The sequence below is a fragment of the Thermobia domestica genome, chromosome 6, assembly GCF_964235325.1.
Source record: "Thermobia domestica chromosome 6, izTheDome1.hap1.1, whole genome shotgun sequence".
NCBI classification, from domain to species: Eukaryota; Metazoa; Arthropoda; class Insecta; order Zygentoma; family Lepismatidae; genus Thermobia; species Thermobia domestica.
The window spans coordinates 38,857,673-39,001,851 of NC_137459.1; the positions used below are offsets into that span (position 1 = coordinate 38,857,673).

At 35.9% G+C, this 144,179-nt stretch overlaps 1 protein-coding gene across 1 annotated transcript; it reads left to right on the top strand.

The window, feature by feature from the left end:
• Positions 1-20,415: 20,415 nt before the first annotated feature.
• LOC145687950 (uncharacterized) lies at positions 20,416-90,830 on the top strand. Its single transcript, XM_081761543.1, has 5 exons — positions 20,416-20,671; positions 61,453-62,609; positions 73,857-74,105; positions 84,906-84,986; positions 88,214-90,830. Exons 2-5 carry the CDS (start codon positions 61,485-61,487, stop codon positions 88,838-88,840), a joined length of 2,082 nt encoding a protein of 693 aa, XP_081617669.1. The 5' UTR covers positions 20,416-20,671; positions 61,453-61,484; the 3' UTR covers positions 88,841-90,830.
• Positions 90,831-144,179: the final 53,349 nt, after the last annotated feature.

Here is a 144,179-nt window from a genome sequence, read left to right on the forward strand (position 1 = left end):
TTATAATATAAACCAGTACCGGAAAACAGAGAATGGTAACTTAGAAGGTACAAATTGTTTTTAAAATCGGGGGTGAGGGAACTGGGAGGAAAAGATTTTGATCCAACTTGTAGCTGCAGTTTGTTAACGTTAAAGTGCTGAAAATGAAATGGATTTAGTTCAGATTTTCCATTAAATGCTGAATTGGAAACAAATCCGATAACAACACCTTTAGGTACGTTACCCAGGAAAATATTATCAAGATTGTATGAATTAACGTTTGCAGGAATAGTATATGATCTTGTTTGTACTCTTGTAAGGGGATATTTTGTTGTTTCATGATTCATATTAGTATTCATTTCCATTGCCAAATGAGGTGCAACATCAATGCGACGTATATGTAGAGTAACATCTTCAAGTTTTACTTTATAAGAAGTATTTGCAGGAGACAATAAACAAAAAGCATCTTTACTACGATGTAATTTTATACGAAGACCTACTTTATTTACAAGTGCTCTTGGTAATCCAGCAATATCTGTATACAGACGACCATACATTTCAAACGATTTACTATTTTTAATATAATTAGCACGTTGTTGAAAACCTACATTATCATTACTTATGCTATCAAATTGTTTAGCGGTATCTTTATACCACATACCTAATTTCAAATGTGTATCAGAAGCATCACGGGAATAATTTAATAATGTTTCAAGGTACGCACGATAAGGATAAAATCCTGATGAAGAAGTAATTAATTTATCATTTAATGAAATGTCAATTTGACTAAATAATGAATGTAGGAAATTATTTGTTGGTGCTACAACATCAGTGTCAGCTAATGGTGAGTCATCAGGTTTTGTAATTTTACAGCGTACGTAAAGATAAAGATATGCAGTATGAATAAATTCTCCTGTTTCACCGGGAATAAAAAATTCAATAGGTCCATCAGAACTTAATGTTGAAATTGGACGGTATTCAGCATTAAAGCAAGATTCAATTGCAGTTTGTGTCATTGGAGTACTAAATAAATCGAAATCATTGGTACAGCATTCCACACTGCTTGAATTAAGTAGTGCCATTATGAAAATATATCTGTAACACGACTTATTTTCCTTTTTCCTTTTCTTTTGCTTTTGATTTTGTTTGTACGTTTACGTTTTGTTGGAGGCCCAAAACGAACAATTGCCGGAGCTGTACGCTTGCGTGGCCGTCTCTTACCACTTCCAGTTAATAACTGACCAACTTTGTTAACAGCTTTTGTCTTTAATGTTTCACCAGCTCGTTTTACACGTGCACGAAAAGATTCTTTAAATGGTTTATCTTCTAATACATCACACGCTACTTGTATTCCCGTTTGTAATGCTTGTCGTCCTAAAGTTTTTGCACCCTGTTTAAGAAATGGTAATGCAAAACGAAATAATCCGTGAAAGAAACTACCTATACCATGTCCCCGTTGATATACAGGTCCTGAAAAGTATGGGATACCATGTCCGTAATGTCTAAATTTCATTTTTAAAATATAATTAATTAATTACTTTTTATTAGGAGAGCGCTTAAAATGAAGTGTAAGACTTAGTGTCCCAGAACGAAATGGCAAATTTCGTGCTGCATGGTCTTTTAATAGTATTTCAATACTGTTAAATGAAAACTTTGCAAGTGGAAGATAATGAATATCTCTAAATGTTAATGTTTTCACTTTACCGTATTTTACATTTGATATTGTTGCAATACGTAATAAAGGTGCTTTTGTATCACCTAGAAACTGATATTGTATGATATCAGTATAAATAAAAATTTGATGAGGATATCCAATCTCAACATATGGTTGTTTAAATCCACGTTTATACAAAACAAGATCTTTATGTTGACGAAGTCCTAATTGCATTGCTAATGTTGCTGATAATAAGGCAGATTCAACACGATCACTACAATCTACTTGTACAATATTTGATATAGAAAATTTTATGTCTTTTGATATTTTATTTAATTCATCAATGATATGATGTGCAGAGTGATAATATCCACTTATAATTTTACCTTTTTGTGCTTCTTCATTTTTTATTTTATACCACATAACATTTTCTCCATCGTTAACATTATAACATGTTAAAGGAACATGTAATTCACTTAATCCTACATGCCAATCGGTTTCTGATAATTGAATATTATTTTTTAGTTGATTAATAAAATGTGTTGGACTATTTGTAGGATATACATCAGTACTTGCGTTTGATACAAGTGTAATGTAAAAACTATCATCAATACTTTCAGAAATCATTTTCGTTTAAAGTGAAGTGTTAAGTTTGAAGTTCCAAATTGAAATGGCAATTTTAAACCGTGCTCATCTTTTAAGTTTACTTCAATCGTGTTAAAATAAGATTTTACAACTTTAACATATTGTGGTGTGTGAAATAGAAAACATTTTACATCCCCGTGCTAAATATTATAGGCACTAACTTTACGAAGTAGTGGTCCAATATTTTCTTGTTGTTTTACAATATCAACACAAACATTAAAAACGTTTGGTATATTATATTCTAAATTACATGGAAATTTTGCACGTGTTACGTTGGAACATCTTCATTAACTGGTTTTACAAAGACAGCATCTGTAAACTCTGTTGTATTTTCATTTATAAATCCAAGTAAATGTTGCAATCCGCGTGTCATTGCAATAACACAAAAATCTTTCAATTTTAAAGAATGTCTAATTGCAACTTGATTTTTATTTTTATAATATTTTAACATGCGTAATTCTTCAGGAATCATTTCTAAAATGGATGGAATAGAAGTATAGTATCCTGGTGTAATATCAACATGTACAATTTCAAGTTCATCATTAACGATGGTTTCAATTATAATTTTTTCATTTTTACCCACATTATAAAAACTAAAAGGAACATTAAGTTGTGTTAAGGCAACATACCATTCTCCTTCACTTAAGTGAATAGGTTGTGCTAACTTTACTATAAATGAAGAAGTTGTATTATTAGTAAAAATTTCACTACTAGCATTTGAAGGAAGAGTAACATAGAAATCATATTCTATCATTGAACTCATTTTGAAGACTGAACAGAATTTGTTTTAATCCATGAATTCATACTTGATGGATATCCCAACCACTTTACATACATCATATCTTTTTTTCGTTTTAATACTTTCTCAATTGAAAATGTTTTGTTTGAATTTACATTTACGTTTTGTAATTCTTCTGTGTAAAATATTCCTTTAATTTCCTCATCATTCCAATCTTTTAATTTATATGTAATAGGATTTGTCGGAATACATTTATCAACAATAAAAATTTCTTGAGACCATTTTGGTAAATATCCCTTTTCTAACTTATGTTTATATTTAATAACACGTACATAATCACCCGGATGAAATTTACATGATATTTTCTTTTTATTCATTTTATCACCGTACAATGTATTCCAAACTTGATCAACATTAAAATGATTTACATTTGCTGGTGCCATTTTAATACTACTATGATACGAATGATTATAATTTTCTACAAATTGATCTAACACATCTATATAACGGTATGTATTTTTAGCCGTAAAATAACGATACAATTTTTCTTTTAATGTTCTTATAAAGCGTTCAGCTAATGCACATTTAATTTCTGAATGTACACTGTAATGATTAATTTCGTATTCTTTAAATAAACATTTTACATGTCGATTATAAAATTCTGTACCTAAATCCGTTTGTACATTAAACACAGGTAGTTTAAATTTTTTTAAAATTTTTTTGATTGCTTTTGCCATTTCAGGACCTGTTTTTGTTTTCAAGGGAACACAATACGCATACCGTGAAAAAATATCGATACAACATAATATATACTTATAATTTTTGTTATACTTGGCAATATTTTGCATATCTGCTAAATCCATTTGTAATGTTTCATTTGGTGCACTAACATAATATTGTTTACGTTCAAACACTTTACGTGTTGGTGCATGTAATGTATATGCATCTTGAGATGCTAACCAATTTTTAATTTTCTTTTTTGATAATTTTGTTTTTCCTTGTAATGTTTTAATACTTGATAAAGAAGCAGGATTCGTATAATCATAATATAATTTTGACAATTTTCCCATTTTTATTTACATTTTATATTCTTTCCAGTTTTTAAAAATATTTGTTACTAGTGTTGGACTTTGTGATTTTTTAACTTTGCTATGTGATTTTACTATAGGAGTAGAAATAAATTCACGTGGCACATTAAGATCATCCAATAAATTTTTAAATTCGTGAATGATTATTGGATTTCTTGAATATTTTCGTGTACGAACATCATTTTTTAAATCAATAATATTAGAACCTGGTATTATTTTTCCTTGAATACGTACTGTTCCTGATTGATCCCAATGAATTTTATCAGAACTTGTTAACTGTTTTAATAATAGATCTGTTTTCCTTCGTTGTGTTTTTGGTACTGATTGTAAAATGTCCGATACAAAGGGTAAAATAGAATTATTTTTTTCTTCTTCTTGAGATGATGATGTTTCACGAATATCTTTTTCAATAATAGGTAATGTAATTTGATTTTGTGAAACTGATGAAGTATAATTTAAATATTGTTGTAATGCTTGCTGATACAATTTCCATTTTTCATCAACACTAAGATTACGACGTTGTAAAATACTATTCATTTCTTCATCTAAACGCGATTGATGTGAATCTATTGATTTTATATTTGCATGCATTTGTTGCATTGCATTTTCAGGCACTAATATCATTTTACGAAATTCCGACATACTTATCTTCCAAACAAACTACTTGCTACTGCACCAAGTAATGGTCCTAAGATTAATGGTAAAAATGCCCCACCTTTCTGCAATAAAATTTTCCTTTTGTTATTAAGTGCTGTACGTTGTGCAGATAAAGCACGCAAGATCTTTTTATGTCTACGTAAACGTTGCTTCTGACGCGAATTCAACGGAATGTTTCCTTTTATTGTGTTTTTAGCAACTTGTGAAATAGTACGTATTAAATCACCAGATGTATGTCGTATAATTTGTTTTCGATTTGCGCTTTTGCATTTGCACAAAGCACGGAGAGTATCAAAGTGTTGTTTCACATTCATCATCTTGAACTAAACTAAACGTAAACGATTGAATTACTTTCTTTTACATTTGCATATACATGCAGTGTTTCATTAGGAAAAATATTTGTACGTAATCGTAATGCATCATTTGTTTTTTGAGTTAAGTCAAATAACAAATAAGTGTGAGGTTCACGTGTTACATCTTCGAACACGTTCACAACTTGTTTACTATATCGTGGCATAATTTGTTTTGCTAAATATTGTATTTGTAATTTATCACGAGGATTTTTAAATACTATAATATAATGTGCATTTAAACTTATATCACGAGCATGTTTTCCTTTTGGAAATAAATTTTGAACAATAAATATTACTGTTAATTTTTTATGATGTGCATATTTTATAAATAAGTTTGCAACATCACCATTGGTTTCAGACATTAAGTCATCTAATATTAATAATGAATTTTCTTGTATTTCAAAATTATTCATATCTGGAATTCCTTCTATAAAACGAATTTCTGAACTTGCATCTAAATTTGGTATGACTGCACCATAACACCAAACAATTTCATTAAATTTAATAGTAAACATTTCATCACGTTCATTTAATAACCGATTTACAAAACATGTTTTGCCTGCACGTGAAGGACCAGCAATTAAAATGGTTGATGGATGTTGAAACTTTAACATACTATAATATAATGTGCATTTAAACTTATATCACGAGCATGTTTTCCTTTAGGAAATAAATTTTGAACAATAAATATTACTGTTAATTTATTTTGATGTGCATATTTTGTAAATAAGTTTGCAACATCACCATTGGTTTCAGACATTAAGTCATCTAATATTAGTAATGAATTTTCTTGTATTTCAAAATTATTCATATCTGGAATTCCTTCTATAAAACGAATTTCTGAACTTGCATCTAAATTTGGTATGACTGCACCATAACACCAAACAATTTCATTAAATTTAATAGTAAACATTTCATCACGTTCATTTAATAACCGATTTACAAAACATGTTTTGCCTGCACGTGAAGGACCAGCAATTAAAATGGTTGATGGATGTTGAAACTTTAACATCTTGTATTAAACTGAATGCATACAATAGATACTTTACTTTATATACAGTCATTCACACACTCACTCACACAATTAACAAAATAAATTAAAAATAAATTAAAAAATAAATATTAAAACTTGAAATGACTAGAATCACAGCTTAGCTGATGTTATGAGTATACTTTGGTCTACAATTTATGAGTTTGCATAGCAAACGGTGGAATAAATAAATAAATAAATAGTGATACTCTACTAATGTTCTGTTAAAAATAAATAAATAAATAAATAAAAACAATCCTTATAAGCCAAGCTAAAATTATTATTGTACGTATCCATGAGGTAAACTTTTTGTCTTTGGTACTGGTTCGTCACTTTGTATATCGTCAATACGTTTACGTTTTTTGTTTACCTCTTGGTGTGTTTTTGTCTCTTTACGTGAAAAGATAGTAAAGCCCTGTTTCCGCACAATGCTATTTGGATTTTCTATAGTTGTACAATTAATATTTCCTGTCACTAATACTTAGAAACTCTCAAAGTTTATTCTTTGAGAGGTCCTATCATTTAGTGTAATTCCCCGAATTTTGAAAATATTCCGAAATTCCCCTGCGGCATTTTTAAGCCGCATACTATAATTTTTTGGCCCTAACCCTATAAACGTTACAAACTCCCACCCGTCTTCAATTTCATCAGTGAGATCACCCAAATAGCTTCCAAGCTTCAACGGAGGTTTCCTATCTTTTTTACACGTAAACATAATACTGTCTGTGTCACAATAAATTACGTCTTCAGGTCCTACAGTCACAAGTAAATCATATAATTTTAGCCTGGCCCATGAAGTAATAAAACCAGCAAGCACATCATTGGAAAATTGCAGAGGTACATTTTCAGTTTCCAAGTCTTTATATGTTAGAATAATATGTTCATCACCAACTGGAATAACACTATGAACCTCATATCTCGGTGTAGCAAGGTACCTATGGAACTCTGTCCCACTATCAATAATTACACACTGTGTCATATCTGTTCGCTTTCCCCATTTTCCGTATAAGGAATTGAGGTACAACTTCGCGCATTGTCTAAGTCCAGGGTTCGACCTAATATTATCTTTATTTAGTTTTATGCCTTCGTGAGCATAGTAATCGTCAATATATTTATCTTTGTCTTCTTCAGTTTTACACCAAGCAGGATAGCCTGATGCTTCCTGCTTCATCTGAAGAAACGTATTCACATAGTCCCGGAATAAACTAGGTGAATTCCGATCTTCAGAACCCATGAGTTCAAATTCCCATATTTCATAAATTTTAACGATTTTATAACCGTTTTGAAGAGCACGGTGAAGCTCTGGTGTACAAAAAGTTCCAGTTAATGCGCGTTCAGTATCACTATGTGTGCAATTATCATTAGTTTCTCCTTCCATACACAGCCTACAAAGTCCAAATATTAATCGGTTTTGCGCTACATACGGTAAGATGGGAAAAAAGAGTTGTTTAGGAGCCAATACAGTACATTTTACAATCCCATGAATTTTTCCCACATCTGGGAAAACCGGCCCCTTATGCACCTTAGGTGCCCCCACCGGAAGAGGTTTCCTTGCCATTACGTAGAGGTATAACGATGTAATATCATAATAAAGTATGGATTCATCGTCCGCACAATTCACATATGAACGAAATACTTCAGTACGGCCTCCGTTGTAGCAACTCTTAGGAATAAGAAAGTCGGCAGTAGTATCACAATGTTCTTTAAGAAACTTTTGTAAATCTACATCTGTGCGTACTTTATTATCCCAAGAGCACTCCCATATTTCATACAAATTCAATTTTAGAATTTCTGTGAAATATTTTCGCCGGATTTCCGTATGTTCATACCTTTTTTCAAATGTGTTGTACGGACAATGTGCATTATCTATTATGGCATTACGGTTATTTGGAAAACACGTTTTACAGGCATGCCAGTAACATCCCATAAATTCGAACACGGCATTAATCTCTGCATTGTATCCGTCAACATTATACCTTCCAAAAGATTGTTCTCCGTTTCGTCCAGCATGCTGGATTTCTATACCCAATTGGTGTTCCATATACTTTAGCCATTTCATTGCTTTTTCACTAGTTTTCGTTTTATAATGGTACCCCAAAGGTGGTATAACAGAAATACTTTCTTCTGGAAGATATGATGTACGATATGTGTGCATGGCTAAACTTGCAATCGTAGACGAAACTAAAAAACATTGTAATCCACCCGTTTTCTCTTCTATGATATTACTAAATTTAATAACAGCTTCTGTGAGAATTCTCACATCATTTTCACAATACTCCAGCATTTCCTTTTGCAAATTAAATTGCTCTCCCAATTGCACCCGTTCTTGGTGCCATCCCTCCAACCGCTTTCTTTCTTCAACACATCGCGATTCAGGATCATAGTACTCTATTTCCGGATATGGTCCTACATAATTTTGGTTCTCTACTGTATTAAACAAGTATGGGAAATCTTCCTTCTTTAAATTTTCTGAAAGACCTAACGTTTTAGGTAATTTTGAGAATTTTACACCAACAAACAAATAACTATCTCTAAAAATAATTTTATTATGAATAGAAATACTAAAAATCTTTTGACCCTGAATTAAAGTTTTTGGAATGATATGCTGGGACTCAATGAGAGATCTCAAACAGAAAATGTTATCAAAGCGGCTACCATTATGACTTATAACACATACTTTACTAAATAGGGGTCTATCTAATAAAATATGTGTAATAAATTCATCAATGGTTTTAAAAGAAAACGAGCGGTTACCGTTTTCATCACCACATGTACTGCAGGCTTCTTCAATGCCTTTGTTCATACATTTATGGCATACATGTCTAACGCATACCAAGCAAACAACGTGTTCCCGCTCTCCACGCTCATTTTCCGGTTTGAGCATGGTTTCTACGTCAAAGACAATATAAAGAAAGCTCTTGATATGAGTAGGTTTTACTTTCTTCACATAACATGAGTGACCTTCCTGTACATGTTCACGACACGTACTGCAAAAGTATTCACCACATGTATGATCGGATTTACGTGTTCTTAAATCATAGAATGCATTACAGTTGATGCAAACTTTAACATATTCACACACATTCTTGCCAATTTTATTACCTTTTAAGTGATTGTCAAAACATTCACCCCTAGTAAAATATCTATTGCATGCATTGCATTTCATTTTATACATCGTAACATCTACTTTGTGCATATGTTCGCAAGATGAGCACATTAACTCACACTTATGGAAACGATTAATACCTTTAAAACCCTTTAAACAATGTAAGCAGTACTTTTCCTTTCTTAGAAATGACGTTATTGTTCGAATAGGCCGGAAATACCCAATACTTCCCCTTTGATCGTAATAAATAAAGATCGGTTTTGCAACCTGCAATTCTGGTCTTTGTATTTCTGTTTCCGGATAACGTACTCTAAATTCACGTTTGCTTTCGGGCACTTTTTCGTAAATAATAATTTGGTAATTTGGACTTAAATGTTTCTGAAACAATTCCACGTCATTAAAATCGCAACCATCTTTTCCTTTAACGCTAACACCTGCCTCAGTACAAAGCTTAATAGCTCTACCTTTTAATGTATCTCTAGTTGGATCTGTTAAATGAGTCAAATTTCCACGTGTTTCGGTATGCTTTGCTATACCCCAAGCAATACTTTTAGGCAAACAAAGTTTCTCATTATCGGTTCCCGGGAGCTCAACCAAATGTTGCACTAAAAAATCATTTAACGGTAAATATTTGTTTAGTGTGGAATTATTATCTCGTGTTTTTCCAGCACCAAACATCGAATTTACTATATGAAATCGAAAAAGGACATGATTACCTAAAAGGAAGTCTTCATTACTATTTAACACTCTAGTAATGGAAGCTAAAACGGACTTAGCAGAAATGTCTTTGCGGCGTCTCCATGGAACATACACTGCTTTCTTATCCTTACTATTGGAGGAATCAATGTACATTCCAACAAAATCGTTAGGTCTCGCATTGTTTAGTACATTATCCAATGCGAAGTTCATGAGGTTTTCAATATAGGCCGCAGGATTTCTAATTTCATCATTTCCCACTGGCCTTATCGCAATTTCATGTCCCACCAAGTTAAACTTAGTGAAACTTTTTCTGCTTTCATGTACTACTTCGAAATTACCTTCCCCTGTATTTTGAACATCTGTATGTCCGCTACGTTCACTTGGAGGAACGTAACCGGAAGTACTAGGTTGTGGAGACCCCATTCCGTAACCACGAGTATCCCGTGAACATTGTACACTTGATACCTGTACTTCATTATTTACAACATCCACAGGATTTTGTCCATTTTCACATAACTCGTTTAATAAAGCATCCACATAATCAGATGTTCCAAACTCATCGAAATTTACTAAAACTGCGGAATTTTGAATTGTTTGTGTACCATCTGCTGCTTCATTTTCTATTTGTTCATTAATAATTTCATCAATTAAATTAAAATCTTCTTCTTGAAGTATGTTTTCCAAGGGTTGACTTTCTTGGTGGACCGAGGTTACGGAATTTTCAACAGATGGCGACACATTATTATAAACCAAAATAAAACGCGATCCATAATTACAAAATTCGGCTACCTCTGCTGCATTTATCCTATCACCTTGTGCACAATTAAAATAATTAAAATGAACGAATTTGTCATGTGCCCACTGGTACATGACTTGCTCACGGAAAAATCCGTGTGCAAATAAGTCAACAATGTCAGCACTAGACATTGTATATTGCAATATAAGTGCTTGATTATCATGGTAAAAATTAAAAAGAGATGATAACAAGGTATCATACCTTTCACTGCCACGAAATCCTTGGCGTTGCTTATCCATAATACGCCACCAAGTCTCCAGCACGCGCTCCTTTGTATTTAGGCCTTCTATAACAGCATCCAGGTAAATTTCATCGATTTCATTGAACTCGTTTACCAACGATGTGCCAAGGAATTCCATTTGTAAAATATAAAAACAAAAATTAGTTTACATTAATATAAATACAACAATATATAAAAATATAGTGTTATTCAGTTAACAATATTATTTAGTTTGCTTCTAAGAAGCTCTACTTGTTTTTCTGTTAATAGAACACTCATAGAGTGTGATAATTTTAAAATTCGGCAAAAAGTTCGTTGTTAAAATGGAGTGTAAACATTTTTAAAATTCTGCAAGAACTTCGCTGTTAAAATACAGTGTAAACATTTTAGAATTCTACAAGAACTTCAATGTTAAAATACAATGTGATCGTATTTAAATTCTGCAACAACTTTGTTCTTAAAATAAAGTGTGAATCTATTAAGAAACACGTTTTGTGCAATGATAAAACAAATTTCGTTTGTTTTAAAATGGGATATTATTGTAAATATTTATCACTTTACAATTTAAAAATAATATTTTATATAGGTATATTTAATCAAAGTATAAAAACATTATCATTCAAATATGTATAATATATAAATATACTTACGATGATCTTCTAAGTAAATCTGCTATGTATTCTAAATTTGATAAAAATCAGGATTTCTTCCTTCCTTCCTTTCTTCTTTTGTTTTTTTCTTCTTATGTTGTTTTGAATTTCAAGAACTGTAACAATAGAGTTAATATTAATACTCTTTTCTAAATATAATATTTTAGTATTTCTTTTTATATATGTTTGTATAAATTTAATCACTAACTAACTAAATATCGTGTTGAAGCTATGGTTACCAACAATCATATGATAATATTTCTTTAGCAACGGGGGTATATATATATACACAATGCCTAACAAAAAAACAATAAAACTAGTTTAAACCAGTTTAAACACCTGTACGAAGGCAAACAAAAGAAATTCCTAGCATTACTAACAAAAGAATTTTTAAACCCAGTAACATAAGGGAACAGTAATCATCTATGGTATGCTCACACAAAGTGTTCGAGTAATTTATTACGTAAGGTTAAATAAATAAGCAGTTTGCACAACAAACGAATTAATAAAAATAATACGACATTTACAAATTACATCATATTGTGTAATATTACTGTTACTAAATTTAAAATATGTTAAAGCACCTGCGTACGAGACTACAAACGAAATGCCTTTGGGTACGAGATTACAAAACGAAATGCCTTTCGGTACGAGACTACAAAAACTAAATGCGTTTGGGTACGAGATTACAAACTGTGTTACATTCTATACAAGTAGTAGTGTTATACTCCGTGTTGATATTATAATTATTTTCGTTATTAAATTACAATTACTATTGTTTAAAGTATACGTATACTACACGTGTACGGGAATTGATAATACATTTTTATGCTTATGTTCGAAACCATTCGTGTGGCACATGTATAAACATGTGCAGGAGTTGTAAATAAACTTTTAGGTTTATGTTCGGCAATGTTCGTAAAACTTCGGGAAACTTCGGCAATCTTCGTAAAACTTCGGGAAAGTTTGTTAACTTGTTTAAATTTTTAATTATTGGTGTTTTAAAAATAACGTATACTGCATTCATTTTAAAAATATTCAAAGTTATAAAAATATTTTAAATCTTATTACATATCATTAATGCAAAGAAAACACATTAAAATCCAACCGCCATGTTTGTTTCTTCAAACAACGCCATCTGTACACATAACATTGACATTAGTGTGTTTAAGATTGTGCGTGTGTGTACATGTACCATAGCAAGTTACCGAGTGTTGTTTGTTTTTATAACCGGCAATACCCCTCGCAGTTTCCGGGCGGCAATATTTTACGCGTCCCGCGTCGCGAAAACCTTTTTCCGGGCGCAAATACCGCGCGGCGCGCACCGGTTGCGTTAAAAACGCGCGAAAATGGTATTTATTTTAGTAATATTATTCATTTTACCTATTCATATAAAAATATATCCTCTAATAAGCATATTTCCAAAGTTTGAAAATATATTGTTTATGCAAATTCATTAAATTTTTATTTTTAATTTACAATGTTCTAACCTATATAGTAATGTTAGGTCCTAACGATCAAGAAAATACCTTTCTTTACTTTCTACGACCAATAGTTGGCCGTAAAAAGCCAAAAATGTAATGGTACAACCCTACATAGCGAGCCGCCACTGTTAGCCCCCAAAAAATTGATCAAGTTTATCATGTAGGGTGTCTTTCTATATAGATTTTGACCTGGTAAATCGATTTCTGTGGTCCATTTTGTCGTACGATCAATCGTTTACGATTTATGTTCATTTAAAGTTATTATACGGCAAATCTTAGTCTTTTTGCATCAGCGCCACCTATATACCAACACATGTCAGTAGTAAACAGGCTTTTGTGCTAATAACACCAAAATTTATCGGCCTAGTCTTATTTGTACAAACGGCAATGCCTCTTACGTTTACCGACAAAAATATTTTGCCGCTTCCCGTCTTTTTTTCCGCCATATTTTAGTTGTTCATATACAGTTCCCGTATGTGCTTCAATCATTAAACAAGACATTTTATCTTAGGTAAGTATCAACGTTTTAACATTTCTATAATATGCATGTACTTTCCCATACAGTATAATGTAGCTTTACATAGGTATATCTGATAAATCCATTTGTAATGTTTCAAATGGCACACATATCTTTAAACTGACGCTAAATAGCTAAAGAAAAAAATAGTCACTCAAAAGCATTTACATGTTCACTTACAATCTCAATAAGCCGCACGCATATTCATATTCAACATACGCCACTGATATCAACAGATAAATTATTCGTTTTCGTTCATTTAATTCAATCATTTGCTATTCGTTTTCTCATGGCTTACACGAACTTACACTTTTCGTGTTCCTTCCTTCCTTCCTTTCAAAGGCAGTAAATTCCATTCCATTCAACTAGCAATAAAAATCGCCTGAAGCACCATTCACGTTAACCTTGTATACCCGCGCCTCCCCTCTCACGCACATCAACGCATTTATGTGTGCTTCCCGTATTCTCTCTCTCTCCCTCCTTCCTTCCTTCAAAGTACAAACACAAACTCCCCCGCACCCTTCTACCAACCACTACTGCAGCCTGCACTCAAGCAACCTTTTTTCTTTTTTTTCCTCCCTCTCTCTGGTTTTCGCATTCTTACGCGTTCCCGTTCATACTTCTATTGGTAGGTAGGTAACCTGTCTGTCCACCATGCGCTTCTTGGCGTTTCAAATTGTAGCTAAACCTTCATAAAAATATCCACAAAATACACAGCATTTCCGGTTTGCGTATTTCAATCTTAAAATCTTCACAAACAAATTTCAATGTCTTTTTCGTTTATAACAACGGTTATATCCTACATTTGTCCAATAAATAAAAGCAAACTTAAGACATTTTAATTCATGTAAATACATTTAAAATCCAAGTTCAATATTTTTTATCATATTTATTTATATAAATGGTAATTTTTAACTTACCTTTCCTTCCAGTAATTCCAAAATTATTCTCCAAACAACACACTCACAGAAAAAATACACAAGTCAAGTTTCCACAACGCTAAAAAGCACACTATATAATTTGGTCTCATTTCAAACTTCCTTATATATACTGGTTAACCTGTCTGTTTTCACCCTTTCGTTTTTTCACAAAAACACGTACAATAGCTATTCTTTAAAGTTAACAAGAATCTTTTCCAGAAAAAAGCTTTTTTCTTTCTTTTTCCATTCTATTAGGGTAAAAACATGCTAAATGGAACATTTTTCTGTCTAACAAGCCAGAAAAATCTTTTTTTTTTCTAAAAAGAGTTACATTCAACTCAAAATTACAGGGGGTCTCAACCGTCAACAATAAATGTCACATACATTTTCTCAAATAACTTTCACAAGTCACATTTACATGCTAACAACTCAAAAGGGTTGCACATACAGGGGTTCGCGAGCAACATCACGTTTTCTCATCTACACAAAAATGTTTCGCTTTCTATTGTAGTAATTTTCCACATTACACTGTAGGTGCCAAGGTCCTTAACTATTGCCTAACAAGTCTCACGCCAATTTAAAGTGGTCCTTTGCTCAAAATAAAAGTACAGTTCCCATGCAATCTTGTCTGCTCCATCAGTATGTGGCAATGTAATAACTCTCACAAAGTGACACGTAACTATCTCATTCTTAAAATCTCTGTCCTCAAAATAATAATTGCTCTTTCTCCATAGGGTGCAAGTCACAATCCCAATTAAACAAGGTCTTTTACTCCATGCACAGCACATTTCACCCCTCCATCACCCTGGAACACACACATACAAACAGATGTCTATGTTCCTTTCGTTACTCCCTATCAAAGGGTTCTCTCCCTCCACCGCCATTCTTACCTAACATTTTAAAACTAAATTATTTAACATGTCTCTCTCCCTTCCTGCTGTTAAAGTATTTTCAAACATCTATATGTCACGTTTAAGTGACATTTTCTTCTTTCTTTTATTCACAAAATAGTGAAATTACGTGAGACTTATAAAAAAGCTTGTCAATTTCAAATTCTAACCTTTCCTATTGTGTTTCCAATGTTTCTAAAAGTCATTTCACATGTTTTTCTCACCTCCTACGGTTAGACTATTTTCAAACATCCATATGTCACGTTTAAGTGACATTTTCTTCTTTCTTTTAATGACAGAATGATTAAATTATGTGACATCTCCATAAGAAGCATCTCTTACGATTACAATAGTATTTCTCTCCAATCCTTTCTTTCTAATACCACACACGATGGTTACATTCTCCACCAAGACTACTCCATTTTCCCTCCTCCTGTGCTCTTCCCCCTTTAGTTACCTCACCTTACGACATCCCATTCTTTCATTATATGTGTGTTCTTTCTATAGAATTAGTTTCTTGAATACCAAGACCAACTGTGTTCAAGATTAACGAAAAAGACTTGTGTGGACATGTTCTGAAGTTTCTTCAGCTATTTTTTCACCACTTGAGGGATGAATAAGGAAGGAAGAAATAAGTTTCTTAAAGGATTGGGTAAAACGGTAAGTAATCAGCATAAATTGTATAAATTAAAATAAATTGTATTAAAATATATGATAAAACATATGAGAGGAAATTTGCATCCATTTTCGTGAGAAATTTACACTGTTGATCAATTCTTGTGAGAATGAAGGAAATTTGCATGCATTTTGGTGAGAATTTCGGTCTGTACACGAATTTTGGTAGAAAATGGCGGATTTTAGGGCGATTTTGGTGAGATTTTGGGAACATGGGTAAATTTTGGTACAAAATGGCGGATTTTAGGCCCATTTTGGTGAGAAATTCGGAACAAGTTGGTGAGATCTACGTGCTATACTACTACCGTCAATATTGGGGGTGTCCATGACTGGTAAGATAAAGGTCCTATTAGCCATTGTCGGACACCCTCTGTCCATTACTAATTGAATTGGAAAATGTCTCAATAACACAAATGCCCACTGCAAAGATACCACGAAAGCTATGTGAACAAACTGGCTCAAAGAAACTGATAGCTTTTGACTTTACCAGTAATGAACAGTGGGTGTGTATTACTTGGTACAGCTCAGCAACTTTGTTCCAATTATGGACACTTCCCGCACATTCCAGTTCGTATATACGGGGTGATTCAAAATAACTACTACAACGCTTGGGATGTGATTCTAGAGGTCAAAAGAGGACAAAATTGTATCTGGCCTTGTTTCTACGGGATCTCGTTCCGTTGGTAAGGCTTCTTAAACAGTCCAAATGTGAATGATATGTTTGGCTTTTCCGCAACTTTGGCTAAAAATAAGATAATGAAAGGATGTGGGATATTGGCAAGAAGTTGTATAGGACTCATTCGTAAGATAACATCCCGGCATTTGACCGTTGGAACACAAACAGATATACAAACAAACGGCCCAATTAGATATCACGGTTTCGAATTGAGCCATTTATTTCCACGTCTGAGTTCCAACGGACAAATGCCGGGTAGTTATTTTACAAATAAGTTTTATACAACTTCTTGCCAATATCCCACGCCATTTTCGTTCCTCATGTTTAGTCACAGTTGCCGAAAAGCCAAAAATAAATTAAAATATAAACTCCTGAAGGGGCCCTACCAACGACAGGAGGCCTCAAAGGAAAACATGTCAAATAAATGTTTGTCTCATGTCGAATAAATGGTATTTCAAGGAGCGACTTGAGAACAGTTGTAACCGTTATTGAATCTCAAATCACACGAGAAAAAACTATTACTATTTAAACGTTGTTTGGAGGTCTTGCAACCATGGAATAGACCCATCAAGCATACATGTCTGTTTTATCTTTGGAAGGATTTAAAGTTTCAAAGCTTCAACGAGTTAGTGGAAACCGGAGATATATCTCATATGAATGACGTTACTCGACTTATCAAAGAAATTCCTGCACCTTCCCACGACAATATTTTGCCAAATCCAACACAAGCAGATTTGGATGAATCTTTCATAGAGTTGGGTCCTAGTCAGACAATAAATCCAGCAGCAAATAATGCGTCGAATACTTTGTTCCTATTCTCTGAAACAATGCCCATGCCTGCCTAACATTCTTCTGCATTTACAGAAAAAACAGAAATCCAGATATCTGTATGGCAGCTTCTTTGATGACGGAATTTCATACAGAACATCTCTTCAGTAAGCACAGAAGCCAACAATTCAGAACCAGCAGCAGTTGCTTCCTCATCAGCTACATCTCAGAATTCAGGATGGAGTGATTATGATGTTCGAGCTGCTTTAAAAAGCGCCCTCTTTTGGCCCGAGGACAAACCGAAGTTGTCCAAAAGAAAGAAAAAGGAATATATTCAAGCAGCTGTTACATTTCAACAATACCGACTCGAATCGAAACTTTAAAAAAAAGCAGAATTCAGCAGAAGTTAGAGAAAACGTGTGATAGAGTTGAAGAGGGAAGGAAAGCGACATGCAAAACAGAGAACTTTTCTTTTTTTGCGTTTGTATCGGAAAATGGTACCGGTACCTTTCAGAATAGCCTTTTGCTTTATTGTTTACTCTTTTTTAAAATAACAAAAGTATTTATTTTCACCAATTGTTCATAAACGCATGCAATTTCTTATGAACATTGGGCTCTTTTAGTTTTCGCACAATTACTGTTTTTGCATAACGTTTTTCAAAACAAGGGTAAAAGTGGATCTGGAAAGGAAAGGGGGCGCATGGCTTCAAGCCGTTCCCTGTGTTTATCTTCCCCATTGTAATTTTTAGAAAGCGGGTGGACGCCATATATATTTTCTAGAATTCGGGCACGATGTCCCTCAGCGTTCCCCCTCACTTTTACGTTTTACCCCTGATGCAAAATAAAAATCCTACGCACAAATACTGGTTACGTATTAAATTACAATTCAAACGTTGACGTCAAAAGTTGCTTATTTCTCTTGTATGTCTATAACTGGGGCATCAACTTTTTAAATATCCATTACTGGTTGCAAAAATAGGGTTACAAGAACAAGTCACATTGTACATTCTACTCGTTTTCTATAGAAGTGATGACTACGATTTAATAGACGCAAGTGTACACTATCCATACCACTACGAAACAACAAGAATACTACAATTCTCTTCCATCTACAACATATTATGTCAAAAGTGCTCTTAATAGTGTCGATGACTGGGGTGTTTACCTTATATAAGAACTTGCTCGTTATATGTATTCTCCTGTATATGTGTGTATTCTTGACATGTGTCCTGCGGTCTCGAGCAACGTTGTCGGACATATGGCCTTGACCGTACAAATAAGGTATTTTGATTTACTTGTACGGCTATTGTTTCGAATCCTTAAACGTACGCATAATGTACGGTCTTGCTGAAATTTTGTAGCAACATTTTACTTTTAAGCAAACGGTCAAATTAAATTAAACTTTATGACAAATTGTCTTTTTCATAGTTCAAACACAAACGAAAAGTGACGACATTTGTTTGGATTTTTAACGTGATATCTTGAGTTTCGATTATTAATAAATCTATTATTTTCTTTTTTCTATTTTGTCAGGCGCATCACATTTCACAAGATTAACAGGTAAAAGTTAATACTCTGAATGGAAAGGCATTTTTATAAGGAAAACATTTTTGCATGGGGAAAATTAAATAGTAAGTAATACATCTTTATTTTATGTTTGCAAGTGTAGGGTTAATAGTGTAAATTCATTACAAATACTTTACAACAGTTAAAACAAGTGGATGTATATGAAAGACGACTGTATTGGATACTATTCTTTCCCCAACAAAATATTTCTGTTTAGTGTATAAAAGATATATTTTGTGTTTACGAGTGTAGTGTTAATAATGTGAAACGATTTCAAGTGCTATAAGAACTCTTATCATTGCGAAAATCCGTATGTTTTAATTATCATTGCATATGTGTATGTCTGCGGTCTCTGACGCGCCACCTAACTTCAGAGACACCCCTGCTCCAACCCAAAAGCTTTATCCTGCCCTGAGTTAGAGATCTTTCGTCCTTTTAGTGGCCAACTAGCACCGGTTGGTTTGTACTTTTTGCACTATAATTTTTGTGGCATATGGCCGATATGAATTTATCATATCGTCCAGTACAAGGTTTTGGAGGACATCAAGAAGGAAATTTATGCAAGGATTATAATTTTTCAACAATTATTTCGAGTTGCGTGCCTGAGCTTGACCTGCGCGGTGTATAATTCAAAAGCGTTAAACAAACGTGTCTGGGTACAATAAAAGAAAACATTACCGATGTTAAAACACTATAGCGATTCCACATGAAATATTAGTGTACGGTTCTTCAGAGAATAAAACTTTTCTTTTTCTATATTATTATTATTATTATTATTATTATTATTATTATTATTATTATTATTATTATTATTATTATTATTATTATTATTATTATTATTATTTACGTTTTTCACACTTTATAAGTATAACAACCACAGAGTCATGTGTTAGCAACACTAATTTAGCCTCTTTCCAGTTCAGCGTGGTTGCTGCTTCGAAAATAGGTAACTTGGAATCCATTCTGTTTTATATCAATTTTTTTATGTGTAAACATCATCTACATTTTGACAATTTTGTTACTAGTGCGTTCCTTTATGTGATATAACAATTTTGTTTGTTCCGCCCCACTTTCTTATTCAATTAATAATTTATACTAGTAACAAACTCTTCGGAATGATGCAATTCAGTTCGTCCATACAATACAGTTTTTCTTTCTCTTGCAGTTTACTGCAGATCTCTAATCAATAATAACTGCTTTCCTAATGAAGTCTTACAGAAAAAAATTTTTGTGATTTAGTCGACATAACTGAATGGCTGCGACCCGATTGTGTATTGTTTCATCATCTTATGATAGTCTCTCCTTTGTTTTTAGTCTATGGCAGACGAAAAACAACAAGTGGCCGCGAAAGTGCAAAATTTTTGCTTTCGTGCTAGCATAGTGTGATTATTATAAGAGCGTGCTAGTGTCTATAAATTTCCTATTGGCAACATTCTTGCGTCTTGTTTGGGCTTATATGTGTTGTTCGCCGTGCTATTGTGAGAGGAATGTGTATAATTTACGAGGAGACTTAAGCTGAGTGAGAAAGTGACAGCTGTGGATGTTGTATATATCTTGAGGTAAGGAATAACCGTCTACGCGTTTGAAAGTTTGAGTAGCTCCTGTTTTGGCTATAAAATAGACACGGGAGTTAATATTAGGGAATGTGTGAATTGAACTTACTTTCGGTTATAATTTACGTAGGCGCTATGGATGTCAGTACTGGTGAACGAATATCTTGAAAGTTCACCTTCCCAAAAGGAAGTGTAAATATCATGATTGTTAAACTGCATGTCTACACTAGAAGATAAATAATATCGCATTCTATGATGATTCACATGAACTATATACGTACATTGAAATTTGTGTCATCCTTAAATAGAAATTTTAAAGTAAATCCCAGAGGTTGAGATAGGTACTGAATTGCCCTACGAGCATGTATTGACTAGGCATAAAAGCCGGAGATACATTTAATTCAGGTTTTGCTTGGTATCTGAAGTTGAATAATAAGTATACGGGTAAAACTAACAGCAATGTTTTTGTTTTATTTAATATCGGCAGGAGATGAAAGCTTTCAGTGTCTACCTCAGAGTACGTTGGAATTGCGATGTAGACCTATAGTAGGAGTGTTTCTTGAATATTTGTATGAAGTACAAGGGCGCATCATACTTTGGTGCCTGGAAGTGTAAAGGCATGGCAAAACTTGCTCTACTGAGAATTTTTGTTCATTTATTTTCTTCGTGGTCTTGTCATTCGCAAATAGAACTGGACTGCGCGAAGTGCACTAATATGTGAAGTTGTTAGAGGAACTCCAAGTAAGTTTGAGGGGGGTCCAGTAACTTTGTGGTAAACAGTTATGTGCATATATTTTCTTGCGGTTCCTTCACTCATTTCTCATCATTACCGACTTCGTTAACCTATACGACACAACCGTGGGAAGTAAAATTGATATATTTCATTTTAAAATATTGAGAGATAGTTTTCCATATTAATATAGATTGGTGAGCTGATTAACAAAAGCTGTTGTTGCTTGGACATTCATTAAGCTCCGCCAGTTTTTCAACACTACAATGATTGCTCGTGGAGTTCAAGTTTGGCACACCACTAGATATAATTATTGGAAAGGTATAGTTCCTTCACTAATTTCCTTCTTACTGATCTCCAAACAGTTTGCGCTGTGCGACGTGACATTATCCCATTTAGCATAGATAAAGTTCAAAGGGACCACCAAAAGCAATTGTTGAAAAATTAACGGCCTATGTTTAGCAAAAGGGGTCCAGTTCTTTTCTCTAAAAAATGTTACAATTTTGGTATTTTTTGTTCACATTCGGTTAGTTTAGGGTAGATTAGGTTAGGTTAGTTTAGTTTACGTTATATTAGTGTAGGTGTCCCGCATAATTTTCCAAAAACATATAGAATTTCGCTTATTTCTACTAATACAATGAAACCTCTACTGACGGACACCTCCCATAACGAACATATTTTGTAATCCCCAAACACTGTAATAGGAAAAAGCACATTGGCAAACCTCTCTAAAGCGGACACTCTCTAGTACGGGCACGGACAGTCTTTCCTGTCTTTATAGGTATTATTTACCTCCGTATTACGGCCACTTTCTCTAGAAACAAGTTGAAAACTACAGTAAAAAATAGTACCTTTTTTGTGATGCATACGTGTGTCAGCAAGGAAGCACATGGGGTGTGACTACATTTTGCCTCTTCAACTGTCTGCTCAAGAGGAAAAGTCTCCGTTTAACAACATCCTCATGTTCTTTGCTTGCATTCTACTCTCACCCAACCTGTTTTAGATACAAAAGTGATTGACAGTTCCCCGCCGTTTGGGATGATAAGTCATTCTACTGTCCGCTGGAATCTCTATCTAAGCAAACGACAAGTTTGGTATTTTTTGGCCGCGGGTACGCATATTGTCTCATAAGTCATTACTGGACTGCAATTAACTCACAAATTAAAGCAATACACCGAAAACGTAGTAAGTAGCAATAAGTGTAAAGTGCAGGGAACTATAACATCTTGTTTCCATGTTGTGTCTCGAACATAGAGTATTGGATGGCACAAGATAATGCAGGTACAGTAACATTTTGGTAATATTCGTAAATACATGATTCATGCAAAAATATTTTTTCTAATTGCACAATACCTTTTACTAATTGACGTAAGAAGATATTGAAACCTCTCTAAGGCGGACACCTCTCTATAGCGGACAATTTTTGATTCCTCACGGCTGTCCGCTTTAGAGAGGTTTCACTGTATTAGGTTAGTTTAGGTTAGCTTAAGTTAGTTTATGTTAGGTTAGATTTGGTTACGGTATGTTACGTCTAAGTACTTGCATCATTCATTTCTCCTGTAAATTTTGTGTTTTTTACGTGCTTCTGGACCCCTTGTACTAAACATACTCCAAATTAACTATACTTTTACGATATACGCATATGTACGGCGTCAGGATAAATGGCATAAAAACTACAGTGCGATAAACACAACCAATTATGCTGAGTGACCACTAAGAAGCACGAATACTATCTATTCGAGTCAGAGAAGATCTAAGCTGGTGGCCTCGCACGGGGCTGCATTCGCACATAACAGGCGCGTCAACGACAGTGGGTAGTGAAAACAACTTCGTTTTGACAATGATGTGACTTTCAGTAGGACTTTGTCTTGGTTTCACCCCAGTAACACTCCACTTGTAAACATAAAATGCAACTTCTGTACACTGTGCAGAAATATACCGCCGATGGGAAGTAATATCAAATAAAGTCAATTTTTCACTTACTGTATCCACCGTACAGCGCTTGTAATGATTTTACACTAGTAACTCTATACTTGTAAACCTAAAGTACCGGTGTATTACTTTGTGTTTATTTCCATCGACTGTAGAAATTTGTATCTAATAAGTATGTCTTTCTATGCAGAGTATTGAATTTTACCTGTAAATTTTGCAAAGTGTGGTGTGCCAAAACTTGACTAGCACGTAATTACTTACGAACAGGTTAAGTTTGGTTTCTTTTACTTAGTACATAAGTTTGGTGTGGCGGGGCTTACCAGAACTTACCATCGAATGAGTGTTGAAGTACTGACCTTCGTTTAATCTAATGTGAAACTAACCGTGAGGGCACAACTGCGAGTTAAAACATACGTGTATATAAATAATGTACGTACCTGGTGTATTAATTATTTGAATGAGAATACAATAATTTCTGGTTCTGCAGGAATATCTGGAGCCTCTTTCTGGTCCACAGTAACTTGAAGACTTCAGATTCTCCTGCAGAATAAGTAATCATTGTCCTTTAATACAAGTATTACACCAGGTACGTACATTACTTTTCTTATATATATAAAAGAGAGTATAATACAACATGTTACAAAATACTTACGAATGTATGTTTTTGGAGGAATTTGAAGTTTTTCTCCAGATCTTTGAAACTTCCCTATTTTGTATTTCTATTAGCACTTTGTTGTTCCCATTGGTAACCTATACAATAAAGAAGAAGAAGAAAAAAAGAGTCCTTACAGTTACTAGATGGAGATGGTATTTTGATAATCGTTGATGGCATTCATTGTATAAAACATTGTAACATTACTGGTACACCTACACAGAGCGAATATTTCCGAAAGCATGTGATAATTTGTACTAAACGGAAGCAATGTTTAATGTTTGAGATTGATTTCAGGGGGCATAAGTTAGTTTAGTAACCGGGAAATGGACCTTGTAACAATTTTTAGCACAAGGTTTACGTCAGTGTACTTTGTTTCTCGAAGTGCAAATTGACCTTGCACTTTCCTTTCTGTCTAAGTATTGCTCATGTACACGATAAGTGATCATCTACATCTGATATTTATTTATATGTTTATTGATTGTTTATTTGTATGTTTGCGTCCAGTTTTATCACTGAGGTTATGGTAAGCGTGAGCTTACGGCAAAATGTAAGATCCATACTACGCGCATTTCCACCCGGGATTGAGCCCATATCTTTGCAAGTTTCAGATACTTAGCCAGTAAGAAACATTTATTTAAGACTTCAGATTTCGCTGTAGTTCTGTAGAATCTTTAAAAGAACTTTTCCAGAGAAACGCACAAGTTCTGCGCACTGGCTATAGGTTCAGTTTATGTAAGCCACTAGTATCTTGTGTGTAGTTCGTTAGTTGGTACCTTCAGGCAGATTGTTGCGAAAGTGATATTTTCCATCATTTGAAATCATCACGTACAAAGAAAGTCAAATTGCTGCTACAGCGATGTCGTATGTGATATCGTAGTAAGCAGCGGTGTTATGTGAAAGCTTAGAAAATAAATAAATCATAATGTTATAAATCCGAAGAATTTTCGTTGAACGGAATTCTTGTGTGTTCACTTACGCATTTCTTGGAAGCTACGATATTGTTTGGGAAATAGTATTCGAGATGTGTCCCATATATTAGCATTGATTTTTCTAAGACTGGCTGGGGTAGAATCGCTAAATCACGCTGATAATAGTTATGGCGTATATGATTTTAAAGAGATGGTAATGATCAGTCATGTCTTTCAGGAATGAGAAGCGAAAAACTTTCAGAAAGTTGGCACTAGCAGATGGATTTATTTATTTTTTATCTTATTTTATTTTATTTATTTATTTTTTTGCTTAAACTAGTCCGAGACAGATGTATATTAAGGAAACTTTGCACAGTGATAACGGATGGTTTGAAAGCGAGATAGTGATGATTGGTCTTAAACAGCACTGGTCGATAACTTTCCATATCCTGTCAATTTTGCATCCTGAATTCATATTTAACTTTTACTAACGCTCACAATTTTCAGTTGGTCATAATTAGTACAAGGTAATATTCAATTTTTGTTTTTATCTAAGTTTACTATGTCAAGTGTCATCATTGACAGCGACGCAGGTAGGCTAGTTGTTGTCCGGGACAAGAACTCGCCTCTACGCTCCCTGACTAACAAACCAAAACGCTCCCTGACTATACCTGACATTGGCATCACACACTAATTCTCCTATTCCATGTTTTGTACAGTGGTAAAGCTTGACTTCAAAATTGTAGTACATAATTTAAACTTGAGTACGAGATAAAACAGCAAACTAATTATTATTTGATTGCTAAATGATCTGAGAGTAGCATGCTTCACATATTGTTTTAGCCTTATGATAATTGCAAATCACAATGTTTTTTGGAATTATATCGGGAAGTGCATATGTGTAGAATGAATCAATAGTGTTGCTTTAGAATAGAATATTTAGTTATGACAAACAGTTAAGTTGTTGTCTCGAGTATTGTGCTTGGACATTTTGCAAATCTCTTAAATCGATGTAAGTTAAATTAAAGCACAAAAAGCTGGAACTAAATTTCAATTATGCGTGCTCCTTTGGCTGCAAAGGTTTTTACAGTGACCTCAAAAGATAGCTTTGAAGCAGGGTGGATTGATTTAAATCACGATATAAATCAAGATTTAAATCACTTGATTTTTTTAATAAAATTCGTTGATTTAGATCTAATTCCGAAATAAATTAATTTAAAGTGAAAATAAGTAAAATCCCGTTTATGTTCTGTTATTTCGATTATGGAAGTTAATAACCATAATACAATGAGACTCAAATGTACAGTATAGTATGAAAATAAGTGTCATGCAGGGGATGATTAGGGAAAATCCCGTTTTGAACAGGTAACGGAGCAATCCTGCTTTATTCTTTTCGTAACATTGGGTTTGGGTTTTATAATCGTTAACTATTCCAACGGAGAAATCACCATCGATATTTAATATAAAAAATTCTTTTTGTGTGTGTCTGTTTGTTCCTAGATAATAGGGCGTATTTAAAGGGGTCCTATCCCCTCCATTTTTTTGTTAATTTTATAGCTTTAGTCGAAATTTGTGTATTTCATGCGGCAAGCTAGTTCTGAGTTTTTTAAAATATGCCCTTGCCAAATATCAGTAGCTATTGAGAAAGAAAGTGTCATTTTGATAAACGTTGTTGTACTTTTTCCTTAATGCTTAACCTTTTAAATTATATCATCTATTTTTAGGTGATAGGGTAGAATCTTCATTCCTCGATTAAAAAAGTACCAATAAGGCTTTTTGCTTCGTTTTCTTCAAGACTGGAGGCATTTTAGAACACGTTACATATGTTTTCACGCCTTTCTGCGTTGAGGCATAGTATGTGATGACGTCATAAATTTAAAAAGATATTTTTTGTTATGCGTATTATTGTGTTTTGGCGGCTTACATTTTGCATTCAGAAGACTGAAATTTTGCACACGCGTTCAGCGCACCCCTTAATAATTTTCAGATGTTTTCACATCTCTGTGTGGAAACAGTGGGTTTCAGAAGGGCAAAAATGTTTTTTAAAAAAGGATATTTTTAACAAAAAATAGCTTTTTACGTGATTCTTCCGTCTCAGATGGAGACATATGAATGGTACCGTTTGAAAGGCTGTTCTATTCTGAAGAAAATGATATATGTACTATGCTTCTAGGATAAATAGGGATGTCTCAGGAAACTGTTACCTGAGATCCTGTTTTATACGGGAATCTGGGGTATTTGGGGAATACTATTTTTCGCGGGCTTACTTTTGCACATTTACTCAGTGCACTCCTCAGCATTTTTCAGATTTGTTTCAGATCTCTGTCTTAAAACAGGGGAGGGGTCCACAGAGGTAAGAATTTTTTTTAAAAATATTTTTAACAGAAAATTCCTTTTTTCGTGATTTATCCGCCCCAGACACACGATGGAAACATTTGAAGGGTACCGTTTGAAAATTTGTTTTATTCTGAAGAGAATAATGTACAAATCATGATCCTAGGATAAATAGGGATGTCTGAGGACATTTTTATATTACATCCGGGTCATCTGGGGCATTGTGGGGATGTTCTTAGCTCATTGTTAAATAGTTTCCTTACCCTTACTACTCAAGATAGAAGCTTGAAATTTTGTACACACATTTAGTACACCCCTTAGTATTTCCCAGTTGATTTTGAGATCTGTGCGTTAACACAGGGAAATCCAGAGGGGATCAAAAATTTAAAAAAAAAAGTTTAAAAAAATGCCGATTACTCTCAAAATTTTCCGCTTCAGGGACATGATAGGGAAATGTGAATGTTACCGTTTCAAAAGCTGTTCTATTCTAAGGAGAGTGATGTAAGTACCATGATCCTAGGATGAATAGAGATGATGCTGTAGCTGCTTGACTGAAAGTCTATAATTTACCTTTGAAAAGAGCTATAATTTAAAAGGGTTAAGAAACATTCTTTGGGATTGATATAGGTTAACGATTGGGGATAATTCAAAATTCAATCCCAATACTTTCACTTAAATGGCATAATTAGCATTTAATACTAACTCCTAATGCTTTTTCTTCAGTTCGCGACTTGTATTATACGAGAAGAAAGATTTGATTTAAATCAAAAAAATCGATTTAAATAAAAAAAATCAACGAAAATGATTTTTTAAAAAGAAATCATGATTTTTCCCACCCTGCTTTGAAGCTAACTTATGCTTTATGGATACGATCCTAAGCTTCCATACCCAAGGATTAAATCAAGTAGCACTAACAAGGCTATTCTCGAACAGTGTTTAAAAATGTGTGTGGCAAGGCTTCTATCCAGTTTCCAAAGAATACAAGCAGGACGAACCATGTAGCCACTGTCCAAGAATTACTAACGTGATAAAGCCTTGTGCCAGTTTCTACAATTTGTTCTGTGTGCAAGTCTAAGTTTGTGCGGTAGTTCTCTTATATGGAGGGACCTTTCCAGAAGAGGTTTTTTAGTAACGAATGTGCTGAGTGAAGTCAACGTGAAACAAATTCAAAACACTCAACACGGAACGGAAATACGTTCACCTTAAAGTGATAGAACATTCAAGTATGATGCGGTACGCAAATACGAATATATTCAGTAATCCTACAGTTACAGCGTAGACAATTCAAAAAGTTCGCAGAATAAATACTAAAAAATTAAAACATTCATTAGGGAGAACTAATAGTTACAAAAATTTCTATTATTGAAAACAGCGATCATAATGTTTTACTGAGGTTGGTGTGTTATTCCATTCGTAGCAAACAACATAACTGTTACTTTATATAGAAAAAATATTTCATATATTAGGATAAAAATGGACAGCTAGACACTGAGGATTTATTTATTTATTGTTTATTTGTTTGTTTTTTAACTTACCATCGACTTTTATGCTACACTAGAAATAGCGTAGCATTTGTAAATTGTGACCAACCGGAGTGTCAAGAGACTGAGTAGAGTGGCAGGATTCCTTACATGTCGCGTATGAACTCTCTCTTTTGCTGTCGTTAAAAATTAGCACAAAACGCAAATGTGAATACGTACTGGCTGCTAATACGCAACCAGAGGGTGCCGCTCACTTAGAAATAAATTAAGGTGTGTATATATACATATTTATAAGTAAATAGCAAGTTAGTTCATGTGGAGAATCCGATTTTGGAACCGTTATTGACTGCTTTCACCTTTCTCAATGAGCGACTTATAGACTATAACCTTCTTTTATATTTGTTACTTGTTACTACTTATAGGATGCATGTTTAATATTAATGAGACTGAACTCACCCTAAGCACCCGTTTTTATAAACTTGTCCTTATACGTTTCAATGAGTGCTTGTCGTCATGCTATAAGAGTCTTTGAAGGCAGTGATTTCCAACGATGTGTAGCGAAATTTTAGAATTTAAAAAATATGATATTGTCATCTATAATGCCTCTAAACCTTATATGACACGTTTTGTTCTTTCGAGCCATGAAGTCTTCAGTAATAAGTTAAAAAGAGTCTTGAAACAGACTGTATCAGTCAACGGCAACATGAATGCTTAATTTTGCGTACAGATGCTAGAGTTTTGATTTTCTAAATGTTTTGTTATCTTAAAACTTAAGACACGATCTAAGAAAAGAGATCTGCTACTGAATTACAAAATTAGACCTCTAGGTTCAATTTGAATAACAAAATTTATTGACAGTTACCTGACTTCTAGTTTACAGAGAATCTACAGGTTGTATAATGGTATAAAACATCCCCTCATGGGATACCAATTTTGCTACTTGATTCACAGGTCAAACGAGTACCATGTGGAAGAGTTAGAATTGGATTTAAGACAGATTTCTGGGCTTTCGGCATCTATGGCCAAGTTAGTCCGTCACTTTTGAGGGATGACGTCCCTCGGCGAGCACACTATCCGGGGAAAGGGAAGGAAGAAAACGTCCTGGGACCTATATATGTTAGGTACTACCCCGGCATTTGCCTAGTGTCTATGAGGGGAAACCTCATTCATGATGGCTGAGCTGTAAAAGCTTTTTACACTTTCAACCGACTGCCCCCACCGGGAATCGAACCCGGGACCGCTTGCAACGAAGGCGAGAGCGTTAGGGACTACTTTACGGTGGGTCATGAGTTAGAATTGGGAAACACCTTAAAGTGTGAACACAACTTTCAGTCCCGTCACCATTCTTCCTTCGTAGAACTGCTATTGTAGTTCCAGAATACGTTCGGATATGTTGTTGTGCAAGTTAGATGATGCTGATCCATGACCCACCTTATGTATTGAAACAGTTTATCATAAACTTAAGTTTATCTTCAGTTTCAAATTTTATTTTAATAGTTAATTACCGACGATTGTGTGTTAGTAAGCGGGGTCATGACTCGTCTCGCCAGTGTTGATTCTGTTCGGTTTTATTCTAGTTTTTACTTCTTATACTTCACTGCTTTCTTTAAAACACAGTCTGCAAAGTATAAGCTCATTTTAATTACGTATCAGTAACATGTTTTTGAACTTATCACTTCAACAACACTTCTTTTCGGATCAAAAAATCCAATATATTTCAGGCAAAAATTTTCTTGTAGCCTTATATCTGGAGAACTCACTTAACTCAGTATGATGTGTTTCTTCCGTGGAAAATACGAAAATTCGATTTAGGGGTCGTTCAAAAATTTTGTGGCTACTAATCCAAAAACTAATTATTGGTCAAGGTCGCAATGTTTTGATCCATTTTTTTCTTATCATTCCCAAATTCTTGTTCACTTCCTTCTGGCGACTTGAAGACACTTAGGTGAAATTTGTAGTCTTTATATTATATATATATAATTAGTGTGTCGAAAGTCAAAAAGGTTGAAAATCAGTGCTTTCACGAAGATTGAAGTGGCACCGGTAATGTGTCTACAAAACAATATAAATAATTCCTTAAAGGATTCGTATTGAGGATGGCGACAAGCACTCGTTGAATCTTATAGGTCGATTTTTTAAAAAACTGAGCGCTTTGGTGAGTTAACTCTTATTAGCATTGTTATTGAATTATTTAACTGAGGCCGTGTGTTGTCCGTTTCCTAATTATAGTTTAATAATTCTTTACCTTGCGTTTTACCTCCAAACTTCCCTGAAATCTGTTTTCTGTGCGGGTAGGAATGGAGCGCTTCACGACGCAACAGCTTGTTGTCATTAGTGAAAACTTATTACAGATGCGTTGGATGTTGTGCAGAGACTGTTCACAAACTCCGTGGAATAAGTCGAATATGATGAGACTGATTTGATTGCTACATTTGAGAAAACTGGTTTGGTTGTGGACATTAAACTCTCGGGGCGTTCTCGTGTTAGTCGTTCTACGGAAAACATAGCCATCGTGAGTGGTAATGTTCTGTGAAATCTGTTTGGCGATGTTTACAACACTTGAATATTTCGAGAACTAGCATGTAACGAATTCTGAAAGTCAATAGATGAAAATCGTGTAACGTTCAGTGTTGCTAACTTACTAGCACAGAAATAGCGGGCAAAACTCTTTAGTATTGACCTATCATATGTTTAGGTAACTTCCAACGTTCCGATAAACTACTTTCCACCAAATACGTAAATTCTCGCATGTTTCTTACATATGAACTGTGGCGTTAGCTGTAAGTTGATGAAATGAAATGAAACCTTTAACGTCTCACAATTGTCCTAGGATAAAGAGACGGATGATCAGTGGAAGTGAATGAGGATGAAAGAATTCGAGAAATGGAATTGTGGAAGGAAACGGGTGAATCGCGAAAGAAAATTACGGATAGAATGTAATTCGCCGTAAACTCACTTGGCCTGGGATCAAACTGGGGACCCCTCGCACCCGAGATGAGCGTTATACCACCGACCCACTGTATGTCCCTTTATTAAGTGTATATTAAGGTATACTTAAGAGTATGTGAAATATATGCTGTTCATGCACAGAGCCCAACACAAAATATTTGAAAGAGTCATTCTTTTAATATGCTTGGCATGATTTTTGACAGGAAACTTGTAATGGATTGAGAAGTTGCGAACTGTTTGAGATTTGAAATGTTATTTATTTAGACCCTTCACTACGATTATCAGCTTCCCCCCCATCTTGTTTATAAACGCTGTGCTGAAGGAACCTATTCATTGGTATAACGTTCGCCTTGTTGCATGCGGTCTCTGGTTGGGTCCCAGCTCACTCTAAGTGGGCTTTGCTGTGAACCAACATCCTGTGTGTGGATTTCTTAGGGGTTCCTACTTCCTTCATTCTACCCCTTTCATTTATTCTGATCATCACAGTCTCCTTTAGTTTACACGACATAATCGTTGGACGTAAAACAGATTTCGTTTCATTTTTGGAGCGTACTATGGAATAAAAGAGAACTACTTCTCTTCCGGGGTATCCCACTCTATTTAAATTATATCTAAAAATGTATGTCCACACAAAACGTAGTACAGTAAGTGTTGGCAATTTTTCAGATGTTTGGTCATGTGTCACATTCATGATACACGAAATAATACATTATTGTTTTGTTTAATAATATTTGTTTCTAAACAAAGTGTACAATAATGTGCCTCTGGGAAGACATTTTTGGTATTTGTTTAACGTCCCATAATTATGCAACGAGGCTAAGGGAGACAGTGGGAGGACACTGGATAACATCGAGAAAACCCACGCTCACGGTGTTTATCTATCACAAAGCTCACTTGGCGGGAGCTCGTTTGAACTAGGGACCCCATGCGTCAGAGGTAAACACACTGCCACTAGTTTGCTGAATTACTTTAGTAGTGCTAGTGTAGCAATGTCTTACTGTCAAACGGTTAGCCCTCACCGCTGGTCTACTGGATAATGCATCCCCTTTGATGCACGTAGAGTATTAAAATTTAATTCCACAATTATTCATTCATCAGTTATACGTCTCCTTTAGTTCAAAGTGCTTAACCGTAAACTACAAATATCTTATATATAAAAGAGAACGTACAAATCCTTTGTTCCCTCACCACGCTAATACGGCTGAACCAATTTCTTTCATTTTTGGGGGGTTATTAGGATTTGGACCCTAGATGGTTTTTATCATATCACTTTAATTTTCAATTACCAGTGTCTTGAGATAATTGACCATTCAAGTGTCCATAACGTACAAATCCTTTGTTAGTTCATCATAGGTAAAAATAAACGTATTTATATGCAACCCGCATGACCGTGTCACTCGGCGGGTTAACATAAATGACAGGCGATATAATGTTAACATTAGTGCAATCTACTATGGTTTTTATCATATCACTTGAAAGCGAAAAAGTAAAAATTATCTAAGTAACAAAGTTTATTGCGTTCCGGGGTGACCGCAGCGAAGCGGGGCGGGTTAACATAAATGACAGGCGATATAATGTTAACATTTACTGCAATCTTCTATGGTTTTTATCATATCACTTGAAAGCGAAAAAGTAAAAATTATCTAAGTAACAAAGTTTATTGCGTTCCGGGGTGACCGCAGCGAAGCGGGGTGAACGCTGCTAGTATATTATAAAATTGAAAATGACTACGTTTGTGACTCTTAATCTCTTGAACCGCCCGAAAGATCTCGATCAAATTTTCAACGTAGATGCGGTTCTGGCCTGGGAGTGTTTTTAGCTATTTACTTTGACGATAGAGCTTAGGGGAGGAGGGGCGGGAGAGGACATTTGGGCGCGGACGTTTCGGCGCTGCCGTTTGGGCGCGAGGTTACATAGTAAAAATCACAATTTACGACATATAAAGTAAGCTAGGCACTGAAAACTAAGCGCGAATCAAGATATATACATTTCCTACACTTCTATCTTTATCTCACCTCATTTATCTATCTATTTTCTATCACTATCTTATTTATTCATCTAAATTAAGTAGTTTAATGCGTTTGTGGCATTTGTTGCCTAACCTCGTCATGGATTGATTTTTCGCTTGTTCACGATTCTTGTACTTCTGATCGAATAATCTAATTTTTGTATTAATAAGAAAGCTAGGAAATGAAGGAATCAGACGAACTGTTAATAATTTTCTTAATGTTAATTAAAACATATTGATTTAATTTTTGTATTTTTAAAAATGTTAATAATTACATACTTATTAAAATTTGTTTTCTTTCGTATTACGTTTGCCAAGTCCTTAAGTCCAATAAATAATTACCAATAAAATATTTCCGCGCACTCGAGTTGAGGGAAGTGGCCCCGCGTAGCGTAGTCGCTAACGCTCTCGCCTTCGGTGCGAGCGGTCCCGGGTTCGATTCCCGATGGGGGCACTCGGTCGAAAAAGTGTAACACGCTCTTTCAGACCAGCCACCCTGAATGAGGTTTTCCTTGGTTTTCCTCATTCATACCAGGCAAATGCCGGGGTGGTACCTAATTTATAGGTCCAGGCCGCTTCTTTCCTCCCCTTTCCCCGGATACTGTGCTCCCTCAAACGTGACGGGCTAAATGGCCTTAGATGCCGAGAGCCTAGAAATCTAAAAATCCTAAATCCTAGTCGAGTTGAGGGAGAGATGTTACTACAGGGTGTCTAGCCGTAAGACATTGAGTTTAGGAACTGCAGTATGCCGTATTTCTGGTATCGCTTTTTTTTTTTTTTTTTTTTTTTTTATTAACATTCCAATATAAAAATCAAAACTTAGCACACTTTTTTCTTTCGTCCCGTTGTAAGTATTTTTATCTGCATTAAAGCAAGTGTCGAAAGAAAAAAAAAAAGAACGATTTCAAAGTGAAAAATAATAGTTAAGTATACATATATTGGTCATTTAGCAACTAGAAATGTGTTTGACATTCACACTTATTGCATAACTACAGTAGAATGCCTGCTTTTTTTTTTTTTTTTAAATGGAATAGGCTCACTACGTATGTAATGCAGTCAATCATATCTAGTCTGTCTACTTACCTTTGGCTTGAAAACTTATCAAATAGAAAGCACACGTAACTGATTGAAACTTAAATTTTACAAAATTTAATTGTTAATTCAGTTTTTAGAATTTTGAAATTCCAGTATTTCTAGTAGGTAAAACAAAATCTAGTACAATTCAAGGACTTCCACTACAGTAGACACCTTGTGATATCTTGATTCGAACTTAGTACTCAGCGCCTAACATAATGACTTTTTAATTTAACTCGCGCCCAAACGTCCAGTGTCCAAACGGCGGGGCCCAAACGTCACGTACCGAGAAGGGGGACATGGAAAAAATAAATAAAACAATAACTCTTGAACCACCCGATCGATCTTGATCAAATTTTTAATGTAGGTGTGGTTTGGGACTGGAATGATTTTTATCATTTCACTTTGACGGAGCAATGTCGGGAAGGGGGTGGAGGGGGAAATATACAAAAATCAGTAAATATAAAAATAAAAGTGACTATGTTTGTGAATTAATAACTCTTGAACCACCCGATCGATCTCAATCATATTTTCAACATATATGAAGTTCAAACCTGGAAAGTTTTTTGTCATTTCATTTTGACAGTAGATCTTAGGGGAGGACGGGAAATATGTCAAAATGAATAAAACTTAATAACTTTTGAACATAGATAAGGTTCGGGCCTGGGACGTTTTCTTCATTTACCTTTTACAGTGCAATGAAGGGGAGGGGACAGATATATGTCAAAAAAGTAAAAATAAAAGTGACTGTGTTTGTGACTTCCATCACGCTTAAACCACCCGACCGATCTTTAAAAAAATCAACATAGATGAGGTTCGGACCTAAGGTGGTTTTCATCATATCACTTTAACAGTAGAACTTACGGGTTGGGGGAGGGGAGAAATCTATAAAAATAAACTTAACTTTTGAACCACCAGACCGATCTTGATCACAGTTTCAACATAGGTAGGGTTCGGGACTGGGATGTTTTCGTCATTTCACTTTTACGGTGCGACCTAGAGGAGGGGAAGGGAGGAGATATATAAAAATCAATTTATATAAGACTGAAAGTGACTATTTTTGTAACTTAATAACTTTTGAACTATCCGACCGATCTCAATCAACTTTTCAAGATACATGAGGTTCGGATCTGAAAACATATTTGCAATTTCACTTTAACGGTAGATCCTAGGGGAGGGGGACGTATAAATAAAAACTAATAACCTCATAACTTTTGAACCACCCAACCAATCTCGATATGAGGGTCGGGCCTTTGGACTTTCTTATCGTTTCACTCTGACGAGCCAACGTAGCGGAAGGGGATATATATATATATATATATATATATATATATATATATATATATATATATATATATATATATATATATATGTAAAAAAAAAAGTAAATAAAAATGACTGCTTTTGTGACTTCATCACTCTTGAACCACCCGACTAATCTCAATCAAATTTTCAAAATACATGAGTTTAGGGGCAGGGATTGCTTTAGACTATCCAGTTTGACGATGCAACGTATGGGAGGGGGAGGAGGGAGAGAAATTTCAAAATGATCAAAAATGACCGATATTAGTGTTTAATCCATAGTTTTCGGGGTCGATGAGAGAAACAGTGATACTTCTGATGCTGTTTTGAATCCAAGTTCAGCCCTGATAGTTGGGAAGGGTACAACGTAGGGAAGGGGATAAACATTTAAAAATGATCGAAAATGACTAATATTAGTGTCTAATCCATAGTTATCGGGATCATTCAAATGAACAGTGACATTTCCGATCCGGTTTAAATCTAAAATCAGCCCCGCCACTTGGGGGAGGGGAAGAAAGAGATATATAAAAATGATCGAAAATGGCCACTATCGGTGTCGAATTTATAGTTTTCTGGATCCCTTAGATGAACAGTAGTACTTTCGATCCTGTTTAAATCCAAATTCAAACCCACATCTTGGGGGAGGAAGAGATATTTAAAAATCATCGAAAATAACCGATATTAGTGCTGAATCCACATTTTTTTGAGGTCGCTGTGATGAACGTTGACACTTCCGATGCCATGGACCGCAACATGGGGTAGGGGGAATATATATACATATAAATTGTCAAAAATGACAGATACTACTTTTGAATCTATAGTTCTTGCGGTCGCCGAAATGAACAGTGACACTTCTGATGCTGTTTAAGTCCATTTTCAGCCCTGACGCTTTGGGGATGAGGAGTGATGACATACATTAAAATGATCCAAAATGAGCAATATCAGTGTGCATTTAAATTATTTATTTCAACCCAGCAAAGCGGGTAATATATGCTACTGTATATATATATATATATATATATATATATATATATATATATATATATATATATATATATATATATATATATATATATATATATATATATATACTGTATAAATGGTTAATGGAAAATAATTTTGGCTGAGACAGATTATTGACATTACACTGAGACACTACGCTGAACTAGAGACCTGCACGGGCCGAATTTTTTGGCCCGAGCCCAATCCAGCCCGAACGTACCTAGGCCCAGCCCAACCCGGATCCGAAAAGTTTTGGAGATTTTCGGCCCGGCCCGGCCCGATATGTTTTTTAAAATTCTTGGCCCAAGCCCGGCCTGGGCCCGATAAATTTTAAAAGTTTTTGCCCCGACCCCGGCCCGATAAATTAAAAAAAAAAAAATTCTCGAGCCCCAATCTCAGAAACATTTTCTAAACTCTGGTTCACAACCTGACGCTTGCCTTCCGAATGGTACCATTGCCTCCTAGAACTTTGCCTGTCATCGAGGGAACAAAAACTCCATTCCCTGTAACAAAAATCTAACTTAATTGATTTTTAGCATAAAGTGAAGATGGCAATATTGGTTAGCGACAGGCAAAACATTTCACCCCTTCTTGTTATATTTTGAGTTCAGTGAAGGTCAAGGTCAGAGCTCAATTTACCGCATAATGCCTGCATTCCTCTATAGTGAAAGTGGAGCCGCTAAGCAACACAAACTGTAAATAGCTATTACATTCTTTGTAACATTTTTCACGGACACACTTCTTCAACGTTTGGCTTTATTCCAATTATCGTTTAACGAAAGTCAATAATTATTAAAGAATTGCAATTGATCGGCCCCAGCCCGGCCCGACCTGAAGAGAAATCAGTGTCAGCTCAAGCCCGGCCCGGCCCGGCCCGGCCCAAAGAAATAACAGTGTCGGCCCGCCCAAGCCCGGCCCGGCCCAAAGAAATAGCAGAGTCGGCTCGCCCGGGCCGGGCCCGGCCCGTGCAGGTCTCTACGCTGAACACATACCACACTACTGACAGTTTTCGGGCGAGCCACTGTTCTTCGCTTTGTTTAAAAGAAAAGAAAAGGAAATTTTATTCAGAAAGTAAATAGGTTATCATTTAATGCACCGTTCTTTAGAACATATACTAATTCTATGGCGCCGGGTTTGATTCCCGGTTGTGACACTTTCGGAAAGGTATAAAAGCCTTTGAATAGAACGTATAATAAATTTCCATTTCTGGAATTCTTGATCGATGGAACGTAGAGAGCAAAGAAGAATAAAAGGTTGCTTGGTGGACTGAGTTCCTTTCAGCACCGAGGCTGTATGATACACGGACCTTTAGTTCAAGGTAATGCGTTCAAATATTAATGCTTTCCCAGCGGGAATTAAACTCAGGTCCCTGTGTACCAAAGGCACGTGCGGTAGGCAATTAGCCCAGTGCGGAGGGTTAAGAAATGAAAATAACTTACGTTACTCCCTTAGGCATCTTTCCATCAAGCTTTGTTATTTCTTCTCTACACGCTGTTGACTAGTAATTTTAGACTGAAAGCTGTGTTTCCATTTTGTGATTTTTGTGATGTATTTTCGATTTTGATATATAAATTGTATTTGTAGAGGCATATAGAGGTACATAGCTGCTGATTTTTCTTTTAATAAATCACTATTTTATAAACCATTCCCTTTTCAGGACCAGGACTCATCAAAAATGTTAAGTGATCATGCCACTAAGCAAAGTGGTATAAATCAAGCTGCTTTGAATCAGGCGAGACCAGTATGCAACATGACTCCTGTAGTAAACAGTGAGCTTAGTATGGTTACTGCATGTATCATGATCTTGAAGTTTTGTTTCAGTTGGCTGTTTTCTTGACCAACCAGCTTGGTATCAATAGTCAATGAGTTGTTTAGACAGAGTCCGACGTTTCCTATATTTCTTACTGTGATAATCCTTTTAGATGCCTCTGGAAACGTTAATATCATTTATAATAAGAAATGGATTTAATGTTGAAACAACAAATTTAAAGACCCAAAAATAAAAAGGGCAGGGCCACCGCAGTAAACTTTCTCACTCTCTAACCAATCTATCTTTCCCATCCTCTTCTTTAACTCGCGCATAATTAAAGGTGGCTCATCATCATCAACAGAACAGGTTTTGCGTATTGGGAGGTCTGGTGACGTAACTAATTTAAGCGTCAGTGTAAGGAAGTTCAAAGTTGATCTTCTTTGTCGGTCACGATGGAAAAGGAGTGTACTAGATACACACTGAAATTTATAGCTATCAGCTATGCAAAGGAACACGGAAAGCGGGAAACTGGGCACAAATTTGATATTGATGACAAAAAAAAAAAAAAAAAAAAAAAAAAAAAATCGTCATTGGTGTGCAAGTGAAGAGAAACTCTTAAATAGTTCGAGAAGTCGGTGTTCATTTCGAGGGCAAAAGTGCAAATATCCAGATGTAGAAAAGACTTTCTTGATTTTGTAGTTCAAAATAGGAAATGTGGATATTAGGGGTGTCAACATCTTTTTTTTTTTTTTTTTTTTCGAAAAATACCTTTTTGAATAATGAAAACTAATTTTTTTTTTCGAAAAACTGAAAACGAAAAATTTTGAATAAAAATTCGAAGAAACTAAGAACGAAAAGTCGAAAAATAAAATTTCCGAAAATCGAAAAACAGATTTTTCGAAAAAGGCCATCCCTAATGGATAATACCGTTACAACTGAAATGATTCAAATTGTAGACTGCAAAATAGCACGTAAAAGAAACATTTCGCCAGTGGAATTTAAAGTTTCGTATGGATGGGCTCGGCGATTTATGCAACGAATTAATCTGTTTGTTCGTTGCAGAAATACAATTGCGCAAAACTGCCTCAAGCTTACGAAAACAGTTTGATATCTTGTCAGTGTTACGTGATCCAACTTCGATACAAAAATTTTTATTTACATTCCCAAATAGGGAATCCAGACCAAACGCCGGTCTATTTTGATAGGCCAAACAGCACTACTGTATATAATGTAGGGGAACGTAGTGTTTCAAATACGTACATGTGGTGCTGAAAAGCAGCGGTTGAACATTACGGCTGATGGACGAAAATTGCCACCGTATGTGGTTTTTAATCAGAAAGCTCTCCCCAAAGGAGAAAGCTTCCCAGCTGGTATTGTAAGAGCTCGTGACGATGAGTGGATGACAGAAAATAAGCAGCCAGGAGATCTTCGCTCAAAATCAAAGCTTCTATTGGATAGTTTTCACGGGCATACTGGCGATCGAGTAAAACAAACTGAAAGAAGGAAACTGTGACCCCGTGATTATTTCTGACGGTATGACAAGTGAGTTGCAGCCTTTGTATGTGTGTATCAATAATTCATTCAAAACTAGTGTAAGACAGTTCTATAGAAATTACATTATGAAGAAAGCAACTTCGACGGTTGCCATGATGGTGATCACGGTATGAATGCAGGTTTTGGCCTGTTGTGCATGCCCGGTATGACGTCACAGGCAAGTAGACGAAAGAAATAATACATAAGAGCTACTTCAATCGGATGAAATCGTACACGTTAGTTGCTAAGGAAGAGAGAAATGTCGTAGGAAATTGGATATACAGGCTTTCTCTTCAGAAACTTAGGTAACTGAATAGAAAGCCAAAGTAAATGTTCACCTAATTAAAGAATATATCCTAACGCATTGCTCGCTTTGAGCTCCCTCATGACTAAGCGATTAGAGTACACGCTCTTTGGCATGGGAGACCCGCGTCCGTTTCCCGGCGGGATAACATGTGGTTCGGATTCCACGTTAAGCTGTAGCTCTACGTCTCATATCCTTGCTGCTGAAAGGAACGTTTAACTCAAAAATTAAGTCATTGCTCGCTTTCTAAAATTGTTTATGAATGAAATGTGAGTAAAATATCCCAAAACGAAATTTATCATAGTACAATTCTCTGGTACCGGCCCAATAAATTGTACACAGGAGATTAGGACACGGAGATATACATTTAAGTACTGATCAAAGGTAAATAAGAATATTCAAGTAAATACCATTTAAAAATAATTACATTTTTCTGTTAGTAATGGAGAAATGACGACTAATAGCACTTTTCCTTTTCATGTAGCAGCCAATATTATTTTCAGCAGTATGCAACTACATATAGCATACCTTATCTTAAAGTTTTATATATATTACAATCAGGATGGTGACACACCTGGAAAACGGGGAAAATTGGAATTTGAGAAAACTGGGAAAAGTCACGAAATTTCGGAGAATTAAATTTTATGAACATTTAAAGTGAACATTCTAAGATGACTTTAGATGTGGTTGAGTGCTTTTTTATTTATTTAATTTTATTTTATTTTAATTGCCAACATCAAACTTAGATACTTACCAGTGTTTTCCACTAATGATGTGTAACAAACTTAACGTTCTGTAATTGTTCGTATTATCTTTTGCATCCACAAAATGCAGTTGGATCAACAGTCCAAGGATAAATTAGTTTCCGATGCACTCATAATTCCAGCTCCCATTTTTGTTTCCACTAGTTTCGATTTTATTGCAATTTCCTGTCCTGCATTAAATGAAGATAGCTAATCAGATAAAGGAAAGGATTTTGAAATACGGTTACTCGTATTGAGTTTGTGTTTTCATTATATTGTATTTTAATTGGCAAAGAGGTTTATTTCGGAAATGCATATGACTGCGAAAACTACTGATAAAGTTCAGTGTTGGGCAAAATCAATTGAAATCAATTGCAATTGATCAATCAATTGAAAATAATTGCTCTGAAAATCAATTGCAATTGATTTCAATTGCAATTGATTTCAATTTGTAATTGACAATTAATTTCAATTGCAATTGAATTCAATCATAAAATTTGCAATTAAATTTTCGTCAATTGTTAATTGTTAATTGGTCACCAGGCAATTGAAACTTTTAATTGTTAATTGTCAATTGCAAAGGGTGCAATTGAAACATTCAATTGTTAATTGCAATTGACAATTGAAACTTGTAATTGTTAATTGTAATTGTTAATTGCAATTGAAATCAGCAATTAAAACTGAAGATAAGAAGATGTGTGTATATTGTATTGTCCACTTGTTACTGTTTTACATATTTAAAAAAAGGTACTTATAAGAAATGCTGGATACCTACCCTCCCTTTCCTCCCCTGGGAAGAAAGCCGTGAAACTACGTATTTTTTAAATATATTATGTTTATGGTTCTATCCCCCTCGAAAGAACTCTATATGCCCGTCATGCCTACAAGAGGAATGAGCACGAGCGAGTTCGAGCGAGTTTTCTTGAAAACTCGACTCGACTCGAAGCAGACATCTTTGAGTTCGACTCGAGATCTCGGCTCGAAAAATTTCCCCCAACTCGACTCGAATTCGGATCGAGTTTCCAGTCGAGTCGAGCCAATTCGAGCTAAATCCTTAGTGTAGTTCCAAGTACTACTATCTTCAAGTATCCTACATAGACAATATAATTATCAATGATACTACTACTACTACTATAACTAATTATTATTATAACACCGTGTACGTACATGTATAAACATGGAATATAGGCGGTTTGTATCGGAATACTAAAAATTAGTTAACTGTCAATCTCAGTAGTCAAGAAATCTTCAGGAGGCAAGGACATCGGTCACGAGGTTCTTGGTTTGAGTTCAGGAGGAGCAAGTATTCGGGCTCGAGCCAAAAATTGTTAGAAGTTATGGGACTCCAGCCAAACATGTTTAAAACTGCTCGACCCGGGTTTAGGGTTGTCAACGACTCAAGCGGCTCGCTCACAGCTCATTCACTTATCGAGCCGAACGGAGAAGTGAGCCGAGCCAACAGCTCATCCAACCGAGCCAGCTCGAGCCGAAGGCTCACACGAGCCGAACCGAACCGAGCTGATTGCTTACCCCAACCGAGCCGGTTCGAGCCATTAGCTTAGTGTAGCTAACTCGAACCCAGCCTATGCACTCGTTTCAACGGAGCTGGTTCGAGCCATTGGCTTCAATCGAACCAAGTCGATAACTCGTCTTTACCGAGCCGATTCAAGCCATTGGCTCAATTGAGCCCATGGGGAAGCGGTGGCTCAGTGGTAGAGCGTTCACCTCTGGTGCTTGGGGTCCCGGTTCGATCCCAGCCCCCGCCAAGTGAACTTTGTGGTGGACAAACACCGTGTGCGTGGTTTTTCTCGGGGTTCTCCCGTTTCCTCCCACTTTCTTTATTCCACCATTTCATTCATTTCTCATAATCACCGTCTCCTTTAGCCTAACCGGCATAACCGTGGGATGTAAAACTCAAAGATTTCATTTTTTTTAATAGAGCCCAGTCGATGGGTAATCCCAACCAAGCCAGCTCAAGCTGTACGCTCAGTTGAACCGAGCCGGGCCGGTTGACATCATCACTATTCCGGTTGGGCTTCTACTTTGGCTAAAAAATTGGACCGTGCAGTTCTCAGCCTTGATGGTAAGAACTACAAAAAATTATATGAAATCTTTAGTTTTACGTCCCACGATTATGCCGGTTAGGCTAAAGGAGACGGTTATGATGGGAAATGAATGAAATGAAGAAAGTGGGAGGAAACGGGAGAACCCCGAGAAAATCCACGAGCACGGTGTTTGTCCATCACAAAGTCCAAACTGCGCGAGCTGGGATCGAACCAGAGACCTCAAGCACCGGAGGTGAACGCTCTACCACTACCACTGACCCCCTGGTAAGAACTACAGTATATACTTATATTGGTGCTCACGGAATCATTAACTTGTTCCGCCACCAACGAATTTCGAGGTACTTTGTTTTGCATCTTTTGTGCGTGTTTTCTGTCGCTTTGTGCGCCTATTCCCACATTTTGTGCATCACCGGAAGTGGGTCAAAATGGGCCTACAAATATGGCGGAACAAATTATTGCTCTTCCGCCACCAATGAATTTCGAGTCGTTTCCTTCACATCGTATTGTTCCGTTTTGTGCGTCATGGGAAGTGGGTTAAAATGAGTCCCCAAGGTGGGACGAAAATGACCAAGAGTTCCGCCACTATTAAATCTCGAGGTCGTTAATTTCACATCGCGTACCCTTTTGTGCGTCTATTTCGACGTTTTGTGCGTCACTGGAAGACGGTCAAAATGGGTTTCAAAGATGGGACGAAATTGACCCACTGCTCCGCCACTACCGAATTTTGAGGTTCTTCCTTTCGCATCGACTAGTGAATGTGTCGTGCCGTTTCGTGCCCTTATTTCCACGTTTTGTGCGTCACCGGAAGTGGGTCAAAATGGGCTTCCAAGATGGGACGAAAATTACCAAGAGTTCCGCTACTATCGAAATTCGAGGTCGTTAATTTCACACCGCGTACCCTTTTGTGCGCCTATTTCAACGTTTTGTGCGTCAGTGGAAGACGGTCAAAATGGCCTCGAAGGTGGGACAAAAATGACCCACTGCTCCGCCACTACCGAATTTCGAGGTCCTTCCTTTTGCATCGACTACTCGACTACTGAATTTTCGTGCTGTTTCGTGCCCCCATTTCTACGTTTTGTGCGTCACCAGAAGTGGGTCAAAATGGGCTTCCAAGATGGGACGAAAATGACCCACTGTTCCGCCACTATCGAATTTCGAGGTCGTTAATTTCACATCGCGTACCCTTTTGTGCGCGTATTTCGACGTTTTGTGCGCCACTGGAAGACGGTCAAAATGGGCCTCGAATGTGGGACGAAAATGACCCACTGCTCCGCCATTACCAAATTTCGTGGTCCTTCCTTTCACATCGACTAGTGAATGTTTCGTGCCGTTTCGTGCCCTTATTTCCACGTTTTGCACGTCACCAGAAATGTGTCAAAATGGGCCTCCAAAGTGTGACCAAAATGACCCATTGTTCCGACACTATCGAATTTCTAGGTCGTTTCTTTCGCATCGTTTAGTGCATATTTTTTAAAAAGTTTTCTGTACCTACTTCCTCGTCTTGTGCGTCACCGGAAGTGAGTTAAACAGGCCTTTAAAGTGGGAGTTAAATGGCTCACTGTTCCGCCACTATCGAATTTCGGGGTCGGTTCTTTCGCATCGTTTAGTGCCTGTTTTGTACGTTTTGTGCGTCACCAGAAGTGTGTCAAGATGGGCTTCCAAACTGTGACGAAAATGACCCACTTCTCCGTCAATACCGAATTTCGTGGTCCTTCTTTTCGCATCGACTAGTGAATGTTTCGTGCTGTTTCGTGCTATTATTTCAACGTTTTGCGCGTCACCAGAAGTGTGTCAAAAGGGGCCTCCAAAGTGTCACGAAAATGACTCACTCCTCCGCCACTACCGAATTTCGAGGTCCTTCCTTTCGCATTGACTAGTGCCTGTTTTGTTACGTTTTGTGACCCTATTTCCACGTTTTGTTCGTCACCAGAAGTGTGTCAAGATGAGCCTCCAAGGTGTGACGAAAATGACCCACTGTTCCGACACTATCGAATTTCTAGATTGTTACTTTCGCATCGTTTAGTGCCCCTTTTTTAAGTTTTCTGCGCCTATTTCTCGTCTTGTGCATCACCCGAGGTGAGTTAAACGGGGCTTTAAAGTGGGAGTTAAATGGCTCACTGTTCCGCCACTATCGAATTTCGGGGTTGGTTCTTTCGCATCGTTTAGTGTCTATTTTGTACCGTTCTGTTCGCCTACTTCCACGTTTTGAGCATCACCAGAAATGCGTCAAAATGGTCCATCAATGTGTGAGGAAATAGAGCCATTGTTCCGCCACTATCGAATTTGGAGGTCGTTTCTTTCGCATCGTATAGTGCCTGCTTTGTACTGTTTTGTGCTCCTATATCCACTTTAGTGCGACAACGAAAATGGGTCAAAAGGGCCTACAAGTATAGCGGAATAACATAATGCTGTTCCGTCACCATCGAATGTCGAGGTCGTTTTCTTCACATTTTTATGCATGATTTGTGTCGCTTTGTGCATCAGTGGGAGAGGGTCAAAATGGACCTTGAAAGGGGAATGAATATGTCTTTTTCTGCCATATTTGTAGGTAGTCTTTGACCCACTTTCGTTGGCCTACAAAACGTGAAAATATGCGCAGAAACGGTAAAAACATGCACTAAACAATGCGAAAAAGCGACCTTGAAATTCGATACTGGTGGGAGAGTGGATCATTTTTCTTCCCACTTTGAATGCCCATTTTGACCCACTACCATTGATTCACAAAACGTGGAAATAGACTTACAAAACGGTAGAAAACACGCACAAGATGATGTGAAGGAAACGACCTCGAAATCGTTCCTGACGCACCAGCATTAACTTGCTCCGCCATATTTGTAGGATAACATTGACCCATTTCCGGTGACGCAGAAAACGAGGAAATAGGCGCACAAAACGACACAAAAAAATTCCATGTAATTAAGCTAAATTTCCTTTAAGTTTGTAAGCTTAATTATATGGAAAATTTTATACATTTTTCCTTTACGTTGGTCTACTTTACGTTGATTCGGGACTTTTAAATTTTATTCAGTTTTCCACTGAAAAGTATCTATAATTCAACAAGGAAATAATTATTAATTATAATTATTACCTATATAATTGAATTCATTGTAATTTGTTCCATAACAAACACTTTACCATTTCGTACTAGCTGTTATGCCCGTTCTTCGCATGGATCAGATAAAATATCAATGTAAACGAACTGAACAACGGGAGAACAATTAAAAAACATTTCTAAAATTGGATATATTTTGTGTGAATATATATCCAACAACGTACATGTGTTTTCATTGGGAAGGCCGATGGGGGCTGAAATTGAACGTATACACTATCGGGGGTGTCACTATACGTCTGAGCAACCCCAATAAATATGGATTCGACACAAATTCTACTACTCCTACGTGTCCCGGTGAACCACCCTGAGACCCCCTTGGTTAGTATTGTGAAAAAATATCCTCTGGCCCCCACCAACCCCCAACCAATACCGCGAAAACTATGAATGTGACACTAACATCTGCCATTTTCTACTACTTTTTACATATGCCGGTAAAAGTCCCTATAATCCTCTGGTTCCAATTTTGAATAAAACAATGCCTCTGGCCCACAGCCGATGGGGGCTGTATTTGGAAGTCAACGCCTGTGGAAGTATCACCATTCATCTCAGCGACAGCGAAAACTATGGATTTGACACTAATATTGGTCACTTTCCATTATTTTTACATGTCTCGCAATTCTCCACCCCCGGTGACTCCCGGCCCGCATACAAAGGTGGCTAAATTTGAAAATCATCGCTAATGAAAGTGAAAAAAAATGAAATCTTTGATTTTTACGTCCCACGGTTATGCCGGTTAGGCTAAAGGAGACGGTGATGATGAATTGGTGGAATGAAGAAAGTGGGAGGAAACGGGAGGGACCCGAGAAAACCCACGCACTCGGTGCGCTAATGAAAGTATCAGCATTGATCTCAGCCACCGCGAAAACTACGGATTTGACATCGGTCATTGTGGATTATTTTTACATGTCTCGTGATCCCCTTTATAATGCCCCCTTTCTTAGCTGATGGGGGCTAAATATGAAAGTAAACGCGATCTTGAGTTTCACCATTGAGCTCAGCTATCCCGAAAACTATGGATTTGACATTAATATCGGTCATTTTCGATTATTTTTACATGTCTCGGAATTCCCCCCTCTGGTGACGCAAGGCCCGCATACAACGGTGGATGAATTTGAAAGTCATCGCTAATGGTAGTTTCGCCATTGATATCAGCAACCGCGAAAACCATGGATTTGACACTAATATCGGTCATTTTGGATTACTTTACGTTTCGTTATCCCCCCTTCCCCCCGTTGACCCACGGCCCGCAGCCGAATACGGTGAATTTAGAAGTTAATGCGATCGGAGTTTCACCATTGATCTCAGCGACCGCGAAAACTATGAAATCGACACTGATATCGTTCTACTTTTACATGTCCCGGTAAACGCCCCCTTGAGACCCCCTGGTTCGAATTTTGTTGAAAACGCTTTGCCTTGCTGTGGGACCTTGACCAAGATATCTTTGACCAAAATTTGGTAACTCTCGGTCGACTTTTCTGGTCCCCAGGCCGGTCCCGGTAAACATCCCCTAGAGACCCCCTAGTAAGGAATTAAAAAAAATTCTTGTCTTGTTCTTGTCTTGCCTAGACCAAGCTACCCGTGACCAAATTTTGAAAAGTTTCGATCCACTCGTCTCGTCCACAGGCCGCACAAAGATAGACAGACAGACACACGAACAAACTCTATTTTATTTATGTTAGAAAGGTCAGATCCGCCGTTATTGTATTAGTGCGGTGCTTGAGCGATTGATCGTAGAAATTCAAACTCCGATGAGTGATAATTTTATAGGCTTCTTTTATTACAAGTTTAAACTCTTTAGTCAGTAGAGAAGAGGGCTTGAATCATGGGTCAGAGTTGATGACAATGGGTTTTGGTGGGTCTGTGGGTCACAGTGGGTAAGAGTGGTTTATGATGGGTGGTGGGTCAGAGTGGTTCACGGTGGGTCGTGGGTCACGACGGGTGATGAGCCCCACGCCCTCTCTGAACTACAGTGTTGAAAATTAATCAGTGAAAATCAATTGCAATTGATCAATCCATTGAAAGTAATTGCTGTGGAAATCAATTGCAATTGAATCAATTGCCAATTAATTTCAATTGCAATTGAATTACAGAATTCAATTGCAATTACTTTCCACTGCAATTACTTTCAATCAATTGATCAATTGCAATTGATTCTCCTTTTTCAATGGCCAACTGCAATTAACAATTAACCATTACTTATTTCAATTGTTAATTGCAATTAACAATTAAATTTACAGATTAATTGTTAATTGTTAATTCAATTGAAATTTGCCCAACACTGATAAAGTTGCACATCAGCGTATGGATTCTGTCAATATACAGTGGTTAATTGGACTAATTTAACCGGATTCTTTGTGTTTATAATGAAATATTTCATTGTTATACATTTATAGCTCCATTTTGTACAGTCAGCGACAACGTTTGAAAAAATTTATTGTAGGAATAACGGTGGAACGCACACAGTTTCACCGAGTTTCAAGGCTGGAATGCACAGAAAATTACATTCTTTTTAATTTATTGAAAACTGTACTGAAATTGTCCTTCCATTCTGAAGTTATTTACGAAACTAATTTCATCAAACGGAAAGAACTTTTGTCGCTGACTGTACTTTTTTTTTTAATCAGTAGTTCATACATTTGTAATTATATCGGGTGTTCTAAAAATGGCGAGCACAGAGTACTATTCTTCAGGCCAAACTAAAGCGAAAATGTTAAATGACGGTATGCCCTCCTCCGGGGCCTCCTTCAGACGTTATGTGGAATCAAAATTTCAAAATGTGGCAACGTCGCAGTTTAACTTGGAGCCATTAGCATTATTCTACGAATACAAAAATCAGTTGAATCGATTGCTACACTAATAAGAGATGCTATTGTCAATCAATATTGATTTTACGTGCCATCTGGAGAGAATCGATATAACTATTTGATAGATTGGTAGATCTAATCTGTGGTTCTTACTTTTCGACGTTGCTACATAGTACAATTTGTGTCGAGACGAGGGCTCGAAAGGTATACAAATATATATATGCAGCGTGATTCAAAATGATGTGAACGATAAAGAAACGTTCTATAAGTGATAATACTCTATCAACAAGATATCTCTATGGAAATACTTTCAATATTATTCTCAAGTTTTGTTTGGAACGAGCGTAGTAGTTTAAAATTCATCTGCTAGGTGCCAGAGTGATTAGTTCCAAGATGACTGCCTGTGGTGCAGAGAGAGCATTTTGCGTTTTACAGTTTCACGTTTGTCGGTCTGTTGTTAGTGTTCAACGAGAGTTCCGCACAAAATTTCATAAAGATCCACCAGCAAAGAACTTCATACGTAAGTGGTATGACAAATTCAACAGAACGGGATGCATTTATAAAGAAAAATTACCCGGTAGGCCGTCCACTTCTGAGGCAGATGTCGGAAGGGTTCGAACCAGTTTTCAACGCAGCCCACAAAAGTCAACAAGGAGAGTTAGCAAAGAGCTTCAAATGCCTCAAACAACTGTTTGGCGTGTAGTGCGTGAACATTTAAAGATGTATCCGTATCGAGTGCAGTTGTTACAACACTTAAAACCTAATGATCACACGTGTCGCAAGACTTTTTGTGAGTCATTTCAAGAGTTGTGCAGTGTTGATGATGATTTTTTGGGCAAACTTTGTTTCAGTGATGAGGCTACGTTCCATGTGACAGGAAGAGTGAATAAACAAAATGTTCGCATTTGGGAACTGAGAAGCCTCACCATATCTGTGAAATTGTGCGTGATTCACCGTAGACGAATGTGTTTTGTGCAATTTCATCTTCAGAAGTTTATGGTCCGTACTTCTTTGACGAAGGAACTGAACTGGACAAACATTTCTACAAATGTTTACTACGTGGCTTATGCCACAGCTCGAACATGACAGTGCAAACTTCATCTATCAATTGGATGGAGCTCCATGTCACTTTCATCACAATGTCAGAAATTTCCTCAACAACAGACTGCCACACCGCTGGATTAGACAGTCAGGTAAAAATGATCAGCTTCTACGTTGGCCACCAAGATCACTGGACTTAACCCCCTGCGATTTTTTCTGTGGGGACATCTAAAAGACATTGTCTACAAACCCCCTCTACCCCAAGATGTGAATGAACTGAAAGAGCGCATCACTGCTGCAGTGCAAACTATTGATGCAAACATGAAACGGGTCTGGCGGAATTGGAATACCGAATAGATGTATGCAGGGTAACAAAGGGGGCCCCACATAGAACATTTGTGATGTACTATTTTCATTTTTTAAATCACAAAAACTTGGAAAGTTTTAGCATTTAAGTAAGATTTGAAGCTATTTGGATGATTAATAAAAAAGTTCTAAGGAGTTGTAATCGTTCACATCATTTTGAATCACGCTCTCTCTCTCTCTCTATATATATATATATATATATATATATATATATATATATATATATATATATATATATATATATGCATGCTTTATTTTGACTTGTAGAATAATGCCCCGTGGCCGCCATTTTTAGAACACCCGATTTATTAATGATAATACGTTTTATAAGTTTAAAAATATGTACTGTTTATTCATTTTTAATGTCTGAATAATTTTAAAACAAGAATATTTATGACATGAATTCAGATAAAATTTCATTTTTTCTCCCTCTCTAATCATTCTTTGAGCCGAATAATTTTATATACTTTTTTCAATTCCAATACGAGCTAACGCTCTCGCCTTTGATGCGAGCGGACCCGGTTCGATTCCCGGTGCGGACACTCGGTGGAAAAAATAACAGCTTTTTCATGCCAGCCATCTTGAGAGAGATTTTTCCTGTGTTTCCTTCATTCACACCAGGCAAATGCTGGGATGGTACCTAACATAATGGTCCCAGGCAGCTTTTTTCCTTCCTTTCCTTTCATCGAATAGTGTGCTCGTCGAGGGACGTCATTCCTCATATACGTGACGGGCGAAATGGCCTCAGATGGGGACAGCCCAGAAGTCTTAATTCCTTTTTGAAGCGAAATTTTACGTTTGGCTCATTTTATTATATAATGGTTGAACACCAGGGTTGGCAAAAACCATGGATTTTATTGAAAAAACAAAAAACAAAAAAACAGTCTTTTTGGTTTAAACTCGTTTTTTTTTTTTTTTTTGTTTTGTTTTGTTTAAACCAGGTTTTTTTGGTTTAAATAATTTGCTCTATGTATTTATATCACATATGGACAGAAATAAGCTTGTTTCGCCTTGGTGTTAGTATGCAACAACCGGGTTATGCTGGAAGGGGTCACATAAGCTTAAAGCGGAATCCAAACCGCTTCTCGGCTTACATCCAAGAGAAATTGTCCTCCATTTGAACTCGAAACCGGGACTAATTGGCCACAAATGCGATACGTCTGCCGACTCACTCACGAAGGACTCCTGATAAAAATACGTTGTTGTTGTATTTTGTTGTTATTCACATATTTGTTGTTGTTGTTAGATATCCAGTATAAACTGACCTCTGAGCTGTATCTGGTGGCTGTTAAATAATATAATCGTCAAGAGTCATTAGGACAGAAGGACAAAAGGATCAATTGCACAAGTCGAACCATTATACAGAATTACATATGGACAATTTCAGAGTAATACAGATTACAGAAGAACTAATTTAGTCCAAGTCAGTTCACTACGACTTTTATTAGTCCAAGTTAAAGAAATATAACTACTTACTTTGCATATCAGTAAGAAAAGTGAATAAAGATACGAATTATTTGAGTCCACTTTGGCTCTGACCGATTTATAAATAAATAGTTATCAAAGATTCTTATTTCAATAATTGCCTCTCGTGGAGTTTATATAACCCCCGTCCCCAAAAAAGTACGGCATTTCGATGTATTTTATAAATAGTAAACATTATTAAAACGAATGAATGTTTAGAATTTTCCTTTGGTTGCGTAACAATAATAACAAACTATATTAAAAAATCACAAAAGAAACATCCATAAAGTTACATAAAAAAAAGTTGCTTTTGTAATATAATCTTTTTGAGTAAAGAATGGGGAATTTAAGTCTGAATTTAGTACGAATAATATATGGGAATGAAACGTGACAACCCACAAATGTGTGTTCATCAAGATTTTACGAATAGTTACACTTTTACGAATATTTTTCGTTCTTTTGGTTTAAACTTTAAAAAAAAAAAAAAAAAAAAAAAAAAAAAACAGCTGGTTTAAACTAGTGCTGTTGAATTTTTGTGACATTTGCGGTTTTCGGTTTTTGAGAAAACCGATTTTCTGAAAACCGAAAACCGCAAATGCGGTTTTCAAAACCGAAACCGCAAATGCGGTTTTCAAAACCGAAACCGCAAAAGCGGTTTTCAAAACCGAAACCGCAAATGCGGTTTTCAAAACCGAAACCGCAAAAGCGGTTTTCAAAACCGAAACCGCAGATGCGGTTTTCAAAACCGAAACCGCAGATGCGGTTTTCAAAACCGAAACCGCAGATGCGGTTTTCAAAACCGAAACCGCAAAAGCGGTTTTCAAAACCGAAACCGCAGATGCGGTTTTCAAAACCGAAACCGCAGATGCGGTTTTCAAAACCGAAACCACAGATGCGGTTTTCGAAACCGAAACCGCAAAAGCGGTTTTCGAAACCGAAACCGCAAAAGCGGTTTTCAAAACCGAAACCGCAGATGCGGTTTTCAAAACCGAAACCGCAAATGCGGTTTTCCAAACTGAAACCGAAAAAGCTCTTTTCGAAAGCGAAAGCCGCCCGAAACCGTGTTTGCGGTTTTATAAGGGATTGTCCTTTTCAAAGCAGAAACAATGTTTGCTGTTTTTAATTACACCTTTTAACAATTGTGAAAGCATCTATCGATCGAGACAAATGTATTGATTTATATGTGTGTTTTAACTTTTTTTATTTGCTCCAAGACTATTATGGTAATATGTGCAGCACAGTGCGAAAGGGATAATTCGATGGTTGTACAAGTCACAGCTAAATTAGGGTGACAAATAATGACGTTCGATCCTTAGCTTTTTTTTTTTTTTTTTTTTTTTAGTTATTTCTTTGACGACACTTTCAATGTACCTTTCGGCTGCAGGGAAGCAAACCCGGTGGACCCCACCTGATTTTCATATATGTTGTAAATTAGACCACCAGGAAAACGAATCTGAAGGAATTTTGACATTTCGAATGTCGGAACTCGAGATATTCGAACATAAATTGACCATTGAAGCAAACTGGACCCCACCTGATTTTTATATATTTTGTAAAGTAGACCACTAGGAACACGTATCTGAAGGAATTTTGACATTCCGAATTTCGGAACTCGAGATATTCGAACATCAAGTGAAAACGGAAGCAAACTAGACTCCAACTGATTTTTATATATTTTGTAAACTAAACCACGAGAAACACGAATCTGAAGGAATTTTGACATTCCGAATTTCGGAACTCGAGATATTCGAACATAAAGTAACCAGGAAGCAAAAAGGACACTATTTGATTTTTATATATTTTGTAAACTGGACCAAAATTAGCAATTATCTGAACGAATTTTGACATTCCGATTTCCCGATCTCGAGATACTAAAACTTATACAGTAGTTTTATGTAATATGTATAAAAGTAACGAAGAAAGTTCTGTCGCTTTTTGACCTATCACTTAGAGCATAGATATGTCACCAAAGACGTACCTGGAAGATCAAAAATAGTACCCATCAGTATCAATGACCTTCTGCCAACGTTCGGGATGGGCATGGATTCCTTCGCGGTAGAACTTGGTTTGCCGTGAAGCGAAGAAGATATCAAGTGCATTTAGCACCTCTACTACGGAGTTGAACTGGAGTCCTCTAAAGTGAGTGTCCAAGGAAAGGAACAGGTGATAACCGGACGGTATAATGTCCGGACAGTATGGCGGATGCAATAGTGTTTCCCATTCAAGGTGTAGGATGGTGTTCCGGCTCATTCTAGCTATGTGGGGCATAGCGTTGTCCCGTAATGGGGGAACCCCTTAGCGATTGAGAAGTGTTGGCTCCAGGGTTTTGAGTTTTTCTTGAACACGGCTCAACTGCTGACAGTAGACAGTTGCATTGATGTTCTTCTCTGACCGCCCGGTAGCAGTTCCCGATGCACGATGTCGTGAACAGTCCACCAAACACACAGGAGGACTTTCTGGAACCGGAAACAAATCATCTGGGACACATAGACCCAACTTGTAGTGCTTCCCAAATTGATGGAGGTGCTGGCGAATGGTTTCTCGACTAACATTGAATGTTAGCACCAGTTCCTCACATGTCTGTTCGGCTCAATTGCTACCTGAAGATCCTCATTTTGTACATGTGTTGGTCTTCCGGCACGTGTGGTGCGTCTTTCGTGAGTGTTCCGTCGCCGTCCTTAAACTTGCTAAACCACCCTTGCACTGTCTGCGTAATCACGACACCCTCACCAAAGCCCTGAGGTATCTTCCGCCCCGCTACAGTGGCGTTTGATCCAAGTTGGAACTCGTACAGCATACACGCCCCTATGACGCTCTGTGGAGGTTCCATATTCACTCCGTCCTTACATACGTTTACGTTGTAACTGAACTTCCACAACCAGGTAGAATGTCGGATATACCCACACCAACAACTGACCTTCGCCTTATCTCCATTCGCATTAAACTCACGGTATGAGGGTCAATTTTACACAGAATTCCACAAAAAGCGACAGAACTTTCTTGGTTACCTTTATATATATCTCTCAGGACATAATATGTTTCGTATAAAGAATATTGTGTTTTTTCATATAACGTCTATATTAAACTTTAAGTTTTAATATCTCGAGTTCCGGAGGTCGGAATGTCAAAACGCCTTCAGATTCGTGTTCCTCGTGATCTAGTTTACAAAATATATAAAAATCAGGGGAGGTCCAATTTGCTTCCCTGCATCCTACTTTTCAAACGAAACAGTTTTCCAGAGTGTACATTTTGCTTCAAACTGAGTTCTGCCCTGGCTAAGAAACGTAAATTCGCTTCTATAAGAGTCTTTAAAGTTACACTTGAAATTGTCGTTCGACATTCTTGTAGCTTGTGAAGGTATGAATAATTCAAGTATGTTTGTTACAACATCTACAAACGAATACTCATTCGTATAGAACCTCCAATACATTACATAGAAAACACATGAACTATACAAAGAAAACCATTGCGCATTAGAGCAGATCTCTTATTAGCAAATGATTCTGCACACGCGCACTGCTCAGATAGCCCAGAGCTTGAGCCTGAGGGGGAGTCCAAATTTAACTCAATCGCGATTGAGATTGTCTCTCCCCATATTTTTGAAAATAGTACTGCCACTCTTTCTTTTGTTAACAAAAAGGCACCACCACCCTTTCTTCATATAAAGAAAGAGAAAAGAAAGAAAGAAAATCTCTATCGCAATACACAATTTTATTGTTGATTTATTGCCACTCCGATAAATGTGAATGTTGTGGTTTTGCATGTGTCGACTGGCTTCTTATCGCAAGTCCCAGACACCTGCAATAGTTTATACTAGACGGAAACACCGATCATATTTTATTCTGTATCTTTTTACTTCCCAATAACGATAGCCGTGCCTCTTTGAGAAATTGCAACTTATTTTTTTTTTATTCTGCCAATTGTAAAAGTATAGAATTTCCCTACACTTTAGGACATTTTAAGAAAAAATACCTTCTTTTCCTTCTGCAAATTTTGATCATTTTTCCCTAAGCCGCCGAGGGAAATTTCCCTCCATCTGGCAACTGAGAGCCGGTGTGGGGAAAGATTCTTTGCTGTTTTCTCGTCGTTACTTGATACTAGTGCTGTAGAAATTTGCGGTTTTCAAAACCGAAACCGCAAAAGCGATTTTCAAAACCGAAACCGCAAAAGCGGTTTTCAAAACCGAAACCGCAAAAGCGGTTTTCGAAACCGAAACCGCAAATGCGGTTTTCAAAACCGAAACCGCAAAAGCGGTTTTCAAAACCGAAACCGCAAAAGCGGTTTTCGAAACCGAAACCGCAAATGCGGTTTTCAAAACCGAAACCGCAAATGCGGTTTTCAAAACCGAAACCGCAAATGCGGTTTTCAAAACCGAAACCGCAAATGCGGTTTTCAAAACCGAAACCGCAAATGCGGTTTTCAAAACCGAAACCGCAAATGCGGTTTTCGAAACCGAGACCGCAAATGCGGTTTTCGAAACCGAAACCGCAAAAGCGGTTTTCAAAACCGAAACCGCAAAAGCGGTTTTCAAAACCGACATTTCGGTTTTATGAAATTTCACTTTTTTCAAAAACCGGTTTTCGGTTTTTTCAAAAACCGATTTCGACAGCACTAGTTTAAACCACCTTGGTTTAAACCAGCCAGCCCTGCTGAACACACGTTACGGTGTGCTACATAGCCGTAATAAATTCTTGATAATTTAACCCTGAAGGTTAGGAAGGTATTAAATTTCTCAATGGATGAGTCATGTAATTTCGTGAACAGTACAAGTTCTGAAAGTTAGTTTTGGATCCAAATAGTATGGTGCTAGGTGGATAAAGCGTACCAGGTTCACGTTGATTTTCAGAAGCTACGTTTTATCCATTTTCATCCAAAGTTTTTTCTTTTGTAAATTTAATAAGTTTTTCAGATTTTTTTCAATGTGTTTGGAGCTCCTTCGTGGCTAAGCGGTTACCGTAGGCGCCTTTGGCGTGGGAGAACCGGTTTCGATTCCCGGAAGGAACCCATGTGGTTCGGATTCCACGTTAATCAGTAGGTCCACATGTCATATAGCCTCGCTGCTGAAAGGGACGTTAGATGCAAAATCGTAAACTCTTTGAATGTGTTTATAGTCAGCACTAAACATAATCAGTGTAAATTACGTATATAATAAACATCTGTGGAATTCGAGAACAGTTGGTACTGGAAGTACTGTGTCACATCGGACACAGTACCATACTGTACATGATCATATGTTTCTTTTCGGTCATTAGATTCAAAGGTACGAAACTATGAGGAGGTGGGGTTCACGAATTTTGAAAATTTTACCTCGAAGAGGCAGAAGAAAGACGAATAAATTTCGTGTTATTTTTATCCGTTGGACATGGTTTATGTTTGGCATAGAGATGAAATGTGGTATTCATGTATGTAATATGTCAGACTGCGAGGTGATCTCAAAGTTTTGAAATCAGCTCGTATACGCAAAAATGTCTTAGTTAACATGAATCGGGAAATGCTTTAACTTGAATTGGGAAATGCTTCTGTTTGGAGATAGGTGGCGCCACCACCAGTTTGTACAGTCAGTGACAAAAGTTCTTTCTGTTTGTTAAAATTTATTTTTGAAATAACGGTGGTATGGGTGGGACGTACAGAAAATTACATTCTTTTTAATTTACTGATAAGTTTACTCAAATTGACCTTTCATTCAGAAGTTATTTACGAAACTAATTTCATCGAACGGAAATAACTTTTGTCGCTGACTGTACACTCATGTCCAAAGTTATTGTCGCATGTCTATAAATATGTTGTTATAGGAATATAATTTGATAACGAATTCGCCCGGTATTTTTTATAATGTTAGTATGTGTGTATAATCGGCAAAGACATGTATGTCAAAAGAGCAGTAAGTAAGAACAATAAAACGAAAATAAAACTGTCTTGTCCATTTAGCAATATTTTGTTTTACTCATTCTAATTTTCGTATTTATAATTCTTTTCCTATGAAATTTGCCCTAAATATACATTTCCCGATTATACACATAGCATTAGTATTAAAAGTACCCTGCAAAATCATTATCAAATTATATTCTTACAAGAGGACAGTTATAGATATATGACAATCATTTTGGACATGAGTGTACATATTGAAAGGAGGACAGTGGATCATGGTATAGCTCTCACCTTTGGTGCAAGGAGTCTCTGGTTCGATTTCAGGCCATGTGTGGATTTTTCCTGGATTTTCTTAGTTTTCATTAATCATTTGTACTTTTTAGCCTAAAGGTCATAAACGTGGGACCTTAAAGATCCATACAACGCTCCACATATCAACGTTAAATCATAAGCATAGTGGCAATTGAATCACTGATTGGAAAAAGGGAATAAGTGCATCAGACCTAAGTTTTCAACGCAAAAAACGCTAAAAAAACCTTCCCGAGGCATTGTTTGTATTTGTTGCAAAATGTGTATAATTGATTACTTGTAGCAAAAGAACTAACAAACACTAAGACAAGAAGAAGAATCTTGTATTGCAGTACTGCAATTGGTTAGATAAGCTTAAAAATGGAAAAAGTATTCCCTTTTTCCAATCAATTTAAGTTGGACGCAATTGTAATTGTGTGTATAGTATGTAATGTGCAGTTTGTGATAGAAAGCTTTGAAAATGTGAATGCTGAATACAATGTTATGTGTTAATCTTGGATATATGTATCCGAACTATCACGCATGTTAGGCTCCTAACACTTTTATTGTCACCATTAGTTTTTTTATTATTATTATTATTTTTTATTTATTTTTTTATTACAGTACATGCTATTCGTACAGCAAGAAAAGTAATACAATAGACAGCTGTACAAAATACGTTGTCACAATAGAATGGCTTTACATAGGGTCCTATCCGTCTGCATCTTCGTCTTCTACAGTTTCTTGGTCAGTGGTTTTCCATGAACAAATCATCCTATAAAACTGTTTGTATTGGTCAGGTATTCATTTGATGATTTGTGAAGAATCGTAGATCTTTTTCTGATTGAACGAGACTTGCCAATCGTATGCCTTTGACGTTGGTAGTGGAACGTTTGTGACATTACTTTTGAGTAATCGAAAAATATCAGTTCTTAGTCCATTGATAAACTTATGAGCTTGCACATAACCTAAAGATTCTGCTTTATAAACAGTGTCTCTATTTACTTACTTGGAATTTCACTGTTTTGTCTACAATGCTACCTGAAGATTTCTTGTAAAACGGTTAACACCAATGTTTAACGTCTAAGATTTCTTCATTGATAACTTCGTAAACCTGAAATGTAGTATCAGTCTTTCTTGCATTCGTAATCATGTGGTTATATTGTGCTGGTAAATAAATGCGATTGTGTCGTTTGAATTCTCGTTTGATTATAGCAAAATTTCGGTCACATGGTAAAAACTGTGACCTCTGATAGGCAAATATTGCTGTATAGTGGTAAACCGTTATGACACGATCAGACTGAAAAGCATTCATGTCATTGTATGATTGCAGTTTTGGCATTGTGTGATCACCACTTGTATCACTGAAAACATGTAAATGTGTAACTGATTGGGGAAAAAATTTCTCTATAGATTGTGCAATGCGAAGACAAGGCGAAGTATCGTAACATCAGCTGAGGGCTCTAGTAGTTGTCTACTTACACACAGTCTCACAGTTGTGGTGATATCCTATAGTGACTGGAAGAAGGAAATAAGAAACTTAGTTATTCCCTTTTTCTAATCAGCGAGAGATTTTGTCTTCTACATTGGTCATATAGAGTTGCCCAAACATTCCTATTTTCTACTCAACGATGTAACTATCTTAAAAGAACACATCTGCTATCTCAGGTTAAAATCGCAAAAATGTACTTATTCCCTTTTTCCAATCAGTTGTTCAATTAGAATAGTAAAGAACCAATAAAATTATAGTACTCTCATATCTTTTACACAAAATCAGATTGAGGATTTAGATTAAACCCAAGGGTGAATGTGAAAAAGTCGTATGGAGTCTTGTAGTTAATTTTTCCCCACACACATGGGTTCTTGTATAACTAATTTTGTGTTGATATCACTGACACTTAATTTATTATTAATTTATTTTAAAAAGGCCTTTGGGGGAGATGACTGAAATTTAGCCCAAATGTAGAAAGGCTATGTAGATTCTATATTACAAAACCAAATTGTCCTAAAATGGATGGAACATAGGCAAAAAAACACAAAACATTTAACATTAATGTCAATGGAAAAATTAATGAAAAACAAATATTTCCTCCACTTATCTAGAAAAGAGGGATATGTCTGAAAATCAGCTTAAATATAGAAAACTATGTAGATTCTATATTTTAAAAGAAAATTGTCCTAAAATGAATGAGACTTACTAAAAAATCAGGAAACATGAAGTTAATGTCAATAGAAACTTAATGAATAAACTGAAGTCGTCCACACATCTCTAAAACTATAATAAGGAGATGGCAAATTGAAAGCTTATTGCAAAGATGTAATGAATACCTTAAAAACGATGTATATCATGTAAGGTAAATATGAATAGAACATTGTCAAACGTCGAGTAAAATCAATAATAATGATGAAGTATCTGCATCTACTGCGAATTTCCAGGGCGCCCCACGCGGAGGTTACGTGCTTGAAATATCTCACATTTTGATTTGGAATCCCCAGACTCGATTTAGTACGCAACGTGACTTTTGACTAACCCTTATGGTAGACTGGATAGGCCCATTGTAGCGTATGATTACAATATAACACTGACCTAAAGTAGTTGGTAAATTCTTTTCAACTGCCCTGATCTTATAGCTTGTCCAGATCATTATTTTACTTTTTTATTATTTATTCTTGCTCACTTTTGCGACTCTTGTCTGCAAATGCCCCTTACATATTACTATACATGGTGTGCGCATGGTATGGTTAGTTTTGCTTACTGCCGCCTTTATATATATATATATATATATATGTAAACATATGCGATGTAAACGGGAAAAAATATTTTTCTACAAGATGAGATTTTACTCGTTACATAGTTCTTTCTAAATTACATAACATTTCAAGTAAACAAAAGGTAATACTGTGTTATTTTGGTCATTATTTGCTTGAAAACTTTTCATTTTTTTTTCATAGGTAGAATAAATGTAAAAAAAAAAGTGTATTTATAGTAAGATATGATATATATTGACTTTGTTAAATTTGTAATTTAAGGTGAGATATAACAACATAGTTAAGACCATCATTACCATTTCAGCGTCCAAGGACTGCCCAGCCACAACCGACAGCATGGATTCCCAGCCAACGGATGAATGTTCAAAGACAGAACCAATGGACACTTCTGACAGCTTGAGAGAGATTCCAGATTCAACAACGTGGTCTTTCAATGGAGGATCTGAGGGCAGTCAGAAGTCCGGTGATCATGTTTCTATTTGTGACTTTGAATCAGACATATTTTCCCTGGAGAGTGTCATTTTCAGATCCTCCCAGGATTCAGACCAGGGTGGTTCACAAGACGCACGAAGCATAGGATCTCTTACTACCATAATCCGTGAGGAGCCAGGTGCTCCAAGTAGTCAGGAGTTCAGTACTCCGAGTGAAGGGAGTATAAATAATAGCCAAAGAGATGACAGCTTCGACAACCCTGGAAGTGTATTAAATTCAGATAATCCAGAAAGTCCAAATCCAGAGAATCCTAACAATCCCCCCAATCCTGGCAGTCCAGATGGCGGAAATCCAGGTAACCCAGGAAGCCCAGTAGGTGGGAACCCTGGTAATCCAGGTAACCCGGGTAATCACAGCCCTGGTAATCCGGGTAATCCAGGAAATCCAAACCCTGGTAATCCGGGTAATCCTGGAAATCCAGGAAGTCCTAATCCTGGTAACCCTGAAATTCCAAATCCAACACAAGAAACTTCATATTCTCAGGAATCGCAGCAGCCTAGTGTAATAACATTAACTACTAGCAGTACATCGGAGTTGCCAGAAAACCCATTCCCATCTGACTTTGAATCACAAAGTGACATTGAAGGAGGCAGGTCTGTTAGCCAAAGCAGTGTTTTATCTAGTGACCTAGAACTTTCTGGTGAAGAAAGTGGTGTCAACTTAAAGACTGAAGACACAAGACAAGAAGAATATCGATTGTTAGGTGCTGGGGTTGGTCTCCTAAATAGTGAAGAAAGTTTACAAGTGCCGAATAGCTATCCAGGTGCAGTGGACGATGAACTTCAACGGACGCCTGTAAATAGGGAAACTCCTTCAGGCGTGAATAGTATTGCTGGTGTACCGTTAGTGGAGTCGTCCGACGCTTTAACCACATTGGCTTCCGCCGCAATTAGTTCAGCGAATAGCATGACGAAAACAGATCTGAGCGAATCATTATCAGCCAATGGTATGAAAACAGAAGATCAACAGGTGCGTATAAGTATTGAACGTACTGTAATATATTATAAATTAGCAGTTTCTTAGTAATAACTAAACACCGTGGTGTTACAGTCGGCGAATAGACAGATATTGTTTGGGTGATGTGTGGTCAGCATATCGGCATCCATCTGTTATGCCCTCAGAAGTGTAGTGAAATGAAGTAGAGCCTTAATTTACTTACGGGGCCACGGTGGCTCAATGGTAGAGCGTTCACCTCTAGTGCATTGGGTCCTTGGTTGGATCCCAGCTCGCGCCAAGTGAGCTTTCTGGTGGACGAACACCGTGTGCATGGGTTTTCTCGGGTTTCTCCCGCTTTATTCATTTACTTTTTCGTTTTTCATTATAGACCACAGAAGATGACTGATTGTTGTAAATGATTAACGGAGGAATTGGTAGAATGAGGGTGAGGAAACAGGAGAACCCTTAAAAAAAAAAAAAAAAAAAAATTGTCTACTACCTGATACCGAATAACTGACTTTTCGTATAACAGATGAAGGCTTTATATCCATGAGCCGCCTTGACCCCCCCAGAAGCTTTTCCATTATGGCCCATTACATCTCAATTCAGGCAGGTATATGGAAAATTGACTAGGTGACTATCTCTGTTTTTGAAAAGTATATTTGGTAACCCTGTTGAAGATATGAAACCTGCAAAGAGGATTTTCCCAGAAAAAAAATTTGTCTTCCAGTTATGGACTAATGAAATTCGGACGAAAATCACTATTTGTAATACAAAAGTGGATGAGCAAAATCTTGAAAGACACGTAGTTCAGTAACTACATGTGATAATTGAAGGATTCTTTTTATTATTATTATTATTATTATTATTATTATTATTATTATTATTATTATTATTATTATTATTATTATTATTATTTAAAAGTGCTCAGATTACATTTGTGGTTCTGATATAAAAAGCTCGAATTACAGTCCAACAAGAGTATTTTGTAAACACCGGAAAACTTAGTAAAAAAAGTAAAATGCAGGAATTTTGAAATTTTTTTCCGTATGAAAGAATGAGAGAATAACCGTATTATTCTGACACAATATAATACTCCTTCTGGGATCCCTATAGATAATTTTGTTTTCCATCTACGATGGCACATGGGTGAGAAAACGTGAGTGAAAGTATGATAAAACGTCATTTTCGCCTGAAATTAGGGCGGATTTTCTCCAAAAAGCCATTCTTAAAAAATCTGAAAATCTGCCCGAACGATCTATCATTGTTCCCTATGTGAATCATGCAAACAGAAATGGAGATAATTGTGTAATAAATTTTTCGCAAAATTTTAAAATATTGTGTTGCACAGTAGTATACAATACTATCTATATAGTATATACAATAGTATACAATACAGTACAATATAGTAGTACAATAGTATACAATAGTATAGATAGTAATATACTATCTAATGTATATAAAAGTTAGTTAGCATTGCAAATATGTCTTCACAATATAGCACCAAGAGAGTTAAGTGCAGAGATTATCTAAAAAGACACAAGAAAGTAATATTCAAAAGTAACACGAAAAATTTTACTGTTGTTGGTGATCTTGCAGAGTCATTACAAAATTATTTTGGATCACAAGTACAAGTAAACAGTGCTGATAAGTTCTGCAAAAACTGTTTTATTTATTACAAGGCTCAGATCGAGAAACCAACTGCTTCGGTTGAACCAAATAGTGCGATCATTATTACAGATCAAATGACTGCAGATGACGATTCAGTGACTTCAGATCAATCTACGTTCCAACTAGTGCAGTGATTGCAAGTGAAGGAAGAAAGAAGAGTCACATACGTAAAACGAAAACCAGAAGAACTAGAAAACGTGTTTTCGACGGCAGTGTCTAGAAAATTACAAGATGCTTTTGGTGTGAGTGTACAGTGTTCCTCAAGAAGTTCGTCCGAGAGTTGCAATAATTGTCAAATGTGGTTTTCCAACATCACTTGTGCAATAGAAATCACTCTATCGTGAAAAAGTACGACTTCTTAGTATCGTGCCTGAAACTTTCAGTAAACGCATGATCGTCGAACGCATCGCGTCTGCGACAAAGTATCTAATAGATAAGTCACGCAAAGTGAAAAAAGAAAAGGGTATGTGGCCAACGTCAGATCCTTACCAAGGACACCCTTTACCAACCGCTTACCTCGAGACTGCATTGTCATATTACGTAGATAATAACCCACCTGGGTTTTTGACCTTTCTGTTAGTATATTATTGGTACAACTAAGGTGATCACATTGAAAGTTATTTTTATCAGATTTTGAACTATTTTTGGGCGAATTATATGCTTTCATGTTAAGGTAGTTAACAACATTCAACATAAGACCTTTATGAAGTTCTGAATGTACTCAATTAAAAAAAAAAAAAAAAAAAACTCAGCTTGAGATAATTATACAACATGTTAATGTGTGGATTATGCTTATAGCATATTTGAAGTAAAATAAGCAATTTTGTATTTTAGAAAATACTTTCCATGAATAGTGTGCTTCCTGACTCGTCGCCGCCAAGGGACGTTATCCCTCATACGTTGACAGGTTTAAGATCACAGGTGCCGCTACTAACAGTAAATATGTAAATACATTAGTAAAACTATTAGTATTATTTCTTACCTTTCACGGTAATAAAAGTATTCAGTAAATTTTTTTTTCCAACAACAGTTCAGTTCAGTCATTTGTTGCTACCCTTCAAATACGCATTCTGTAGAATCAACACCAGCAATAGCGTAAAAATTCTTGTCAAAATTAAGAAGCTTAATGCTCGGAGCTCCCGAGACTACGTAACGCTTACTATTTTAAGTGCTGAATTCAAACTTCAGTATTAATGGAAGTTTCGATGTACAGTAAAGCAAGCTGCATTTTCAAGGAAAACCCGTCGTGAAAGAAGTGTTCGAAAAATTCCCGCAATTGAACCTACAAGGCATCGAAAGAGAATACTTCAATAAAACTATTTATTTTACGCTGGAAGATATTTAATTTCATTTATGACATTTTGAAACGTTTACTTTAATAAAATATGAATTATAGGCCTATCTTTGTTAATTGTTTTAAATTAATTTTCAGGAAAGAACCGTCTTGCACAAGTGCTCGGGAAGTTCCCGTAATTGAACGCACAAAGCATCGAAAGTGAATTTCAACAATAAAACAATTTATTTTACGTTGAAAAATATTTATTTCGTATAAGAGATTTTGATGAATTATGTCTTAAATTAATATAGCTATTTGGTATTCATATTTGGCGAACGTCACAGGCTCCTGGGATGACTCGATCTACATTTGTGTGCCTGTGCAACACAGTGTTCAAATTTTTTTTTCTTTTTGTTTTTTTTTTTTTTTTAATTTCAGGATACAAGCTGAAGACACACTAAATTTTCTGCATAGATTTTTTCGGCATACCAACGTAAAATTACAAACTGGTGCCCTTTCTTTCCTTTTTTGTTTTCTTTCTTCAAAATAGCGGATATCCACGCTACAAAGGGCAGTTTTCGGTCTTTCAAGTTAAAATTTTCAAAGTAGAAGCGCGAGAGATTAAATTAGCTGTATATATTTTGGCGGCATAAAATTTTTAAATGGCGACCATTATTCACAGTGAAACCTGTCTATGTTGGCCACCATCGGTTCCATTGAAAAGTGGTCAACTTACAGAAAATAAGTGTGATTGGTGTATTTTTAAAATAGGATTTCTAGTATTACTTGATTGTAAAATTTTAATAAGCAATGACACCTCAGCTACTTTTAAATAATGTATATAGAATAATTATAACAATATACATTACTAGAAAGAAATAATACAATATGTTTAATACACACAATTCATTCAACTTTCTACGTTTTGAATCCATTATGAATTCATGAACTCAATACATCTCCTTCCACTGAACACACAGATCACTGAATACACACACACAGAAATCGGAAGTAGCTCCTTTGCCGTCTGTAGAGGAAGAAACTTTCATCTGAACTGACTAAACAGTGACAAGTATTTTCTGTAGATACCTTTCGAAAAATAGCAAATCAGTTATTAAAAACAAATGTATTCATGGCGGTTCATTCTAGACGTATTTCTTTTATTCTTTTTGGCACATATGTACATTCTGATTTTGTAGTTAGCTATCTCTTGTTAATGAGCTACAAGTGTTTCCCTCGGAGCAAAAGATGTTTTCAGAAAATCTTATTGGAATTCATGTCTCATTACGACAAGCCGTCAGGTGGCCTAGAGTTGACACTTGAGATGGTTAGCTTTAACCTTGAGAATTTTCCGGAATTACTAAAGCTCCCCACTGTTGAAAGGAGCCGATATAGCTAATGGTTTTACCAAAACAGACAGGGTAAACAAATACGTACAACCATTTCCTGAATACCTGTACGTGCTTTTTCCTATTCACATCTTCCTTCACCACCCCATTATGAGGGTAGCGTTCTGGCCATTGACCTCCAAGAACAAATAGTGGAAGTCTTCTTTATCTCCAGTCACAAATGCAAAACATCTGCCTCTCATATGGAAATACGAAAGAGTTAAGAAAAATAACAAAACGGTATTTTGCGTGGCCAAGATACACAGGTAAATTTATCATCATCATAGGGTAACATTGCTTCAAAGTGGCTAACTTCCAAGATAGACAGGTGGCCAACTTACAGAGTAATAAGTAACAAATGTCTTATGGGGATAATGCAGGTTCAAGATAAGCAGGTGGCCAAGTTGACAGGTTTTACTGTAACAGGTATCCATGCTACAGGGTGCAATTTTCGGACTTTTTAAGTTGAAATTTCGAGGGTAGAAGCACAAGACATTCTAAATTTGCTGTATAGATTTTTTCGGCTATCTGATATAAAATTTCAAAATGGCGGCCATTTTTTCAAAACAGCAGTGAATAGAAAATTGTTGCAAGTTGTGACAATGACAATCTTGAAATGTATATCATATTTTAACATTTTTACCCCAAAAACATTGAAATATTTCGAAAAAGAAAACAATTAAACCCGAAAAAACCCACATGGGCCCAGGTGGGTTGGGTTTTTTAAAAAATACCCGGGTTTTTTCAAACCCTGGTTCTAGACAAAGTCCGAATCAAAAAGATTCTGTATATGAAAACGGTGAAAAAGTAAAAAGGGTTAAACGTTTTATGACCCGCTCCATTAAAGAAGCCTTCAGATTGATGAATGGAGGTAATCCTGATATAAAGATGTCTATTTCTAAATTTTACTCTTTATGTCCCAAGTGGGTTAAATGTCAGCCGGTGAAACAAACATGCACATGTATTTATTGTACCAATATAAATCTCATATGTACATCCCAGAACAATCTTACTGATCGGAAGATAGTAGATACAGATCTGCACTCTTTGTGTCTCTGTGGCGATCCTACCGAAAAGTGTTGGTTGCAAGAATGTGAGAATTGCCCAGGACTAAATGCAATTTCGGAACAAAGTTTAGAGATACGAGATACTGATGAAATCACGTATGCACTATGGGATAGCGGAAATCTTGTGAAAAAGCTGGAAACCTAAATAGATTTTTAAAGGATGTAAAATACTGGATTTCAAAAGGAATAACTCATAGCTATATTCGAAAAATCCAGGGAGAAAGTATAGCAGAAATAAAAGATGTACACTTCTTGACACATCCTTGGTATTGCATTTCGATTTTGCCGAGAACTGGTCTGTTGTTTTGCCAGATGAAATCCAAAGCTCACAGATATCTATATTTACGTGTGTAGTGTACTTCAATGGCAACACAAAAAGTTATGCGGTAGTGAGCAATGACTTGCAACATGATAGTGCTCATGCACTTTGTGCAATCAAACTGATACATCAAGATGTTAATGAAATCACCGACTCATACAATGAATTGTTCATAATTTGTATTTCAGATGGAGCAGCTTTTCATTTTAAAAACAGGCTCCACTTGTATGAGCTTGAAAAACATTTCTAAGACGATTCAATCAAGAGAAGATGGATCTTCTCAGCAACGGGACACGGAAAAAGTGCATGTGACGGTATAGGTGGGCTCTGCAAATATTACGCAACAACGTTTAATCTTCGAAATGACCCGGTAAGAGCTATAAGGGATGCAGAATCGTTTGTCAACACGGTTTCGGAACTTATCAAAGGCACAAGGCTCTTATTATTAAGTGCACGTACTATTCAAGACTTCAGAAATCCAAAATCACAAGAGTGGGCCAAAGTTAAACCTGTGATTGGTATTCAGTCTAGTCATTATTGGCAGGTCGACAATACAGGCACATTCATGGCAAGAAGCACGAAACATGTACTCGAAAAAAAAAAAAAAAAAAAAAAAAATACAAGTAGCTAACAGTTCCAAAAGAATATATTATACTCTGAATGACCTTCAAATTCGAGATTTTGTCGCTTGCGTCTATGATAAGCAGTGGTGGGTGGGTCAAGTAGTTTCACTCTCACAATAATTTCGCGATATTACAGTGTCTTTTATGATTCCTCATGGACCTGCAACTTCCTTTAAATGGCCAGCTGAAAACAATGAGTGTAACGTTAATTTGAAAGATGTTCTTCAAAAACTCACTCCGCCGTCTTCTACTTGTGCCTCAGCACGCTATCACAAATTCCTTCCTAAAAAAGTGATGCTGGTAGAAGACCTCTTTGCTTCAACATGACTTACAGAGAGCCATTATGTAATAATTAACTATACTATTGATTAATTTTTCATGTTATTTATACATACCAAAAAATTGTTTAAATCAACCATTTTTTCTAACATGTTAAATTCCATATATATTCTAGTATACATTTATAAAAGAATATTGCATCATTGCACGTTTCGATTTATTTCAGACGATGCAAAATTAAAAAGAAAAAGAACTACTACGCCAAGCGGGGTTGCATAGCCGGCCCCTGTGGAACAAAATATTTTAAAAATTTGCGAAAAATTTAATACACAAATATATATCCATTTCTTTTTGCATGATTCAAATAGGAAACAATGAAAGATCGTTCAGGCAGATTTTCAGATTTTTCAAGAATGGCCTTTTGGAGAAAATCCGCCCTAATTTCAGGCGAAAATGACGTTTTATCATAATTTCACTCACGTTTTCTCTCCCATGTGCCATCGTAGATGGGAAACAAAATTATCTATAGGGATCCCAGAAGCAGTATTATATTGTGTCACAATAATACGGTTATTCTCTCATTCTTTCATACGGAAAATAAATTTCAAAATTCCTGCATTTTACTTTTTTACTAAGTTTTCCGGTGTTTACAAAATACTCTTGTTGGACTGTAATTCGGGCTTTTTATATCAGAACCTCAACTGTATTCTGAGCACTTTTAAATAAAAAAAAAGGATCATCCAATTATCACATGTAGTAACTGAACTACGTGTCTTTTAAGATTATGCTCATTCACTTTATTACAAATAGTGATTTTCGTCCGAATTTGGTTAGCCCATAACTCGAAGACAATTTTTTTTCTGGGAAAATCCTCTTCGCAGGTTTCATATCTCCAACAGGACTACCAAATATATATATATATATATATATATATATATATATATATCAAAAAAATTGGAGATGGTCACCTGTCCCCCCCCCCCCCCCTGCCTGAATGGAATGGAATGGAATGTTTTATGCTGGGTATTTTCCATTAAAATCATCTCAAAACTGTAAGTTGTATCAAAACTCGAGATCAATACGGTGTAGTATATTAAGTAAAATTTAGCTTCATTCTTAATTTGGAAACTAATTTTTCTTGCTTTTCGTACATACTCATCTTACGTGTGAGGCGTCCTGAGTAGTAATGCGAACTCAACGAAGTTTTGTTTCCTGAAAATGCACATTGAACGATCAAAATAATCAGTCATATATTTTGAGACTATTTTCTGAAAGGAACAACTTTCTCAAGCTATACATATAGGCACAAGAGCTTGAGTGCCACAGAGTAGTTCAGTATTACTAATCGAACACCTCAAATGTAATTTCCGAGAGTTCCCATTACACTTTACTTTTGTTGAGTTCGGCCTTACCACTCGGAACACCAGTTACCGTTGAAAGGAATTAAGTTGCTTTTAAGTAGAAGAAAAGCACTCAGGCTCGTTTCATCATCAAGTGAGCTTTGTGGTGGACAAACACCGTGTGCGTGGGTTTTCTCGGGGTTCTCCCGTTTCCTCCCACTTTCTTCATTCCACCATTTCATTTATTTCTCATAATCACCGTCTCCTTTAGCCTAACCGGCATAACCGTGGGACGTAAAACTCAAAGATTTCATTTCATTTTTTCGTTTCCTCATTTTGAAGTGAATTCGAAAATAGCATCTGGTGGAAAGTATGTACTTTTGGTGACGACTACGAATACACTATCATTATTGTCTTACAAAATCTGGTAAAATCAATATAAGAAATTGATAAACGTAAAATTAAGAACTTTAACTCAAAAAATCATATTAGTGAAAGGAAGAAAACGTATCAATTTTTGTACAAATAAAAGAAATTATGTGGTAAAACTGCATGAAACGATATATGTTCAAAGAAGTGATGCATAGAATTTTCTTGTAGTCTTCTACTACTTTTACTTATAATAATAATAATGATAATAATAATAATAATAATAACTTTTCAGTGTATACTGTAAAATACAACCACGAATTAATAAATTTTGATATGCTCTGCTTACACGTGTAGTTAAAATGCGCCTAAATTACGTGTTAGTCGGAAATCGTGTTACGTGTTGCTGTTTGTAGGAAATCGACCTTTTGGACCTTGTTGAAAACACTGAGGTGTGTTTATTGTTTCATGCGAGCAATGATCCTTCATAGTCAACGAATATCGACTTTTCTGATAATGTATATTTAGATATAGACGATCCAATCGAGAAATTTTTAGGGCGAGACTTAAGAAAGTAAAATAGTACTACGCGGTCTGTACTTTGTCGTAACAAAATGATGGGAAACCATTGACATTGACGAAAAGAGAGCGGAGAGAATCCAAGCAACTGATACGATATTCCTATGAAGCCTTACGCGAGAAAAGATGAAATGAGAAAGAAAAAAATGAGGAATACACTCAATCAAGAGTATCCCCAAGAAATAATAGAAAATCTCTAGGCTATGCTAGTAGTGACATACGGGAAGAAGGAAAGAAAAACGCTATCCTAAGAAATATCTATACATGGAAATGAGAGCATTTAGCAACATGGGAAACCAAGGAACAGATGGAAAGATAAGGCACAAAGGAGGTGGTAGAACGTCTAGGATGATGAATGTAGAGCGAAATAAGTATCAATACACACCCATTGGCGGTAGGATGCTGGAATCGTTTTCTTGTGATATGATTGTTGTTGTAATGAACAGAACATGAATACAGGGTATTTCAAAACAACACCTACAACGTTTCGGTGGTGATTTCTGATATCAAGATAAGACAAAAAGTATAGACCAACCTGAGTGCACAAATGCTTCCTTTCGGAGTAGCAGGCTGCCGAAAACATGGAAGAATGAACTTGAAAGATCCATAGCTCCAATACTATGGAACCTATCGTAGTCGGGTCAAGACCAATTAGGAACTAATATGTGTGTTATCCAAAAGATACTTGTTTCAGATTCCTAAGGTACTCACGCAACAATTTTTATAGAAAGTTTGGCTACAGGCATATAAGTTGAAGTACTCACCAACTACCTTTATAAAAATTGTTCCGGAGGTACCGCAGGATTCTGAAACTTGGATAGGGCACATATCAGTTCCTAAGTGACGTCTTGACCTGACTACGATAGGTACCATAGTTTAGAACCTATGGACCTTTAAAGTTCAATTTTTCATGATTTCGGCAGCCTATAAATCTGAAAGGAAGCATCTGTGCACCCAATTTGGTCTATACTTTCTGTCTTATCTTGGTATCAGGAATCACCTCCCAAACCTTGTCGGTGTTGTTTTGAAGCACCCTGTATAGGTTTGGAAGTAGGGATTCCCGAAGCGAGCATGGAAAAAAAAATGTTTACCGAAAAAATACATAAGTACCAAACACAAGAAGTACACAAACTTCTACAAAACACTTTCTTAAACAAAGAAGGGTGAAAAGTATAGAGAAAATTGAAGATCAAAATTAGCTTAAAATGTTCAGAAGCGAACAATACCCTCACCTTTCTGGAAACATTTTCCCTAAAGGAAAATACTGTACATGCCTCGTATATGTTGAGTCACACACGAGTCACTCATAAAGATCTCTAGTTACTTTCAACACAAAACTAACTTTTACAGAACATAAACTTAATAACTAAGCAATGTCTGCCCATTCCATGACTTCTTTTGCAGCGTTTTACAAAGCAGTAATTTTTCTAAAAATGTAATAGTGTTTACCTGTATGTAGCGGCGTATTTACAATTTTGTTTCAGGGGAGGCTTTGCTAACTTTATTCCTGGAAATCGGAAAATTCTCCAATGTATTTCACTTACTTTAAAATAGTAAATAATATTTCAGGTGGGCTTAAGCCCGGAAGTCTCCCCTTCCCCTTAAATATGCCACTGCCTGTGTGGAAAATGGTAGCCCTAGAACTTATCCAAGCTTTACTTATCCAGCTTATCCAAAATTCAATTCTAAACTTCTTTCTTACTATAGTGCTTTTCAGAGTACCTCGCACATGTGAGATGACAAAACTTGATTTGTTACGAACGCTAATTATTCAACTACATAACGCCTGTCATGAAATCCGCGATCTCAATTATCTCCGCAAAACCGTGAAGTTAAATAAGAAAACAGTTAAAACAGAATGAGAAAAAATTAACTTACTTTCACTGTGTGATAATATTTGCAGTATTTTGTGATAAGTTTCCCTGTCTGCTTGCAGATTCATTTTGTTCAAACTGTTAACAAATTATTTACTAGTTTTTATTTATTTATTTATTGTTTGTAAGCTCTTTGTTTGACGATTCGTAAGACAAGGAGTCAGAACTAAAAATAAATAAATATTACATTAAGGGGCGTGCTGAGTAACGTTAAGTCGGGCGCCATAAGGTCATGTAATGGAATTATGAATATACTTGTATATATTTTTTACCCTATAACAATAAAAAATAATTCTGTAAAAGTTGCCAAACGGCTTTTTGCAGACATATTCATTGAATTGGACAGAATTTCATTTCCGAACTATTTACTTTGTCATTTATTTTCCTTCCATAAAAGATAAATAATAATAAAAAAAAAATCTTAAAATGCTGTTTATTGTTAGGAAACTGTGAACTTATTTCATGATTTATTATTCTTTTTGTTTTTGTTTGTAGGTTACGAAGAAGGACGTTAGTGAACCAAAGAAGAAGGAAGTGCAGGTGTACGATGTAGGGATCATTAAGGGAACGAGTTGTGTTGCACAAAGTTCTTACTTACCTGCGGAAGGTAGTGAAACAAAGACAGACATTGATGTGGAATCTGATCCTGATAGTATGTTAAAGAAAGTGGATTTGGAACCAGGAACAGCGTACAAATTCCGTGTTGCCGGTATCAACGAGTGCGGTAGGAGCCCGAGGATTGAGGTAAACAATATATTTGAAAACTTGATAAGTAAATAAAAAAAGAAGTTGAACTGATTTGTTAAATGTGTTTGTATTCTTTTTGTTCTTGTAAACGTTTAATCTTCAGCAGCCCTAATGAGATTCAAACGTACCCAGATTTTTTTTTCTCCTTTATTGGATATTTTTGTACCTTGCCAGTGTTGTTGAAGATTAAATGGTATACGAGGGTTGATCAAAAAGTAATGTTCCAAAGCCTGCAGTGAAACGTGTATATATTATTTCATACAACCAATACAGCCAACAGATAGTACACACATTAGGTAATTTTCGACATAGTATCCATATCGGCTGAGGCACTTGTCGCTTCGTGGGATGTGTTTGAAGATTCCCTCCTGGTAAAAATCCTGTCCTTGCGTGTTTAGACACGTTGTCACGAAGTGTTTCTTCTCTTCGTCTGAAGCAAAGTGTCTGCCTCCTAGGTGCTCCAGGTGAAAGTCAATTGGAGTGAGGTCCGGGCAGTAGGGAGGGTAGTCTGTGATGTCCCAGCGAACTCTGTTCAAATCTTTGATGCCGTGCTGGGTCAGCCACTGCGTTCCTCGTGGGTGACGTCTCTACCAGCCGCAAATGCTGGGATGGTACCTAACATAATGGTCCTAGGTCGCTTCCTTTCTTCCTTCCATTTCATCGGATAGTATGTTCGTCGAGGGACGTCATCCCTCATATACGTGACAGGCTAAATGGCCTTAGATGCCGACAGCCCAGAAATCTAATTCCTTCCTTCCTTGAATTGCAATACGAAATGTTCGAAGTGTTACAAAGCTCTTTCGGACGAGGTGTGTCAAGATATTTTGTAACTGGCATGCAGCTTTTGAGAGACGACACAAAAATTGTTCCGAGAATTGGAGGGTGTGCCGTGGGGACACCTCTGCTAACACTTCTCTCTAAAAATATGTAAAAAGACTGGATTTCTTTATTTAGTAATTTGCAGTGACATGAAAGAATAGGGAATGATAATTTGGAAGTTTCATGATGTCGTCTAATTACTATTTTAATATTGACATTTTTCATACCTTTACTATAGGAAAAGATCGTAAATGGAATCTCCAAGTTCATATGTTGCTGTTCTCAGGGTGGATTGATTCAAATCAAATTCCGAAATAAATTAATTTGAAGTGAAACTGAGTAAAATCCCGTTTCTGTTTTGTTATTTCTATTATGGAAGATAATAATCATAATACAATGAGACTCAAATGTGTGAAAGCGAATATCATGCGGAGGATGATTAGGGAAAATCCCGTTTTGAACGGGTAACAGGTGAATTCTGCTCTCTTCTCTTCGTAACATAGGATTTTTAAATCGTTAACAATTTCAACGGGGAAATCACCATGGATATTTAAGACGAAAATTCTTTTGTGTTCACGTCTATTTGTTTGTTTCCAGATAATAGGGGCGTATTTGTTGGGATCCGATCCCCTCTCCGAAACAAAACCAAAAAAAAAAAAAAAATAAATAAATATATAAATAAATAAAAAATAAAACTTTAGGCAGAATTTATGTACTAAATACATAGAAGTTCCTCGGGATCGTAATACGGCATATTTTGGATGCGTTAAAATATCGAATAATACTTTTGATAAAGTGGATACTTTCAAATATCTAGGATCAATATTAACAAATCAAAACCATGTTAACGAAGAAATTAGATGTCGACTAAAATCAGGAAATTTGTGTTATTCAGTTCAAAATCTCTTGTTGGGAATCGCACCGAGGAATTTGAAGCTTAAAATACATAAAACAATAATCACGCCTGTTGTTATGTATGGTTGCGAAACATGCTAGGAGGCAACAGCATAGACTAAGTATTTGAGAACAAGATCCTGAGACGAATATTTGGACCAAAGACGAACGGGAATGGCGGAAACTTCATAACTAGGAACTACATAATTTATTCGGTTTACCAAACATTGTTAGGGTCAAAGTCTAGGAGAGACAGCTGGGCAGGTCATGTAGCCAGGATGGAAGAAGGTAGGAATGCTTTCAAAGTCTTAACTGGAAGACCAATCGGAAAACTACCATTACGAAGACCTAGGCGCAGATGGGAGAACAATATTAAGATAGATCTCTCAGAAATAGAAATACAAAGTAGAAACTGGACCCAATTAGCTAAGGATAGAAGTCAGTGGAGAGCTTTTATGAACGCGGCATTGAACCTCCTGGTTCCATAGAGTTAATTTTAGGCGAAATTTATGTACTTTATATGTATTTCGTGCCGCTAGGTAGTTCCGAATTTTTAAAAATATGCCCTGCCAAGTACTTTATATGTATTTCGTGCCGCTAGGTAGTTCCGAATTTTTAAAAATATGCCCTGCCAAATATCAGTAACTTTCGTGAAAAGAAGAGTGTCATGTTAATAAACATTGCTGTACTTTTTCCTTATTGCTTAAGAAATGTTTGGATTGAAATAGGTTAACGAGTAGGGATTAATTCAAAATTAAACCCCAATACTTTCGCTTAAATGACATAATTAACATTTAATACTAATTCTAATGTTTTTATTCGGTTCGCGACTTGTATTGATTTAAATTTAAAAAAAAAATAGATTTAAAATTTTAAAAAAATCAACAAAAATGATGTTTTTTTTAAAAAATGACTTTTTTCCACCCTGGCTGTTCTATATCTTGTTTTTCGCCAAAATTCTTGGGTTTAGGAAACAAACAAGCAAGCAGGTTCCTTCCTGCTGACGATTCATTACCACGTGTTGCGTTGAATGAAGGAAACTGATGTGGCCCCTTATAGCGTAGTCGCTAACGCTCTCGCCTTCGGTGCGAGTGGTCCCGGGTTCGATTTCCGGAAGGGCAATCGGTCGAAAATGTGTAAAACGCTTTTTCAGTCCAGCCACCCTGAATGAGGTTTTCCTCATTCACACCAGGCAAATGCCGGGGTGGTACGTACCTTATAGGTCCCAGGCCGCTTCCTTCTTTCCCCAATCTTTTCTTGCTTCCCCTTCTCCGGATCGTGTGTTCGCTGAGGGACGTCATCCCTCAAACGTGACGGGCTAACATGGCCATAGATGCCGAAAGCCCAGAAATCTAAATCCTGAAGGAAACTGATCCAAGGGATCAAACATGTTTCAGATGTTATACGGATTTGAATATTTTGCATATTGATACTAAGACATAAATTTGGTAAAACGTTCACTTTTGACTCCAAAGTTCCTGTGTTCAAACCGTGGGTGCGCGATATTGGTTTTGTGGTAAATTCATACCGAATGGGGAATTGGTTTCTCGGGATTCTTGCGTTTTCTCCTCTCCTCTTCACATGCTTTTCGTTTTTACACAATTAATTCAGTAATTAGTATGTCGTACGTGCGATGTTAAGTTAATGATTTAATGTAAATAGAAAGCAACGAGCTTTCGTCTGTCAGTAACGGTAAGGCACCTTCTGGAATTGTGAAACTACAAATTTGGAATGACTGACTTCTTTCACTCGTGTAAATAATGTTCCAGGACAAAATTATTTTTCTCTTGAATAAACTGTTCTTTGCCCACTTCTTGGTATGGGAATTTAGTTTACTTTGTCAGTAGTATTCGTTGCTGGAGAATAGAATTTTGTAAATATCCAAGTGTGCGAACCTAATAGTTAATACAAAGTAATAAAGACATTATTAAAAGAAATTCCAAATAAATACCAACCTAAGAATGACTGTACCTTTATAGCGTGTATTAAGAGCGACATGTGGTTGTCGCATAAAAGGTGAAAAGCATGTGCGCTTATCTCAATATTGAGAACAGTTAGTGCCTTCGTGAGTTAAGAAAACAAGCTAGTACTTCAGCCCCTGTTTGTACCTCTTGGCGCAAGAGCCTTAGGTTGAAGTGTGTGTGGAAGACCTGTGTATACCACCTGCTACCGTGTCACATTGCCAAACGTAAGACGAACTGCAGGAAACTGTATGAAAAGTACCTGTCTGGTTCCAAATGGAAGAAAGTTGTCACAATGGGTGAATCATATGTTCATCTCCGTGCTGGTAGTCACATTCGGGCTATCACAAACCATGACATTGATGGAAAGGGGCGCAGCAACTTTGTTCGATAGTGTAGGGGAAGTTTCCCCCTTGGCTTTTATGGTTGTTACGGGATTCGGATATGAGGGTAAGTTGATGATACGCAAGGTGGACAAAAACGTTAAGGTGAATGCAAGGTACTTCTAAGAATCCATTCTGACACCTATCTATCGGAGAGAGATTCCACAATTGTGTAGAATGTACGCGAACCCGGTGATGATCCATATAGACAGGACTTCGAGTCATACCGCCAAAACGTCACTACTTTTTTATCATTAAATGGCAGAGGAATTAGGAATTCCTGTCGTGTTGAAGACATTCCTGTGAAAAGTCTAGATGCCAGTGCAATGAGTTTTTGCGCATTTGGATTGTTGAAACGTCGTCTTCAACATCGCCGCTCATGCGCCCTGGATAGTCAATGGAAAGCTTGCAGGGAGGAGTTGGACAGAATTCCCATGCCTGTCCTGCGCCGGAGTTTGCTGCAATGGAAAGTGTGATGCCGTTTGATAGTCCACAATGCTGTGGGTTCAACAGAACCCGATCGGTGGTGGCGGCGCGGTATTTCTTAAGGTGAATACCCGTCAAAAATGGTCGGATATAAAACGAAAATCCTTCTGTATAAGGAACAAGGGTGTTACTGTCATAACTATTTAAATCGTTTTATCCTCTGCCAGGCTGTTCAGTTGCTGGTGGATACTTCCTCGCCAGGGAAAGTCCTCTACCAGTAGGTATAACTGGGAGTGAACCTAGATTCTGATTGCGCTTAGGTCACATACAAACTATCGCCGCAAAGTATGCACAAACACATGACGGCTTAAATCTTGTGAAGGGATCGGTCTTTAAAAGAGGCCTTTCGCCCATCTCATCCTGCGAAAATCGAGTATTGTAGTAGACACTGCCTCAGCTATGTCACTACTACCTGTCAATGTCCGGTATAATAAAGTTACTGCTATGGACACGCTACAGCAACGAAAAAATATATTTGTGACCATGTCCTTAGTTGCCTATGAGCATTTAAATTGTCAGTAACCAATTCAAACGCAGTCTCATCATAAACATCACAGTTAAAACAGTTCATGTTGCATAGTTCTTCAATTTTTACACATTGGCAAAATCAAACTATTGCCACTACCACTACTTTTTATCTTGCAGATTTCCTGTTTCCTTGTAGTTGAAAGTATTTATTCACCACTTTTCACCAAATTTTATTGCTATGCTTAAACTTCCGACCTTAACTCATACATTCATTGGGAAAGAGATGTAAACAATTGGTCGAAAAAGTGTAAAAACTTTTTCAGGCCAGGTATCCTGAGTGCGGTTTCCCTCAGTCACAACATGCAAACGCCGGATGGTACCTAACAAATAGGTCCCCCAAGCCGCTTCCTTCCTTCCTTTTTCTCGGATAGTGTGCTTGCCGAGGGACGTCATCCCTCATACGTGACAGGCTAACATGACCATAGATGCCGAAAGCTCGGAAATTAAATCCTATTCCTAATCTTAAAAGATGCAAACATATTTTTATCTTTTGTCTGCCTATTCTCATGAAATCACCTATTTTTACAGACTTCGGCTACAGTCTATAAGGCTGATTATGCAACTGCTGTCTACTATAACGTTTAACAACAGCAGTCGAAAAGGAAGTGGAAGTCAGTCAGTCAGGGCTTACATTTAAAGGCACCATCACGGCATTTGTCTACTAAAACTAAGAGAAAACTCTGGAACCTCAGTCAGGATGGTCGGCGACGAAATTCGAACACAGGATCTCCGGATTACGAAGGAAGAACTCTAACTACTCACCTATGCTCTATATCAGTTAATTTTCTGACGGTACAGTGCTCCAAACGTAACCTTTGATGAGTCTTTTTAATGACTCTTTATTCTACGACGGACAAAACACGCGTTTCTTCTTACACCTTTCCGTCTTTGCTTCTGTTTCCCGTTCATACTTCGGATCTTCACCGTCAATGCTCCTTACCGTGTTTACTCGCGTAACAGTCGCACTTTTTGTACCAATTTTTAATGCGAAAATCCTACTGCGACTATAACGCGAGGAAAGTTGCCATTCAATTGTCGCTACGATAAAAAAAAAAAAATCCAATTTTGCTACATACAACGTTCTATCAACTAGAGATGCAAAAAAGCCGGCTTTTTTGAATCGATGTTTTCTTGCGCATAAAAAGCCGGCTTTTTTTCTTGGGAGGGGAAAAAACTAGAATTTTGGAAATTTTGGCTTTTTTCATTTTCATGATTTTTCTATTTGAATAGCTTTCTTATAGTACACTCTAAAATTAAATAACATTTCATGACCTAAATACCATATTTCGCTCTGGTATTCACCATCATGATGGATCGAGCACATGTTTTATGAATTAAACATACAGTACGTAGTATTTGAGGGCAATTGTAGAGGATATTTAGCTTTATTTTAACTTCTGGGTTATTGAAAAAATTTTTTCTTCTCTATGTCATTTCTTTTTAGTCATCCGTGTTTCATTTCTTAGAGATTAGTAGGCCTACTCTAGCTTCTAGCACATAAGTTATTTTTTTCAATATATCCGTCAGAGCGTACGTTTGTCAGTATATCTGTCAGAGCGTACTTCCACATTTTTGTTATACTGTAGCTGTGCAATGATTTAGCAATAATCTTCCGGATACAACCTTGAATACAGCTTTATAGAAATAATTAGTAGCGGATTCAGAGAAGTATTTTGGGAGGTGTTTCTCTGCTTAATGTTTGGTTTTTCCAAAATTTCCTAATTTTTATTTGGGAGGATCTTTAAGTTTATGAGTATAGGCATAACTAATATCTCGTTTTGTTTGTACTCAGCAATAATCTTCCGGTTACAACCTTGAAAACCATTTTATACTGATAATCAGCGGCGGATTTAAAAAAAGTATTTTGGGAGGGTTTTTCCATATTAATGTTTAGTTTTTCTAAAAATGCCTAATTTTTATTTGAGGAGAGCTTGAAGTTTATGAGTAAAAGGCATAACAAACATTTCAATTGTTTTAGAAATTCCGTAATTTCGGGGTACAGGCTTCAATCTGTAAGACATCCCCACCCTAACCCCCTTCGAAAATCCGTCTCTGCTGGTAATTAGTAATAACAACGATTTAAAAACGATAAAGGAAGTCTGGCAGGATTCACAGTACACGCACTATCTCTACATTTACAGATGGAGTTAAGAAAAAATTTTGTGAAAATGCTCGAATTTGGGGAATCCCGGACTTTCCGATACAAGTGCAAAAACTAACCACTCACTCATGGTTGTTGTGCAGTTGTGCTTAACTTAAATATATTCTCTCTCTCTCTGGCTTATGGAATCCGAAGGTTCAATGCCGCGTTCACAAAAGCTCCCCACTGACTTCTATCCTTAGCCAACTGGATCCAGTTTTAACTTTGTATTCCTATTTCGCGAGATCCATCTTAGTATTGTCCTCCCACCTGCCCCTAGGTTTTCCTAATGAACGCTTTCCGATTGGATTTTCAGTTAAAACTTTGAAAGCGTTCCTACCTTCTTCCATTCTGGCTGCATGACCTGCCCACCTGAGCCTCCTAGACTTGATGACCGTAACGATATTTAGTAAACCGTATAAATTATGCAGTTCTTCGTAATGAAGTTTCCCCCATTCCCGTTCGTCTTGGTCCAAATATTCGTCTCAGGATCTTGTTCTCAAATACTTTATGTTCTTCCCTCAGAGTAAGCGACCCTGTTTCGCAACCATATAGAACAACAGGCATGATTATCCTTTTATACATTTTAAACTTCAAATTCCTTGACAGAATTCGTGACAAGAAATTTTGAACTGAATAATAACACGAATTTCGTGATTTCAGTCGACATTTAATTTCTTTGTGGATATGATTTTGGTCTAGTAATATTGATCCTAGATATTTGAAAGGATCCACTTTGTCGAAAGTATTATTTGATATTTTAACGCATCCATAATTTGCCGTATTACGATCCCGGTGAACTTCCATGTATTTAGTTTTCTCTGCATTTACTTCTAAACCAATGTCGCTTCAAGCGTTTAGTAAGGCCTATGCACTTCTTTTTATTCTCCTATCATCCCCTATTAAATTTACATCAGCAGCATACTCCATAACCTGGTGAATACCATTCAGCTCTAGGGCCTGGTTGCTATATTTAATTTTCATTATAGCGTACTCCGGAACAATGCTGAATAATAATGGCGATAACGCGTCTCCTTGTTTCAGACCATTCTCGACGTTGAAGCTCATGGACAAAAATTTTTCTACTTTGACTTTACTCTTGAATTCATCTCAACACATTTTAATTAATCTAACCAGCTTTTCTGGTATTCCGAATTCCGTAAGAATTGTACAATACTTCCCTCCTATCCGAGTCGTAAACCTTTTTAAAATCAATAAACAGCTGATGTACTGGGTAATATATTCCCATTTCTTTTCGAGTATTTATCGAATAGTAAATATCTGGTCGATAGTTGATCGGTTTCCCTAAATCCACACTGATAATCTTCAATAATTTCATCTGCGTATTGAATTAATCTTGTTAATATAATGTTAAGAGAAATGCCTCGTTATTACAGTCGCCTTTCTTGTGAATTGAAACAGTGATTGATTCTTTCCACTCTTCTTAAATGTATTGCATAGTTTTTTTTAAGTTGAATTCCTGTCGTTAAAAATTCAGAAACCTTCAGGACTGGGTAAACCGTGATGGTGGTTATAAGCCTAGGAAACCACACGATCGGATGAACCGTCTATTACGCATATGATCCATTAACAGAAAATTCGGTACTTGCCCGATTCTAAACGAGCTTAAGGAACAGTCAGTGTATTATAGAATTCGGAATTTTACCGATTTTGCAGATCCGAAGCACCTGATAGGTGGTAACAAATAATTACGTATGTGATCAATGAATGAAAAATTTGTTCGAAATGTCCATACAATGTATATGAAAGTTAAACTTAAAAGTTTCAAGAATGTCCAGAACCACCCGAAACCAAGCTCTTGATGGGCAGCCTTTAAGATTATCATATAAATTTATTTCTCTCATGTTTTATTTTATTTTGTTTCAAAAAGAGGGTGTGTGATGTTTTGAAGTAAAATACTACATACAATTTTGCTAGTTATTTGTGTATCTTTCTTTTTAAATGATAGTACTTACTTTTGTATATAAGAGGTTAAGAAAATTATTACATCTATTGGTTAATTCTTAGGAATTCATAATGTAAATATGTTAATTTTAAAAAAATCTTTTCGAAATTCATGGTTTATTTTAGGTTTTATATTATTACCTACATCAACCACTAATTAAATGAGTTTTTGTACTGTAGGGAAGCGAAACAGTCTGCTTTATCAATTTAAAGCAACATTTTGAAAAAAGCCCAAAATTTCCCAAGCAAAAAAGCGAAGCAGAAAAAAACATTTTTGTTTTTCAAAAAAGCCGTTTTTTCCGAGCCCTTGCATCTCTAGTGTCAACATAAATAAAATATAGCCTACACACGGTAAAATATTAAAACTTGTAAATATTAAACTCGTAACTTACGGATTCGTGGGAAACAAAACAGTCTTGTTCAACATTGGCACAAAAGAACGATATATTTACATAATCAGGAAACACATGAATAAGAACTACGTAACTCTACAAAGAAGAAACACACACGCGCAAGAAATCAGAGGTGTCCATACATGAGAATGATACTATTCACTCTCATCCGAAGTTTTAACTTTCTGTCATATCTGCGTCTGACGAATTTGGGTAACTGCTCTTCAGAGCATCTTCTTCACCTCTGTCCAACGCGTTGGATATGCCAGTCTTCCTTAAGCTTTTTGGCACGGTGTCAGGTGTTATCTAAGACCAACTTTGTAATATCCGCTTGCATAAAATTTATGCGGGGATTTTTTTTTTTCCGAATGTTTTTACTTTAATCTTAAGATGTGATTATTATGCGAGGGCGACTATTACGCGAGTAAACACGGTAAATACCTAAAACTAGTTGCCTTTTCTACTTTTTTCTCTATCTTCCGCAGATCTTCTCTTTATATCAGTTATTTTCATTCCATATTCTTCACAGCTTTACCTCTGATTTTGTAATATTTTATTAATTTTCCCTTCGGATTTGCAAAGTGGATCAACTTAATCGTTGTAATTAAACTCCAAAGAAACAAATTAACATTTTCTTCTTATTCTTAATCTTCTAGATACTGTTCCATTCTTATTTTCAGTTTTTCTGCTCTAGCGTTTACAGGGTTCCTACTGGTCAGGGAAAACTCAGGGAGATTGGGGTAGGTCAGGGAACCTTAGGGGGAAAAACTGGAAAGTCAGGGTAATTTCATAAAATATATTTTTTATAACATTAGTTGTACACAAATTTCAGGTTAGCCAATATATTTTTATGCGAGGTAAATGGAATGCACCTACGAGCAATTGATTACTATTTGTGTCTATAGAATAAATGTTCTCATATACGAATATTCACCGTTATTTATTCCTTATTTCTACGACATCATCTGACACCTGTCGTGAAAGTCAGGAAATTTCCTGTCAAAAGTCAGTGAAAGTCAGGGAAATAGATTTCTGCAGATCAGTAGGAACCCTGCTGTTGTTTTCAGTTATGGTGCTCTGTCGTTAATTACTTTCAGTTCTACATTTTATTTATTCTATTATTTCATTTCATTTAGTTATAAAGTTATAAAAATTTCTGTTCTTTGTGATGTCCTAATTTTATTCTAAACAGTTTTTAATATGTTTTCTTTATGCTGATGTTTTGACAGAAATGTGAGGCATCCCAGTGTCCGAGCACAAAGTCTGTCGGAACTCAAACAGATTGTCCTTGCAAAAGGATTGATGGTGAGGTAAGTTTTTCCTATGTTCCCTTTGGTGAATTATAAATTAATAACTTGGTCACAAACCCTCTAGAAAGAAGTTTGTTGTTTCAAGTGATAAGTTCAAAAGTATGTTGCTGATAGCAGGTTACTCTCCAAGTTAAAATGAGTTTATACCCTGCACACTGAGTTTAAAGAAAACATTGAGGTATAATAAGTAAAAACCAGAACAGAACCAACACTGGCAAGACAAGTCGTGACCGCACATGCTAACACCCAATCTTTGGTAATTAACTATCAAAATAAACTTTGAAAATAAAGATAAATTCAAGTTTAAGATAGACTTTTTAAATATAAGGTGTTTCAAAACAACACCGACAACGTTTGGGAGGTGTTTCCTGACACCAAGATAAGACAAAAAGTATAGACAATCCTGGGTGCACAAATGCTTCCTTTCGAAGTTATAGGCTGCCGAAAACATGAAAAAAATTAACTTTAAAAGGTCCATAGCTTCAATACTATGGGACCTACCGTTGTCAGGTCAAGACTTCACTTAGAAACTAGTATGTACCCTATCCAAATATCCATGTTTCTAAACCCTGTGGTACTTCCGCACAATTTTTATAGCGGTAGTTGGTGAGTACTTCAAATTGTATACCCGTAGCTAGTGATGTGAGGTGGAAAATTTTCCATTTCTGAAAATTTTCCGCTGTATTTTTCCGGAAAATTTTCCGTTCTAAAAAAAATATATCAGTACTCAAGTAACAATTCCTCAGTATTCATAAAATTGGTTGAATTTATATATAGAAATGTTAGAGTGAAAGATCGTTTAAAGAATCTGAAAATTTTCATGGCTCAGACAATTCCCGTACTATGTAGGAACAAATGAAACAATTTTTCATGAATCGAAATATTTTCTCTTATATGGAAAAATTGAAGAACTTTTTAAGAGTCGGAAAATTTTCATCATTTTGAAGCAAAAAGTAAAACAACTTTTTGTGAGTCAAAGTTTTATTGCTCTGTAGAAACAGGTGAAAGAAATTTTCATAGATCGGAAAATTTTCATCACGATGTAGAAACAAGTGAAAAAACTTTTCATAAGCCGGAGAATTTTGGATATTATGTATAGTGATGTTAGGTGAAAAATTTTCCACTACATATAACTGCACATAGAGCTACAAAATTGAATTTCTGTAGAGGAAAGTTAGTCAGCCATAAATTATAATTTTCCAACTAGCTTTCGGGGACCGGAAAATTTTCTAATATTTCAAGTTGGGAAGTAAAATTTTACACAGTGTTTCTTTCTCTCTTCCTCTGCGAGCTCCTTCGTTGCTAAACTGTTAGCATACGCGCCTTTGGCATCTAAGACCTGGCTTCGATTACCAGCGGGAGCTCATGTAATTCGGATTCCACGTTACTTAGTTGGTCCCGTCTTATGTAGTGTTGCTGCTGAAAGGGACGTTGAACTCAAAATCAACTCAATTGGTTGGTTGGTTGGTATGTATGTATGTATGTATGTATGTATGATATATCCCATTCTGTTATTTAAAATGTCAATATATTAAGTCATGAATATTTCCCGATTCATAAAAACATACTCCACTTATTCCTACATCGTTGTTTAGCCGTAACATTTATTGGTAATAAATATTGTCTTAAAAAGTTTCAAGAATTGAAAATCTAACGATTCTGCAGTTCAAGAATGTTTCAAAAACTTCATTGCGTTCTTCCCTCAGAATCCACCTTTGATCTTACAATATTAGATTTCGTCAGTTTAATACACATAAGACGGTTTTCTCATAGCTTTACTACTTTTATAGATTTACATATTGCAACGTTTATAAATAAGTAGATATAATGTGTTGTTGTTTTGTCTTAATTTTCCTAATCATCACTGCTTTTTACGTTCTTGGCATTAAAGCGCAGCAGAATTTGAAGTAACAAGATGGTGGTAAATAAATAAAATAAAGGGGCGTAACCCCGTCTAGCGTATTCGGTAGTGCCCTCGCCTTTGGTGCGAGCGGTCCCGGGTTCGATTCCCGGTGGAGACACTCGGTCTAAAAAGAGTAACAGCTTTTCCAAGCCAGCCACCCTGAGTGAAGTTTTCCCTGGGTTTTCCTCATTCACACCAGGCAAATGCCGGGATGTTACCTACTATAATGGTCCTAGGCTGCTTTCTTCCTTTCCTTTCATCGGATTGTGTGCTCGTCATCCCTTGTATGCGTGACGGGCTAAATGGCCATAGATGGCGACAGTCCAGAAATTTTATTCCTAAAATAAAGGAGCGAATAACTCTTTATTTACTGCTATAGCGCAATGTATATAAAATAAATCGGGAATGTGTTTAAGGTTTACCGGTGGATATATAAAGTAGTAACAAACACGCACTAACCAATCTCCAACCATGATTTCACGTCGTTTGTGTATTTTGTTTTCTGTAAGAAATAAAATTTATAGTAGAGCCTGATTCATAGTTTTATGTTCTTGTTCTTTTGTTTTCACCTAAAACAGTGTCCTATTTATTTTCCAAAGGCTCTTGCAAAAGATAATGAACACAGTACGTAATAGAGATTGCTGCGTGAATTATATTATTTAATTAAACGAACATTCGTGTTGTCTGGTATGGAGCTAGTAGCATACACAGGCTTACAAATCTGCCATCGAAAAAAAAAAGCCACTATTCTAGTTTCTCTGTGTACTTGAATTTTAATCAAGAGATTTTTTTTTTTTTGGGGGGGGGGGGGATAATATTTCTCCAAACATTACAGTTTGACTTGAAGTATAATCAGATTAAAAAGCTTAGAATCAAGCAAAAATTATTCGTTGCCGCTTTTAATTTCTAACAACAGTAAAATATACAATCACATGATAGAACTTTCTCGTAGATAAAAAGTTTGCGTTTCATTATTTCGTGCGGGAGCGCAGATTCTGCTCTCAGACTATGTAATGCAGCTGTTCCAACCTTGGTGCTTTTGACAATTGGTACACTGTTTATCTTTCGTGTGGATTGCATGTTAACGAACGAACCTGTGGTTGGTGATTAACCTGTGTGTAATCGATTGCCTTACTTTCCCTACTACACTAATACAGTCTTGTGCATTGATGGTCTACTCAAGTGAAATAATTTAGAATGTTCTAACATTTGGAATTGTTTTTATTGATGTCTGTGTTCTACCTTAGACTTTTGACTCAATTTTGTATTTTGTATGTTATTCTAGTTTAAATTCGAAATAAATATTTCTTTCTTAATTTTACAGAAACTGAATAAGGAGACTCTCGATCTGATAGTCCAAAAAATTATCGAATTGGGAGGACGTAACGTAGATCCTGCTACTCAATTTTTTCCACGAAATTTACCCAACAGTTTTTTAAACCCCGGACAATATTTACGCAGACTCATAGAATTCGAAGAAAAACGGGCTTCGGCGAAAGCCGTGAAGAATAAATATGTACGCTATAACTACTACTCAGCGCTCAAAAGAAAGCGCCAATGTGTTCAGGTTTCGCCTGAGAAGTCGCAACAGGCGGAAAAGAAAGTTAGGGTCGACGGAAACATGGATGAATTTGGTTCTGAAGTAGCTATGCGAGTTGAAGTGCCAAACAATGAGGAAGTTTCTGCCTCTCAAATAAACTCTCACAGTGATCTTGCACCAGTCGCTGACAGAAAAGTTACTGATTGTTCACCGTCTCAAGGAGTTAATGGTATGGATAATGAAGATCATTCCTCAAATAACACATCTGAACAATCGATTTCAAAGCATTCCAAAAACAGCACAACTGAAAGTGCTCAGAATCTGGATCACTCGTTTGTCAGTGTGAATAGTGAGAAAACTTGTGATAAAATAGTGAATTTATACGAAATTGGTGAGCGTTTACCACCTTAAAACAGTTTGTGGCTATTTTTACCAAAAAGTTTCAGAACAAACTCTAAATTCGTTATAGACAGAATATTTTGTGAATATTGTATGTTCGAATGTTAAACAGGAAAACCTGAACTGGTGTAACGAAGTTGTTTACTAATTTCCCTTGATTGTTTAGTGTGTGACTTGAAAGCCAAATTTATACAAAATTGGTGAACGTTTATCACCCTAAAACAGTCTGTGACCATTTTTACCAAAAAAAAATTCAGAACAAACTCTAAATCCATTATAGGCAAATAATTTTGAGCATTGTATGTTCGACTGTTAAATGTAAAAATCTGATCAGATGTAATGGAATTGTTTTTGAAGCTCTCTGATCATTAAATATATGTTTGACGTTATGTATTACTAGAAATACGAATTTATACGACATTCTTTAATATTAGTTTGTAATATTAGTTCTTTTCCATTACACTGGAATTTTTCATTCCAATTACTATTAGTAATTGAAATTTTTCATTCCAATTACTATTAGTAATTGAAATTTTATATCAGAAGTTCGTTCAGAGGACTGTGTTCTTTGGGATAAAAGTTGTTTTGAGAGTTCCTTCCGTTCTCGAGAGAACATTATTCAAGGTACCGAAAAAACAAAAAAAGAAAGAAAAGAAAAAACAAAAAAAAAAGTGTTTGATTGGTTACGACCCAAGTACCATGGGCAAATAACTTGTCTTATTCTAAACTTATGATTTCATGTACTTGGATAGAGGTATATTCGCCAGCGGAAGTTAGTAGGTTATACGCGTTCTTTCGTCACTGAGAATAATATGTATGCAATTTCCAAAAAGTCCCATTTACAAAAATAATAGTAGTTTTAATGCGAAGCCATATGACGAAATAAATTTAAAGGAATTATAAACTTTCGTTGACGTCTGTACTGATATCTATAAGGTACTTTATAGTTTTCTAAAATGTAAGTTTGTTTTTAATGTAAATTCATTGAGAACAACATGTATAAACTTTGCGTTATGATATTATTTGCACTGTTCAGTGATTTACTATTGTTTACAGATAAAAATTTATAAAAGTTTACTCAAAATACTGAACGGAAGATAATGTGTTATGTTTATCGGAGAAATATTCCTATTATCAATTAAATCCATGTATGCTGCATGTGAGAAGAATGAAACATTTGCCGCCTGAGTTGTGTAAATCTATAATTCAAAAATTTCTAAAGCCTCAAGTTGTTACAAAATTGTAAATGTGTGGAATTTGTTAAAGCTTAAAACTCTTTCTGGCAAAGATTTATATCATCCTGTAGTTGGTTTACGATTGATACAGTTGTCTTTTTATTACGGTGATATGCTCAGACAAAATACGAAGTGAATGTATACCTAGAAAGCATGTATTATTATAAAAGTGTATAAGGGTGTTCAAAAATTTCTGGTTACCATTTTTTTTTTCATAGGTTAAAGTTAACTGATCCATGGTTAAAATTGTTGAAATCAAGTTTTTTTTCTTTTTTTTTCTTTCTTCCAGGAACTTTCTTCAGAAAAGGAACTAGATTTTTAACACCACGGTAAAACTTTTATATTATTTCTGCAATTGTATCATAAAATTTTAATTGTACATGGCAAATTAGATATAACTGCATTAGTATCCACAAATAATTATTTGTACTGTTATTGTTCTAGCGTTTGTTGGGTGATATTTTTTGACTTGTAAAATCACTTCTAAATTTGAAAGTTTTAAAAACAGTAACAGATCTATTATAGGCACAATCGATAACATATTCTAACTGCATCGAAACTCGTAAGATCGTTGAATAAGTGGATAGCCAGAAATTTTGTTTACCATTGTAATATGGTTAAATATCAGAGTTTGTGTTTATATTTTAGTGATATATGTGTTGATGATAAACTTGAGCACCACAACTGATTATTTGTGTTGATGAGAAAAGTGTGCGGATTTCTGTGATATTTTTAAGAAGTTCAAATAAAATATTTTTCTAGTCGTATGACTTTGTTTTATTTGAAGTGTGCTTAGGTACTTGACATTCTTTCAGCGGAGACAAGTAATGCTATATTAGCTCTTTTAAATTCTTGCCATATTAACGAAAACTAAAGAAAGTTGTAAATCCTACTCTCGGTATAGTCCTGATCATAGAAATTTAGACGACCCGTAAAAAAAAAGTCCAAAAATGAACCTAGATTTTGACGTATTCCCTGTATGTCTTGCTCATTTTCTACAGGAGTGGAAATGGAATGATCATATTACTGAACGCATAATGTAATTTTGTTTCCTGTGAATGTAGATGAAAACTATCTACATTACAGGAAAATACGGTAATGTTAAGTCGCAAATTTAATGTATGATTTATATTTTTAATCGAGAACTATTAGAAAGATCGACATAGAAGTAGTGGCGACATCGTAACTGCAAATAGACTACAATGATTAACCATCTGTTTCACCTTATTTGTTTCCTTTTTCACTGCCAATTCGAGTTTCCCCGAGAGCATAACCTTGCCAGTTAGATTCATTGAAGCCAAACTAAGGAGCAACTTATGAAAAATCTATGGAAATCAGCAAGAACATTTGAAAAGATTCTGTTCTTTCCTAATAACGTGAGATTCATCGTATCCAGGGAAGTACACAGGAATTTATTTCGGGAGGATCGAAAGCTTCTCCGAGGGGACCAAATTCAATACGAGAACAAATTGTATTAGGGGTCTTCCACATATTACGTAACGCGGCAAAGAAGGGAGGAGTTCGGCCTTGTGCTACGAAGTGTGACAAGGGGGTTACGTCTTCGTTACGTAATGCATTTTTTGCTATAAATTTAATTTTTAAACAAATAATGTTATTCAGTTCTTTTTTTTAATAAATAAATAAATATTTCTATTGTTTTGGGAAATTGCGAACATATAGCCTATATAAATTGAATCGTGCAGAAGACGCTGTTAGACGCCAGCATGACTAGTGACGAACCCTGCGTGTATTACAATACAATAAAACTCCATTTTGTGACTATCGCAGCATTTCATTTACGACACACGCTTTTCTGGAGTTTTTAGTGATCGTAACCACCGCTTGAAAATGCCCTCAAATTTCCACCCGTATCGCTATTTCTGAGAATTTTATTTAAAACTTTTGATTTGAATCATTACCCACTCTATTCTTTTAAAATGTGAAACAGAAGATACTCTTTTTCGTGGATTTTTTTTTTTTGACGGAACGATCCATGGTTAGCAGAGCAAAAAAAGATATGAAAAGCCTAACTCGTCGGGTATTCATATGTGTACTGTTATTATTATTATTATTATTATTATTATTATTATTATTATTATTATTATTATTATTATTATTATTATTATTGGATTTGAATATTCCTGGAGAATTTGAAAAAAAGAGAAACTGAAGGCCAAAGTCCAAAGAAGATGCTCGAAAGCTTATTCACAAACGAGATGTCCCTGTTTCTTCTCGTGTGCAGAGTCTTTGAAGAGAACTTTGCCTCGTCGAGACTGGCGAACTCCAAATACACGAAGCATCTTAGCTCCAGAAAAAAAAAAAAAAAAAGGTTCGTCTTCTTTAGGTCTTGTTTCACTTGCATCTGCTGGCAGTATTTTCTCCTTGCAAAAACGACAGTATGCAATTTCGAAGAATTAAGACTGGTTAATTATACAACCTTATGGGGTTAAATTATTATTACGGTACTGCCATTTTTTAATACTTTGATTTCTTGGCGAAAAAACACTACAAATATATTCAGAATACAAGCATTTTGAGGGAAAAAAAAAGTTCTAGTATTAAAAGTTACTTCCAAAATAAGCAAAATTAGCGAAAAAACAAAAAAAAAGGTGTTACGTAACAACTGGGGGAGGGTTTCGGCCTTGCGTAACGGAGTGAAAAGGGGGAGGGAGGGGGTAAAAAGTAACGTTACATAATATGTGGATGACCCCTTAAACTATGCAAAATCGTCTTTACAAGTAGACAAGAGTTGCAGAAAAGTCAGGATTTCGGGGGATTTAGACTCGAGAACCCACCCTTGCTTATGCTCCTGGCGAATTTTCTTAAAACAAAAAAAAACGTTTCGGACCTACCTAAAAACCTCATATATCCCATGGGACCAACATGTGTGTTTTATGTAGCTATTTTTGTACAAGGCTATGAGTCGATCTTGGTGAGTTGTTCCCCAATAGAATAAACCGAGGAGACTCCGAGGAAAGATTTTCCGAACACAGTCCAGTAAATTAATTTATATTTGGAATTTCATTTTTGTCATACAGATAGATTAATATAAGTCCCGTGGGATTCATGTGGCAATTATCTGTTCTAAAATAACTTTTATATTGGACTTCTCCATGCAGTGCATTCTCCTGTATGGATTTTGTGCAATTAATAATTTTCAATCCTGTGTTCAGACATCATCGAATCTTTTTAATAATGTTTCACGAATTTTTATTTATTTTTTTCTCATAAAGTAATAATGTACATTGTCTGCAGAATCTGAATAACTATTTAAGCATGGATTTGCATATATAGAGTGTTTCAAAACACCTACAACGCTTGGGAAGTGATTCCTGACACCAAGACAAGACAAAAGTTATAGACCAACCTGGGTGCACAAATGTTTCCTTCCGGAGTTTTAGACTTCCGAAAATATGAAAAAATGAACTTTAAAGATCCATAGCTCCAAAACAATGGGACCTACCATAGTCGGGTCAAGACTTTACTTAGGAATTAATGTGCCCTATTCAAATATCCATGTTTCAGAATCCTGTGGTACTTCTGCAACAATTTTTATAGAGGTAGTTGGTGAGTACTTCAAATTATATACCCGTAGCCAAACTGCCTCTATAAAAATTGTTGTGTGATGACCTTAGGATTTTGAAGCATGTAATTTTGGAGAGGAGACACATATAAGTTCCTAAGCTAAGTTTTGACCCGACTAGGGTAGGACCCATAGTTTTGGAGCTATGGACCTTTAAAGTTCATATTTTCGGCACCTATAACTCCGAAAGAAAACTGCTCCCAGGTTGAAAAATGAAATGAAATGAAATGAAATCTTTAAGTTTTACGTCCCACGGTTATGCCGGTTAGGCTAAAGGAGACGGTGATGATGAGTAATGAATGAAATGGTGGAATGAAGAAAGTGGGAGGAAACTGGAGAACCCCGAGAAAACCCACGCACACGGTGTTTGTCCACCACAAAGCTCACTTGGCGGGGGCTGGGATCGAACCCGGGACCCCAAGCACCAGAGGTGAACGCTCTACCACTGAGCCACCGCGGCCCCTGCTCCCAGGTTGGTCTATACTTTTTGTCTTACCTTGGTGTCAGGAATCGCCTCCCAAATGTTGTCGATGTTGTTTTGAAACACCCTGTATGTAAAGTAAATAAAGAAAAATGGAACCCGATTCTGACGAACTGCAAGGTTTACTCACAATCTATCTACTTGAACTAGCTATCAACAGAATGATATTATTCACACACACACCCAAAAAATAAATAAATGAAAGTCAGTGCCGAAATGTGTGGAAATCAAGTGATAAATTGTAGGTCGAAGCTTCGAATCCACTCTAAGAACTATGATTTTTTTCTGGAGTGAAATTATAAAATAAGAAAAAAAATACACATGGCTCTAAAAATTCACACAAGTCAGAAATTTCATAGTGACATAATTTATAACAAACCCACATGTTTCATGCCAAAAGAATAGTCTACCTTAGAAACTAGCAAATTGGTTAGCAGTCTCTCTTGTTTAAATATTGAGACAATCAAAACCACACAACGCATGAAAGGTAGATTTTGTTGCTAATGAACGAAAAACGTGCTCAAATCAGTGTTTACACAACTATAGAAATAAGTTTTTTTAAAGAATGGTTTTACATTTTAATTTTAAACTTGACAATTATATTATCACAACGGCCGCAGTGGTTCAGTGGTAGAGCGTTCACCTCTAGTGCTTTGAGTTCCTGGTTCGATCCAAGCTTTCGCCAAGTGGACTTTGTGGTGGACAAACACCGTACTCGTGGATTTTCTTGGGGTTCTCCCGTTTCCTCTCACTTTCTTCATTCCACGATTTCATTCATTTCTCATCATCACCGTCTCCTTTAGCCTAACCGGCATAACCGTCGGACGTAGAACTCATTTTATTTCTATTATCACAAAGAAGTTGCTTTTGGTTAAAAATCCTTTGGTCTGAAAATGTATTATGAATCTTATGAGTGGGAACTGTAATTAAATAAAATAATGTTGCTTTAGAAACAATCTTGAGAAAGAGTAAACTTTTAAACGAATGAAAAATTCTATATTTGAACATTTTATATTAGTAAATACATATTGTTTTGAATTATGTCTTATACACGAAGGGATACATAATACGTCTAAATATTATGTAGAGGGCTCACTCGTTCTCGGAATATAATTGTGAGACGTTATTAAATAATCTTGGTCACGAGGTTCTGGGTTTAATTCCTGGAATGATGGCTTTTGAAATTTAAAGATCTTTACGGTGGTTCGGGTTCTACCTAAAACTAAGTCTATATATCATATAGCCCCAATGCTGAAAAGATATACCGAACTCCAACCATAAGAGAAGTCGAATAAATCGAGTCAAAACAGTAGACAGGCCCTTTTAAATTACTCGTTGGAAAATTTAATGTAAGTAAACTGTTAAACGTCTTCTCAATAACGAGAGGTATTATGTTTGCCCGAGGCCAGCCATTCTAATTTCTACTTTATCTTCTGCCCCTGTTTCGCATACCTGTAATATTTAGAGCTTGACCGAAATACGCTTTTAATTTTACGTTCGTAAAGGTCTTGGATGTTTATACTTAAGTAATAATAGTAAACCATCACGGAAACTGTTTCAAATGTCAACGTATTGATTGATCAAGTTAGAATTTAACTTTCTATTCCAGCGCAGACGGAATCTATTGCGAAAATACCAATCAATAATATATCTATACATTAGTAGCGGTGTCTGAACTAAAAACTTCAGATCCAAATTGAAAGTGACTATGTTTGTGAGTCTCTTAAAAGCCACCCGACCGATCTGAATTAAATTTTTGACGTAGATGCAGTTCTGGCCTGGGAGTTTTTATAGCTATTCACTTTGATGGTAGAACTTAGGGGAGGGGGAATTATTAAAAATAAATAAAACTCAACTCTTGAACCACCCGACCGATCTCGATCAAATTTTCAACATAGATGACGTTCGAGCCTGGAATATATATATATATATATATATATATATATATATATATATATATATATATATATATATATAAATTTTCACTTTGATGGTAGAATCTAGGGGAAGGTGTGAGTAATATTGTAGACTTACCCCGCGTTATTGTCTGAGTTCCGGGGATGTTAAATCGAGACAACACGGGGTAGTCCCCTTCCGTTCACCTTCCAGGATGGACGAGAAATTAGAAAAACGTAAACAAGTCATATGCGACAGGTAAAGCACTTGATATAACAAATCAGAATTAATAATGGTTATACTCCTATATTTCGTATTAACAATTGTGTTTTAAAGTGTAAAGTGTGTGTGTCTAGTTGCGGGTGAGTCAATCCTGCCAGATCTCGATAACGACATTACTGGACATTATACCACTGATAACTAAACCAGAGAAGGAACACATACCTGATGGATCCTGGTCGTCCTCCAATGTACGAATGGTGATCTGGGGCTGCAGTGGTGACCTCCTGAAGAACTTGGCAAAGGATGTTGTCCTCGTCCGAAAGCGATGTTGTTTCCTCTGCGACTACCTCCTATGCGACCATTTGTAAACCTCGAATATGTCAAGATTCTTGGAGTAGAAGTAGCTGATGACGACTCCGTCACCCGTAAAACTCCTTGAAGAACTTTTATTTTCTCTTTTGATGCTTCGTCCTCCTTCCTCTATCGGACTATTCTCTCTGCTTTCGCACCGTTTCTCCCACTCTCTCTCGAGACCGCTGGCTCCTTGGTTTTGTTTTGTTTCCCCCCTTCCAGGATTCAGTCCCATCATCCTTACGTCAAAGGTTCGTTGTTCTCTGCTCCAGGAAACTTGTCAGTTTCCTCATAGTTGATCAGCGACGAGAATCTCCAGAATGTCCGCGTCGACGATTCTAGCAGTTTTGACACACCCGGAATTGTGTTGGTGTTAACAAATTACTTACAAAGTTTTATTACATAAATTTCTTTAATTCTTTCCAGGTAGTAACTATTTCGGATCCTTTTTCTCCTTTACAAAAGTTACAATAATGCGCTGCGTCGTATCTTCCTTAATACCAGAGTTATATAACCATTACATCAATCTTAACGCACAACTCGTAACTTGTGTAATGTTTTTATTGTTTAACATTTCTTTACCTCATACTGCTACAATGACCCAATGAATATTTTTTTTAATTTTCAAGGAAACATAGATGATTAATAAAGTAGAAAATTGAATAAAATAAATATTAAGGATATATGCTCTGGGCTAAAATATATAAAAATAAATAGAGCATAACTCTTGAACCACCCAACCAATCTCGATCAAATTTTCAACATACATGACATTCCGGCCTGGGGTAATTCTTTTATCATTTAACTTTGACGATGCAACGTAGGGAAGGGGGAAAAGGAGATGATCAAATTTTCAACCACCTGACTGATCTCGATCAAATTTTCATCATCTTAGATGAAGTTCGAATCTGATATGTTTTTTTGTCATATCAATTTGACGTGTAACTTAAGGGAGGGGGAGAGACATTTGAGTGTTCGAAAATGACCAATATTAGTGTCGAATCTATAGTTTTTGGGGTCGCTGAGATCAACAGTGACACTTCTGTTTTTGGGGTCGCTGAGATGAAAAATGATACTTCCGATGCCGTGCCCCGCAATATGGGGAGGGAATAGAGGGATATAAAAATCACCGATTTAATTATGCATCATATTCAATCATTCAGACAATAGTGTCCTGCGCTTGTGTAGGATGTGCGGGTTTGCTAGTAATCGATAAATAACAATTATGATTTCACAAAATATGTTGTAATATAAAAATTGTAAATATCTGTTTGTAGTTCCTTGAATCTATGAAAACAATCACAAATGCTTTTAACCAAAGATATCAGGACATTTGCGGTACAATGAGAAAACCAATTTTCTGGGACATTTGTGGTACTGTTCAAAACTTCCCTTTAGACAGTGGGACATATGCGGTACACACCGTAGAATGTGTGTACATTCTGACGGTAAATTATGAGAAACATCCTGCTTTCAGATGATACCACAGAGGAAGGAAAATGCTAATATTTTGTACTGCGAAGGGAAGACAGTGTACAACTGAGCAGTTTTTTTTTTTTTTTTTTTTTTTTAAATGGACGGAACATTTAAATGTTGTAGTAAGCAGTTTGCCCAATTATAGACAACACAAGCGGATATCGGAAGTAACTTCGAGGAAGCAAACATTGTCCCTTTGATCTTCGGCCACTTACCAGCAAGAGATATAGTAAGACGTATCAGATACAATTCAGTTTGGTGAAGGCTATTAATGATTGGAATCCGAAATTAATCAAATTGGATTCTGATCAAGCTTCGATAACATCTCTAAGAACACTGTACCCGGAAACTCAATTAATGGATGTAATTCCATTTTAATCAGTGCTTGTGGATTAAGGTTCAGGAATTAGAATTTACAAATGACTAGAAATCAGTTCAAGATGTGAGGTTCTCAGAATGTGTTCTGCTTTAGCATTTCTCTTTGTAGATGATAATGTTTGGTAGTTTTCCATTATGGAAAATGCACCACATCATGAAAGACATGAGAGAGATTTTTACATTATTTTGTAGAACTGTAGCTAAACACTCCCAGTATTGACATCTCCATGTGCAACTGCTCGAATTGACGACAGCACAGAACGTTTAATTGTTAAATGGTGAAACCAAGACTCAAATCATTAGGTAAGTAAACTTCTAATGCGTACTGTTTGGTGAAATATCTAAAACATGAGGCTTTGTGCAACGATATGTGAAAGTATATGTATATGAAAGCAGAACATTCAAGGCAAATGTAGACGACGTGAGTACATAAGATGTGCGGAAAAATAGAAAACATATTAACTGAATATGTAACCTCAAAAGATGTCAAGACATTCTTGAGGAAAATGGCGCACATTCAAAGTTTTTTTTTTTTTTAAGAAGAGAATATATCTACTAATGTACTAATGATTTTGACTATTTCTTATACTTGTTACGATCTAAATCTGACGAAAGTCCCTGAATATGCTCATAACAATGGACAACTGTTGTGACAAATCACTTCACCTGCAACTTGTTCTTTGGATAATCCCGTAATACTTACGCATAATTACAAATATCTGTATAGTAATTAATAATATGTTAGAAATGAAGGGAGAAGAATATTATGTTTCAACTCTGAGTAACCATTGGTAAACAGTTACTGGAAAACTGTTAAGGAAACTATAATAGAAAACAAAATAAATAAATAAATATTTGTAGAAGTTCCCTTTAAATGTCAAAGTTAGGCGTTCGACCAATCACAGAGATTTGTTTACATTTTCAAGATTTAGCCAATCATAAACAAGCAATTGTTTATATTAATCCAATGTTCTCGGGATTGCTGCCAGAGTGAGTGTTGCTGTGCTGAGCTTTCGTTACCATACAGCGGCAACATCTTCAGAGCTATGTGTTTATATCTTTCAGATACGTTTACCACGTATCCTAGTTATTGTTCTTTCCATTTTCTGTATAATTGATCTTTATATTTGCATTTACATGTTCTTAGATGCTGTGAGAAAAGTTTGTATATCTATGTACGGTGAGTTAATAATGGTTTATATTCTGAAAGAAGATTTTAAATCTGCTTTTAGTATGCTAAAAGCCCAGGTCCCCTGAAAATCATGTTATACCCCCTCCCTAGAACTTACTGGCTACATCAATGTGAAAAAACTGTTTTTTCGCAGCAGTTGGTACTGTGTGCCTGTCGTTCAACTGAACCCGAAAATATCCTCTCTCAACTTGGAGAATAAGTTATTTTGAATAGTACCGCAAATGTCACAGCATCGCAAATACCGATACCGCAAGCGTTACGCTTTCTAAACCAAAGCCTTAAGGCATTCGGTTCCAATCATCTCCGAGTTCGATAGGCCTGCTCTCTGCCCTGGGGGAAAACTGCTAGTCGACGATTCACCACGAATATCTAGTTGAGAACAGAACCTCTTGAAAAAGTTTACTAATCAGACACCCATAAACCATTTAACGTCGTTGTCAAACAACTCGCGAGCAATTCACTGTTCTGGTTGAATACGCTAATATGAGTAAGTGAAGCTGATGAACAACTTTGTGTTCCCCGTGCTACAGCATACACTTAGTGGAAGAAGTATAGAGAAGCAGTTAACGTGGCCCGAAAAGCCGGCATCGGCCCTCAAAGGGTCTCAACCCATTACCAGGATCAGGCCTTGATTAATATCAATTGTCAAAACCCTTTCATGACTTCTCGACAGTTAGTTTGGCATCTCGTTTCCCTAGTTCCTATCGTACTGATCGACGACGCCTCAAAGAACGACCCGCTCGGGAGAGTAATACTCCCGGAAGTACGTTTCTCCGCGCGCTACTCTAGCCAGCTGTTTTACGCGCTATCCTAGCCAGTTGTTTTAAGTTGGTCACAAAATTTATATCATGAAGTACAAGGGGAACAAAGCGAGCCCTACATCATGGAGTACAAGGGCACAAGTACTACAACTATTTATCTGCACAAAAATAAATAAATCACTTTTTTAAGTATTATTTTCATATTATTTTAATTTAATAAGTGTTATAAAAATGTAAAAAAAATGTAAGAAAAAAAACTTTCCTCGGGCGGGGTTTGAACTCGCGCCAAAAGAGGACTTTATTACTAGCATGTAGCGCTAGCCCACTTGGCCACTGAGGCCGATAACTGCAAGCGTTTGTTGTCTGCTATTTGAAAGCAACATGGCAAGAAGTGGATAACGCCAACCAATTAGAAATGTGTTTCTCGTTTCTACTTCCGGGAGCATTACTCTCCCGAGCTAGTCCTCTCAAAGATGCCGGTTTTCAGGCCTATCGAGTTGTATCTAAGGAGCAGCTGACAGACATCCATAAAGTCGACCGACTAGCATTTGCTGAGGTAAATATTAATCATAACTGAGAGAATATTATTTACAGACAAATAGATATTTGCATCATAGAATGATGGCTCAAGAGTCGTTTATAGAACTTGGGAAACTATATGATCCGCAGTACATGCTTCGCACACATCTAATGGGGTATGTCACTGTTCACTGCTGGGAGTGATTATGTAAGGATGCAGTAGGTGAGTTACACTGCATAGAGAACTGATTGAATAGCCAGAAGTATCCGGATATTTTGCAATATGAGTTGCTCCCAGTTGTAAGAAATGCATTTTCAAAACGACATTGTAGAAGATCTACTGATCATAGCTGAGTTTTCGATTCCCATTTGGTTAGAGCCTGGTTTCAACTGGAATCAAATATTGAACTAATCGACTGGGTTTCTAGAGCATCTGTCCTGAATCCGAGGGAGAATCTATGAACATAAGTTACGAGAACACTACAAGAAAATTGGCTTGATAATCGACTAAGAAGAGCTGACGATTTATAGGAGGGAGTTATTGATGTGTGGGAAGAAGTTGCGCAGGGTCATGCAAAGAGATTAAGAACCGTCATAGAAGCTAATGCGGACTACACAAAATATTTATCTTAAATAATTTCCTAGTCAAACCTAAAAAAGCGCTTCATAGCTGCCTAATTACATCCATTTTTCAACTAATTTGACTTCAATTGAGATTTGTGACCTCCCATGTACTTCTAACAATATATTTGTTAAACAGCAGATGTTTACTGTTTTTCGTGGATAAGTTGTTAGCGTTCTTGCTTTGAAAACCGTTGATCTAGGTTCGATTCTTCGCGGGAGAGTTTTTTCATGAGTTCAACAAGAGTAACATTTGTTTTAAAATCGTTCACTTATTTTAATTTTGAATGTGAAATATTTGCAGTGACGACATTCCAACAAATAAGAAAATTAACCACGTAGCAATGTTGCCATTAAATATGCCATTAACATTCATAACAGCAAGAAAAATATACATAATATAAAGGATTACAAGGAACGTAGAGTACACAAAATAATGAAAACAAACAAAATTGTGCAAAGAAAGTGCATTTGTCTATCACAAGAACAAAGAAGCAATAAACATATTTTTATCCCTGCTATATTGTGAGTCACCTGAAAGAATGTTTTGTCAGAGAATATTTTCCTAATGTAAGCAATACATTTCAAATGTTTAACTACGACGTTGTGTATCAAGATTTATATTTTAATCCCCTTCATTCTACATTCGCATAACCTTTATTTTCAAAGATTTTGCACCAAACAAGTATGGACTTTCAAATATATATAGCATTTAACTGACAAGCAAAATACTTGTACGCTTGTAAGAAAATTCGAACACACGTCACAGATATGCAACATAGTAATTTTGAGCACATAAAATGCCTTTAAACCAGTGGCGGACGGTGGTTTGTGGTTTCGGGTGTTGCAGTACGAACGATAAGAGACAGAAGATATAAAGTTGACTCATTGACTAATCAGCATAACTTCAGATGCAAATGCTATGTGACATGTTAAATTAAATAAAATTCTGTTTTTAAAAAATAAAAAATGCAGAACATTTTATCCGATTAATCACCTTAATTAATTAGTAAGTTCATTCTCCTCTCTTTGATTGGAGTAAATCTGTCTAATACATGCTGGTTGAACTCTGCTATTTTATTGTCAGGTCTTTTTCGATGGAAAGCATAACCAATGGTGATAACCTTTCTTGGGACATTCAGTTCCTTGAAAGTGTCAACTCTTTCTCATGTGGCAAAAAAAAAAAAAAAAAAAAAAACTTATTCTTTCGCTGACACTATAGGTACAGCTAATATTAATTTCAGAAGCTTTGTAGATTCACTAAATATCTTTTCTAGATTATTGCGAACGATTCATTCTAGCAAAGTCAGTCCCTGACAGTGATCCGAATTCCCCTTCAACATTGACTGAAGAGAGTTCGTAGCAGAGATTAGTGTTATAAAAAATGTACATTGAACACACTTTATTCACAGTTTATCCAGGAAAATTTAAAATAAATTGAGGAAATGTATCTGGTGCAAACAACACTACTGCCATAAGATATCCTGTAAATTTAAACCTTTTTTTTTTTGAACACTCTCCTGAATTGCCCTTTGCTTGTTTTGTCTAAGCCTTAATTGCAAGTTTTTCCTCAGTTGAAAACTGGTCAATGTTTTTTGTAAGTTATTTACAGAAGTCATGGTATACAATTCATTCAGAATTTGTAGGTTATTTACAGAATTAAAGCACACACAATAAAATTAAACCTAATAATTAAAAACCAAAACAGCTGATACAAAATAGGTACTGGTAGAAAAATATATGAATTTCGAATGTCATATATTCATACATCAACACACAAACATGTGCGTAAAAGAAAAAAAACTACATTCCAAATCATCCGTCTTGGTTGTTACGGAATGCACGATGAACACAATATACTCCCACATGAGGCTTACCAATGTGATATGTTCTGGAAAGGAAACCTCGAAACCCGCCAGATGAAGGATCAGCATGTAACAGAAGCCAAAAATCAAAGAACATCAAAGCAAACAGCACTGCCAGTTCTACACCCAGAAATGTTAACTGGGAAGGGTCCAAAGTATTTGAGGGAGGTCCAATACATCTACATAATATGGAACATGTCTTATACTGAACCCGAAAAGACGATAAGTAATTCTTACTTACTGTCATCTATATTTTTAGAAGAAATGATAGAACGATTATTTTTATAAGAAAAGAAGAGTACATGATGAGGCGTAAAATAAAATATTTAGCCTACAGCAATCGTTTCTCTGTTAAACAAGTATAGTTCGTTAAGAAAGTCTACAAATGTTAGTCAAGTTTCGACATTTTTGGGAGGTCCGGGCCCGGTGGACCCCACTTGTGGCTACGCCCCTCCCCATTATACAATTTTATGTGGAAATTATCAAGAGTATAAAATATACTTATTTTACAAAATAAATATGTTTATACTAAAATACTATCCACAGAGGGGGAGCGGAGCGATTCTACATACTGACTTATTAATATTTGATTCACAAATTACTGTAGAAGAAGCCTTCATTATCAATATAAGCTAAGAATTAACTTCTAAATGCGGGTCTACTTTCATTTGTTTTTTTCCTCTACTAGATATTTTCTTTCTTATTTTGTAATTCTGCAATCACTTTTTTTAATTGTCATTATATTGATTTGCTTCGGTATGGTCCCGTAATTTAAAAATATGGATACATAAAAACAAATTCCATTTGTTAATTGCTAGTGAAAGAAAATTCAGAAATCTTATATAGCGCGAAAAACATTCTCGTTCACTGGAAACCGTGCTGTGTTGCAGAAGCACTGCAACGACCAGTCCCTTTAACTTCTGAGATAGGGGAAAGGAGACTTAACATTTGCTCCAATTGCCGCGTTGAAGGAATCTGGTCGTTGTATGCTCGCTGTAACACAATATAAATTAGAGACTCTGTGACGGATTATTTTTCGCTTTTTAAAACGGATTAACGGAACGGACAGTTACAGAAGTAAAAAATATGTTATTGAAAGTGAATATATGCAAGTATTAAAAAGTATTTTTTTTCTGTTCTTTACTACTATTGATAATAATATATTTTTCTTGAAATACTTTGGTCGTTGCGCAACGCTGCAACACTAACATTAGCCGCCACTGCTTTAAACAATTAAACTCTCTGGGTCTTATGGGGCGTTTATACTTAGTCGATTTAGTCGCACGACTAAATCGACTCGCTGCATTTGCCACTAAATCGAAGCAACTAGGCCGAATCAGATTGATGGATGTGTTCAATTATTTCAACCACAGAAAATAGAACGTCTTTTAATTCAGTTGCCAGTCGATTAGTCGCCTTCGATCAACAAGCGATTAAGTTGAAGTCCCGTTTACACGGTCGATTAAGTTGAAAGTGACGTCAATTCAACTGAATCGAACGCAAATCGACTAAGTGTAAACGCCCCATTATGCAGAGTCATTTTGAAGCGCGATTAGTGCCATACTAAAGAGTTAGACTAACATAAGCCTCCTGCAGTAGTCAGTGTTTTAGTATGATGCTAATCATACGTCGAAACGACTCTGCATAAGGCGGTCTTTGTCTATAGTCTATACTCTTATGCAGAGAGCAACACAGACTAGCTGAAATGCTGTTCATCGCAGAATAGGTTTATGGAAGATGTTTGAAAATATATTTAACCCCTTTCTTTCCCTTAGGCAGCTTGCTTGAGTAGAAAATGAAATTATAAATTCCCGTCTCATACAAAGCGCTATTTTGTAAACTTTATTTTAAAAAGTTCAACGTTGATGTCATTTTTATATACTGAGAAATATTTTACAGGAATTGCTCTCTCTTCCGCTTTTCCCCGTTAGAAAAGTTTTGCAAACGCTAGGTATATTCTGTTCCGTTAAATAAGTAGTTCATTCCGTTCCGTTAAATAAATATAAGGATAACGCTAGGTATATTCACTTTCGTTAAATGAGTTCATATACCAAGTTTCAATTCCGTAGTATGATAAGCTCGTGAGGAACTCCTACTTTTGGTATAAATGTAGAATCCTCCTCTTCTCCCCTTAATGAAAGTAACATAAAAACCCGGCTAGAACGAAGTGCTATGTTCAAAAAGAGTCATTTCAGACGGTTAGCCCTTCTCACATGGTCATGAACTGAGACCTCAACTCAGGTTACAACTTGACAGGGTTGCTTAACTCAAACTTCCATGCAACTTCTTTTATTCTGAGGTGATATAAGGGTCTCAAACGATCGTTAAAACAGCTCTCGTGGCCGCTGTATTAAACAGACGAAAACATTTGAAGAAAGTTTAAAGTTTGTAATCGATTTTAAAATGTACAGTTATTAGATGTAAGTAGTCTTCCACGAGAATTTCATACCCATCATGGTTTACATTTGAATAATCTAGGAAAGCGTCATGTATGTGAAAATTTAAGTAATATGATTAAGGCTCAGAACAGGAACAGGTATCCCATTCCTCTTACTTTCCCCCGTACAGGTCTTAGCAATGATAATACAGTGTCGTTAGCAACCGGACAAAATAACGTAAAAAATATAACTTTTTTAACACACCAGATGAAAAATTCGAACCCAAGATAGCTAATACAATAAGTATTTTTCATCAGAATGTACAAGGGATCCAGAATAAACTCGAATACTTTGATGTACTTTTAGCTGATGATTTGAAAGAATGTAAGGTTATTTGTTTTGCTGAACATTGGCTAAATGATACACTTATTAAGGAGGTCAATTTTGAAAACTTTAATCTTATCACTAAATTCTCTCGTGTTTCACACGAACGTGGAGGTGTATGCATCTTTGTTCACAACAGTCTAAAAGCTTCTGAAATAGATATTACAAAATTCACCTGTTAATTTGACTTTGAAGCTGTAGTCATTAAATTACCAAGTGTTAACATTTGTATTATATGCATTTATAGATCGCCATCCAGTATATTTACTGTTTTCTTAAAGAAACTCGAAAGTCTTTTGCACTTCAGACTTACGAAAAGACTTTGAAAAAATGATCATCTGTGGTGATATTAATGTAAATTGGATAGTGGAAGCAAAAAAGAAATCCGATCTACGAGATCTGCTGAATGTGTACAATCTCCAAGCGCTAGTGGATGTACCGACACGTCATAATAAAAGTGCGCTAGATCAGTTCATCATTAGTAAAAACCCATTTGCCTATAACCTTGAAGTATTTGATCCCGGTTTCTCTGATTATGATGCGATTATTTTAAAAATCACTTTAAACAATACCACTGTTCTTAAGTCTAAAGTATACACAGTTACAAAGGGAATTTTCTCCAGTCATAATATGGAATATCTAAATTTCTTGCATTCTCACGAGTCTTGGAATGGCATATATAATACGTCTGACACTGAATGTAAGTTTAAATACTTCTTTGAAACTTTCTTACATTATTTCAAGATGGCGTTTCCAAAAGTTACTCGTAAAATCCGGACGTCGTCCACTAAATCGTGGTTAACTAAAGGCATTAAAATTTCTAAAAGTAATATATTTAGATATAACAGATTACTCAAAATAAATACATCACTTCCTCACAGGTTTCGAAATTATATTTTTAAGCACAGGAAAATATACAGAAGAGTAATTAAAACAGCTAAATTACTATCAAATAGCTCCACAATACTTAATTCTACTAATAAAGCTAAAACTATGTGGAAAATCTTAAGTGGTGGAACAAACAACAAAAAGAGCGACTTTGAGTATGTTAAAGTTGGGGACGAAATTATTAAAGAACCTAAGCGGATTGCAGATGTCTTCAATGATTATTTTCTAGATAGTGTACCATTACCTGACCCCATACAAGCGAGTTATGGCGACTCGATGAAATTTCCAATGCATTCACATACGATTTTTTTAATTTCAGCAACAGTAGAGGAGTTATGGAAAATATTGAGTAGGATGTCTAATTCGGGATCTTCAGGTTTTGATGAAGTTCCAGTGACTGTTATTAAATTTTGTTTTCCTTTCATTGTAAATCATCTCTGTTATTTAGTAAACCTATCTCTTGAGAAAGGATATTTTCCATCAGTGTTAAAAGTGGCAAAAGTAATTCCTCTCCATAAAAAGGGGAGTATGCATGATGTAAGAAACTATCGCCTAGTCTCCATTCTTTCCACGTTTTCAAAAATTTTTGAATATGTGATGAAGTCACGACTCTGCAATTTTTTGAAGTCATGTAACTTACTATCACCATCACAACATGGCTTCCAAAATAAGAAAAGTATTGAAACAGCCTTGTTTGATTACATGTCCAATATAGCTCTTGAATTAAAAAACAGTATATATGTTGTTGGTCTATTCATCGACTTATCCAAAGCTTTTGACACAATTGATCATGCTATTCTTTTAAGCAAGTTGTATGCTTATGGTATTAGAGGAGTAGCTCACAACTGGTTTCTCTCTTATTTATCCAGTAGGCAACAAGCGGTACAAATATCAAAATTAGCTGCAGATGGGTTTCAAACAACTTGTTCGTCTTTATCAACTGTAATCAGAGGTGTTCCTCAAGGTTCCATTCTGGGTCCTATTCTCTTCCTGATATATATAAATGACTTGTTAGAATTTATGCATCCAGCAAAATGTATTCTATATGTTGATGACATCAGTATGATAATATCAGGAAAATCAATAGAAGAAGTTGAGAGGAAATCTGACATTTTTACGGACAAATTTGTAAAATGGTTAACAGCGAATAGGTTAATTATAAATCATGATAAGTCGATTCTCTTACATTTTCATTTTCCAGGAAAACCGCGTATATCACCTAGAATAAAAATATTTTCTAACTTACTCCAATATTCCTGCATAACAAAGCTTTTAGGTGTAATCATAAGTGATGATCTTTCATGGTCTGCTCATATCTCCACTTTAAACAAGAAACTAAGTAGCGTGTGTTTTGCCTTATACAAACTTCAAGGTACTGTATCGAGAGAAACACTTCTTAGCTTTTACTACGCCAAGTTTAATTCATTAATTAACTTCGGCATAATACACTGGGGATCTGCTGAAAATAGTTTAAGCACTTTCCGATTGCAAAAGAAAGCGATTAGAATAATTTGTGGGTTACCCACAAAATCGACATGTAAAAAGGTTTTCAGAGAAGCAAAAATTTTAACACTCCCCAGCTTATACATCTATAAATCTATTCTTTTTACTGTGAAAAACAAGCATCTTTTTATCTTTAACAAAAATATTTATAGCCATAATACAAGACAAGGTAGTGACATATTTGTGATGCATCAAAAATATGCTAATATAAGCAAAACCGTGTACATGAATTGTGTCAGATTGTATAATAAACTTCCTCTGTACTTGAAAAATATGACCAATGTTTGCATTCTTGGTAAGACTTTATATAATCTACTCACTGAAAAGTGCTATTATACAATTAAAGAATATTTAAATGACTAATTAACTGAAGAGTTGGTAACAGATACTTACCCGTGAGTACATGCCTGGTGTGGTACAAACAGTTACCTAATTAGATGTAAATGTCATGTTTTTATACTTAGTATATCATATTTATGTGGTTTTGTATTTTAGAAAGATGCATGATGTATACCTCTGGTACTTGACAATATTGTATGTTATTTCTTTCTTTCTTTCTGACAACTGTAATGCTTACATGAAAATTTCTCATGCTTTGTAAGCTAATGAAACAGGCAAATAAATGAATGAATGAATGAATGTGTTACGTACAGGACAATCAACTGTCGTAATCGTAAATATTATTGTTTTACTATTTCGCAATATGAGTTCATCCAAAGTGGATGAAATAGCCATAACTGCAATATCTGCTCTGTTGTTGGCACCCCCCCCCACCGGAAAAAAGAGAGAAAAGAGGAGCAGCTGGGACAGGGAGTGGATTCTCCACCGCAATAATGCACAGGAAGGCACCGTATTTTCAACTGCTTGCAGCAGATCATCGTTATTACAAATAATAATAAAATAAATAAATCTACAGAATTACATACGCTACTGGAATGTAACTCCGAAAATTCGGAAGCAAAATACGAACATGAGGGACCTATCAGCTGAAAAAGGTTTGTAGATCCTTGCATCAACCACATTGTAGAACTGAAAAGCAAATGACTTGGCCAAATATGTAAATGAATGTAGCTATCAGGCGCGGAAAGCTAAAATAAAGGAGGAAGAGCAATTTTCTAACGTAGGTTCTGGGGGTATCCGCTCAGCTCATTGTCCACAAAAGATACTCACATGCTCCATAAATTAAACTTATTCCGCACTGGGGGAACCTATCATGCACTACACCCGGACTTTTTGTATTGCGCCAGCGTTCTAGAACTGTTCCCTAAAAGTGCTTGTCCTTTTACTCTTGCTGTTTGCTTGTGCTTGCCTGATAGCCGCCTACTCTTGCAAATTCTCCATATAAGTCATCAAAAGTTTGCACATTAGACAAAACACACCAAGCGTTATAGCATATCATAGTCTAAAGTAATGCGTTCGTGTTCATCTAAAATACTTCAATTTGCGAAGCAACCATAACAAAAGTTTACGCTGTGGCTTCCATCTTGCAATACACAGTAAGACACATTTTTTATCTACTGGAAAAGAATTGCACTGATATTCGCAATCATCACATGTATTAATGGAATCACACTGAGCGTTGTTGAAACACATCTTTATCCTGTTCAAGATACGCTTCTCTTAAATCAGAAATATGATAATCATTAAAGGTAATGTCTTGATATGTATAGTTAAATTTGTTTATAAGATATGGTATGAGATTTACATCGATATATTTTACATGCGTTTTCAGATACTGTTTTAATATTTGGTCCATTGTTGATTTTCTAATTAGGAAATTCCACACAGTAGTATATAATTCTTCATCACTTTCAGCTACATATTTGTGAACACTTTCGTTTTCATTACGAGTGGCACAAGCTTCACAAAGTAGAGGTTCAGAAAGTTTATAATTTTCTAAAAATTGTTTTTCACAAAGTTCACTTACAAAGTTCATTAGGGGGACATTCACATTTCAGTTCATTGAATATTAGAATGTCATTAGAAATTGTATTTTAAACTACTACCTCCTCTTCAAAGAGTATTTCATATGAATATCTGAAACTTCGTATATAGAGAGTATCGCGCATTGATTCTCGTGTAGGATATATAATTTTACATGTCTCATTTTCTTCAGGAATATCAGGATCATTTGGATGTACCAGAATAATTTTCTTTTGTTTTTCAAGTTCAAAACGTTTTTCACGTGGTGAAATATACTTGGAGTTTACAGGTTTACTTTGAGATAAGGAAAGATTGGTTTGAATTCCACCTTTCCTTTGCTTATTATGAGAAGACGAAAATGTTCTTATATGTAAAGCAGTATTTATTTCTCGTTTTGCATTCGCTGAAACACCTGGCTTTTGATTGTACACCTTAACACTGTACAAACTACTTTATATCAGTACCACAACCACACCCACATCCTGATTTATAGTCATTAAACTTGCGCAGAAGATTGCGCGATAAGATATTTAATTCAACACATCAGAATGACGTCACTTTTTTCATTGATTACGATAACTTAAGAAACATTAACCTTATGCAGATTTTATGTAAGGAAATAGGCATTTGTTCTGTATTGATGTAATAAATTACTATTTACTTGTTATGAATATTCTCTTAGAAAAAACAATAAGAATACACAAACTAAGGAAAACATTTCAGTACTTTACTCAGATATATACATGTAACAGTAGACTTGTATTTGTTATACAGTGAAACTTTTACTTATCACTAAACATTTGCAGAAATTGTAATGTTTTTAATATACTCGTATTGTACTCATGAGCTGCACAGAGTACTAAAGACTGGATATAAAATACACAGAATAAAAGAAATTAGGGAATTAGACGCCTCCTGTTTCAATTTTAGGAAGGAATTCACATAGTTGTGGAAAAGACTATCTCAATTTTCACTCTTCAGAACCGAGTAGTTTAAATTCCCTAATTTCGTGTTCGATCTCCCTTTTTAGCACACTCACACAGTGTTCGAATAATTATGAGCTGGTTAAAATATTGGTGTGCACGCCTTTGGAGTGGAAGCCCCGGGTTCAATTCGTGTTAGGGGTCTGTCTTCCATTTTTAACAACGAGCTTTTAGTATGATCACCCATTTAACAATGAGTATGCCTTGGCATACGATCCAATTAAAAATCATTATAAGAGAATAAAAGATACGAAAGAGAACAAATAAGTTAACAGCTAGTATTATTGTAAATAATACGGGAAAAACACACACAGTGTTGAGGCGGCAAAGACTATACGAGACCCCTGGAAAACCGGGGGCCATGATCCCTACACAGGAGCATTCTTTTCACAACCATTTTAAAGGTCCTGAGCAATACAGGGGCGATAGAATGTCCATGGGAACCCAGGGAACCATTTGAAGACCCAAAACTATTGGATGGTGTCCTGAGCAATACAGGGGCTATGTACGCTACAGGGGCACTCTTCAGGGCTATAGAACATCCATGGGGGCCATTGGAGGCCATGCTCGTGCGTGGACACACCAAAGGTCAATAACTTCTCACAAAACGTCATTCCACTTTGCACAAAATTATACTCAGACCTACTTTCACATGTCGCAATTAACGTCACACGCATTCTCTAGCTTGTTAACAACTCAAAACCCGTAAGAACTAAGAGATTCTGCAATTGTCGTCATCCTTTGCCGTGTACAAAGAGAAATCAAACCATTGTCTTTCTCCCAATTAGATATTACATCATTACTAACAGTCTTCCGTATATTACATATGTTTACGTATGTTACATACGTCAGCTATATGATACATACGTCCATCTGTATGTGAGATCGTGACCTCCTATATACAGTTCTTTCTTTCGTACGGAAAATATGGTTATTCGGAACACTTATATGGAAAACACGTTTTGAGTTATACGTTTGCTGGAGGTTGTTACGTAGGGTTATTCGTTAAATTCAAAAATTACAGGATTTACACATGTAACCCAAGTTTTTGCGTACGCTACATATGTTTTATTCTCAGTGTGGAATGTGAAAGTTAACATTTAAAAAACAGTATTCGAATGGAACAGCCTGCATTATATGCAACATTTATATATTGCAAAAAGGATTGGAAGCAGGGTAAAAGTGAGGGGTATGCTGGGGGGACGTCCTTACTCCACTTCCAAAAATATCTATGGCGTCCCTCATTTCCTAAAAAAAAAACTACAGTAAATAAACATAGACAAGGAGGACGGCTTACGGCCTATCATGCGTTATCCTACTATTTCAGAATCACTTTTACCCATGGTTTGAAGAGTAGCTTAGATCACTTCTGCACGATCGTCAGCTCTTATTTTGAAGTAATTAAAATTCAAATTTATGTTTTGTATGTATTGTTTTATTTTGAAATTAAAGTAATAATGAATTCTGGACCTCTTGTTTTGACCACTGTACCCTTAATAATGGCAAATTTTTTGGTCCCCCTGCATTTGCACTAGAATTCCGCAACTTTGTGTGTCTACTGCATTCTCCTGTTTTTTTTTGTTTTTTTTTTTTGTTTGAATCTTCTGCTTTTCCAACTGATCGGTCTGGCAACACTGCTTGTAATTGTTTCGTAGTTTATTGAGCCAACACTGGTTGGACTCAAGGAGTTGACTTACATTACTTCGCGACCCGCGACGAAAGTTGTTCTTTTTAGAAAAGGTAAAAAAACGTGGTCGAAGCGTTCAATGTAGAGGTGCTTCGTATTATATTGAGAAAGAGTGCCTTAATTATAATTGTGCTCCTAAACTTAGTAACAAATTCCGTAGAGTTTTAAAAGGCTTATTTTAATTTATGGATCAAATTAAATTCTTTGATGTTGAATCAGTCAAGGTTACTTGTATTTTCCTTGTGTCAAGTGCCATGAAGTTGGTGTTAAAGAAGACATATCTTGCAAGTGAATGATATGAAATTTAAAACGTCTAATTCTTTTAAAAGACTTCCGTATTAATACCTTTCAATAGCTGAGAAATACGTCAACTTTAGTAATGTTGTTATGTAAGAGACGGAACACGTGTAATGCGTCAGCTTGTCTAGTGCTTCTCTCGCTTTCTTTGTCCATTGAATGTCGAGTGATAAATTTAACTAGACAACTGTAGAAGGGGGAAAAATAAAAAGTAAAATGAAGTGTCAAAAATTCCACCTTTAAATTGCATAGACTCGTGGTAACTAATAAGAGACGGATTTCCTTAACTCCTTCTCTTCATTATTAAATAAAATTGCTAATTAACGGTTATTAAATTCCTTATTAGTTCATTTGTTGTTCACTTTGGTGAAATCACTAAATTAAATTTAATAACTAAAACGGGTTGAAGGACGTGTTGATAGTTATAGAAGGACTAAAGTAATTTAGTAAAAAATGTTTGTTAATTACCTTTAACCCTAACTAAGATCGGGTTTAGTTAATCTGGGTTTCATTTCTTAAAGGTTTAACAGTTTTTAAAGGACTAAAGTAAATTATAAATGATTATTCCCTGCTATGGAAACAGTTTAATAATCTTACCGTGCTGTTAATTAAGGAAAACGTCATTAGTTAGCTAATTAAATACTTAATTATGTGCTGCTAAATGCATTCACTGACGGTTTATTTTCGGTTCCTTGTATCTCAGCTAGATTTCGAATCAACATTTGAAATGAAATGGAAGCTTAAAAATTTTGATTAAAAATAGAACATATAGTCCGTACGGGTTAAACTTTTTTATTTTGAATTGATTGAAATTTGTCGCGTGCACTGCACTGTACTGCATTGTAATGGGACAACCACTGACTAAAACCCAGGAGGATCTGGAGATGAGAATGGTAACTACCTCTACTTTCCTGTAACAATTATTTCCTGCTGAGATATGGTAAGTGTGAAGTATAAATACTACTTGTATTGGTAGTAGATGGTTTATTAGTATATTAGTAGCACAATCACAGCGCATATATTTTGATTAAGAATTAACGAGATAAATAGTTTAGGAAGTAAATTGTTAAGATATATACGAGGCTACTTTAAAAAGTCGCGATACTTTATTTTATTTTGTGAGCAAAAAATATTGAAGTGGTTGTTGCTTTTGCTGTTTAATAATTCCAAAATTTAAATTAACATTTGATTTATAGGGTACTATTTTTGAAATGAGTAACTGTTCTCTTTGTGATTTATCAAAACTTATTGTAACTGCTCTCTGCTTTGAAAGGTGACTGAAATAATTAGGATATAGTTTTTTTATTAAATTTATGAACACCTCCTCCTAAAGTAATGTTCAAGTAACAATTTATTGAAAGATATTTTTAACATAATTATTCCAGTTGAAATTGTTTTGAAGTGAATTTGATTTGAATTAAATATTTTAATTGAACCTTTGTTTGAAATTTCTTCAAATAAAATCTATAATTTCTATCACCCACTTCACTTACTTTAGGTTTGAAAACATTATGCTGGTGTGAATGATACCTAGCTGTAATTTGCTTGCTTGCTTTAATAATATCTTTATTACAGGATTTGTCCGATCTGATGTGGTTAAGTCACGTGAGGTCACATTTAGTTTCCTTTTAAACTATTGTTGCTAATAGATACAGGAAACATTCTGACCGCGATACCGAGATTTGTGACACCTTACAGATATCAACATGATCATAAAAAAGCCTTTACTTCGCAACAAAAGTGATCAAAAAAATAAAGTGAGGATTATCTGTCTACCACTGTATTGCCTCTCATCAGCCGCACCTCCGGCAAATTCAGCAGAATACTTGCTATACATCGTATAAGAGTTAGTCATAAACCTGTAGCCAACATAAGATCATTACTCAAACCAGCGAAAGACGACCTTCACCTCCTGGTGCATACCGTATACCATGTGAATGTGGCAAAGGATACATAGGACAGACTGGACTTACAACAGAACAACAATGTAAAGAACACAACAGCTACAAAAGTCAGGACTAGTAGACATAGCCTAGAGCTTGGACACAGAATTGATTTTATAAATAGTAGTCATGTGCAGAGCAACAAAAACAGATTCAACAAATTCTTTTCTCGTAGGCACAACAACAGCCAATCAGAAGCCAGCATTTCCCTCTGGCAATCGCAAGTCCCCATTCATAGCTCAGCTCCTAAGGAGTTACCATATATACATGCTCCCACTTCTCAAGGAAATCACGAACACAAGCATCTTAAAATACTTAGAGGTAAGAAGATTGAGTTTTACACAAACACTCTCTTCAGGCCAATCAAGCTAGTGATTAGGGGACTCCCCTGGGAACTTGCCTCCAAAGACATTCAGGATCACCTTAGACAGGTATTAGACTCCACCACCCTCTCTGTCTCCTAGATGAGAAAGACAACAAGCGCAGCAAAAGAGGCAACGCATAGTCCTGGATTGGGAAACTAAACAGCGACTCTTGAATGTCTCTTGTATCTTCCATATTCGAGTTAGATTTGAGGAATACATTCAAACGTGTGTAGTTATGCAGTGCCACCGATGTCAAAGATTTGATCATGGCAGCACGAACTGCAGGATAGTGCCTCGCTGCGTCAAGTGTACAGAGAATCACCTCACCCCTAATTTAAGAAAACTCGCACACAAAAACTTAAGTGTGTTAATTGTTCAGGAGAGCATCCGGCCAGTTACAGGGGCTGTACAGTTTCTAAAAAGATTGTGGAATCAAGACAAAGGGCAACAACATCCAAAGCTAACGCAAACAACCTTGTAAAACGAGTAAACGCAACGCACAACATAAACATGAGCACAGCACAAACAAGACACAACAAGGCCTGCGTTACTACCTCCCCCTAAACCTGGACTGTTCCCACTCCAAAAATCACACCTTCACCTTTGCCTACACCTGACCTACGGGGACGCCCCAACAGTTGCAAATCATACCCGGAACCTCACGTACAGCCCCATCTGGGGTCGTTCGAGAACCTACTCCTAAGCGTACCCAAGGCAGCAACAGAAATATACACAAAGACAAAAACTCAACACACACACGCAACAACAAATACACTTAAACACAGACAGTGATACATTTTCACCCACTAAAACCACCACAGACTCAGAACAAAGGAGGCGCTTTGGCGCGGGAGACCTGGGTTCGATTCCCATCGGGTGCTCATGTGGTTCGGATTCCACGTTAATCTGTAGGTCCACGTCTCATATAGCCTCGATGCTGAACGGGACGTTAAACTCAAAAATCAAATCAAAATCAGAACAGAGGAGAAATAACATAAGAATATGACAACAGGGCGCCAAAGCCATAAAAGTTGTCGCAGATAACAGATTCCGGTCACTACAACCAAGTTTAGATGCACTTTAATGCTACATGATTTCAGTATTCACTATGACAGACGGAAAACGCTGTCCTACGTTCAACGTGTGTTAGTTTTACGCTGAAAACAATTATGAATTTTTCCTAAATGTCATAAACTCCATAGTCAGAGTCTTTCAAACCGCTGATGGGACATCGCGTTAGGAATATTTAGGGCATCTCAAAAAAGAAAGATGATCTAGAAAGCTATATAAATGAAAACAGCATTTCTGTAGCTTTTGTGTCTGAAACACTGCTTACAACGCGCCACAAATTTTATATTCAAGGACACTGTATTCTCAGACATGATTAATCAAATACAGGAAGAGAAATCTTGGTAGTGGTAAAGTCCGACTATAATCACGAATATGTACCCATTCCCCTATTAAAAACGACGGAACTCATCACAATTAAAATATTCGTTAGAAGTACTCCGGTTGTATTAGTTGGTATATATCAATCTCCCAATACAATTATAGACATAATTGATATCGAACTTCTTTCCCGCCTGGGAAACAGAGTTTTATTAATTGGAAACTGGAACAGAAAGCATTCTCTTTTCAACTCAGAAAGAGCTAACGAGAACGGTAAAAATTTGGAAAATTATCTTGAAACATCAAGCATAGAAATACTTACGGAAAATGAACCAACTTATAATTGCAACAGTAATCCAGGTATCGTGGACTACGCATTATATTGGAATATTCAATTAGAACTCTCAAATAATTACTGATGATGATCTACTTTCTGATCACACAGCACTTGTTGTCACAGTAAACTCAGAACAAGACAAAGAACTACCACTGAAGTGACTAAATTACAAGAATGCTGAGTGTACCAGATTCCAACAATTAATACTAGACAGATTAAATAGAAAGATCGAAATACATACAAAAGAAGATATAGATACTGCTGTCAACTTCCTCACAACACACTTATTAAAACTATTTCAGAAAAGAGCTATACCTCCTACAACTCTTAAGGCGAACTTAAAAACACTACCCCCGAAAATATTAGATATGATAAAAACGTGGAACTGACTGCACCAAAATATAACAAAAGTCGAGACCCATTATATAAAGCGATCGCAAACCGATATAGAGTATGCATAAAAGAAGAAATGTCCGCGTATAAAACCCGTATCTTTGATAATCTCAAAAATGTGACTAAAAGACGGAAGCGTTTGGAAATATACCAAAAGTTTAACTACAAGAAATATTAACACGTCATGTATACATGAAAAAGACGGCTTGGTCTACTCCTTAGAAGAGAAAGCTAAGGCTCTGGTTGACTTCCTGCAGGGATCGTTCCAACCGAAATATGAACTGGAAGATCATAGGACCTAAGAGTGCCTACCACTGTAAATTTGAGTGGTCCTCCTTATACTCTCCTGTGGATAAAATATTGCCAAATATTAGAATTACCACGTGTTCGTCACTTCGTTGGTCATTGACTTGATTTATCATCTTTGATGAGATGATCATATAGTCTTAACACGTTATATGATCATATGTTTGTGTTCAGAGGTCTATTACATTGAGGATTTAGAATTTAGATTTATGGACTTTCGGCATCTATGGCCATTTAGCTCTTCACGATTTGAGGAATGACGTCCCTCCGCGAGCACACTATCCGGGGAAAGGGAAAGAAGAAAGGATTGGGGAAGGAAGGAAGCAGCCTGGGACCTATAAGTGAGGTACCACCCCGGCATTTGCCTGCTGTGAATAAAAAACATGGAAAGCTCATTCAGAATGGTTGGCTTCAAAAAGCTTTTTACATTTTTTGGACAGAATTCCCCGACCGGGAATCGAACCCATTACCGCTCGCACCGAAGGCGAGAGTGTAAGCGACTACGCTACGCAGGGCCACTCTATTACCTTTCATAGGACATAAGTACATTGATCTACTCTTCTTAAATGTTGGGAAGGGTACATTGGCCCACTTATAAATTTAGGAATGAAAACACAAAATTCGGTAAATGTTCTCTATAACTCGAATATATGTCTCTGTAAATTTCAAAGATCCTGCCTATCACCTTCTGTCAAAAACTCGAAATTTTGAGGTTTTTTTCCTATTACTTTGTATATCCTCTTTGATAAAGCATTAGTGTGTTATGTGGTCATTTGGATGAATACATGGTCGATCTTGTTTCTTAGATTATGGGTACATTGATGCTCTCCTTTTAAAATTTGGGAGGGTACTCTGGCCCACCTCTTAAATTTGGGAATTGTCAAAATTATATATTGGTAAATGTCCTCTAGGACTCAAAAATATAACTTCATAAGTTTTGGTGGTCCTGCTTGTTCCCTTCTATTTGTAAAAAGAAAAAAATGTCAAAATAGACATATAATCATGTGCTTATCATGCGATCGATTATTTATTTTCTCAGACGAGCCTTTCCTATAACATATGATTATATGGTTGCGTAAGCATAAAGGTAACCAAGAAAGTTCTGTCGCTTTTCCACCCACCGCCCTTAAACATTGATACGTCACCTAAGACGTATCTGGAAGATAAAAAATATTTCCCATCAGCATTGACGGCCTTCTGCCAACGTTCTGGAGGGCTATGGATTCCACTGCAGTAGAAATTGGGGGGCGGTGAAGCGAAGAAGATATCAATTCATTTTGTACCTCTACTAGGGATTTGAACTGGTGTTGTCTAAGGTTAATGTCCAAGGAATGGAACATGCGATACTCGGAGGGTAAAAGGACCGGGGAGTATGGTGGGTGCAATAGTGTTTCCCATCCAGGGCATAGAATGGAATCCCGGGTCATCTTAGCCACGTGAGGCTTAGCGTTGTCCTGTAAGAGGAGGACCCCTTTGCGATTTGAGTTTTTCTTGAAAACGGCTCAACTACTGACAGTAAAGAAAAAAAGGATTGTTCACGGAATAGTATAAATATTGTGCATACATCATAAAAGTTTTTATTTTCGTTTTCAATTTCAGGTTGTTTACACTTTTCGACGTTGCTTGGTTCCAGAGAATGTATGTATTTTGCTTGAAACTTGAGTATAGACATCAGGTCACTTTCGATTTCCAGAATAGCCAGAGCGTTCAATTTGATATCTCCCATGGAATTTCTCTGGTAGTTTTTGACACGTTTCAAAATTGAAAATGAAGGTTTCCCTGTTCAATTCATGGTGGCCATACTTAACACAATTCTTAGAATAATGTTCACGTTTGGAAAAGTTGTTTGGAAATTACCATCTTTGACAATGTGCAGAAGGTAAAAAAAAAAAAAAAATGATATTTTCTTCTTTTCTTTAAGTTGCTTCTTTTTACTTTTGGCATCGGGCTCATGCTCAAATACTGTCATATATGAAATATGATGTTTCAGGAAATTCTTGAATTGGTCATAGTCACCTGGGAAACTATCTTTCAGATCATTTTTGTACACTCGTAGGAGCTCTGTTCATCTTTCTATATTCGTTTCATCTTCACCTGCGGTGAGGTTCAAAAGAAAATCAAATATCGGAGCAAATTTACCATAAGCTTCTGATCTTTTTTGTAGCTCTATCGTTAATCTGTCAACAATCATAAGAAATGTTCCCGTTCTAAAACCCTCTTTAGCATTAAACGTGATCCCAGATCTTTCACATGATTCTTTTTCCTAATCAAAAAACGATTTAAGTATGAGTTTATTACGGTAGGCTTCGTCAAGGATTCTGTCTTTTGTAAGTACTTAACAAAGTTCTCTCTGCAAGAAGGTAGGTAGTGTTCTAATGAATTGAACAAAGCACTGACATTCGCTATATCTAAAGCCTTACTTTGTAATGCTTTACTAATATTATGGAACTTGTTCATTATTTCTTCCCGCCACACACAACCACGTTTTATGATGTCTGCAAATTTCTTGCCTCTAGCCTGTTGGCTGCATACAGTGTTCTCATTGGTATCTTCTGATATTTTTGTGAGTAGCTCTGTAACTACATGTAGGAATTTTAAAAAGCTTGTAAAGGATCCGCTCGTGCGGACCATCTAGTTGCTGGTAATGGTCTTACAAATGGGCAACCATCTTTCAGGATTTCTTTTAACTTCGTCCACCAATATCTTGAAACAGGAAAAGTTTATTTCCTGCACGAGATCAAAAAATGCTGCAGCTGTCACAGGTTTCAGCTGCTGTCACCCCAACTGGGTTTAGGAAATGGACTGGACATGAAATATACTTTGCTAATTCGTTTTCACCCATGGTTTGTGCTTGAAGTCCAGAAAAGTCCCAGACGTGTTGGCTGCATTATCGTAGCTTTGTCCTCTGCAATCTTTGATGTCGATACCGAGAGTTTACAATGTTGCCAATACAGTCGTTGACATTTCCTCTGACTTGTCCAATATTGTGTAAAATTTTTTAAAATCTTTCAACAAGTACACCATTACTTTGCACATGTCGTATTACAAAGGTCAGCTGATCTACATAGCACGTCCAGAAAGTAAGTTCCGTTTCAATTTATCTCCGCTGCAGCGCTGCGATCGCAGTTCCGCACATGCGCAGTAGACGCTCTGTATCAAGGAGAAGAAACGTGCGCCATTTGGAGATCGCTGTCAGTCACATACGCTTTGTTGTGCTTGTTTATAATGTCGGTGTTGATTGAAAATCCCGCCGCTTCTGAAATCAGAGCGGTGATTCGTTTTCTGAATGCGAGGAAAGTGAAACCAAGTGAAATTTATAGGCAAATTTGCGATGTTTACGGACAAAATGCGATAAGTGATTCAATGGTGAGAAGATGGACAATTCAATGAAGGACATAGTGAAGTGCACGATGAAGAACGAAGTGGGCGTCCATCTTTGGTTGCAGAAGAACTGGTTCACGCGATTGATGACAAGATCCAGGAAAACCGCAGGTTTACAATTAGTGCTCTTGGTATGGAATTTCCCCAAAACTCACGATCAATACTTCAACAATGACGACGAGCTCAAAGAAACTGTTTCCAACTGGTTGAAGACACAGGCGGCAAACTTCTATGGAGAAGGTATACAAAACCTTGTGCCACGCTATGACAAATGCCTGCAAAATTTCGGCAGTTATGTGGAAAAGTAGTTTAAGAGTTGTAAGATTTTGTGCAATAAATAATTTTTCTGTATCTGTACAAAATTTAAATTTATTACCAAACGGAACTTACTTCCTGGACGTGCCTCGTACATGGGCTACATTAGGAGTAGAATCAAGAATTATGGATTTATATTCTGATTCTTTAATCTGATCCATTATTTGTTGTAATATAATTTCACCCACGATTATGATTAATTTATCACTAGTAAAATGCGGCAAGTAAGAAGTATACCCTTTACCTGTGTTTCTACGTTTAACAATATGATGTAAAAAATGATCAAATTCAGCAATCAATTTCAGAGCTCCTAAATGAGTACTATTTCTACAGAAAAAAATAAGAATCCGAACCCCGAAAAGGCAATCCTCGTGTTGCCAAATACTTTACTGTAGCGAATACTCGCTTAAAGCTTCTTTCCAATATTGAGCTTCATTTTTACTCTCTGCAGTTACTTTGCGCTCAACACGTGATTCAGGATTACTTCGACTTATGAAGGATAATTGGGCTTTTCTGTGGATAGGAGAGTCTTCATGGGACTGCAATAAAATGCTAGCGGTCTTCTACTCATTGGAATCATCAGTAAAGTTCGATGAGACGTTTGGATACAGTTTACAATATGCACAAATCAGAAAACCTTTTAAGGGTGAATGCACGAGACAATCTCTGTTTTTCAGCTCTCCATTTTGAAGTCGTTTACTAAAAAAAAAAAAAAAAAAAAAAAACTATCGTTACAGTAAGTTGTAGGGACCCCCGTTGGCCCGAATGACTCATCCTCATTCTCTTTTATGACCTGGATTTTTGAAATTCGTTCCCTTTTACGGCTAAGATGAGTGCTTTGGTAACTCGCCGTTGATTGGTTGAGAGAGGTCACGTGATGTTAGGCCCCGCCAACGCGGGGAATTCAAATTTCCAGGTCACGTGGTATGACGTCATAAGTCACCCTCCGGGGAAATCCCTAACTTTGGATATTTGAAATTCGTTCCCTTTTATGGGTAAGATGAGTGCTTTGATACTTGTTTCTGATTGGCTGACAGATGTCACGTGATCTTAGGTCCTGGGATATTTGAAATTCGTTCCCTTTTATGGGTAACATGAGTGCTTTGGTACCACGATGATGATTGGTTGATAGAGGTCACGTGATCTTAGGCTCTGGGATTTTTATAATTCGTTCCCTTTTACGGTTAAGATGAGTGCTTTGGTACCCCGATGTTGATTGGTTGATAGAGGTCACGTGATCTTAGGCTCTGGGGCTTTTTTAAAATTCGTTCCCTTTTACGGGTAAGGTGAGTGGTTTGGTACCACGATGTTGATTGGTTGATAGAGGTCACGTGATCTTAGACTCTGGGATTTTTGAAATTCGGGTATCCTCTTTGATGTGTACTTTGGTACTACGATACTGATTGGCTGATAGAGGTCACAGGATTTTAGACCCGCCACACAGTGAACAGGTTACATGGTATAACGTGGGGAAATCCCTCACTAATTCGTTTTATTTTACGGGTAAGATGAGTGTTTTGGTACCTCAATTTTGATTGGTTTATAGAAGTCACATGATGTTAGCCCCAGCCCATGCTAGAAATTCAGAGTGATATGACGGCGATCCACCCTTGACCCCGTTTTTAGAATTACATTCCCTTTTATTGTTATGTACTGAAGTTCACCTTAAATACTATCGTTTCCTTTTAAGGGTAAGATGGTTCTTACCTTATATGTTTACGTATGGAGATCCTGTCCTTGAGTTAGTATATCTCTGAAAGGATACATTTATTCTCTAATTTATTCTCTTGTCGCTTGTAGATTAACTCTAAAAATTTCGAACTAAACCTTTAAAATTTTCGAACTAAAAATTTAAAACCAAGTTTTGGAAAGTAAAAAAGAAAAAATCCTAAGAAATGTTTCTCCAGGAATCGAACTCAGGTCTTTCAAACCAAAGATGTGTATCCTAACCGCTTAGCTATGAATGAATTCGGTTTTAATCGTGCTTGGTGGGTTTTGAACCAAGGTCCCTGAAATACTTTACGATGTATAAAAGAAAATAACGTTTTCGTTCGTGGATTAAAATTAAATGCTGATAGACTTCTTTGTGTGTTGACATAGAAGCACATATGATTGAAATGCAAGCGTCAGCGGATGTTGTATCATATTACTTTTGTTTTATTACGAACGTGTCAGCATGATTCATGAAAAAAGGAAACATTGATATTCTTGTATGGAGTATGAGGAAAATGAAATGTCGTCACAGTTACGACAGGTAGTGACATGATCCAAGCAGAAAGCATTTGGGATGATCAGAATTGCGATACTAGATGCCGTAACTATTGAGAAACGTGAATGACGTCACGATCGATTGTTACATATCGTTTTGGTTCGTGATTCATGACGAAAGCAGCGTTTTGATTGGATCGTTGTGATGTCATTTTATAAATTTCCTCGGTTCTGATTGGTTGATGGTGACGTCGTTTTCACAGCGACCTAAATAAAAATCTAAATTTCGTTTCTCAAATCTTACACCGCTCTCAACTGTCAAGTGAAGAAGGTCTGCTTTTTAGGAGTGTCTTCATTTAAGCTTTACTGCACCGTCTTTTTGTTCATTGAATTTGAGGTAAGTTCAGTGAGGTTTCATTTTTGCACAAGATTCGAAAATCATTTTTATTTAATATTTGTGAGAATTACACATGCGGATCACTAATACACTGTTTTACTTTTAGTACGAAATATTTAGACTATGAAGGAATTAGTGGAATGGGAAAGTGGGAGTACCCCGAATAAACTCACGAGATCGAATCAGGAACCCCCACACATTAAAACTAAGCACGAGAAATGATATGGTTTGTTTATTTTGGTTTAGCGTCCCTTCAGCTTAATGTTGAATCTGAGCGCCCGTCGGGAATTGAACCATGACCAGAAATGTGTGCGCTAATCATTTAGCTTGGCTTTGAAAAGAATGCATTACAGAATTTCAAAAACTACTCTCAGAATAATATGGTTCGATTCCCTTTGAAACATTATTTTAGTTTAGCGTCCCTTCAGCTTAACGTGATATTCGAACAACCACCCGGGATTGAACCAGGGCCAGAAGTGTGTACGTCAACCACTTAGCTTAGTTTGAGAAGAATGTATGATAACGCATGAGAATATTAAATTTAAAAAAAGGCTTGACAGCGATCCGACGTGGAAAGCAAACCCACTGAGGATTGAACCAGGGCCTTCCACGTTAGAAGCATGTACGCTAACCGCTTAGCCACAATGAAAGGAAGAGTGCATGAATATTTGGTTAAAAGTTTTACGCTATACAGATTTTGTTTTGACAATTACATATGTGTAACGTTAATGTTTGATGAATCTCTTAAACTTGCAAATGCATTGTTTCAGTTTAGCGTCCCTTCAGCTTAACGTGATATTCGAACAACGACCGGGGATTGAACCAGGACCAGAGGTGTGTACGTCAACCAGTTAACTTAGTTTGAGAAGAATGTATGATAATGCATGAGAATATTGAGTTTCAAAAAAAGGCTTGACAGCGATCCGACGTGGAAAGCAAACTCACCGAGGATTGAACCAGGGCTTTCCACGTTAGAAGCATGTACGCTAATCACTTAACTGTGCGAAAAAAAGAGTGCATGAATATTTGGTTAAACGTTTTACGCTATACAGATTTTGTTTGACAATTACATATGCGTAACGTTAATGTTTGATAGTTCTCTTCAACTTGCAAACGCATCATTTTAAAGTCGAGGAAAAAAATGCTTACGCGTACTTTGTCACATCTCAGTACTGTTGAAACATTCATTCATTTCATGCATTCTTTTTATCACTACAGAGCCGTAGGTCAGTTACATGCTAATGTAAAGGTCTCGAGTTTGATTTCCAGTATGACAGCAATAAAACACTCATTTCAGTACCATAATTATTTTTAAAAAACTTCGATTTCTAGTATGTGTGCTTTAATAATGGGATTCTGAACGCTCCCTGACAGGGAAACTCAGGACCTTTACATGAATTGCTTAGTTAAGAATTTATCATCAATGTTATGATTTCCTGTTTATCAGGTGATTAAGATTTTTCTTTCTTCTTTTTTTTTAGTAAATTCACGGTGCTCAATTCTTTTTTTCCCCTTACATATTTTATCGTAATTGTACCTGTTTGTTTTCTTCTTTTTAACCATGGCCGAATCGGGTTTTACTGTTCGTAATGAAATCACTCGTCATTACAGACGATTTAACATTGAAGGTAGAATGCTCGAAATTCAATTTAACGCACCACCCATAGGAACCGATATTATCCAATACGTGCATAATAGTTTTCAAGCAATGCTGGACCATTTATTAGCCAATGTCGATGATGAGGCGATGGTTGGTTTATCGGTAATATCCCACGCATCACCAATAAACCATTTTGGGTGAGTTTTCGCCAAGCCCGAAACCTGACTCTGGAGACGATGTGGGCCTCGTTTGAAAATGTTTTACAAATTAACAATTCATTTCTCCTGCACGAACCATTCACCGTTTATTTTCATAGTGTGAATATTCCACGTGGCTATGGCGGTTTGCGGCAAGGAGTAATGGAGAACGAAGAATTGTTACGTAGGAAGCGAGGGATTGTACGCGTAAGAAATCAAGATTCAAGGTGTCCTTGTTATTGCTATTGGTCTCAGAAAATACAAGAATGTAGATACGAAACTTTATAAACAGTATCAACGCCAAACGAAATATGTTGCGGACGATGAAGTGAATGCGTTATGTGCAAATTCAGGAGTGAATTTGGATCATGGTGACAGTGTAAATGAAATTCGGCAATTCCAGTCATACCTCAAAGAATATAAAATTACAGTGTATACCAGTTTCTTAGGTCATGACATCATGTATGAGGGGCCAAACGATGAAAATCGCACTCCCATAAATTTCATTTGTATGGCTGGACTTTTTGACACCATCCAATCTTTAACTGCTTGTTTTGCAACCAAGTTCTACTGTGAAGCGTGCCATAAAAAGTACGATCAGCGTAACAGACATGTGAAAAATTGTCCTGTAACATTTTCAAAATGTTTACAGAGACCTCTATGTGACAAGAACCAAACGTCGATATTGTGCAACGACTACAATCATCAATTTTACGGCGAAGAATGTTTTTACAATCATCGTAACATTGTATATCATCAAGGGGAACCTGTATGTAAAATGGTGAAGCAATGTACTAAATGTTACAGAGTATATTCTTTTGTACGAAGTGGACAACGCATTCATGACAGTAATGAGATCTTTTGTAATGTTTGTAAGAAGATTGTTCCAGGATCGCATCAATGTTTCATGCTTCCTGATCGACAATGTTTGAAACCTGGTATTCCTTCACTCATGCATGCAAAGAAAGCCTTATTTATTTTCTACGATATAGAATCCATGCAGGACAAGAGTATTGACGATAATATGTTTGTACACGTTCCGAATTTATTGGTTGCACAACAAGTATGTTACGCATGTGTTGAAAACGATAACATCCAGCAGTCTTGCAGTACGTGTTTTCAGCGCCAGCATATTTTCCAAGGAGAGGATCAAGTTTATGATTTTCTCCAGTACTTGCGGGAACGTCGTCGCAATATAATTAGGATTTTCTGTCTCGCTCACAATTCGAAGGGCTACGATGGACATTTTATTCTAAAGACTATGGTAGAACAATGTCAATGGAGACCTGACGTCATATTAAATGGGAAGAAGATACTGAGTTTAACCTTGATTAATCTGACGTTCATTGACTCTTTGAATTTCCTGCCTATGGCATTAAGCAAATTGTCGAAAACGGTCAATTTGCCCACAACCAAAGGATACTTCCCGCATTTCTTCAACATCAAAGAAAATCAATCGTATATTGGACCACTTCCAGAAACGAAGTATTATGGTGCAGATGAAATGAGCGTCGAAGACAAGAACAAGTTCATGCAGTGGTACAACGACCATCGTAATGACACGTTTGATTTCCAGAAGGAAATTATCAACTATTGTACTCAAGATGTCAATGTACTGCGACAAGCATGTGTTTCGTTCATGACATCATTTGAGGCAGAAACCAAAGTGAATCCCTTCTTGGAGACGATAATGATTGCAAGTGCTTCCAATTTAGTATTCCGCTGGAATTTCCTGAAACCCAATATCATTGGAATTCTACCGGCACATGGTTATCGATGGAGAAGTACGCAATCGATCCTTGCAATGCAATGGCTGGCCTACATTGAAAAAACCAAAAGAAAACAAATCTTACACGCGGCCCGACAAAAAGAAGTGTTTATTTCGGGATTCCATGTTGATGGCTACTACCAAGATCCTCAGACGTTAGAGGAGCACGTCTACGAGCATGCCGGCTGTTTTTGTCAAGGCTGTAAAGTGTGTATTACTACAGGTCGTAATCAGCCCATCTACGGCAATCCAGAAGACACCATGGAATTCCGTTATGAACGAACGCAACGAAAAAATGCCAGACTGCGTGAATTGGGGTACATTGTACATGAAATGTGGGAGTGCGAATTTAAACAGTTCTTGAAACAAAATCCTGCAATGGCGACGTATTTCAAGAATCACCTGTACATGAACCGCAGACCCTTAAATCCAAGAGATAGCTTTTTTGGAGAAAGGACCAATTGTGTGAAATTGTACCACCAAGTCGACAAAAAAGCAAGAGCAAAAATAAAATATTTCGATATTGTATCGTTTTATCCGTTCATAAATGAGTGTGCTAAATACTCTGTAGGTCATTCTAGAATTTATGTACAGGGTGATGAAAATATACCACCAATAAATAAAGTCATTGGTCTGTTCAAAATGACGATATAACCAACTCGCCACCTTTATCATGGTCTCCTCCCTTATCGATGCAACAAGAAACTGCTGTTCCCACTGTATGCTGCTTGTACAGAAGGAATAAACCCAGACCCTACAGCAACGTGTACGCACAATGATCAGGAGCGATGCCTCACTGGAACATGAGTATCATACAAAATACAGAAGGCAATAGAATTGGATATCAACCGGTGGAAATCTTTGAAATTTGGGATTATGACATTGAACAATATGACCCCATCACGAAAACAGGTGGCTTGTTCACGGAATGCATCAACAAGTTTTTGAAATCGAAAATGGAAGCTTCTGGCTGGCCAAGTTCATGTGTCACAGAAGAAGACAAAACAAAATTTATACAAACCGTTCTGGAGCGTGAAGGTATTGCATTGGATCAGACCAAAATTGAAAATAATGCTGCACGAAGAAGTTTATCTAAGCTTTGTGTAAACTTTTTATGGGACAAGCTTTCACAGCGTACAAACTTTAGCCAGACCACAATTATTGATCGGCCAGAAGAATTTTTATGAAAATCTCACTTCCCCCGACATTGAACTCCATCAAATTGTACTCATCAATGATACCACGTTGTATGCGTTCTGGGAGTACAATGAACATGTGCTTGTTCAAAACCGAAACACCAATGTCGTTTTAGGTGCATTTACAAAATGTCAGGCACGTCTGGAACTGTACAAGTACCTGGAAATGTTGCAGGAACGTGTTTTATATTTCGACACGGATTCTGTGATATTTACAGAAAAGCCAGGGGAGCCAACCATTGAACCTTCCACGTAATTGGGATGCTTATCGGATGAGATGGAGTCTTATGGACAACGAGCGTACATGAAGATATTTGTTAGTGGAGGGTCGAAACATTACAGCTTAGAAATATACAATCCAGACATCAACATCACCAGTTACATATGTAAAATTAGAGGATTTACCTTAAATTACAATGCAGGACAGCAATTAAATTTGAACACGCTAAAAGAAATGATTACAAATCAATGCCGTGGACAAGTCACCATTACCATCCCTCATAAAATATGCAGAACCAAAAACCATACCATCGTCACTCGCAAAGAAGAAAAATGTACAGCATTCAGTACACAATACGGCGATTTAAAGAACTCAATTCCTATGATACGGTTCCTTACGCGTACGTTAAAAAACGGAAGTTGGAACTGGAAAAAGATGATGAAGAAAAAACTGTAAATACCCAATGAGGCCACCATTTCTTTTTTCCTTTTCCTTTTTTCCTCCTTGACCATAAAGCAGTAACACCAAGAAAAATGCAGTACCCAAAGGCGTTCATAAGCCACGAAAACCATCCGTGGAAGAAATGCAGTCATCTCGTACCCGAGGAGGAAGATGAGCCTAAACACATCCATCATTTACGAGTAAGTTTTATTTCTCTCTTATCAATATTTACTCGTTTTTATTTTTTCAGGAAAAAATGAAATTCATAAAGTAATGCATTGTTTCTTCTTTTTATTTACAGGATACGTCTACAAGATTCGAAGATGATGACACGTCCAAAAATATTCATTAAACTAGATTCTGTATTTATTGTGTTAATAAAAATTGTATGAGAAAAACACATACCTTTCGTTAGAATACAACAAGTTGAAAAAAATGTTTCATTATTTCTTGAAACCCTGAACAATTGTTTTCAAATAATTGTAATCTTGAAGATTTAAGGTGGGAAATATATCCAAGATTTGGTTTAAATGATTAGTTTGAAAATATTTCGTTTGAAAAGTTGATTTGAAAATTTAGTTTTTGAAATTTGATTTTTAATTTTTAGTTCGAGAAAAAGTTTGATTTGAAAAATTTTTAGATGCGGTTTACATCTTTAGTGAGAAACTTTTTAAAATCGGTTTAGTTCGAAAATTTTTGGGGGTCGAAAAATTTTTGTTTTGAAATTTTTTTAATTCAAAAAATTTTTGATTTGAAAATTTAGTTCGAAAATTTTTTGATTTTTTGTTTAAAATATTTTTACTAAAAAATTGTTTCAACTTTATTTCGAAAATTTTTAAATATTTTAGTTTCAAAATTTTAGTTGGAAAATTTTTTGTTTGAAACTATTTGTTTGAAATTTTCTCGTTTCAATTTTTTTTAGTTCGAAAAATTTTTTAGTTTTGAAATTTTATAGTTCGAAAAATTGTTAGTTTGAAAAATCTTGCACTCTGCGGAACCGTTTCAAAAAGAATCGGAGCAGTTTAGGTAAGAAAATCTGTCAACACTGTTTCCATTAATGAAACGCTTACTGAGCAATAAAACGCTGAGCGTTAAAAAATCGCTTAAACTCACAACAATGTGTTATAAGAAATCTACAAGCGACAAGGATGGACCGCTCTTTCACCATTGTTGAAAAAAAAACCTCTATCAGCCAATCAGAATCGAAGTAGCAAAGTACACATCAAAAAGGATACCCGAATTTCAAAAATCCCAGGGTCTAAGATCATGTGACCTCTATCAACCAATCAAAATCTAGGTACCAAACCACCCATCTTACCCATAAAAGGGAACGAATTTTAAAAAAGTCCCAGAGCCTAAGATCACGTGACCTCTATCAACCAATCAACATCGTGGTACCAAAGCATTCATGTTACCCATAAAAGGGAACGAATTTCAAATATCCAAAGTTAGGGATTTCCCTCAGGGTGACTCATGACGTCATACCACGTGACCTGGAAATTTGAATTTCCCGCGTTGGCGGGGCCTAACATCACGTGACCTCTCTCAACCAATTAACAGCAAGTTACCAAAGCACTCAGCCGTAAAAGGGAACGAATTTCAAAAATCCCGGTCATAAAAGAGAGAGAGGATGAGTCATTCGGGCCAACGGGAGTCCCTACTACTCAGTACCTCTTCTTATCCTTATATTCCCGTTCAGACATAGAAAATTTGTATTCTTTGTTTTGTTTAAAGGCTCTTTTTGCAACGCGCACATGTTATTTCGTCTATTTTCCGCAGCGCTGAGTCTACAGGAACAGTATACTGGTCTTGATCCTTAGGGTAGTCGTGAAAATCATGAAATGACGACACCAAACTCTCGTTCACCATGAGTTTATCCTCGTTTCTATTTTGCCCACAATAGCTAAAAATGCCTCCTTACCTCTTCCATCAACGTCTAAAGTTTTTCCAGTACAGTTAAAATGACTTGTTATTATGCTAGGACAGTGTTACTCGTTCGGTAGGGACAAGTTGTTTATTTTTGGAACTTTTGCTAAAATCTATTCCTCCCTCTCTTGCTTTTCTTTGGTCCTTTTAAAATTGCGATGCACTAGGTGTTTTAAACATTGTGCTCTTTTGTAACTATCTTCTTAAAATCAATGCACTAAAAAGCTACACTTCGGCACGATATTCAGTATTTTATCAATGTTTATACTAGACTGTTAGCAGTTAGCAAACTATTAACTGCTCCAGTCACCAACGCGTGCGTGTGGGAGAGGGCGAGTCCTTTCTCAGCCTACTAAAGGAAGGCAAGGACAGCGTAGACGGGTCTATATCGGCATATTGAAAGGTCGAGGAGACTACGAAGGCATAGGAGGATAAGCATACTGTATCATTACTGCGTAGATTCGGAGCACTTCTATGTTAATGGAAATGAGAGTTTCTTTGTATTTATTACTGTATAGATTCGAAGTGTACGGCGCTTCTTAAATGTAAATATCCTCTATTTGCTCTTGATTTTTTTTAACTCTTTCACACGAAAAATTTTTTAATTTTATTTAATTTTTAAATTTTGTGCGCTTCAAAAATTTTTTGCTCTAGTCACGTGCTAGTAGGTCTATTGGGAAATGCGGCACTGCATATAATCACCTAAGATAATAAGACCTCATCAAGGGGGATACATTAGGTCAAGAACCTCCGAAATTTACATTTCTGGCAATCCCTAGCCGTGGCCCCTGGATCAGGGATCCAGGAATACAAAATTTAGGTAGGGTGTCCCTATTACTATAAAGGTAACCAAGAAAGTTTTGTCGCTTCTTGTGGTGGTCTGTATTCCATTGGCCTTCACACCGTCAGTTGAATGTGAATGGAGATAAAGCGAAGGCCAATGTTGGTGTGGATATATCCAACATACTACCTGGTTGTGGCAGTTCAGTTACACCGGGAACGGGCATAAGGACAGAGTGAACATGAGACCACCGCAGAGAGTCATAAGGGTGTGTATGCTGTACGAGTTCAAACTGGGTCAAACGCCACTACAGCAGGACAGACCACATGCCAGTCCTTTGGTAAGGGTGTCTTGACTACGCGGTAACCACAACTTTCTTGGTTACCTTTATGCTTACGCAACCATATAATCATATGTTATTGGAAAGGCTCGTCTGAGAAAATAAATAATCGATCGCATGATAAGCACATGGTTATATGGGTATTTTGATATTTTTTCTTTTTACAAATAGAAGGGAACAAGCAGGACCACCAAAACTTACGAAGTTATATTTTTGAGTCCTAGAGGACATTTACCAATATATAATTTTGACAATTCCCAAATTTAAGAGGTAGGCCAGAGTACCCTCCCAAATTTTAAAAGGAGAGCATCAATGTACCCATAACCTAAGAAAGAAGATCGACCATGTATTCATCCAAATGACCACATAACACACTAATGCTTTATCAAAGAGGATATACAAAGTAATAGGAAAAAAACTCAAAATTTCGAGTTTTTGACAGAAGGTGATAGGCAGGATCTTTGAAATTTACAGAGACATATATTCGAGTTATAGAGAACATTTACCGAATATTGTGTTTTCATTCCTAAATTTATAAGTGGGCCAATGTACCCTTCCCAACATTTAAGAAGAGTAGATCAATGTACTTATGTCCTATGAAAGGTAATAGAGTGGCCCTGCGTAGCGTAGTCGCTTACACTCTCGCCTTCGGTGCGAGCGGTAATGGGTTCGATTCCCGGTCGGGGAATTCTGTCTAAAAAATGTAAAAAGCTTTTTGAAGCCAACCATTCTGAATGAGCTTTCCATGTTTTTTATTCACAGCAGGCATATGCCGGGGTGGTACCTCACTTATAGGTCCCAGGCTGCTTCCTTCCTTCCCAAATCCTTTCTTCTTTCCCTTTCCCCGGATAGTGTGCTCGCGGAGGGACGTCATTCCTCAAATCGTGAAGAGCTAAATGGCCATAGATGCCGAAAGTCCATAAATCTAAACTCTAAATCCTCAATGTAATAGACCTCTGAACACAAACATATGATCATATAACGTGTTAAGACTATATGATCATCTCATCAAAGAAGAAAAATCAAGTCAATGACCAACGAAGTGACGAACACGTGGCAATTCTAATATTTGGCAATATTTTATCCACAGAAGAGTTTAAGGAGGGCCACTCAAATTTAAAGAGGTATATTTTTGGCTTCTATAGAACATAGATAAAATGTGCTTTTTGGCAATTTTCAAATTTAAAGGGTAGGCCAATGTACCCCTCCCAAAAATTTAGAAATGTACCCATGTCTTTAAAAAAGAGTAAACACCTATACTCAACTATTTAACCTGCCGTGGCTAAAAATCTGTACTAAAATTTTGCCTTATTTTTTCTCGGTGTTCATGCAAACACCCTGTATATCCATGACAAGTCGCAATCGTTTTACTTCTCCAATAACTATTCAAGGAGTACTGTACACGAGTGTTGTGATCACTTATGTTTCATTTCTCCCTCTTGTAAAAATTTTGTTAGAGAATAAAATTTCCTTAACACTTATTTCAAGGAGCGTGAAATTATTTTTGTGTCGTATTACATGTTGACCGTACGGCGTACGTTGATAGTAATTTGTATCCCTTTACGTTGCCCCTACAACGTACGTTCTGCATTTTAAATGCAATATAAGGGTCATACACGCACACAACACAGCATTTGTTCCTATTGCATTGAAGAGAAGTGCACCATTGGCCATACAGAAAACGTATCTTACCACTACTACCATTGAGAGTTCCTTCTTCCTAGTTGAGGTGACTATCGGCACTTTTATGAAATAGCTTCCACATACAGCCGTGACCGTGTGGATGCTGACGATACTATAGACGTACTTGGTGAATTGTGAGGATCTGACGTAAGTAACATTGATGTAGAAGAGGAAGATCCAGATTTTGAGTTAGGATGGGTTGGCAGAGAAAGCGGCAGTAGAACACGCTATATATCGGCCAAATATTATATAATTACTAACAACATTTTTCACCACATCTGGGATTTTTTGTATTAAGGTCGTATGTTGTGGCTAATAAAATACCATAAATAAACTGTTTTGTAAAACTACTTATAGTTTCGAGAAGATAGACGTACACTCATGTCCAATATTATTGTCGCATATCTATAAATATGTTTTTGTAGGAATATAATTTGATAACGAATTCACCCAGTATTTCTTGTAATGTCAGTATGTGTATAGACAGCAAAGACATGTATGTGGAAAACTTCATGTCAAATGAGCAGTAAATAAGAACAAAAAAAAAAAAACAAACGAAAATAAAACTTTTTTGTAGATTTAGCAACATTTTGTTCTACTCATTCTAATTTTCGTATATATAATTCTTTTCCTATGAAATTTACTACAAATATACATTTCCCGATTATACACACAGTATCAGTGTTAAAAGTACCCTGCAAAATTATTATCAAATTATATTCTTACTAGAAGACAGTTATAGATATGCGACAATCATTTTGGACATGAGTGTACATCCTTTCAAAGACTAATAGAAACACTTTCATGGGTTGAAATAACTAAGATAACATATTGGGTTAAAAACACAAAAAAATCCTCGTCCTTACAACCATAACATAACATTAAAGTACCGTCCTGCGTGGCAAAATACGAACAACGTAAGGCGTACGGGCATAGTTCCATACGTGCTAAAAACTAAAACTCACAAACGTACCAGAATCTATAAGTTATCCGTTGCCTCCTTGTAGACGATAAGAATTGTCTGTTTCTGCCTCGTTCCAGACATCCCCATCTTTTTGTCCTTTATCTCTCTTTCTCCAAGCCACCTGCACCCATGATCCCATATCTAGTAGAGATTGGCGAACTTTTCCACATCAAAGGGATGCCACTTCTTACATAATTAACGGTTTTGTCATGTTAACGTGGTAGAAGAAGCCTTGCACCGTTAATCGGTACATAGGTGAAAGTAGATGATGATTTTTCTAATTGCATGTAAAGCGAACGACGTTTATCATGTGATTTTAACGGGATCGTTTCTATAGGAAACTCAGATGAATTATATACGAAATATAAAAAAACTCGTTGTTAAAATGTGCATAGCATACTCTTGGGAAAATCAGAATGGCGTCATTTTTATTATTAACCTTGTTGTTGAAGAATAATTTTGATCTCTTTCGTATTATTTTAATTCGATATGTCAGAGTGATGTCATTTTTAAATTCCATTATATTATTTATAATAATATTTGCTATTAAAACTTAATTCATGTGGTCCCTGTAATCCTTGGTTCCTAGAAAAACAGAATGACCATGTAGAAAAAACAATGGTTCCTGTAGAAGTACTTTTATTTCTTATCTTTTATTATTTAGGGATCGTACCTTTTTAATAACCCGTAATGTTGTTTATGGTTTGCTTCCATAGGATGCCCAAATATATTATCTGGAATTATTTGAAATTATATTCCAAAAATACTAAAATGAGTGAACGTATTAAGAACTCTTTGTTAAAATTGTGATCATATTAAAATTCCTTTGGAAATTCGTTGTTAATTATTTATTCTCTTGTAATTTACTTGATGAACACTTAAAGTGTGAACATATTAAAAATAAGATTAATCTGTAATAATCTTTAACAAAGTTATTTATTTCTTAACTGGATCGTATGCTTAGCATACTCCGTAGAACAGCTATACTAGGATCATATTAAAGATGGAAGGGAATAATCTTTATTTATGCGGGATATATCTTTATTCATTCGTAATATGTAAAATATTACTCGTTGGTAATAATTTTCATACTGGTACATATACTGTATACAGAGCACGATCTTCGTACGTCTTTCTCGGCTGAAGTCAATAGACTATCTGAGCTTTTCGCGGGTTTTTGGAATCCGAATGGTTGAAAGTGAAAGCACCCCCAAAGTCATTGGAAACCCGTGCCTAGAGTATTATAGCAAGCACAAGTGTTGAAGAATATGTGTTTTACCTGTATGCAAAGACACATATTATTAGAATATTAACAAGAGAAAAGTTCCATGAAACATATGTGGAATTACTAAATGATATAGACTATCTCCCAGAATAACTGGACGCTTTTAATAAGAAAAGACAGACGGAAATCTGACATTCCGGATTAAAAATTGTATTCAAATTGTGCTAGTGTTTCCTGTGTGTTACGTACTGCTGAAAACATTAATGTGAATTGTGTATTAAAAACTATAAAAGCATACGTAAGTAATAATAATCCAATTGAATGCATGGAATGCAAATTAAATATTCTTCATGATTGTGCTCATCTTCACAATACGGGAACATTTGCAACAAAGTACTTATTTCTTGATAAAAAATAGTGAACTCTTTGAAGTGTTAGAACAAGAACATAGTGAAATCTCATTTATACACGTTATGCGTACCATGTAATCTTTTAAAAAATACATAATTTGTGGGACAAATTGTACCTTTTTCCATTCAGCGCACAAGTGAAATTTCACCATGCGTAAGTCAGTATATTATTGGTATTAAAGCTTTTAAAATGTCTGATAACGATTTTATTATTTGTGTTTTCTTTTAAGCGCATGCAATCATACAGTAAATTTCCATTGCTTGGTAAAATCACCAATAGAATTAATTTAATATCGTTAGTTTGCCAAACAATTGATTGGTTAACATTAAATTTACAAGGTTTGAAATGGAACAGCAAAACTGGATATACTGTATCATGTATACGGAACCTTGTATTTCAATTATGAGTAAAGAGTTCAACCTTTCATTGGAAAGACTTGGAGAAATCTCATTGGATTAAGGGAATTTTTGCATCAGGCAATGTAATTAATTTAGAAACAAAACATTGTCCTTCATTAAATGAATTATGTGGAAACACATTTGACGAATATTGTCTTTTTCAAACAAACATTGTAAAGAAATCAGAATGTTCATATCATAATGCACAGCAGTTGAAATATTGGTGGAAATATTAAAGATCAACAGCATTATCAAATGTATTATGAAGATTTTAATGGTTGTTTTGTCAGGAATTGTAAAAGAATGCAGAATTTTTTAATTATAAAAATAAAAAAATGTATATAAAATTTAAAAAAACGTACAAATAATTAAAAAGTTAAAAATTGTATACAGAATAAAAATAAAATATTAAGAAAATTGAATTTTGTGTTCTTTTTTAAAAAAATACATGTTTATAAAGCATATCACTTTTTTAATTGGGGCCGCGGTGGCTCAGTGGTAGAGCGTTCACCTCTGGTGCTACGGGTCTTGGGTTCAAACCCTGATCCCGCCAAGTGAACTTTGTGGTGGACAAACACCGTGTGCGTGGATTTTCTCGGGGTTCTCCCGTTTCCTCCCACTTTCTTCATTCCCCCATTTCATTCATTACTCATCACCACCGTCTCCTTTAGCCTAACCGGCATAATCGTGGGACGTAAAACTCAAAAATTTCATTTCATTTAATTTTTCACTTTTTTAATTTTTCTAGTTAAACATTTTTTAACATTTTTGAAATGAATGAGTGCGAACAATTTGATGCAAAAAGAATAAAACAAAATATCCGCACATCATCGTGCTGATATGCATGACTATTTGTAAAATATATTTTAGTATTTTTTGATTTACGATTGCCAGCTCCTTTACAATAAACTCATCATCATTATCATGAAATGTAGGGAAGAGTACAAAAACCCTCATCACTCACCTGAATAAATTAGAAGGTGTTATCAGTATAAATGTTTATATTTTTGTCTAATTGTGCTAAGGAATCAAATTGTGCATACACTATCCATGTAACAAGTTAAGTTAAAGTTTTTAAAAGTGATACCTTTACAGGGGAATCACGTGCAACATCCCAAGTATTATTATCCAAAGTTCCTGTTGGAGACAGAGTAAAAGCTTACAGGGCTTATTCGTTTGGATATTCATCAAGAGTAACAGTATGTGAATAACTTTGATAATATATACCAGTACCTGAAATCAAAGTATAGTAACTTAGAAGGTATACTTCCTTATTAAAATCAGAGGTGAGGGGTTTGGGAGAAAATTATTTTGATCCGACTTGTAATTGCAGTTTTTAACGTTAAAGTATCGAAATTCATAGGAATTAAGATGGAATTTCCCATTGAAGGCTGTGTTGGAGATGAAATAGGCCTTTAGGAACATTACCCAATAAGAGATTATCGAGGTTGTAAGACTTTACTTGTGCAGGAATGGTATGAGATCTTGTCTCTACTCTTGTCAGAGGTAAGTTGGCCGTTCCCGAAACTATTCACGTATTTAATTGCATAGCTAAATCTGCAGCTACATCAATGGTACATACATGAAGAATAACTTCCTCAAATGCAACTTCATAACTTGCATTTTCAGGACACACTGAGCAAAAAGTATCTTTACTACTGTGTAATTTTACATGTAAACTTACTTTATTGGGAAGCATACAATCTAAACTTGCAACATCAGTATGAAAACGTCCGTACATTTCGAAAGTATTACCATTTTTCACCTTATTAGCACGCTTTTGAAAACCAGCATTTACATTATCTAATTTATTAAATTGTTTTGCAGTATCTTTATGCCACATGGCACATGCTAAATTAATTTGAGAAGCATCATAAGAATAATTTACTAATGTTTCAAGGTGTGCACGATAAGGATAAGATCCTGATGAAGAACTAATTAATTTATCACTTAAGGAAATATCAATTTGACTAAATAATGAAAGTAAGAAATTACTTACTGGTGCAACGTTATTATCTTCAGTTAAATTTGTACCATTACCTTTTGTAATTCTAGAACGTACATAAAGATAGAGATATGCAGGATAAATAAGTCCACCTGTTTCTCCAGGAATAACAAATCCAATAGGTCCTTCTGAGGTTAATGTAGGAATACTACGATATTCAACATTTGCAGTGGCTTCAATAGCTGTTTGTGTCATTTATATAGAAAAGAAATCAAATTTATTGGCACAACATTCAGAACTATTTGAATTTACGAATGCCATTGTGAAAAGATATCGTTTATATGTTTATGCTTATCTGGTGATCCAAACTTTACAATTGCAGGAGCCTTTCTTTTGCGTGACCGTCTCTTCCAGCTACCAGTTAGCAACTGTCCGACTTTATTAATAGGTTTTGTCTTTAAACTATCATCAGCTCCTTTTCCCGTGAACGAACAGATTCTTTAAGTGGACAATTTTCTAATACATCACCCGCAACTTGTATACCGGTTTGTAATTCTTGAGGCCCTACATTTTTTGCACCTTGTTTAAGAAATAGTAACGCAAAATGAAATAACCCTTTAAAAAATTACTTATACAGTGTCCCCTTTGATATAGAGGTCCTGACTGGTATTCCACGTCCACGGTGATAAAAAAACACTCTTGATCTCATATTTTTTGTTATTATTTAAAAGATGCAGAAGAGCGTTTAAAACGTAGTGTTACAGTCAGTGCCCCGGAATGAAATGGCAAGATCTTTAAATAATATTTCGATAGTGTTAAAACAGTATTTTGCAAGTGGAATATAATGAATATCTACAAAGGTAATTGTTTGAACTTTTCCATATTTAATATTAGTAATGGTTGCTATACGTAATAACGGTCCTTTTGTATCACCGAAGAATTGATATTGTATAATATTCATATAGATAAAAATTTGATGTGGATATCTGATATCTACGTATGGTTGTTTGAATCCGTGACGTTCTATAACAAGATTTGATTTTTCAGAAAAAAACTAATTGTAAAGCTAATATAGGTGACAGTGTAACTGATTCCACACGTTCATCACATTCAACATTTATAATATTTGACAAATTAAATCTTATAAATTTTGATACTCTGTTTAATGCATCTAATAAATGGTGAATAGTTCGATAATACCCAATAACAACTTTACTTTTCATAAGGTCTGCATTTTTAAATTTGTACGTCGTGGCAATTCCACCTGCGGTAACATTATAACATGTTAATGGAATATGTACTTCACTTAATCCTACGTACCAATCGGATTCTGATAATCGTATATTATTTTTAATTGATTAATAAAATGTGTTCGACTATTTGTAGCATAATTATCTGCACTAGCATTTGAAATTAAGGTAATGTTAAAGTTATCATCAATACTCAGAAATCATTTTAGTTTAAAGTGAAGTGTCAAGCTCGCAGTTCCAAACCCCAATGGTAATTTTAACCCTTGTTCATCTTGTAAGTTTACTTCTAACGTATCATAATATTTCTTTTCAACTTTAACATAATGCTGTGTGTGAAACACAAAATATTTTATATGCCTGTATTCTACATTATACACACAAAGTTATCGAACTTTCGGTCCTATGTTTTGTTGTTGTTTTACAATGTCAACGCTTACATTAATTGTATTGAAAATATTATCATCTAAATTACATGGGAATTTTCGGCGTGTTAATATTAAATCAACATTTCTAACTTTTGTGTATACGACATATTTATTTCACGTCTATTTTCATTAATAAATCCAAAAATGTGTTGTAATCATGATGTAATACTAACCATACATTGATTTAATATTAAAGAATGCTTAATAACAATTTGATTTTTATTTTGTAAACAATGTAACATACGAAAATTCTCAGGAATCATGTGTGGAATCAATTCAATAGATGAAAAATATCCCGGTGCTATTTTAACATGATGACGTTCATGTTTATCATCGAAACCACAGTTATTATAATTTCTTCATTTTCACCCATTATAAAACTCCACGGAATATTAATTTGTGTTAATGCAACACCCCATTCCCCATCACTTAAATCAATAGGTTGTCCTAATTTAACTCGAAATGATGTCGTAGAATTATCAAAAAGTTTACTACTTGCATTTCAGGGAAGAGTAACGTAAAAGTCGTGTATAAAGTTCGAATTCATCTTGCAGAGTGAATAGAATCTTATTTAATCCACGAATTTATACTTGACGGATATCCTAACCATTTTAAATACATTCACTATTTTTTTCCTTTCAATACTTTTCAATTAAATAAGCGTTCTTTGAATTTATAATTACTTTTTGTAATTCTTGAGCATAAAATATTTCTTTGAATTCTTCACCATTCCAATCTTTTAATTTATAAGTGATGGCATTTGATTTAATACATTTACCAAAAATAAATATTTCTTGCGACAATTAGGTAAGTATCGCTTTTCCAATTTATGATCTACTTACTAACACGAACATAATCACACGGACTAAATTTACAACTTTTATTCTTTTTATTCATTGTATTTCCGTATAATGTTTTCCATACTTGATTCACATTGGAATCATTTACTTGTGCAGGTGCCATGATTATAATGATTTACAATCTGATCTGAAATATTAATATAAGAATGAGTATTCTTCGCGGTAAAATACCGATACAACCTTTCTTTTAATGTACGTAAAACCCGTTCGGCTAAACCACATTTAATTTCGGAATGAACACTGTAATGATTAATGTCATATTCTTTAAACAATTCTTTTACACGACGATTATAAAAATCACCAATTAAATCTGTTTGTACGTTAAAAACTGGCAACTTGAGAATTTTCAATTTTTCTTATGGCTTTTATCATTTCAGGACCTATTTTTGTTTTAAAGGGAACACAAAATGCATATTGTGAAAAAATATGAACAAAACCTAATTAGTATTTATAATTATTATTATACTATGCAATATTTTTCATTTGCTCATACATTTGTAATGTTTCATTCGGTGCACAAACGTAATATTTCTTACGTTCAGGAACTTTACGAGCTCCTGCATTTAATGTATACGCATCTTATAAAGCTAATCATTTTTAAATTTTCTTTTTAAATAGTTGTACTTACGATGTAATGTTTGTATACTCGATAAAAAGTAGCATATGAATAATTATAATTTATTTTTGATAAGTTTGTCGTTTTACATACTATATTCTTTCCAATGTTGATATAAGTTAGCTACTACTGAAGGATTAGGTGATTTTCTTACTTTACGACTACGTTGTCTACTACTACTATTTGTTTCTTATGCTGGTGTGCTTATAAGAGTACCAATAATTTTTTTTAGAAACGGTAAGCTCTAATAAATTTTTAATTTCAAGAATAACTATAGGATTTCTTGAATATTTTCATGTACAAAAAACATCATTCTCTAAATCTATAATATTTGAACCTGGTATTGTTTTTCCTTGAATACGTACTATACAAGACTTATCCCATTGAATTTTGTCAGAACCTGTCAACTGTTTTAATAATAGATTTGTTTTCCTACGTAGTGTTTTCGGTACTGATTATAAAATGTCTGATACCAATGGTAAAGTAGAGTATTGTTATCATGTTGGAAAGTTGATGAGGACTTTTGCTTTTCTTCTGGAATAACAGGTAATATAACAGGTTTATGTAAGGATGAAATATACTGTAAATAACGATGCAAGCCATGTTCATATCATTTCCACTTTTGTTGTACACTAAGATGCCAAGGTTTTAAAATTTTATTCATTTCTTTATCTGGACTGGATTGATGTGGAAGTACGCATTTAACATTGGATTGAATTTGATGTATGGTATTTTCAGGAACTAAAATAATTTTAAGTAATTCTGACAGACTTAAGGACTAAACATACTACTTCCAACTGCTGCAAGAAGTCGATTTAAGAGTAACCCTTTGGGGATCCTATGGTACAATTTGTACCATACGGGGTGTTTCATGGTATATTGCGTTATAACTTTCCTATTTGAGCTTTTTCGTCCGTTTTTTTTTTGTTTTTCAAGTCCAGAGACATTGCAAAAGACCCTACGGATGGTTTCACACCTTCCTGTGTCGAGACATAGGAGGTAATGACGTCATAAATCTAAAATTTATATTTTCGTGTAATACTTTTTGGGGGGTTTATGTAAAGTATTTTTGGCGGGCTTATTTTGGCACGTAGAAGATTCAAATTTTGCACAAACATGCAGTCCACCGAGTAGTATTTACCAGATTTTTTCTTCAGATTTCTGCGTTAAAACAGGGTGGATCCAGAGGGTCAGAAAGTTGAAAAAAGGGATATTTTTACCCAAAAATTTCGTGTTTCCTCATTTTCCCGCCTTGAATACACGATGGAGACAAGTGTATGGTACCGCCTGAAAGGCAGTTCTGTTCTGAAGAGAATGATGTGCGACACATAGCCCTAGGGTAATTAGGGAAGTGTCAGGGAATTTTTATCAAAATATACTTCTGTATAGGGGAATTTTGGACATTATCGGTACTATTTTTGTGCTGGCTTATTTTTGCACTTAGAAGA

What these genes read in the sequence shown, in the direction of transcription:
- LOC145687950 (XM_081761543.1), top strand. Translation starts at nt 61,485, where the DNA reads ATGGATTCCCAGCCAACGGATGAATGTTCAAAGACAGAACCAATGGAC. An exon ending in GTAGGAGCCCGAGGATTGAG is followed by an intron (nt 74,106 to 84,905) that starts GTAAACAATATA and finishes ATGTTTTGACAG; the next exon opens with AAATGTGAGGCATCCCAGTG. An exon ending in GCAAAAGGATTGATGGTGAG is followed by an intron (nt 84,987 to 88,213) that starts GTAAGTTTTTCC and finishes TTAATTTTACAG; the next exon opens with AAACTGAATAAGGAGACTCT.